The 130,352-nt window shown below is 43.8% G+C and overlaps 8 protein-coding genes across 21 annotated transcripts; 1 reads left to right on the forward strand and 7 right to left on the reverse strand.

Moving 5' to 3' along the window:
- Positions 1-647: 647 nt before the first annotated feature.
- Positions 648-6,766, reverse strand: LOC112267807 (inhibitor of nuclear factor kappa-B kinase-interacting protein). Its single transcript, XM_024445943.2, has 4 exons — positions 6,158-6,766; positions 5,870-5,987; positions 3,568-3,789; positions 648-3,199 (listed from the first exon to the last, which is right to left on the reverse strand). The coding sequence occupies exons 1-4, from the start codon at positions 6,367-6,369 to the stop codon at positions 2,579-2,581; spliced, it is 1,173 nt and encodes a 390-aa protein (XP_024301711.1). The 5' UTR covers positions 6,370-6,766; the 3' UTR covers positions 648-2,578.
- On the reverse strand, positions 3,796-5,248 carry LOC112267808 (inhibitor of nuclear factor kappa-B kinase-interacting protein-like). The gene has a single exon (XM_024445944.2). It carries the CDS (start codon positions 5,111-5,113, stop codon positions 4,634-4,636), a length of 480 nt encoding a protein of 159 aa, XP_024301712.1. The 5' UTR covers positions 5,114-5,248; the 3' UTR covers positions 3,796-4,633.
- A 3,997-nt stretch (positions 6,767-10,763) lies between the features above and the next one.
- LOC112267809 (ADP-ribosylation factor GTPase-activating protein 3) lies at positions 10,764-26,419 on the reverse strand. Of its 2 annotated transcripts, none has more exons than XM_024445945.2 (16): positions 26,242-26,419; positions 25,502-25,620; positions 25,243-25,315; positions 24,828-24,959; positions 24,571-24,651; positions 24,279-24,396; positions 24,126-24,182; positions 23,930-23,976; positions 23,574-23,725; positions 23,311-23,442; positions 22,431-22,568; positions 22,056-22,208; positions 21,762-21,885; positions 17,589-17,692; positions 13,332-13,456; positions 10,764-12,965 (listed from the first exon to the last, which is right to left on the reverse strand). In XM_024445945.2, the coding sequence occupies exons 1-16, from the start codon at positions 26,308-26,310 to the stop codon at positions 12,922-12,924; spliced, it is 1,668 nt and encodes a 555-aa protein (XP_024301713.1). In that variant the 5' UTR covers positions 26,311-26,419; the 3' UTR covers positions 10,764-12,921. The 2 variants fall into 2 exon arrangements, with proteins under 2 accessions (XP_024301713.1, XP_024301715.1); XM_024445947.2 differs by having other exon boundaries at positions 17,605-17,692; positions 26,242-26,418.
- A 165-nt stretch (positions 26,420-26,584) lies between these two features.
- Positions 26,585-70,154, reverse strand: LOC112267810 (protein kinase C and casein kinase substrate in neurons protein 2-like). Of its 6 annotated transcripts, XM_042297895.1 has the most exons (13): positions 69,976-70,081; positions 54,694-55,696; positions 54,465-54,555; positions 53,628-53,784; positions 53,240-53,475; positions 43,474-43,629; positions 42,943-43,118; positions 42,358-42,478; positions 38,649-38,693; positions 36,373-36,497; positions 31,159-31,317; positions 29,534-29,724; positions 26,585-29,112 (listed from the first exon to the last, which is right to left on the reverse strand). In XM_042297895.1, the coding sequence occupies exons 3-13, from the start codon at positions 54,519-54,521 to the stop codon at positions 29,000-29,002; spliced, it is 1,536 nt and encodes a 511-aa protein (XP_042153829.1). In that variant the 5' UTR covers positions 54,522-54,555; positions 54,694-55,696; positions 69,976-70,081; the 3' UTR covers positions 26,585-28,999. The 6 variants fall into 6 exon arrangements, with proteins under 6 accessions (XP_042153829.1, XP_042153831.1, XP_042153830.1 ...); XM_042297897.1 differs by lacking the exon at positions 54,694-55,696 and having other exon boundaries at positions 70,068-70,154; XM_042297896.1 differs by lacking the exon at positions 54,694-55,696 and having other exon boundaries at positions 69,976-70,094.
- Positions 70,155-70,369: 215 nt separating this feature from the next.
- Positions 70,370-79,059, reverse strand: LOC112267811 (probable tubulin polyglutamylase TTLL1). Of its 4 annotated transcripts, XM_042297907.1 has the most exons (11): positions 78,967-79,009; positions 78,780-78,859; positions 78,311-78,454; positions 77,655-77,863; positions 77,214-77,394; positions 76,744-76,881; positions 76,331-76,439; positions 76,033-76,176; positions 75,724-75,810; positions 74,358-74,521; positions 70,370-72,162 (listed from the first exon to the last, which is right to left on the reverse strand). In XM_042297907.1, exons 3-11 carry the CDS (start codon positions 78,421-78,423, stop codon positions 72,030-72,032), a joined length of 1,278 nt encoding a protein of 425 aa, XP_042153841.1. In that variant the 5' UTR covers positions 78,424-78,454; positions 78,780-78,859; positions 78,967-79,009; the 3' UTR covers positions 70,370-72,029. The 4 variants fall into 4 exon arrangements, with proteins under 4 accessions (XP_042153841.1, XP_024301716.2, XP_042153840.1 ...); XM_024445948.2 differs by having other exon boundaries at positions 78,311-78,450; positions 78,780-79,059; XM_042297906.1 differs by having other exon boundaries at positions 78,780-79,059.
- Positions 79,060-84,910: 5,851 nt separating this feature from the next.
- LOC112267812 (malonyl-CoA-acyl carrier protein transacylase, mitochondrial) lies at positions 84,911-87,301 on the reverse strand. The gene is made up of 5 exons (XM_024445949.2): positions 86,620-87,301; positions 86,294-86,381; positions 85,972-86,189; positions 85,634-85,771; positions 84,911-85,338 (listed from the first exon to the last, which is right to left on the reverse strand). Exons 1-5 carry the CDS (start codon positions 87,109-87,111, stop codon positions 85,066-85,068), a joined length of 1,209 nt encoding a protein of 402 aa, XP_024301717.1. The 5' UTR covers positions 87,112-87,301; the 3' UTR covers positions 84,911-85,065.
- A 229-nt stretch (positions 87,302-87,530) lies between these two features.
- On the reverse strand, positions 87,531-109,176 carry LOC112215003 (differentially expressed in FDCP 6). Of its 4 annotated transcripts, XM_042297902.1 has the most exons (13): positions 102,249-102,417; positions 101,975-102,162; positions 100,598-100,738; positions 98,873-99,061; positions 98,036-98,266; positions 97,746-97,892; positions 90,557-90,665; positions 90,163-90,368; positions 89,960-90,067; positions 89,652-89,818; positions 89,189-89,390; positions 88,796-88,886; positions 87,531-88,663 (listed from the first exon to the last, which is right to left on the reverse strand). In XM_042297902.1, the coding sequence occupies exons 2-13, from the start codon at positions 102,083-102,085 to the stop codon at positions 88,464-88,466; spliced, it is 1,902 nt and encodes a 633-aa protein (XP_042153836.1). In that variant the 5' UTR covers positions 102,086-102,162; positions 102,249-102,417; the 3' UTR covers positions 87,531-88,463. The 4 variants fall into 4 exon arrangements, with proteins under 4 accessions (XP_042153836.1, XP_042153838.1, XP_042153839.1 ...); XM_042297904.1 differs by lacking the exons at positions 101,975-102,162; positions 102,249-102,417 and adding an exon at positions 109,040-109,176; XM_042297905.1 differs by lacking the exon at positions 101,975-102,162 and having other exon boundaries at positions 102,249-102,416.
- LOC112267813 lies at positions 101,229-118,770 on the forward strand. 2 transcript variants are annotated; one of them, XM_042297909.1, is made up of 9 exons: positions 101,229-101,456; positions 111,920-111,956; positions 113,274-113,315; positions 113,606-113,926; positions 114,439-114,574; positions 115,006-115,112; positions 117,531-117,625; positions 117,835-117,935; positions 118,099-118,770. In XM_042297909.1, the coding sequence occupies exons 1-9, from the start codon at positions 101,385-101,387 to the stop codon at positions 118,190-118,192; spliced, it is 1,005 nt and encodes a 334-aa protein (XP_042153843.1). In that variant the 5' UTR covers positions 101,229-101,384; the 3' UTR covers positions 118,193-118,770. The 2 variants fall into 2 exon arrangements, with proteins under 2 accessions (XP_042153843.1, XP_042153844.1); XM_042297910.1 differs by lacking the exon at positions 113,274-113,315 and having other exon boundaries at positions 113,618-113,926.
- Positions 118,771-130,352: the final 11,582 nt, after the last annotated feature.

The following is a 130,352-nucleotide window of genomic DNA, read 5'->3' on the forward strand; positions in this document are numbered from 1 at the left end:
GTAGTCACATAATTGATATAGTCAATGTGTGCTATGAATATGGGATCAAATACTAAACTTTTGACTACTTGAATACACATAAGTGAATTTGTCCCAATACGTTTGGTCCCTTAAAATGGGGGGTGTATATGTACAAAAAGTGTTGTAATGTCTAAACGGTTCACCCAATTTTGATGAAAATACCCTCAAATGAAAGCTGACAGTCTGCACGTTATACCATTTCAAATCCAAAGTACAGGAGTACAGAGCCAAAACAACAATTCCACTGTCCCAATACTAATGGAGCTCACTGTATATAGGGAATGGGATGCCATTTGACATATAACCTGGCGCTTCAGACTGACTATATAAGTGGACTTAACAGTCTGTGATGCTTATTAGAATATTTAATTAGGAAACACTGCTGGGACAGTCAAGTGCGAATTTATTGAAAGTAATTACTTTTCATCTGAAGAGGGAAGGAGATTGCTTGAGGCTAATTCAATCATTTCCTGATAAGCCACTTATAACCTGATTTGAGCCCTCACACACACACACACACACACACACACACACACAAACAAACCTTCCATTCAACAGGTGCCATTTCCTCAACATGAACAAGGAAACGCATAAACATGTATATGGAATGCAGAGTACACACAAACTTCAAATTGACAATTTATTAAGCACATCCCTCTCACACGAAGAACAATATATCCAAGGCTTTAAAACACAATCTCTGCAGTGTCCTAACACCACTACAATGGGGTTGTGACAGTTTCAAGGAATGGAGACAGTAAATACATGTGGTGTGATCTGTACATGTAATTAGTTCTAGTTAAAACAGTGGTATGGTGTCCACACTCTTTACCCAAAGACCAGCTGCAATCTGCGCCCTAATGTCTGGTTGTCGTTGAGCAATTCCAGGTATGTGTAGGTTCAACTCTACCTTTAGAGATAACATGCCACTGTGCATGTTAAACAAGTTGTGATTGGCCTTTGGTGATTGGCTGTGAGGTCATCAGCTCATTGTTCAGCTCCGATACATACTTCCTCCTTCAGACATACATTTCCTGTAAAACACCTGGAGGCATACTCAGCAGAGTAGCCCTAGAAAAGCAATCAATAGATTGGCATGCTACCCTTTCCCACAAGATCGTCATGTCTGTTCTACACAACATATTTCTATCAGAACATACGGCAACCCACTGAATAAGCCCAATGTTTTTTTTCCAGAGGAGTGCAAAGTCAGCAATGTTGCAGATGAAAATGTTAAACACAGAACAGAAACCACTCTCTGACATGAATCACAGCTCTATGTCACACATTTCTACCTGCATTGCTCTGCAGTCAGCCCCATTGAATAAACTCCTGGTGACAGATTGCACACCCTGGTGTAAACACAGGCAAAGCTACATTGCATTGCAGGCTGCAGCATTCAGTATTCTATTTAAGGTCACTATACCTTTAAACCACAGACTCATTTCGATTCATGGCAGAGAGATGTAGAAACTAGCAGGACTAGCTAGCCATGTGAAACCCCAGGGCATGTATTCAGCACTGAACTATTGAGAACATTGCAGGTAGAATGTATAGCGCTGACATCATTCCTTATTGGACAGAACAGAATCATATTGTAGCATAACATTCCTCCTGAACAGGCCCCTTAGCCTGAGAATACATACCCGTGTGTGTGCAGGTCACACAGGGGTCAAGCAGTGTTGTTACAACCCGCCCACTGGCCAGACTGACAACTGAGGGGGAAACTGTTCAAGAGACTGCTCACATTCCAAAACTGTGGACCAGCAAGACCTCTCATTCGCCATGATTGATGCCATTTTTCTCAAAAAATAACATTCCAGTCTCCTAGGACACAGGTTGGCATTTATTGGGATGACTCATGTACTGGAGGCAGCTCTGCAGGGTTATCACTAGCTGGCACAGCCATAAAATCTGATTTTAAACCTAACCTAAACCACACTGCTAACCTTATCCCTAACCTAAACCACACTACTAACCTTATCCCTAAACCTAAACTTAAATGAATTCCAACAAGAACATTTTTGTTTTCCTGAATTTTGACGCTATATAGAGAATTTGACTTTGCCACTGGCCTTTGTAGTGGAAATTGCTCAGCTCTGCCTTAGGACAAGATTCATCGCAATAAATGCCAACTTACTCAACTTACAGGTTCATTCAAGGATACAATTTGTAAAGCAACATACGTTAGTCAGCATTCTAGATAAAAGGCCCAGTTAGTCTCCACCTAACCCCTAGGACTTACCTCTCAACCCCCTAAAGATCTGTATAGGTACACAGTCAATGGAAAGTATACTGATATGTACATTATAGGGGGAGTAACCTGTTCCTCTGTGGGTTCCACCATATTGCTCACATTAATCAAGATCTCTGGGGGAGGGGATCCAGAAGTACCTGTTGCAAGGGCTAGGTGGGGTCGACCATGGGTGTACAGAAAGATCAGCAAACTGATTTCAGATTCTCAAAAATTTGCCATTTATTGTAAGGGAATGATTGGTGACAAGCTGAAAGTTTGCCATTTACTCTGTAGATCTATAGCATATAGAAAAGCACTCATTCACAGCTCTCCTTCCAGTGTCTGAGGGAGGGCTTCAAGCATGTTGACTTTCTGCAAAAGCATCTCTCCTCCCACTACGGGCATCTCAGGCTCAACTATTTGACTCAACTGCTGTGTCACAACTCCTAGGTCCTCCTCCACAGCGCTGAGGTTAGCGAATGTCTGCCGTAGCTCTGCGATGTCCTCCTCCCTCTTGGTCAGATCCTCGGCCAGACGGCCAATCCTCAGGGTCAGCTCATCCACCTGCGGAGCCAGCGCCCCGAAGTCCCGCTTGATGGCCGCCACCTTGGGCTTGAGGTCGCCGGCGAAGGTCACCGTGCGGACCAATCGGGCGCGGCCGCTTTCCAGCTCCCTCAGGCGCTCCGAGATTTGCCGGTCGTTGGCGAACAGTTCAGGTAGGCGGCGTTTGAGCTGCTCCAGGGCTTGGGCGTTGCGCTCCGTGGCACCCTTGAGGTCCTGGATGCGGTCGATGCTGCCGGCCAGCAGGTCGCCGATACGTTTGACCATGCTGCGTTCGGCCTGGGCGGCCCGCTCCTCCAGCTCCCGCACCTTCTCCAGGAGAGACTCCACCTCCGACTGGAGCCCATCCATCCGACGCACGTCTGTCCGCACCGACGCCACCTAGGAGATGGAGGAAGAGGAGAGGAGGAAGATGATTCATGGGCAAAGCCTTACATTAACTGTCTTTCTATTCTAATGCCACAGTTCTGTTCAACAAGTTGCCTCTGGTTTTGAGAGACTTCAACCTTTACGTACTTGGAATATAAAGTTCTTGGTATTATTACATGTAACTACATAGTACTGTACTATGTAACTACCATAAAACATACTATTTCCAGCTTATTACAATACAGTGATTGTTCCAGGAATCTTATCTGCAGTTCCTGTGTAATTGCCTGAGTTATTACCAAAGTAGTTGAGGGCATCTAGATGGCTTAAATCTTTTTTTTTTTAAAGAAAGCACAGTAAAGCATAGGCTGCTGCCAAACCTTAGTGTTGACATCCTTAGTGATGGCAGAGGTCCGTCCCTCGATTTGTCCCACAGCCTCGGTCAGTGCTGCCACGCTGTCCTGGAGCAGGCCGCGTTTCTCCGTTAGGCCGGACGCCCAGTCCTTCAGCCGGCTTACATCCCGCTCCAGGGCCTCCAAGTGGGGCAGGAGACCACCAGGCTGCCTCTCTAGATGCTCCAACAGGCTCTGGACACCCTCGCACTACGCCAGGAAACAGGTGGAAAGACAGAGCAGGGCAGCCATTTTAGAAAAGAGCTTTACATAGGAAAAGACTGAGCAGCTAGACCATGCAGTCATAGGCCGGTAGATAGGATGCATTGAAAAACATGCAGGGAGACTGTCTATAAGTTACACAGAAAGCTGATGTTTGGTGAAAATAAATAGAGCACATAAATGGGTAACAACACTAAGATATTTGAGACGGGTTTTAATTTACTAGATATGCAAGATAGGAGAGAGAAGACTTTTTTTTTTTTACAATAGATTTAACCAAATTTGAAAATGTAAAAGATTCAGAGAAAAACTAATAAGGCGCATTTATTAGAAATGCAATACTGGCATAACTGTCAAACTCATTCGAATATAAAATGTGTATTAAAAAAATGTATACAAACTCAACATTTGAGTATATTGGAGTACCGGTCACAATTGTTCTCCTTTCAGACACCAACAAGGCAACAATAATATCCTTTACAGATTACAGGAGCAGTGTTTGGGTGCAAACGCTACATTCAGTTGCTGACTTTCAGCAGCCAGTGCAGATAACATTGATTAGTTCCCATATGAGATAGTAGCATGTTTGTGAGACAAGAACTTAAAACCTATTGATGAAACGCATCGCTAAACTTTATCAATAGCAAGTTAAAATGCACAAATCACACAACGTAGCAATGGTTTAACTCTGTGAGGATTTAACAGCAGTTTTAAAACAAATGGAATGACAGGACCACTCTTTCCCATGGTTTACACACGGAGGTCATCATTATGCACCGGCTTCATTATGCACCGGCTAGGGTGGCTCATCCTGCTCTGGGTCCTTGACCTTTCACCCCTCCCTCTCTGGCGTCCCAGAATTATCCTGGTTGTCCTGTTGTTCCTCCCCCCTGCTGAGCTGTCCCAGCGTCTCCTTGACAACGGCCAACTCATTCCTCATCTTGAGGATGCTGTTGTGGGCCTGGAGGGCGTCCAGAGCCTGCTTGATGTCCAAGATCTCCTTCAGGGCTTTAAGCATGCTGTCCTCTGTCCCAAACACCTGCAGGGTGAGCTCCTCCAGCCTTCGCTCCGCCACTCCCAGGTCCCCCCCCCCAGCCTCAGAATGGAGAATGGATCGCAGTGCCTCCTCCACAGCCGGGAGGTGAGCCTCGCACTGCTGGGCCCGGGGGATGTGCTCCTCTAGCTGGGCGACTAACTCAGTATCTACTCGGAGCAGGCTCCGGACTTGGTCCTCCAGTTTGTGGAGGTGCTTGGTGTTCCAGTCCAGCTGGTCCTGGGTCCGCTTGGCATCCTCGTCCTCGGTGTGGCCCATGGCGCGTGTGTTCCGCCGGGTGCTGTCCTCCAGCCTCTCGTCCAGTGCCCGGGCCCTCTGCACGGCCTCGTTCACTCGGTCCGTGGCTCCAGCGTGCGCCTCACGTGACTGTCTTCAGAGAGGCCAGGTTAGAGGTCACCGAGGCCAGGCCAGGCCCGCCTGCCACGTCTCAGTCACGTTGAAGAAGCGGGCGTTGACTGTCTGGAGATTGCGAGAGGCGGAGTTCTCGTCGTCCTGCATCGCCATGACGACGGCATGGAGCGAGGAGAGGTCACATTCGAGGCGCGTCGCCAGGGAGAAGGTGGAGAGAGCCCCCTGCAGGTCGTCCTCGGAGGCGGCGAGCTGCAGCCGCAACACAAAACAGGGATCGCTGTTTCTGGGGGGCTCTGGGATCCTCAGTACTCTCTCTCACACTCAATACAATCATACAAGTACAAATCCATGCACACATTCAGTCAAAAGATGTGTATAGCAATTCTAATGTGATTTGATCACAGAATTCAATTCAACTCAACTGGATAGGCTATACAATCCAAGATGCAAGAATAACTGCAGCAATAAATACATGAATAATGCAGACATGTCTGCAGGGGTTAATAATAAGGGGGAGGGGCCTACATTGTGACAAGCAAGACAATGACAGTACCAATCCACACAATGACATAAACACACATAACAAAGCATAGATTTCTCTGCATAATGTTTTTGTGTCCTGTTCTTCACGGGAGAGAGATGGTAGACAGAAACAAAACATACCTTCTTGGACACCTTGATGACTTCCTCCTCCATTTCAAGGAGACTTGCAGTCTTCCCAGACAGTAGTTTGTACTTTTCTTCCACATCGAAGAACCTTGCATTCTGCTGCAATACAAACCTGTAATATATGGGGGAAAATAAAGTCATGAATAGGCCAACTCAAACATACAATTATTAATTTCCTCTTGTTTGGCCGAGATGAAAGTAAATAGGAATTATCCATAAGCACACGGGCCTTTATAAGTAAATATTTGCCTTATGCAAATGAATAGGCTTACTTTTACTTACCATGTAAGCACTATGCAAACTATCAGTGACAGTAGACAAGTTATCGTTTTCACATCCAGGGAGGACGGCGAGGAGCTTTTACGTTCAGCCAAGCTATTTCCTTCGGTAGATTTTGCTTCATCTTCGGAAGTGTACTTTGAAGTTTCAACCGGTTCGTCATTTAGTTTCTGAGCCGTGGTCTTCTTCCTTTGCTTCACTTCATTACTTGGCATTTTTGTAGCCTGCAACAAAGTTTCGCCTTGCAGCTTCCTTTTGCCTACTTGAAAAGGAATTGATTCAAAGTAGCATATGCGACTGCAAGCGACAATGGCCCACAGCTCTAGAAGTTTCGCAGCAGACTAGCGCAAGAAACTCCATCCAAATTCAAGTTAAATGTATTAGTTCAAATGTGAATATAATTTAGAATATTTAGATATTTCAGATAATCAAAATAAACCTTACAAGCATTCTACTTGCCCAATCATAGAAACAAGTCTACATATCCCGTAAAGAAATCGACCTCTTAAACGAACATTGGAATTTGGGGAAAAAGAGCAAAATGCGTCAGCCAGCCACGTCGACCGCTGACGCCTGAAAATATTACAACGTGCCGCCCGCTAAATGATGAGTAGGCCTAGACCCTCTGATTTCAACGTTCCCCAATAGACCGTTTGAGGAAACATGAAAAACGGTGATATTTCAAGTTTGTAAAAGCTAATTGGTATTAATGCAAATAAATGATGACACAGGAAAAATCTCAAATAGAGTAGAAGCACAGTTATGAGCGCACTTCATTCATGCAAAGGAACACAACATCAGTGGTGGAAAAAGTACTCAAATATCAAATTTGAGTAAAAGTAAAGATGCCTTAATAGAAAATGACTCAAGTAAAAGTGAAAGTCACCCAGTAAAATACTACTTGAGTAAAAGTCTAAAGGGATTTGGTTTTAAATATACTTACAGAAAATGAAAGAGCACAGTTATGAGCGCACTTCATTCATGCAAAGGAACACAAAAGTAAATATAATTGCTGAAATATGTTAAAAGTAAAAGTATGAATAATTTCTTTTTCCTTATCTCAAGCCAACCAGAAGGCACAATTCTCTTGTTTTGATTTATTTATGGATAGCCAGGGGCACACTCCAACACTCAGACGTCTTTAAAAAATAAAGCATTTGTGTTTAGTGAGTCCGTCAGATCAGAGGCAATGGGGATGACAAGGGATGTTCTCTTGATAAGTGTGTGAATTGGACCATTTTCCTGTGCTGCTTAGCATTGAAAATGTAACGAGTACTTTTGGGTGTCAGGGAAAATGTATGGAGTAAAGAGTACACCGTTTTCTTAAGTAGTGAAGTAAAAGTAGTCAAAAATATAAATAGTAAAGTACATATATTTTAAAAACGACTTAAGTAATACTTTAAAGTATTTTTTACTTAAGTACTTTACACCACTGCAAAAAAATACCCACAAAAAAGGGGGGTAGCCAAACATTCAGTTTATTTGGCCTTGAGCAAATTACATTTCACCAATTTACATACAGTGCCTTCAGAAAGTATTCACACCCCTTGACTCTTTCCACATTTTGTTGTGTTACAGCCTGAGTTTAAAATTGATTAAACTAATATTTGTGTTACTGGCCGACACACAATACACCATCATGTCAAAGTGGAATTATGTTTTTGGAAATGTTTTGAATTAATAAAAAATCAAAAGCTGAAAAGTATTGAGTCAATAAGTATTCAACCCCTTTGTTTTTGCAGAGTAAACATTTGCTTAACAAGTCACATAATAAGTTGCATTGACTCCCTCTGTGTGCAATAATAGTGTTTACCATGATTTTTGAATGACTACCTCATCTCTGTACCCCACACATACTATTATCTGTAAGGTCCCTCAGTCGAGCACAGATTCAACCAAAGACCAGGGAGGTTTTCCAATGCCTCGCAAAGAAGGGCACCTATTGGTGGATGGGTAAACATTCTTTTTAAAGCAGACATTGAATATCCCTTTGAGCATGGTGAAGTTATTAATTACACTTTGGATGGTGTATCAATATACCCAGTCACTACAAAGATCCAGGCATCCTTCCTAACTCGGTTGACAGGAAGGAAGGAAACTGCTTAGTGATTTCACCATTAGGCCAATGGTGACCTTAACAGTTACAGAGTTTAATGGCTGTGATAGGATAAAACTGAGGATGGATCAACAACATTGCAGTTATTCTACAATACTAACCTAATTGAAACAGTGAGAAGGAAACCTGTACAGCATAAAACATATTCCAAAACATGCATCCTGTTTGCAACAAAGCACAAATGTAATATTGCTAAAAATGTGGCAAAGTAGCTTTTTGTCATGAATACAAAGTGTTATGTTTGGGGCAAATCCAATACAACACATTCCTGAGTACCACTCTGTCAAGCATAGTGACGGCTGCATCATGTTATGTTTATGCTTTTAATCGTTAATCGGGAGATGAGTTGCTTACCAAGAAGACAGTGAATGTTCCTGAGTGGCCAAGTTACAGTTGTGACTTAAAACTGCCTGAAAATCTATGGCTAAAAATGGTTGCCTAGCAATGATCAACAACCAATTTAACAGAGCTTGAAGAATTTTAAAAAGAATAATGGGCAAATGTTGCACAATTCAGGTGTGGGAAGCTCTTAAGAGACTTACCCAGAAAGACACACAGCTGTTATTGCTGCTAATGGTGATTCTAACATGTATTGAGGGGTTGAATACGTATTTAATGAAGATTCCCGAGTGGCACAGCAGTCTAAGGCACTGCATCTCAGTGCAAGAGGCACCACTACAGTCCCTGGTTAGAATCCAGGCTGTATCACATCCAGCCGTGATTGGGAGTCCCATAGGGCTGTGCACAATTGGCCCCGTGTCGTCTGGGTTTGGCCAGAGTAGGCCTTCATTGTAAATAAGAATTTGTTCTTATCTGACTTGCCTAGTTAAATAAAGTTTTTTTTAAAAATAAATTTATAAATGTGATTTTTTCTTCCACTTTTACAGTAGAGTATTTTGTTTAGATCGTTGACAGAAAAAGTCAAGGGGTGCAAATACTTACTGAAGGCACTGTAGTTTTAAAGTGCCCAATATCAAGTATCGATTATCAATAGCATTTCTATATTTCCCTTACAATAATCCTGAATGGTGCAGCAAAGACAGTCTACCCTTATGCAAGGTAATGTGGGAATTTTACACATAGCTAAGGGCCATGCAGGGGCGTTCTTAATGATTTGGAGGCCCCAGGCTGAGGTCCTCTCCCATGTCTATTTAACACAATCATGCTGAAAGAAGAGCTGTTCGGAGCTGGCTCAATATTGACCAAGACCAATTTTTTGTTGTGTAATTGTATGGCCTTTTTTAACATTCTAGTCAACATTTAACATTTTCAGAAAATGTTGCAGTTTTAAAGCTTATTTAATGCAATTCTACACATTTTCCAATAGGACAGAGAGAACTATTTGCATTTTTAAAGCTAATTTCATGCAATTCTACACATTTTGCTATGGGATGGAGAGAAAATGTAGCAGTTTTAAAGCAAATTTCCTGCAATTCTGCACATTTTGCCATGACTTATGCCATGCTCATACGACATCTGGTAAGAGTAACGACAAAATCAAATGGGAGCACTCTGGTGGTAGTAGGGCCTCTGGGCATGTGATCCGTGTGCTCAGTCGGCGTGATCCGTGTGCTCGGTTGGAAATTCAGCCATGATTAGTTTATGATAGCTGGCTAGACTAACTTACCTAGAAATCATTTTTTTTTGGCTGACATTGAGTGACTCTCAGGCTGCGTTTAGGCAGGCAGCCCAATTCTATATTTTTCCCACTAATTGGTCTTTTGACCAAATCACATCAGATCTTTTTCAGCTAATCTGATTGGTCAAAAGACCAAGTAGTGTACAAAAAGATCAGAATTGGGCTGGCTGTGTAAATCCAGACACAGTGACTGACATAACTGATGATGCACTACCACATTTTGAAATTGCACCTTGTGTATTCTATTCTAACTCAAAACAGTAAGTTGAGGGGGGGGGGGGAACCCGGATGCAAGGCCCTAAGCGGTCGCTTATTGGTAGGGCCGGCCCTAAAGTAGAACAGAAAAAAATGCAACCATGTTTATATATTCATAAGGCTAAGAAAATGTCAAATTACTTGCATCAAAATTGAGTGAAATGCATCAGAAAGGTATTGGAAGGTTCAGTAAAACATCAGGGAAGATAATCAGGAAATAATTGTGTGTAGAATAACCTTTTTTCAATTGCATTTTTTCCCACTATCCCTTCTAACGTGTCCAGCACCACGTGTGAGCGTTGTAGAGCGAAACAGAAGACAGGTCCCTGAGAGTCTTGGCTTTCAGGCACGGGTTATAATAATAGCCCCAACTGTTCAAAAGCTAGAGCCAAATGCGCAGGATAAAAACTGAAAACGCTCAATTTGTCACTACCTCTAAATTGCGCACATCAGGTTTCTCATGCGCAGAAAAACAAGATATGAGAAATGATGTATTATTAAACAGAATTATGACAAGTTTACAAGGCCCCGGATGATGTGAGGCCCCAGGCAAAAGCCTGAGTTGCCTAATGGTAAGTCTGCCACTGGGGACATGCAAGTGCAGTATATTTTTTATTCTAAAGCAACATTTCTTATACACAGCAGCTAACAATGATACACACTTGATTACACAAATGTAATGAATCTCTAAAGAACTCATGTCCATAGATGTATTTGTTGGTAAAGAATGACATTCGCTTCAGGTGCTGTTCTATAGATGTACATTCAAGCAACACTTTTTTTTATACTTGCAGGTTCGAATAAAAATACAAAAAGTAACTAAATCTTCCCATAATTTACATTTTTTTGGGCATGTGCACATGTATCCTAATTCTTTGGATTACAGTAGAAAGAGATTGAACAAAAGCCCTGGTTGGTCACTGAGTTACACACGATAGAAAAATCCAGATTCAAATGGGTAACATTTCATCTTAAATATACTTCTCTTCCATGTTAAATCAACTCAAGAATTTGAATTAGTAAGGATCAAAATATGGTGCATAAAATGGTGAGGAAGTTAGGTGATACTAGGTAGCCAGAAATACCTCTAGCAACATCCAGTTACAGACTTCTAGCCATTCCCCTCAAAATAACAAAACCACATTATGCATAAACTCCCAAAATATAACCCACATATACCCAGTGTGAAAATAAAAACTCTAAACACCCTAAATATTCTCTGCAAGGTACACAGTTCACCGAGGTAATATACAATGAATCTGTTCAGCAAAGGGTTAGAGGTTCCCCTTCACTAAACACATAGAACCGTTGTTGAAATGAGTCAGGCCCTAGGATGGGCAGCCAATGGGTCCTTGATCAGAGGGCCACGTCCCATTTCTTTTGCATGAGTTCCTTTCCTTGTCTCTTTTCCTTCATAGCCACAGAAGGGTAAAATAATTGGATGGGTGTCCTGTGTTCCTCTCACAGATTAATGCGGTCACAGAAAATAGAATAGGTTATTTGCCTGCGTTTAGACAGGCAGCCCAATTCTGTTTTGTTGAGATCTTTTTAACCTATTAGTGAGAAGGAAAAAAATATCAGAATTGTGCTACCTGTCTAAAATACAGCCTTTTGAGAGTACTGGGACAAAATATTAAGATACTACTCCCTTCATTCATCTGAACTGATAGTCAATAGTAATATGGTTAACATGTTTGGCTGCTGAGAGGCAGACCAGATCACACTACACTGTACAGGACCGTATCCTACCAGTGTCTATACACACACACAACACAAATAAATCACTGAGTATTCGGTCCTTCAGTCAAGTGACATAAGTGAGTGACAGACATAAGTACACTTCCAAGACTAAGGGCACTTTCAAACCAATGCAAACAATGCTTCAAAAGCACAGCAAACACCTTTTTTCAGAGAGCAGTGTACAGGTGGGTAGAAGTGAATGAAATGGCAGACTTACTGTCCAACAAATGAGATGGGGACATTTTGCTGCACCCATTCCTGACTAGGTCTGTCAACCAATGTAAAATAATGTTTCTCCCACCTCAAATGTTCTCCACTTCACCATACCTCCAAACACACATTCAGTGAATCGGCACACGCACAACGCGTCGCAGGCATTTTGGTTTGAAGGCACCCTAAAATGTAAGACATGTGTCCTACCTTGCAACTTCTCCCTGCATTTGACATGCAATTAAAACAATGCCCATCAGATTAATTAACTAAATTATTTACATACCGCATGTAGAAAAATCCATGTTATCACGCTACCAGATGATGTCTTCATTGCAAATAGTTACATAAAAACCAAGGTGACCAAGATGACATATGATTCAATAACAATTGCACAGGGGAAAAGGAACCCAAAACCTAAGTCACCCTCAATTAGAACCATAATGGATGATTACAAAAATGTATTTTGAATACCATTGATATAAACATCTGTAAATATCAAAACCAAAGGCCTGGACAGATTAAATAATATGCTGCGGAAATAAGTGTTCTTCATACATCTACCTCATAGAGGATGTTGTTTCAACATAACTCCAATGTAGATAATACGTCCTTTATTCAAATAGCTGCTATACACACACACACACACATATATATATAGCTATAGCCTATGTTCGGGCCTACACAATGTCACTAATTCTCTCTCCCTCTTCTGCACGGCTGAACTTGTCCATTGCTCGTAAGGATGTTCACCGCCTCCAATACCCAGGGGACCTAACAGGTTGTGTGTGTGTGTGTGTGTGTGTGTCATAACACAGGTACACACACTGGACTCACGCACTGTAGTGGTCCTGAAACAAAGAAGATACACAACACGTAAGAACCTACTGCTTACACCGTACCAGCTGTCTGAGTGTTGACGCTGCATAATTAGGTAACCTTTAAATAAAGTTGCCCTTATACACAATGTACTTTGGTATCTAGCATGCCTTTGACCAAATAGTCACTGATATCATTGTTACTGTGCACTTACATAGTAATTCAATCAAGAAACTGGATTTCCAATTGGAATAATGATATAAAAAGGGCAAGTTCTTATTGTGTTGAAATTGCCTTATGGCTTACAGTCCCCATAACACTTCAGTATGTGGCCCATGTGGGAGTCAATCTGCTGCTAGCACCAAGCTCCAACCAACAGGGCCATCTGAACCACAAACCTGAAGGGACGTGACTACTCCGCTGGCCATGACGGACAGCCTCCCGGCCGCAGAGCGGACCCCCAGCTTCAGCTGGGACATGTCTGGAGCACTGGGCAGCATGTTGGTCAGACGATATGAGCTGGCTGCATGGGGACCGGAGAAAGAGAGATGGTTAGTAACATCAGTGGTGGCAGTTGCTTTATAATGATCATTGTTCTGATGTTTAAATTGTGGAGGTGTACACATGCAGTGCCTGGATTAATAAAACCTCTCAGACAAGGAGTGCTGATCTAGGATCAGATAGATCCCCTGTCTAATTCAATATGATCTGAAAGGCAAAACTGATCCGACTCAGATGCTTTGTGAATATGGGCTCTGGTGTTCTCTTGATTTAGTGATATGAAATGGTTAAATTATATACTTGAAAGTGTGATATACAGTACACTCCAAGTATTCAGACACCGACTTTTTCCACATTTTGTAACGTTACAGCCTTATTCTAAAATGGATCCTCAATCTACAGGTTTTTCGAAAGGTTTGCAAATGCATTAAAAACAAAAATACCTGATTTACATAACTATGGAGACACAAAATTGAGCTCAGGTGCATCCTGTTATTTTCATTGATCATCCTTGAGATGTTTTTACAACTTGGAGTCCACCGGAGGTAAATTCTATTGATTGGCCATGATTTGGAAAGGCACACCCATCTACAGTCATAGCAAAAATATTGGCACCCTTGTACTTTTTTCAAGTAACTCAAGAAATTGAACACCGTCTCCACAATTCTTTATTTCACTGTTAATATAACAGAACATTTGTTTCAGAACTTAATATATCCATTTAAAATGTAAGAAATTACATTGACACCCCAGACTTTGGTAGCACAGCCTTTGGTCAAAATAACTGCCTTCAGATCTCTTCACAAGTTAATGGGATTTAGATCTGGACTAATTGCTGGCCACTTCAGAACAGTCCAGCGTTTAGTCTTGAACCCTTCCTGGGTGCTTTTTGAAGTGTGTTTGGGGTCATTGTCCTGCTGGAAGACCTATGATCTTCAACGGAGACCCAGCTTCTGACCCTGCGCTCCAAAATATCTGTCTCCAAAATACCTCAGCATTCACCTGATTTCATGATGCCATGCACATGTTCAAGGCACCCTGTGCCAGAGGCAGCAAAGCAACCCCAAAACATCACTGAACCTCCATGTTTGACTGAAGGGAAGGTGTTCTTTTCTTTGAAGGCTTCATTTGGTTTTCTGTAAACAGAGATGATGTGATTTACCAAAAAGCTCTAATTTGGTCTCATCGGTCCACAGGAAATTCTCCCAGAAGGATTTTGGCATGTTCAGGTCTTTAGCAGCAGTGGGGTCCTCCTGGGTCTCCTACCATATAACCCCCTTTCAATGAGTTAGCGAAGGATGGTGCGAGTTGAAACTGTCGTACCTTCTGTCTGAAGGTCAGCTTGAATCTGTGTGGCAGTTGACAGAGGTCCTTCTTCGCCATTCAAACAATCCTTCGCTGCAATCTTCCATCAAGTTCTCCTCCAGTGAGGTTGGCTACAGCGGCATGGGCCTTAAACGTCTTGATAACATTACGTACGGTGGAGACAGGAACATCAAGGTCTCTGGAGATGGACTTGTAGCCTTGAGATTATCCATGCTTGGCTACCATCTTGTGTTTGACATAACTCACTGGTTTCCTTTTTGTCCATGCTCATTGCGGTAAACACAGTGCCACAAAACAGGAGAACAAGTCCTTTTCTCTATTCAAACTGGTTGAATACATGGTTTTTATACTGCAGGCATCTTCAACTCACCACAGGTGAGTTCAATTCCAAAGTAAATGATAATCACCTGCTTGAAATCTAATTATTTCTAACTACTTCTAGAAGGTGCCAATAATATTGTCCGGGCTATTTTAGGATTTCTTTGTGGAATTTGCTAAGATTTTGTTTTGTTCAACTGCACACCCGAAGACATACATATACACTACCGTTCAAAAGTTTGGGGTCACTTAGAAATTCCCTTTTTGAAAGAAAAGCAATTTTTTTTGTCCATTAAAATCAAATTGATCAGAAAGTGTGTAGACATTGTTAATGACTATTGTTGCTGGAAACCGCAGATTTAATGAAATATCTACGTAGGCGTAGAGAGGCCCATTATCAGCAACCATCACTCCTGTGTTCCAATGGCACACTGTGTTAGCTAATCCAAGTTTATCGTTTTAAAAAGGCTAACTGATCGCTAGAAAACCCTTTTGCAATTATGGCAGGACAGCTTAAAACTGTTGTTCTGATTAAAGAAGCAATAAATCTGGCCTTTTTTAGACTAGTTGAGTATCTGGAGCATCAGCATTTGTGGGCTCAAAATGGCCAGAAACAAAGCAAATGTTTTTACATAGCCCTTCTTACGTCAGCTGATATATTAAAGTGCTGTACAGAAACCCAGCCAAAAAACCCAAACAGCAAGCAATGCAGGTGTAGAAGCAGAGAAACAATGTACTTTCTTCTGAAACGCGTCAGTCTATTCTTGTTCTGAGAAATGAAGGCTATTCCATGCGAGAAATTGCCAAGAAACTGAAGATCTCATACAACGTTGTGTACTACTCCCTCACAGAACAGCGCAAACTGTCTAACTAGAATAGAAAGAGGAGAGGGAGGCCCCAGTACACAACTAAGCAAGAGGACAAGTACATTAGTGTGTCTAGTTTGAGAAACAGATGCCTCACAAGTCCTCAACTGGCAGCTTCATTAAATAGTACACGCAAAACACCAGTCTCAATGTCAACAGTGAAGAGGTGACTCTGGGATGCTGGCCTTCTAGGCAGAGTTGCAAAGAAAAAGCTATATCTCAGACCTGCAAAGAAAAAGCTATATCTCAGACCTGCCAATAAAAATAAAAGATTAAGATGGGCAAAAGAACAGACACTGGACAGAGGAACTCTGCCTAGAAGGCCAACATCCCGGAGTTGCCTCTTCACTGTTGAGACTGGTGTTTTGCGGGTACTATTCAATGAAGCTGCCAGTTGATGACTTGGTTTTTGCTCTGACATGCACTGTCAACCTTGGTACCTTACACACATATGCACACATACGTATGTAAGGTCCCACAGTTGACAGGGCATGTCAGAACAAAAACCAAGTCACGAGGTCAAAGGAATTGTCCATAAATCTCCAAGACAGGATTGTGTTGAGGCACAGATCTGGGAAAGGGTACCCAAACATTTCTGCAGTATTGAAGGTCCCCAAAAACAGTGGCCTCCATCATTCTCAAAAATGTAAGAATTTTAGAACCACCAAGACTCTTCCAATGTTCACTCTAACAAAGACACAGAATCCCTCTGTGGAGATGGGAGAACCTTCCAGAAGGACAACCATCTCTGTAGCACTACACCAATCAGGCCTTTTATGGTAGAGTGGCCAGACAGAAGCCACTCCTCAGTAAAAAAGGTACATGACAGCTCACTTTGACAAAAGGCACTTAAAGAATTCAGACCACGAGAAACAAGATTCTATGGTCTGATGAAAACAAGATCAAACTCTTTGGCCTGACTGCCAATCGTCACGTCTGGAGGAAACCTGGCACCATCCCTACGGTGAAGCTGTGGGGATGTTTTCAGTGGCAGGGACTAGTTAGGATGAGGCAAAGATGAACGGCGCAAAGCACAGAGAGATCCTTGATGAAAACCTGCTCCAGAGAGCTCAGTATCTCAGACTAGGGTGAAGGTTCACCTTCCAACAGGACAACGACCCTAAGCACAAAGCCAAGACAACACAGGAGTGGCTTCGGGACAAGTCTCTGAACGTCCTTGAGTGGCCCAGCCAGAGCCCATACTTGAATCCAATCTAACATCTCTGGAGAGACTTGAAAATAGCTGTGCAGCCACGCTCCTTGTCCAACCTGATCGAGCTTGAGAGGATCTGCAGAGAAGAATGGAAGAAACTCCCCAAATACAGGTGTGCCAGGCTTGTAGCGTCATACCCAAGAAAACTTGAGGCTGTAATCGCTGCCAAAAGGTGCTTCAACAAAGTACTGAATAAAGGGTGTGAATACTTATGTAAATGTGATTTCTGTTTTTAGATTAATACAATTTACAAAAATTTCTAAAAACCTGTTTTTGCTTTGTCATTATGGGGTACTATGCGTAGATTGAAGAGGAAAAACATCAACTATTGAATCCATTTTAGAATAAAGCTGTAACGTAACAAAATGTAGAAAAAGACAAGGGGTCTGAATACTTTCCCGAATGGACTGTATGAATGTTTAAGTACACACTTGTTGGCTTCCCTACCCGCCTGTTTCTTTGGGTCATCAAACAGGTCAGCTGAGCTGATGGAGTTGCTTTCAGAGAACCTCTCCAGGCGAGTCTTCGCCTCATACTGCATGGAAACAACCACATGAATACTTGATACTAAACAATGAACATACTACACATAGGGGTATTACTATAACAGGGATTTTCAGGTAGATAAAAAAAAAAGAAAAGAAAAAGCACAGCAGTTGTAGATAATAATCAATCAAAAAGCAACGTTGCAACAGCCTTCTCTGAGAAAGACACAAATGAATTCCATAGCACCAAATGAACTGTAAACACCAGCCTGAGAGGCTTGTAGGATTTCACAGCCTAGTGTAAAACTTTAACCAGAACAGTCAACACTGGCAGACAATTAGATCAAAGGTAGGAACATCAGTACAACATAATTATAGACTCAAATAAAAAGGAAAGCAAATCCATTTTTTGTATATTCACTACCAGTCAAAAGTTATAGAACACCTACTCATTCAATGGTTTCTTTGTTTCTAGTCATTTTCTATATTGTAGAATGATAGGGACACCAAAACTATGAAATAACACATATGGAATCATGTAGTAACCAAAAAAAAGTGTTAAATCAAAGGATACTTTAGATTTGAGATTCTTCTAAGTAGCCACCCTTTGCCTTGACAGCTTTACACACATTTGGCACTCTCAACCAGCTTCACCGGGAATGCTTTTCCAACAGTCTTGAAGGAGTTCCCACATATGCTGAGCACTTGTTGGCTGTCCTTCACTCTGCGGTCCAACTCATCCCAAACCATCTCAATTGGGTTGAGGTCAGGTGTCAAATGATATTCCCACTAAGTGCAAACCAGATGGGATGGTGTATCGCTGCAGAATGCTGTGGTAGCCATGCTGGCTAAGTGTACCTTGAATTCTAAATAAAATCACAGACTGTCACCAGCAAATATATATCCCCCACAATATCACACCTCCATGATTCACGGTGGGAACCACACATGCGGAGATCGGTTGACCGACTTTGCGTCTCAAAGTCACAGCGGTTAGAACCAAAAATGTCAAATTTGGACTCAGACCAAAAGGACAGATTTCCACTGGTCTAATGTACATTGCTCGTGTTTCTTGGCCCAAGCCAGTCTCTTCTTATTGGTGTCCTTTAGCAGTGGTTTCTTTGCAGCAATTCGACCATGAAGGCCTGATTCACGCAGTCTCCTCTGAACAGCTGACGTTGAGATGTGTCTGTTACTTGAACTCTGAAGCATTTATTTGGGCTGCAATCTGAGGCTGTTAACTCAAATATAAAAAACATATATTTCACCTTTATTTAACCAGGTAGGCAAGTTTAAAACAAGTTCTCATTTACAATTGTGACCTGGCCAAGATAAAGCAAAGCAGTTCGACAGAGTTACACGGAGTAAAACAAACATACAGTCAATACAGAAGAAAAATAAGTCTATATACACAATGTGAGCAAATGAGGTGAGATAAGGGAGGTAAAGGCAAAAGAAAATGCCATGGTGGCGAAGTATAGCAAGTAAAACACTGGAATGGTAGATTTGCAGTGGAAGAATGTGCAAGGTAGAGATAGAAATAACGGGGTGCAAAGGAGCAAAATAAATAATTAAGAGTAGGGCCAGAGGTAGTTGTTTGGGCTAAATTATAGATGGGCTATGTACAGGTGCAGTAATTTGTGAGCTGCTCTGACAGCTGGTGCTTTAAAGCTAGTGAGGGAGATAAGTGTTTCCAGTTTCAGAGATTTTTGTAGTTCATTCCAGTCATTGGCAGCAGAGAAATGTAAGGAGAGGCGGCCAAAGGAAGAATAGGTTGAGGGTGACCAGAGAGAAATACCTGCTGGAGCGCGTGCTACAGGTGGGTGCTGCTATGGTGACCAGCAAGCTGAGATAAGGGGGGACTTTACCTAGCAGGGTCTTGTAGATGACCTGGAGCCATTGGGTTTGGCGACGAGTATGAAGCGAGGGCCAGCCAACAAGAGCGTACAGGTCGCAGTGGTGGGTAGTATATGGGGCTTTGGTGACAAATATGATGGCATGGTGATAGACTGCATTCAATTTATTGAGTAGGGTATTAGAGTTTATTTTGTAAATGACATCACCGAAGTCAAGGATCGGTAGAATGGTCAGTTTTACAAGGGCATGTTTGGCAGCATGAGTGAAGGATGCTTTGTTGCGAAATAGGAAGCCAATTCTAGATTTGGATTGGAGATATTTGATGCGAGTCTGGAAGGAGAGTTTACAGTGTAACTAGACACCTAGATATTTTTAGTTGTCCACATATTCTAAGTCAGAACCGTCCAGAGTAGTGATGTTGGATGGGCAGGCAGGTGCAGTCAGCGATCAGTTGAAGAGCATGCATTTAGTTTTACTTGTATTTAAGAGCAATTGGAGGCCACGGAAGGAGAGTTGTATAGCATTGAAGGTCGTCTGGAGGGTTGTTAACACACTGTCCAAAGGGCCAGAAGTATACAGAATGGTGTCGTCTGCGTAGAGGTGGATCAGAGACTCACCAGCCGCAATAGCGACATCATTGATGTATACAGAAAAGAGAGTAGGTCCAAGAATTGAACCCTGTGGCACCCCCATAGACTGCCAGAGGCCCGGACAACAGGCCCTCCGATTTGACACACTGAACTCTATCAGAGAAGTAGTTGGTGAACCAGGCAAGGCAATCATTTGAGAAGCCAAGGCTATCGAGTCTGCCGATGAGGTGATTGACAGAGTCGAAAGCCTTGGCCAGGTGAATGAATACGGCTGCACAGTAATGTTTCTTATTTATGGCGGTTAAGATATAATTTAGGACCTTGAGCGTGGCTGAGGTGCACCCATGACCAGCTCTGAAACCAGATTGCATAGCGGAGAAGGTATGGTGGGATTCGAAATGGCAGTAATCTGTTTGTTGACTTGGCTTTCGAGGACCTTAGAAAGGCAGGGTAGGATAGGTCTGGAGCAGTTTGGGTCGAGTGCCCCCCCTTTGAAGAGGTGGATGACCGCAGCTGCTTTCCAATCTTTGGGAATCTCAGACGACACGAAAGAGGTTGAACAGGCTAGTAATAGGGGTTGCAACAATTTCGACAGATCATTTTAGAAAGAAAGGGTCCAGATTGTCTAGCTCGGATGATTTGTAGGGGTCCAGATGTTGCAGCTCTTTCAGAACATCAGCTGACTGGATTTGGGAGAAGGAGAAATGGGGAAGGCTTGTGCGAGTTGCAGTGCTGTTGACCGGGGTAGGGGTAGCCAGGTGGAAAGCATGGCCAGCCGTAGAAAATTGCTTATTGAAATTCTCAATTATAGTGGATTTATCAGTGGTGACAGTGTTTCCTATCCTCAGTGCAGTGGGCAGTTGCGAGGAGGTGTTCTTATTCTCCATGGACTTCAGTGTCCCAGAACTTTTTTGAGTTTGTTGCAGGAAGCAAATTTCTGCTTGAAAAAGCTAGCCTTGGCTTTTCTAACTGCCTGTGTATATTGGTTTCTTGCTTCCTTGAAAAGTTGCATATCACAGGGGCTTATAAAGCTATCCTCTGCAGCAGAGGTAACTGGGTATTCATTTCCTATGGCGGTCCTCACGAGAGCCAGTTTCATCATAACGCTTGATGGTTTTTGCGACTGCACTTGAAGAAACGTTCAGTTCTTAAAATGTTCCACATTGACTGACCTTCATGTCTTAAAGTAATGGACTGTCGTTTCTCTTTGCTTGTTTGAGCTGTTCTTGCCATAAAATGGACTTGGTATTTTACCAAATAGGGCTATCTTCTGTATACCACCCCTACCTTGTCACAACACAACTGATTGGCTCAAACGCATTAAGGAAAAAAATTACACAAATGACATTTTAACAAGGCACATCTGTTAATTTAAACGCATTCCAGGTAACTACCTCATGAAGCTGGTTGAGAGAATGCCAAGCATGTGCAAAGCTGTCAACAAGGCAAAGGGTGGCTACCTTAAAAAAAATATATAAATATTTTATATTTGAGGTTCTTCACTTTTTTTGGTTACTACATGATTTCATGTGTTATTTCATAGTGTTGATCTCTTCACTATTATTCTACAATGTAGAAAATTGTAAAAATAAAGGAAAAACCTTTGAATGAGTAGATGTGTCCAAACTTTTGACTGGTACTGTATGTGTGTGTCCCATGACAGTGTGCCTACCTCAGAGTCATCCTGCTTGCCAAAGTACATGTCAGAGGAGATGGCCTTGACGTCCCCAAACTTCTTGCGGGCGTCGCCTGAGTCTGAGACAGGGACTGGGTCTGCTTTCCGCCGGGCTGCGGTCCTGTGTGTGAGAGAGAGGGAGGCTGCATTCAGTGACAACTACAGTGAGAAACTTAAAATATAATTTTAAAAATAAGTGGCTCAGGGGACTTATACGGCCAAAATAAAATGTTACTTTTTCATATGCATCTCTGTATTTTCATCCCTGGAAATCAAACAGTCATATAGTACCTGTCGTCCTGTGAGGAATTCTTGGTGCTCAGGTAGAAGTCTGGCTCTGGCTTCCTGCTCTCTTTCCTCCAGCCAGACTCCCCCGTCTCGCTCCAATTGGAGAAGAACTTGTCAGAGGATTCTGTCGGGTCATCAAACTTGGTCATCGACATCCTGATGGGTTTCATATGGAAAAGAGAACTCAATTTAATGGATTTCGTTCCCAGATCACAGCCTGGTCCCAGATCTTTTTGTGATGTCTTTCCAACTACAATTACAAGGCAACACAAAGAGATCTGAGACCAGGCTAGCCATGTCAGTGATTACTTCCAAGAAGGAATGACAGAAGGAATGATCCATTGCTAAAGTATTGGAACGTTGGCGGAGTGTGGTGACCTGGATGTAAAGGAGCCTTCGTCAGTCTCCTCTTCCTCCTTCTCTGTGTACCTCCGGCTCTTAGTGGGCTGCTTGGACCCCACTGGGCTCTCCTGCTGGATAGTGTGCATGTCTGACAACACAGAGTGAGACACTCCACTAGATGGAGATAGAGAGGGGGAGAGACAATGGAGTCAAATAATCAAAGTATTTGTTACCACAATATCTCCAATGGTTACAACATGTTTCAGTCCCAACAATAATATAATTATTTTAGATCAGGGTTTCCCAAACTAGGGGTCAACTGATTTGAAAAATCGGGTCTCGAGAGTACATTTGAACTTGGTTCGTAGAACCGGGGTTACGTCAGTACCGTTTAAGCTACAAAATACTATGACCCCATCACTGAAAGATAACTCAGGAACACATACTGTTTCCCTTTACTAGCCGTTAGAACAGAGTGGACAAGACCAGACACTAAATCAGACTGGGAGAAAAAGAACATGATCAAGTATGTTCTTTTCTACACAGAACACCATACAACATTATTGCCTGATGATCTTCTGAACTTCCCAATACCTTTCTGATGCATTTCAGTCACTTCAAACCTTAGATGTCAGAATGAAAGTGTCAAAATACTGTCTGACAGATTTCTAATACCGTCATAACTCAAATTAAATAAATAAACATTGGCAGATGATAACATACATTTTTTACATGGTGGGGTCGCCAAAATATTTTAATATCAAAATGGGATCGCACGGCAAAAAGTTAGCGAATCCCTGTTTTAGAAGATGAGTGACGTATCCCCTGCAATGCAAAGTAACCCTTTAAAACTATTCTACATAGAACATCTGTAAAAAGTGTGTTAAGAAACAAACAAATCCTTTATCCCCCCCACCTCCTGCTGCCAAAGCCCATGCCCAGTCTCTCAGCCTGCTCCTTCTTCTTCTCCCCCATCCCCTTCATCTTCTCTGTATTACTCCTCTGCTGCGCCTCCAGATCCTTATAGGCCAGTCTCATGGAGGCACCACTAGAGGGAGGAAGAGAGAAAGAGGTGGAGAGAGAGAAATGGATAAGCAGTGAAGATGAGAGAATAATTGACAATGTGGATGAGAGAGCGAGAGGCCAATTAAAGCCCATTTAAATTGGAGAGACACTCACATGGATTCCTCTGCTGGTTGGGGGCTGTTCTTGGTGGTGGGTGCTGCATCTCTCTCATTGAGTTTGTCTACCGCCTGTGCTTTCTTCTCCAGGTCACAGAAACTCTGTTTGCTCACCTTCTTACCCCCAAGACCACCTTTCTTAGCGCCCAACTGAGACAAAACACAGGACACAGACGTGAACACGTAGGTCAGTAGATTAGTAGACACAAGATCCATGAGTGATGTACACAGTCCATTCACACTAAATGTCTCACCCACACAACCATCACCAAATTCACTCTTATTCATAAGCACAACACGCATGTACAGGGGAGGAACATTACCTCCTTAAATCCACTACCATAGAGTACATACTGTTTTCTTGGCCCCAGCTGGTTTCTTCTTGAGAAGAGAGGAGGACTCTAAGGGAGAAGTGACAGTGGGCATTACAATACAGTTGATAGAAGCTGCTAAGAGCTACTGTTCCAGGTTCAGATATTTAATGTACTACTAGTTAGGGTTCTAGTTGAGTATCTTTAGTTTCTAGGGCATAATCTCTTGGTCCTCTTACCTAAGGCTTCTTTAGGAGACATACTTAGCACGTCAACACTGGGACCCTCTGTATTACCTGAAGACAGAAAGAGTTGAGGGCATAGACGACATGGACAAACAGATGCAAGTGTATGTGTGTTTCTGAAGTGTAAACATTGAAGTAGAGGTGTACCGTTTTTGTCTCTCTCAGTTTCTTTTGTAGAGGGTTCCTCTACTGGGGTGGGGCTTAGATTCATCTGGGCGGAACTTGTTATATTAGGTTGGGTGGAGCTACGGTCATCAGGGATTGCCTGCCAAAATACGCAAGGTAAGGACAAGACCATGTAAACAACATGCACACATTCATAATCTTCTACAATTTCAAACAAATAAGTACTAACAGTCACACACACACTCAGGGGTGAGCACACACACACACTCAGGGGTGAGCACACACACACACTCAGGGGTGAGCACACACACACCTGCGCGTGCATACTGAAGAAATCCTCCTCCTTATTGACGGGAGATGTTGGAGAGAGGGGGGCCTGGCTGTCCAGCCACAACTGCAGGGAAACAAAACAGCGGATTCATTGGCATCTATAGGGCCTAAGTATACAATCATTTAAATCAGCCATGTTGATGCGACAAGATTCTGTCGTTAAAGACAGTATAACAAGTAATTAATGTTGACTAAATCAATTTTTGCCCAGTGGAATGTCTGGATGGATGTGTGTGGCACCTCAGTGCCGAAGCGCCTGGTGGCCTGCGTGGCCGAGGTCTTGATCTTCTCGCGGTAGAGCGCAGCGGCTCGGCTGTTGTACTTGGTGTTGGCGGCATTGGACGTGCAGCCTTGCTGGGCAAAGAAGGCATTCTGAGAGACACAGGGGGAAAACAATAGTTTGCATTACACATTGACTCTGTAATACAAAAAGGTATTGTTAATAGTTATCAAAATATTGCATTAATCAAACAGGTATTATACAGGGCCCTTTTGTGACACCATGACAACATACAGTACCCTATACATTCTAGAGATAATGCCCACTCATGCAGTCAGAAACATAACTACTAGTACCACCCTCTCAGCGCTTAACGCAGCAGGTTGGGACATGGCTGCCCAACAGTCAGTGCCCACCGTGGATGGCTTTACTCACCGCGCTGGCATTGCCGCCCACCTGCATGCATCGCAGCTGGTACCAGGACCAGTTAGAGTCCAGCTCAGTAGACCTGAAACAAACAATACACAGTTCTGATTCTGAACACTCCATCGGGCCATAAATGTGTCAAACTGTGTGTTGTGCGAAGCCAATGGTCCTGTCCAGAAACCATCCCTAGCCCCTACCCACTAGTGTAGATCTGAAAGAACCGGATGGGGTAGGCAACAAATGTGTTTTTTCATTCGTTGTTCCTTACCTGATGAATGACAAGTGCACTCCTAATGACCTGTGTGTTCCTGAGCAGTCTATACAGAGAAACACTCCATAGGTGATACTGGCCCAACTAGGATTCTTAGCCGAACAGTCAAAGCACGCCTGTAATAGAAAAGAAGTTCAGCAACTTTGGAAAACATGCGACTTGGATACAGACAATGTGTTCGCTGTCCCCTTTATGCAGTGATAAGTCTATGTGGACATTGATAAGCAAGTTAATATGAGCGCATTACAAATAGATAGCAAAACACTAACAAATAATATAGCAACCCAGTAGCGTGGAGGTCTGAAGTACAAAATATTGACTTCATACTGTATATTATTTTTTTATATTCCTATTCTTTTCTAGTATAAACTTATTTTATTGCTTCTACTTGTCCACACATTAAGAGAACGCGACATTTACCAAAAGTATTTCTAAACTAGCTAGTTACAAATGTTGCAATTTAGTGGAAACAATGTTTCCAAAACAGCTTTTCGATGCTTGCGGTTGCAACATCGTCGCGTTCTATGTAGCCAGGCCTAAACAGCAGACGGAAACAGCTGGATGAGCCAAAAGGTATTATTTATGTCTGTGTGACGTCTTTCATCTTTGTGGTGTCCATGAATCAACATTCATCTGCCCAGCAAAACAGTGCTACGTGTCATTTTTTTACCCTCTGAAGCTAGCTAGCTAACATGAGCTATTTCCTCGTTAAAGGCCGAAAGCTTATCAACTCTCACCTTATTCGTAGAAAGGGAACGTAGTCGTTTGAAAATGGCAGCAATATCTTGCTTGCTGGGCTCTGACATCTTTCCACCTGTTGTTAATTACACCTGGTAGGTAAAGCGCAGCGTTTAGCAAATTTGTTTCCCTGTAAATCAAAAATACTTCCGTGCTCGTCATGGGTAAATGCGCACGTCAGAACGATAACATTTTTTTGCCTGTGCTCTGATTGGTCAGCAGGAACACGTGGGCATTATTGTAACATGGGAGGTCTGGGTAGAAAAGTTCAACTTATTTCTATTATCCTTGATACTGTATGTTTATTTTATTTTTAAAGGAATGACAACAGTAAAACTTCTCTTTTCGTTCAATTCATTTATAATGTATGCTGTGGGATAACATTGGCAAACTGAGTTGTGCAAGTAAAGTGTGCTGCAGTGTTCTGTTGATGGCATGACCTGAAACCAATGATATACATCTCATGACCTGAAACGCACAGCATAACCTCTCACACTGACAGAAAACTAATATCAAACCAAATCAATCTTCCTCTCGATATGCGGTTGTAGGCATAAAATGTAGGGGATATTTCCAGGAGCATCATGCGTAAACTGTGTTTGCTAAATAATGCACTCACAACAATGTAAGAGCCATAACGTCAACTCCCAATAGGAGAAACCTATACTCGAGATGGGAATTGGGATGGGTCCTAAATAACAGATATAGTTTGCCAATACTGGTAATGCACATGTGGTGGCGTTAAGGGTGTGGTGTTTGTCAATCATGAACTTTTAAAAGAAAATGAGAAATACTCAGTTATTTGTCAATTACTAATCATAAGTAGGCTCGGGCTCCTCTGGAGATACTACATTATATTTACAAACACAACAAGACAGCAAATTCACGAGACATTCGCCAGAAAACATTCAATTATTGTACAAATGGATTTGTTTCCGAATCACAGCATTTCATCTGACAGAGAACAAAAGCACTTAAGGCATCTTATAAATTAACAGTCCTTGATTTCCAAATATAAATTTAAATCACAACTCCCTAATCTATAACTGCTTAAATTTGTTCATAGGTTCCTCGCTATTTACATGCAAACATACTTTTATTAAATCGGACCCTCTAGTTTGTGAAAAACAGTAAAAGCTGTGGTTTTTATTGCTGAACGTGCAACATTGTTTTGCTGCCACAAAAAAAAGTATATTCTCCCAAAGCTTTGAATGGACATCCAGTGCAAGCTACAGCTAAAGGTCCTAGCTTCAAGTGACACACCTTATTGCCAAACATTCAGTGTGGAAAGACAAAACAACACCCACATGATGTAAAAATCAACCAACAGAATGTGAAGTCAATTGAGTGAATAGAGGCTGTCACAAATTGCACCCTATGCCCTACATAGTGTGCTACGTTTGGCCAGAGTCCTATGTGCCCTGGTGAATGTCCCTGATACTAGAATGACCAGCAAACGTGTACAATCAATAGGTGAGCCGATACAATGAAACAATTAAAGAATATACAATCAATTAAAGTTGAGGGGTAAAGGTTACAGGAGAACTTCTGAGTGCGTCACTTATTGTTAAAATGTGGGTTGGCGCAACATGGTATCAGAGCATTTACAGAATAATATGAAATGCTCTGAGACCAGGCTGGTTGGTGACGGTGGAAGAACTGGATATAATTCATCATCTCGGTTTCTCTCATTCATCAACTATTCGCTGAGCAAAACATAAATCAGATTTAAAATACAAAAAAAGGCATAACAAGACAAATCTGAACTATAAGCATCAGATAAAGATAATTGTTCTGAACCGGCACGGCCATAAATTCCAAGCCCTTTTCTCAAAACATTTGAAAAGTCAAATAAGAAAACGGGGTTGTAGGTTCTGATATTTCAGACAAATGGCTTTCATGTGGAAAAAAAATAAAACCTTGATTACTGTCAAAAGGATGGGGTGAAGGACGCTCAAAACAGAGCAAGAAATAACATGCAATTAGGAATTCCCCTTATTTCAACATAAGACTACCAAATCAGATCCTGGACTGCAAATTGGTGTTACAATAGAATCAGATCTATAGAACTAAAAATATGTATCACCAATTGTCTATGGCAAAAATGAATTAAAAGATTCAACTGAGATTACTTTTAGGTCTCCAATCAGTTTCAACTCAAATCTAAAATGTGCTAGACCTCGCGAATGGGACACATGTATATCTTCTCCCATGTCTGTTCACATCTTTTAAATCGGTTAATTCTTTCAAACGTCTTCATAACTTCAAGCTACAATTGGAAGGTAACATGTTTCAAATAGCTTTTTATATATTTTCTTCTGTAACAGTAATGGCTTTAAGTAACATTTGCTTTTGCAGCTGGCTTTAGACTCTGTACTGGGTGTCCCATCATAAAGGCTGACAATGAGGGCAGGCTGTAGTTGTAGGAAGATGTGCTTAACGACATGGGATCCAGGAAGATACAACAGAGAGAGAGCTACAACATCATCCTCTTCGATGGGCAAACCCCTTCCTTCTGCCACCCCTTTCACTCACTCACTCACTCACTCACTCACTCACTCACTCACTCACTCACTCACTCACTCACTCACTCACTCACTCACTCACTCACTCACTCACTCCCACGTAGGGGGGAGAGGGTGAGAGGGGCGAATGCGAGGCCTACCATGCCCACCCTCCTGCCCCATCTCCTCCACTTCCTTTTTCCTCTTCACCCCATCCTCTCTCTCGTTTTCCTCCTCATCCCTCGCTCGGTCATTATTGGATGTCTTCTACGTAGTTGGCGGGGTAGAGGCCCACCACGCCGTCTTTCAGGCGCCCTCTGCACCAGCCCTGGTCATCCTCGTTTCCTATCTTGGTGAACTCCTCGCCTTCAGGACAAAAAGGAAAACAGGGAGGAATGGACAGATGATTATGTGGAAAGATGGTGGTAGATGAGCATGTCTTTCTGTTGAGCAGCTTCAAAAAGGATTTGTGACTCAACTCAGCCTCACTCACTTTTCTCTGTGTTTTAATTGTCAAAGATAACTGATCTGACAGGACATGGCAAGTAAAAGAAGACTGGTGGAGACATCCAGTCCTTTCACTTAGCAGTGGTCATACAGGACAGCAGACTAGAGAATAGGGGGACAGGGCAGGGGTCTCTTCACTCACATAGTCTTTAGTGAATTCACACACACACACACACACACACACACACACACACACACACACACACACACACACACACACACACACACACACACACACACACACACACACACACACACACACACACACACACACACACACCTGCTTTGAAGCTGAGTTCATCCTGCTCCTGTCCTTCGTAGTCGTAGAGGGCACGCACGGCCACAGACACCCCCGAGGACGCCGGCTCCACCTCAAACGGGTTCCCATCGCCGTTGGCATCCTCAATGGAAAACGGGTTCACCCCAGTCTCCTCATCCGACCACTCTTGCGACTTCTCCACACTACTGGCGCTGAACAGACAGAGGCAGCAATCAACATAAGGGAAATTTGAAAATGTTACTTGCCCTGCTCACACACCGATTGGACAATCCAGCATGCCAGACGAGAGAAGCGGGAACAAAAAGAGTTAATAGGGCATAACAACAACAACACCAATGTAGAGTACAGCACAACATGTAGAAGGCCCAGCAAATGCATCTCCGAATCCGCCCGGATACAAAGACTGAAAGACTATAGGTTCTCGCTCTCTCTCTCATATCAGCCAATGGGGGGGAAAACATGCCTTTTTAGGAAACCAATGCTGTGAGGTTTTGTTGGCGAATGGATTTGTGAGTTTGCTTTGACACCACTTGGAATGGACACAGACAGAGTGCTGAGGTAAGGCAAGGCAACACAATGACACGAGTACAGTACAAAAGCATGGTTGGAGTTCACCCCATCCACCACTAGAGGGAGGTAGATGTACAGTACCCAGATGAACAAACACCCTTCTTCCCCAGTCAGAAAACCCATAAAACACACACACACATCCTCACGCACACACACTCTCTGAAGCCAGGCTACAGTCAGACTCTTGCAGTTGGTACACTCAGACACCTATGGCATCTCATAGTTCCTGCTTTACGCCAGAGAGACCGACACACACCGTTGACTTTATGAGTGCTAGTTTCTCTGTCCTGCCTTGTGTCAATATCAGCCCTAATGTAAAACAGGACCCAATATAGGTTTCCTCACCAAGTTGTAGAAAGGCTTTTGTTTAAATGTCTAAATTCTATAGAAATTGTATTTTTAAGTTCCAACTTGCAACAGATCTGACTGTAAAGTAAACACCGGCAGGAAAAATACACACATACACACAGAAAGAATGCTCTGGACTTGGCCCTGTTAGGAGTGATGACTAATGTAGGTTTGGTGTGATCGCTCACTGAGAGCCCATGCACCGTAACACAGCCTGCCGCTAGCCAGGGAGAGGGAAGGAGAAAGGGGAAAGGAGGGGAGCGGTAGAAAAAGAGAGAGAGAAAAAAAGGAGGGGTGACAGAGGGAGAGAAGGCAAAGGGAGGAGAGGAAGGGGAGAAGGATAGATGAGGAGAGGAATAAAAGAGAGAAGTAATGGAAAAGAGAGGAAGAATAACAGGAAAGAGTGAAGGGAAAAATAAAGATGAGAGGACAGAAAGGGTGTGCCTCAATAGTGTGTTATTGAAGTGTTTCTCAGGGGTGCACATTTTTGTCTTAGCCCAGCACTAGCTCACCTGGTTCCACTACTCAACTAATCAACAAGCCCTGTGTGCTCGTGCTTGGCTGGAACAAATACGTGCAACCCTGAGAAACACGTGTGTGACACTAAAATACTAAATTCACCCAAAGACTGAGGGAGAGGAGAAAAAAAAGGAGAGGGGGAAGAAAAGGGGGGAGAAAAGGGGGGAGAGGGTCTCTCTTTCACCAACGTTTTCACTTCCTCCACTTTTTTGACATTGAGCGGACTGCTGCTGTTGTTGTTGTTGACGACAGCGGGCTGTTCCTTCACGGTCCCCTGGAGATCCTCATCGTCGTCATCCTCGAAGGGGTTCGAACCCACCGGCTCTGTGCTAGTGGGCACAGTCAGGCTGACGACACGGAGACACGGAGAGAGGCATTTGTGACACACACACACCCCAAAACACATACTTGTACACATACACACCCTGAATCCAGACATCCAGAAAACCTTTGGATTTGAGGGTTTAAGACATAATGGACACACAACTTGTACACAAGTGACACTTCCAACCATAACCAATCAAATAGACCATATGAGTAGTGTGAGAAAAAACACATGACCAGTCTGAGGACACTGACGAGGCAACGCTGGGTACGTATGGCTTTTAGACATCCATCATGACACTAGGACACAGTCAAAAACACATGACCAGTCTGAGGACACTGACGAGGCAACGCTGGGTACGTATGGCTTTTAGACATCCATCATGACACTAGGACACAGTCAAAAACACATGACCAGTCTGAGGACACTGACGAGGCAACGCTGGGTACGTATGGCTTTTAGACATCCATCGTGACACTAGGACACAGTCAAAAACACATGACCAGTCTGAGGACACTGACGAGGCAACGCTGGGTACGTATGGCTTTTAGACATCCATCATGACACTAGGACACAGTCAAAAACACATGACCAGTCTGAGGACACTGACGAGGCAACGCTGGGTACGTATGGCTTTTAGACATCCATCGTGACACTAGGACACAGTCAAAAACACATGACCAGTCTGAGGACACTGACGAGGCAACGCTGGGTACGTATGGCTTTTAGACATCCATCGTGACATTAGGACACAGTCACAAAATAAACATGTTCAGTTACAAATAAGAAATGGTCAGTTTTCCATTCACACAACATGTGTGATGCTTTTACTAGCATGTTATCAGTGTTTTCCCCAGCTGATACACTCTGGGGTTGAGAAAACGGTCACACTCTTCACTTCACCAGGAATTCATTCTGAATTCCAATTTGACCCATATAATAGCCCATTTCCCTAGACAGTTCAGTTAGATCTGAGAGGGTCAGATTGGTTTAAGCAATATGGTAATAGCTCCATTTCCCCCTCTGATTGGCTAGGTCAAAGCATTACCATATTAGTGACACCTATCTTTAAAAAATATATATATTATCTAGAGAAGTACCTTGGGTTAGAGGCTGGGGGTAGATTTGGAATTCCACACTATTCTGTTGTGAGAACGAATTATGATGAAGTCACCCTAGACATTGATCTACGGTCAGCTTTGTATTTCCCCCCAATGGTTAAGGTTAGGATTTGGGGAAGGTCAGCTGATCCTAGACCTGTGCTTAGAGACAACTTCAACCAGGAACCTACTGTAGTGTTGTATGTACATCGTATGTTTACAGTGCAGTTGGACCATGGCACGTAGTAGCCATCTATCCAATCACAACGTCACTGCACTGTGGACACTTTTATTGACAGTCACGGCGCCACGCTCTCTGAGATAACCAAATCTCTCTCAGAGGAGTTGAAACACCAAACAAACACTGAACGGTGGCAACAATGTAACTGGTTGACCGAAGTCAGATAAAAAAAAGACTGAGAAGATGTTCACACATCCTTAATGATGTTATATTATAGGTCTCACCAATATCAGCCTGCTTTTTGGTGATAGGCACAAGTGTTCTTTGTAGATAGATAGAGACAGAGAGAGAGAGACAGATATATATATATATATATATATATATATATATATAGAGCGTAATACTCTATAGTATTAGTTGCCCATAAACAACTTTTAAAGTGAACAAATTATAAAATGCCCATATAGCAGTAAACTATCAATTTAAGGGGGATAGCTTGATAGATGTACTATCCCTTTAAGGGGGATAGCCAGATAGATGTACTATCCCTTTAAGGGGGATAGCCAGATAGAACCACTACAAGGGATAGTACATCTATCTCTGATTTTGCTATAGCGCAGAAATGTGGACCAACTCTCAATGCATGAACACGATAAGGAAGGAATGAAGTTGTACCTCGGTCCAGACCAGAATTTCACTCTGACCCCCGTTTCCTTATATGGCTATTGTTTGTTCAGTCTATTGCTTGTGCTTTCGTGAGCTGTGAAAATGAATTTCCACTGTAAGTACAACTAATCTTGATCGACACACACTCACCTTCACCCCTGTAGACACAGATATACAATAGTGTATACAATACGTGTCTCTTATGCTGGTAGGGCGATGCAGACCCATGTTTGGCAATATGCACATCTGATGGATACCAAAAGGTCAAATGCCTTGCGTGCCTCACATTCCTCTCATTAACTACCCTCACACTCCTCCAGCGCCCACTAACACACTCCCCCAGTACCCACCCTACACACACACTCCCCCAGTACCCACCCTACACACACCATGGGTCATGTTTGGCGTAAATGAACCAGTCTGCAACCTTTACAGCCAGTGGGGCACTTCTGTTTTCTCAGGGCTTGTTACAGGAATGTTTACCGTGACCATGGCAACAACTCAGTGGTGGAAGACGTCATTCCAAAGGCTTTTCTCCGGAATGCTTTACCAGCGTTCCCGATCAGCAGCAGAGAGCCTTGTTGTGGAGGAACAGTAACTATGATGTTTAGATGTGTAAGCAGTGTGTGGAACGTGTGCAGAGAGTCTTGTTGTAGGGGAACAGTAACTATGATGTTTAGATGTGGAAGCAGTGTGTGGAACGTGTGCAGAGAGCCTTGTTGTGGAGGAACAGTAACTATGATGTTTAGATGTGGAAGCAGTGTGTGGAACGTGTGCAGAGAGTCTTGTTGTGGAGGAACAGTAACTATGATGTTTAGATGTGGAAGCAGTGTGGAACGTGTGCAGACGTTGTGGGGAACAGTAACTATGATGTTTAGATGTGGAAGCTTGTTGTGGAGGAACAGTAACTATGATGTTTAGATGTGGAAGCAGTGTGTGGAACGTGTGCAGAGAGTCTTGTTGTGGGGAACAGTAACTATGATGTTTAGATGTGGAAGCAGTGTGGAACGTGTGAACGTTGTGCAGAGAGTTTAGATGTGGAAGCTTGTTGTGGGGGAACAGTAACTATGATGTTTAGATGTGGAAGCAGTGTGTGGAACGTGTGCAGAGAGTTGTTGTGGGGGAACTAACTATGATGTTTAGTAGGGTGTGTGGAACAGTAACTATGATGTTTAGATGTAGAAGCAGTGTGTGGAACGTGTGCAGAGAGTCTTGTTGTGGGGAACAGTAACTATGATGTTTAGATGTGGAAGCAGTGTGTGGAACGTGTGCAGAGAGTCTTGTTGTAGGGGAACAGTAACTATGATGTTTAGATGTGGAAGCAGTGTGTGGAACGTGTGCAGAGAGCCTTGTTGTGGAGGAACAGTAACTATGATGTTTAGATGTAGAAGCAGTGTGTGGAACGTGTGCAGAGAGTCTTGTTGTGGGGAACAGTAACTAGATGTTTAGATGTGATGTTTAGATCTTGTGGAAGGTGTTTAGATGGAACAGTGTGCAGAGAGTCTTGTTGTGGAGGAACAGTAACTATGATGTTTAGATGTGGAAGCAGTGTGTGGAACGTGTGCAGAGAGTCTTGTTGTGGAGGAACAGTAACTATGATGTTTAGATGTGGAAGCAGTGTGTGGAACGTGTGCAGAGAGTCTTGTTGTGGAGGAACAGTAACTATGATGTTTAGATGTGGAAGCAGTGTGTGGAACGTGTGCAGAGAGTCTTGTTGTGGAACAGTAACTTGATGTTTAGTGTGTGGAACGTGTGCAGAGAACAGTAACTATGATGTTTAGATGTGGAAGCAGTGTGTGGAACGTGTGCAGAGAGTCTTGTTGTGGAGGAACAGTAACTATGATGTTTAGATGTGGAAGCAGTGTGTGGAACGTGTGCAGAGAGTCTTGTTGTGGAGGAACAGTAACTATGATGTTTAGATGTGGAAGCAGTGTGTGGAACGTGTGCAGAGAGTCTTGTTGTAGGGGGAACAGTAACTATGATGTTTAGATGTGGAAGCAGTGTGTGGAACAGTGTGCAGAGAGCCTTGTGCAGTAACTATGATGTTTAGATGTGGAAGCAGTGTGTGGAACGGTGCAGAGAAACAGTAACTATGATGTTTAGATGTGGAAGCAGTGTGTGGAACGTGTGCAGAGAGTCTTGTTGTGGAGGAACAGTAACTATGATGTTTAGATGTGGAAGCAGTGTGTGGAACGTGTGCAGAGAGTCTTGTTGTGGAGGAACAGTAACTATGATGTTTAGATGTGGAAGCAGTGTTGTGGAAGTAACTATGATGTTTAGATGTGGAAGCAGTCTTGTTGTGGGGAACAGTAACTATGATGTTTAGATGTGGAAGCAGTGTGTGGAACGTAACTATGATGTTTAGATGTGGAAGCAGAGAGCCTTGTTGTAGGGGAACAGTAACTATGATGTTTAGATGTGGAAGCAGTGTGTGGAACGTGTGCAGAGTGTTGTGGAGGAACAGAGAGTTTAGATGTGGAAGCTTGTTGTGCAGAGAGTCTTGTTGTGGAGGAACAGTAACTATGATGTTTAGATGTGGAAGCAGTGTGTGGAACGTGTGCAGAGAGTCTTGTTGTAGGGGAACAGTAACTATGATGTTTAGAACAGTGTGATTTTAGATGTGGAAGCAGTGTGTGGAACGTGTGTGCAGAGAGCCTTGTTGTGGAGGAACAGTAACTATGATGTTTAGATGTAGAAGCAGTGTGTGGAACGTGTGCAGAGAGTCTTGTTGTAGAGGAAACAGTAACTATGATGTTTAGATGTAGAAGCAGTGTGTGGAACGTGTGCAGAGAGTCTTGTTGTGTGCAGGGTTGAAACAGTAACTATGATGTTTAGATGTAGAAGCAGTGTGTGGAATGTGTGCAGAGAGTCTTGTTGTGGGGGAACAGTAACTATGATGTTTAGATGTGGAAGCAGTGTGTGGAACGTGTGCAGAGAGTCTTGTTGTAGGGGAACAGTAACTATGATGTTTAGATGTGGAAGCAGTGTGTGGAACGTGTGCAGCAGTGGTAAGAGAGTATTGGAAGCTACATTCTTTCACTGGCCTTCCGACACGTTTATCTACTGCAACTTGATAAATTTCTTCCCACTTCCTGACAGTGTGTGTGTGTGTGTGTGTGTGTGTGGTTACCTGCTGCTGCTCTTGGCTGCCTGCTGCTCTTCCATTTGGCTGATGCCCGTCAGGGTGACTCCCTCGGAGGGCTTCTTCTTAGTCTCTCTCCGACTCAGTGTACGGTTCAAATCTATGGACCAGTCCTGACACACACACACACACACACACACACACACACACACACGATTAGAGTCACGCACCCTTGGACACAGATGAACATGAGTCACATGCTCAGCTCAAAACGGATTCAGCATGAATGTTCAAACATTAGTAACTAAAACTGCTTGTCTTAGCAACAATACTACACAAAGGACAAGCATTGAAATAGTGCACACTCATTGGAAGTTCCAATGCGCTAACTAGCACAATCACTAGGTAACATTAGGCAAACGTTTCTCAGGCTGTGACTAAACACTGAAGACCAGGGCTGTGGAGTACTGAAACAGTGTGTGTGTGTGTGTGTGTGTGTGTGTGTAGTTAAGGTAAACACATCCATCACCATAAAGACAGACATAGCACTGAGCCATCACAAACCTCCACCAGAAGCTAAGGAGCAGGCTTGAATCAAAACATCATCCCAACCAACGCCAACAGAACCTCATCCCAACGTTAGGAGAACATTGTCCCAATTCAGGCCCACAGAGACACACACACACTTTAACATAGTCCAATACTGCGTCTCTAGCCATAGAAGGACAGGGGCTGTGTTCAGGAGGGCCCTAGACTTACTACAGTTCTACAGGTTACATAGGGGCTGTGTTCAGGAGGGCCCTAAACTTACTACAGTTCTAGAGGTTACATAGGGGCTGTTTTCAGGAGGGCCCTAGACTTGCTACAGCTCTACAGGTTACATAGGGGCTGTGTTCAGGAGGGCCCTAGACTTACTACAGCTCTACAGGTTACATAGGGGCTGTTTTCAGGAGGGCCCTAGACTTGCTACAGCTCTACAGGTTACATAGGGGCTGTTTTCAGGAGGGCCCTAGACTTACTACAGGTTCTATGGAGGTTACATAGGGGCTGTGTTCAGGAGGGCCCTAGACTTACTACAGGTTCTATGGAGGTTACATAGGGGCTGTGTTTAGGAGGGCCCTAGACTTACTACATGTTCTATGGAGGTTACATAGGGGCTGTGTTCAGGAGGGCCCTAGACTTACTACAGGTTCTATGGAGGTTACATAGGGGCTGTGTTTAGGAGGGCCCTAGACTTACTACATGTTCTATGGAGGTTACATAGGGGCTGTGTTCAGGAGGGCCCTAGACTTACTACAGCTCTACGGAGGTTACATAGGGGCTGTGTTCAGGAGGGCCCTAGACTTACTACAGCTCTATGGAGGTTACATAGGGGCTGTGTTTAGGAGGGCCCTAGACTTACTACAGCTCTATGGAGGTTACATAGGGGCTGTGTTTAGGAGGGCCCTAGACTTACTACAGCTCTATGGAGGTTACATAGGGGCTGTGTTTAGGAGGGCCCTAGACTTACTACAGCTCTAGAGGTTACATAGGGGCTGTGTTCAGGAGGGCCCTAGACTTACTACAGCTCTATGGAGGTTACATAGGGGCTGTGTTTAGGAGGGCCCTAGACTTACTACAGCTCTATGGAGGTTACATAGGGGCTGTGTTTAGGAGGGCCCTAGACTTACTACAGCTCTAGAGGTTACATAGTGGCTGTGTTCAGGAGGGCCCTAGACTTACTACAGGTTCTATGGAGGTTACATAGGGGCTGTGTTTAGGAGGGCCCTAGACTTACTACAGCTCTAGAGATTACATTTCCCGTATAACTCTATGTTTTCCCAAGTCACTCCCTGTTCCCACAGATATAACAAGTGGGTTGTTCTCGAAGTTCAAAGGTCAGTTTGAGGGCCTGACTGGTGAACCCAGAGGGCCAAATTACATCACATGACCTGGCAGGCACCATGTGACCCCCTGCAGGGTTCACAGGGGCTGACACGAGGTCAGAGGTCACCACGGGGTGAAAGGTTAAAGAGAGGAACTCTGAATGAGGGAAAGATGAGAGAAGGAGTCTTCTGGAATACAGACATACAGGAAGACAAACATCCATAGGATGAGGCAGGGGGAGGAGTGGTCACGCACATCCATGTGTGTGTGTGTGTGTGTGCACTTCCTTGTGTGTTTTCAGGTGCTCCTCGTAAAGCATTAGGAGGGCCAGAATGGGCACATAAACCGAACACACACACACACAAAGAGAAAATGCAAACAGAGGAAGGAGAGGGAGGTAAATAACCCTCCCCCCAGGAACCACGGTGATAGAATAGTCCTTCCCAGGCAGAACTCACTACAATGGACCTTCTGGACCTAGAGGAGCGGGACCAGTCCACATTCTGTCAAATGGAGGGGTGAGGGGGTGGGGGTTGGACAAGACAGGAACATTATTTCCAAGTAAAGAACAGCCATTTAAAGAACAATGCTTTAACATCTAAGCACAGTATCAGTTAGTCTGTGATCATGAAGAGGTGTCTTGTGATAAACGTTGCTCTTCATTTAGTGTTATGTTGATGTGGAGTTTGTGTTATGGTCCTTTTAAACGCTCTTCTTCTAGCACTACGAACATCGATTTCTGAAGAGATTCTACCTCACTCAAATGCTTGTTTTTAATTACTGAATGAACCTACGTAAAGTAACTGGATAAGAGCCGTTGCAAAATCAGTGTTCCTCAATCCATACCAGGGGGCACTTATTTCCATATTTTGCTTTTCTATCTTCTGTTTTGTAACATGGTTTGACACCAACTCCATGCCCTTATGTTGTGACAGTGCCACCAGTTCCTCTTGGATAGAGCTTGGTTACGATCTGCGCATTGAAGACAAGTCAGTATTCGGTACAACCTGACAGACAGGATTGGTGTCTGTCTGTGTGTGTGTGTGTGTGTGTCCTATCAAATGACAGAAAAATGCTGGGGAGATTGCACACTGTCACAATGGGCTTTTGTGTGGTACGACGCGTCACAGTATGTCCTTACTATAGCTTTAAGTACAACTCGATGAATGCCTTGACGAACTCAATGCACCTTAAAATGACTAAATCCAAATTGAAACAGTGTAGAAAATATAATGGATCTATATTTATAGTTTCTTGACCTTCCAGCTCGCTAATAATCACTAGACATTCAGGGAGGATAAAAAATAAGATAACAAGGGGTAGATGCGGCTGTCATGACATTTCATCAGCCGGTGATTGTCAAGCAAATAACTATCGGTCTCACGGTAATTGACTGTCAATTAACATAAACACGTTTAGCATCTCCAGGCTTCCACACACAGCCTCCGAGCCATTGATGCAGACCTTAAGAACATATACATTTTTAAAAAGTCTAATAAACCCATGTAATATAGCCCTACACCATCACAATTAAACCATTATTTATTTTAGACAGGTCTAAAGAAGCATGATATGAAGAAAATGTTTAACAGAATAGCATACTCTGAGTTATCCGTATGGTAGGTCCTGATCTGGCTATGCCAAATGGCTGATGGCTACACTAGTTCATTTAGCAGACAAGATTTGCTTAGAATTCCATGGCATTATTTAATAGTGTGAAGAATACAATTGAACAAAGCTGAATAAAATAGGAAGTATATTTTCTCCAAGCGATGAGGGAGTGCACACATGTGGCTATTCTGTGTTGTGTGATTAAAGAAAGAAGAAACAGGTATTCCTATATGTTTCATTTAGAGTTATTATTAATGTAACTTTAGTTGTTCTACAAACGTTGGTCTATACATTTTGATTTTTAAATACATTGTAAGGTCGCGTGACGCGACTAATGAGGATTTGAAAAAAGTTCCTCGAAAGGCATGAGTGCTGCTTTGTTTTTAGCGCAGGCTGTACACACTACATCAGCCACTCATTCACAATTTGACAAGCACTTGATAATCCATAGAATGTCCTGGCGGCATCCCCTGGCCGTAATGCACCCCCCAAAAAATCCATGCCCTTTGCGTTGCGCCCTTCTCCCGGAGTGCTGAATCACGTCATCGGTCAGAGGCTACAAGTGAAGAAAGACACATGGGGGACGCAACAGTGTGCATCCTTATCCAATTCCGAAGTGCATATTGAAGATATTGAAACTGTCCACATTTACTTTTCGTCAGCCAACAAGATGAGTAGGCCTAACGAACAGCAAAAGCACTAGCCTATGTCAATCTACTATCCCCCATAGTACACATTTTGACCTATTCTATTCTGTGCGAGAAATAAATATTCCAAACCTAGTCTGGGACAGTTGTGGGATGTGCTAGATCCCAAATTAATACAACTACTAGCATTAAAAATAATTTATTTTATTACACAATGTGATTGACACAACAGATCAGAACGTTTAGCTTAAAATATTGATAAACTATTAGCTATTTTTTCACATTATAAGTGCAAAAAATGTGCACATGGTAGTAAGCAATAAACGCAAGTGTTCCAATAGCGGGAAAACACCATTATCAAAAGTGACAGCAAACGGAATTATGCTTGTAATGCTTTATTATAAAGGTGCATTTTTATGGTGAAAATTATCTTTACAAAACTTGAAACTCACTCACTGCTTATGAATGCCATTTAGGCTCTACACTCTTTGTAAAGCTGATTAATGTGCTAAATTTTAAAGAAGTTATTTGGCCACTTTAGTTCTGATACAAACCTTATTAAAACATATCTACATGAGGTGTGTGACTATGATTCGAAAAAGTCACAAAAAAGGCATTGTTTCTTATGCTGGGCATCATTCACAAGTGATAATATATAATTCACGAGCTAATATTGTCACCCATCAGACTATTCTTGATTTAATCTAGTCTTCACATATACTAAATAACATATGTGTGAAATTTGTTTTGATTTAGAATGGACCATTATCATTCACCTGTATCGAAACAGGGGCAGCGGAAACAAATACATGTCATCTATGCACTTAAATAGTGCATGGAGGACACTTTCCCCGTGGTTTATTTTCCTGCCAGCCAGGTAAGCTATACTCCTGTTGTAAATATAAGCAATGTGCTTAATATTAGGAAAGTTAAAAAATAAATATAGTAGGTCTAGCCTATAGAAAGGTAAGTCTCCTCTTTTTAGTAGAGGTCATCACTGTTTTCTCACAATTGCATCGCCTATTGAAATGTTGCGCAACATGAGCTCTCATTAAGTGTTTGATTCGATTTGTTATTACATTTGCATTGATGTCAGAGTGATTAGAGGGACAATAGAGTGCTGATTACCAGGCAGCTAGCAAGTTTGGTAGGCTACTAATGACCATCAGCAGCATCAGAGCTTGGAGATCTTTATTACCGTGATTAAACGATCACATGGAATTTGACTGCCTTCATGACTTGTGACTGCTGTTGTGGCGGAAATACGATCACCGCAACAGATCTAATTAGGGACTATTTTTTGAAAATTCTGACGACATGGAAATAGCATATTCAGCACGACCCTTAGGACCTCGAAGACAGAATGCAGCCCCCGAGGCAAAATGACTTAGACACCCCTGACCTAGAGGGAGAAACGGCGGAGTGGGAAGAGTTGTTCCAATGGAATTTTTCCACAGAACCATAAATCTTGTTGAGTTATTAATACCAATGTAATAACTTCTCTGCCTCACCATGTACCTCAAACTCAGAACCGTTCACTGACACTGAGCCACCCTCTCTCTCCCATTTCCTCAATACTCTCACAATACGTGTACCTCAAACTGGGGCCAGTTCATTGGAGCTAAACCCCACTCTCTCTCTCCCATTCTTCTCCCTCATCTCCCCTCTCCCCGTACCTCAAACTGGGGCCAGCTCATTGGAGCTAAACCCCACTCTCTCTCTCCCATTCCTCTCCCATCCTTCTCACTCATCCCGTACCTTAAACTGGGGCCAGTTCATTGGAGCTAAACCCCTCTCTCTCCCATCATCTCCCCTCTCCCCGCACCTCAAACCAGGGCCAGTTCATTGGAGCTAAACCCCACTCTCTCTCTCTCCCATTCCTCTCCCATCCTTCTCACTCATCCCGTACCTCAAACTGGGGCCAGTTCATGGGCATGCCAGGACCGTGGTTGGAGCGGAACCACTTGAGGTCCTCCACAGCGTCAGCAGCAGAGATAGTGTCCTCCAACGTGTGGTAGACTGTCTGGAATCTAGAGAGGGAGAGGAGAGCGAGAGAAAGGAAGCGAGAGGGTACATCAGCATTTCGCTAATGATGGATGATGAACCATGTCCAATCCCAAATCACCCCCTCTAGGTAGATCTGGGTTGTAGAGCCTCAAATCCAAATGGACCCATATCCCCTACTCCCTAACCACTCCTGTAGATACAAGAGGATTGAATAGAAGCCAATCAGAAGGCAAATAAAGCTATGAAGGTTAGGATGCAGAGGCTAGGGGTCCATTTGGAATTGATATGGAGAGGTGGAGGGGTCTTCCTCGTTATTTGTGGAGATGTCACAGCCTACTTGTGATTGATGGAGGTGTCACAGCCTACTTGTGATTGATGGAGGTGTCACAGCCTACTTGTGATTGATGGAGGTGTCACAGCCTACTTGTGATTGGTGGAGAGGTATCATAGCCTACTTGTGATTGGTGGAGAGGCGGAGGTGTCTTACTTGTGATTAGTGGAGAGGTCGAGGTGATGCTTGACTTCCAGCAGAAGTTCTTTGAAGAAGGTGATGCGTTTGTCCTCAAACTGCTGCCATTGCTCAAACACCTGCTCCATGTTCTCCATGTACTGGGGAGTCACCTTGTCCAGCTCCTCCAGAGACTTCTCATAGCGCTCCTTAGTCTGGGACCCAGAGGATCATACAGGGAAGCACACACAGGTAAGGAGACATACACACAGGTAAGCACACACACACGTAAGGAGACATACACACAGGGAAGCACACACACACGTAAGGAGACATACACACAGGGAAGCACACACAGGTAAGGAGACATACACACAGGTAAGCACACACACACGTAAGGAGACATACACACAGGGAAGCACACACACACAGAGCTGAAATATTTGCTCCATATTGTCAGGATACTCAAATGGTCACAGAGTCACATTCCAGCCATGACACACAACATAGACATAAAACACGTGTCCACACAGAGATGATTTAACACCAGTGTAACCCAACCATCCCTACCTTCTCCATCTCCTGCTGGCACTTCTCCACCTTGTCCTGCATTTTCTTCTGGGCCTCAGGGTTGCTGTTGTTCTCCAGCTTGCTGTTGTTCTCCCGGCTGGTGGCCAGCTTCTCTTCCTTACAGGCCCCGTGGTACGCCTTCTTCATCGTCTCCATCTGCCATATGGCACAGAGAAGGTAAGGTTCTGCGGTTAACATCATGCTTATGTACCTAATGGATAACCAAGTTAGCATGGCGCAGTAGCTAAGTGACTATTCAATATGATTCCACCCTTACAGTGGCAGACACAAGCTTAGGAACAAGACCAGCTCTAGCCTTTTGGGGGCCATAAGCAAGATTTGCCTGGGAGCCCCCCCACCTCGCAGGCAAAATATTTAGTGGCCCACCTCTTGCCTGCGGAGAGAAATGTGCAGTTTTAAAAGAGCCACTGAACACACCAATTGGCTCGTGTTTTTCTGTTGCTCATTAGTAAAACAAGATTTCAGGCTTGGAGGCATGTTTCCTGACCCATTCTGCAATTGGTTAATGTCTGTCCCCCATGAGACACTGTAGACACGGAAGCCTATTTCACTTCCTTAAAACCCCCAGAATCAATCTAAGACAACTTAAGAAATCTGTAATTAATTTTGACGTTTTTGCAGAGGATGTCTTAGTTGCGCAATTTTACATCTAAGGTGTTTGGGTAAGTATTTGTCAAGTAAAACAGATGTGTTGTCTCATGTAAACCAAATCGGAGCTGCTGGGCAGGTGTGTCTCACTGTATGCAGCTGTTCACCCCATGTTAGTGGCCAAACGGACGTCGTCAAATCAAAACCCAACCTTCATTTACCCGTTGTGACATACGGATCTTCCAAACTTGGTTTTAGATTAGACTATTATCATATCTACACTTTGTAGTATTTACACTTTTTGAATTCTAAAATAACTGTTTCTGACACATATCGAGACCGTTTTCAAAGGGAATCGTTGCCATTCTACACATTTTGCCATGGGGCGGGAATAAAAAAATTGAAAAAGCATCTGCTTATGTCGCTTATTGGCTGGGCTGACACTGCTAAGGAACAATGCTTTTTCAAAAGAATAAAAGGTGAGAGGAATGGTGGCGGGGGTCTTTGAAAGGCAGAGAATACCTTAAATCAAGGTAACAAAATAATACGATAATGAAAGTCAAAGACTAAGCACCCAATTCAGACTCAGGTAAACAAAGAGGTGGAAACTAAAATAGACTTAGGAAAAACTCTGGCGATTGGCAAAACCTGTCCACCTAACAGCTGGGGTTTGATTCAATCTACATCAAATGGAAAGAGGGAATGAGAGAAGTGGACAAGGCCATTAGTGCCTGTTGTTTGGGACAGGGCCAGGGTGGCAGCAATGTTCTTCTCCCACTTATAATGGGATCTCTGATAAAGGCCACATAGCCAAAGAACAGAGGGAACAGCCTGTCTGCCATTGGCTCTGATTATATCATAGAACGGAAGCTGTCTGTGTGTGTGTGTGTGTGTGTGTGTGTGAGAAAGATAGAGCAAGTTAGAGTGTGAGATTTTAAATATGGAATGTGTTCTATCAGTGTTATTGTGTGTGTGTGTGTGTGTGTGTGTATGACGAGATTGAAACGTGTGTGTGTGCGCACACGTGGTAGACAAGGCCATTCCACCCGCTTCTTTTAAGACAAGACAGTTAGCCCATTTCCATCTCCCCTCTCTCTACTGGCTCACTGTCTGGCCCTCAAGTACATGAATTACCTCCTTGCCCCAACTCACACATAACTGTTCTAATCCGTCACCGCCCAATGTCAACAACAGGAAGAGGCTTATTGTGACATATCTCACACACACACACACACACACACACACACACACACACACACACACACACACACACACACACACACACACACACACACACACACACACACACACACACACACACAACCAGCCAGGAAGACTCAGATTGTGAAACTGGTACACTACAAACTACAGACTGTTCCAGAACTCCCAGGTCAGAGGAGTGACATCAGACATCATTTGAGTGTGTGTGTGTGTGTGTGTTGGTTTGTGCAAGTAGGAGTATGTGTTCATCTGCACTACTACTAGCCAAAAGCACAGCAGAGCAGCCCAGTGTATTTCCCACACCATAACCAATCAAGGCGCCACAGAGAAACTGAGAGCCGGTTCGACACACAATGGCCTTCCCTTTCTTAGCAGCTGCCTGTGTGGCCAGTGTAAAGTTACACGCCACTGCTTCCTATGAATGGCCAACACTAATGAAATAGCCAGTTTATATAGAAAATAAAATGTTAGTCTCAAAGAAAATGTGAGATTATGTCTAGATGCTTTTTAAAGTGGAGATCTAGTTGATAAACTGCCAGGCTGGGCTGATGAGACAGTGGATTGCGCAGTCAGATGGAAAATAGTAAACAGGCATTCTAACATCATAGATTTAGCCGGTGGTAACTTGTGGATTATAAACTGGGTGGTTCGAGCCCTGAATGCTGATTGGCTGAAAGCCACTGTATATCAGACTGTATACCATGTGTATGAAAAAACATATATTTTTACTGCTCTAATTACATTAGTAACCAGTTTATAATAGCAATAGGCTCCTCGGGGGTTTGTGATATATGGCCAATATACCACAGCTAAGGGCTGTGTCCAGGTACTCTGTGTTGCGTTGTGTCTAAGAACAGCCCTTAGCCGTGGTATATTGGTCATATACCACACCTCCTCTGGCCTTATTGCTTAGAAAGACACCGGCTGGAATGTGGTTTAAACGAATCAGCATTCAGGATTACACCCACCATTGTATAAATAGCACTAATGACCTGTTTGTTGTACAGCATCGCAGCTAGTACAGGAGAGAAGGAGCTGCAAACAGTGAAAGCAGTGAGTCAGTGATATGTGTCCAAGTGAACTGAGGGGTGATGGGAATAATTGTGGTGGTTATTGCAGAAATCAACAGACTGATAAATGCAGGGTAAAGCTGGTGTGTGTGTGTGTGTGTGTGTGTGTGTGTGTGTGTATACAGTCATGGCCAAAAGTTTTGAGAATGACACAAATATTCATTTTCCCAAAGTTTGCTGCCTCAGTTTAAATGATGGTAATTTGCATATACTCCAGAATGTTATGAAGAGAGATCAGATGAATTGCAATTAATTGCAAAGTCCCTCTATGCCATGCAAATGAACTGAATCCCCAAATAACATTTCCACTGCATTTCAGCCCTGCCACAAAAGGACCAGCTGACATCATGTCAGTGATTCTCTCGTTAACACAGGTGTGAGTGTTGACGAGGACAAGGCTGGAGATCACTCTGTCATGCCGATTGAGTTTGAATAACAGACTGGAAGCTTCAAACAGAGGGTGGTGCTTGGAATCATTGTTCTTCCTCTGTCAACCATGGTTACCTGCAAGGAAACACGTGCCATCATCATTGCTTTGCACAAAAAGGACTTCACAGGCAAGGATATTGCTGCCAGTAAGATTGCACCTAAATCAACCATTTATCGGATCATCAAGAACTTCAAGGAGAGCGGTTCAATTGCCAGCAGCATACCACCCTGCATACCACTGTTGGCTTGCTTCTGAAGCTAAGCAGGGTTGATCCTGGTCAGTTCCTGGATGGGAGACCAGATGCTGCTGGAAGTGGTGTTGGAGGGCCAGTAGGAGGCACTTTTTCCTCTGGTCTAAAAAAAAATAAAAACTGCCCTGTGTAGGGTGCCGTCTTTCGAATGGGACGTTAAACGGGTGTCATGATTCTGAGGTCATTAAAGATCCCATGGCACTTATCGTAAGAGTAGGGGTGCTAACCCCGGTGTCCTGGCTAAATTCCCAATCTGGCCCTCAAACCATCAAGGTCACCTATTAATCCCCAGTTTACAATTGGCTCATTCATCCCCCTCCTCTCCCCTGTAAGTATTCCCCAGGTCGTTGCTGCAAATGAGAACGTGTTCTCAGTCAACTTACCTGGTAAAATAACGGATTAATTGCAAAGAAGGCTTCAGGGCGCCCAAGAAAGTTCAGCAAGCGCCAGCACTGTCTCCTAAAGTTGATTCAGCTGCGGGATTAGGGCACCACCAGTACAGAGCTTGCTCAGGAATGGCAGCAGGCAGGTGTGAGTGCATCTGCACGCACAGTGAGGTGAAGACTTTTGGAGCATGGCCTGGTGTCAAGAAGGGCAGCAAAGAAGCCACTTCTCTCCAGGAAAAACATCAGGGACAGACTGATATTCTGCAAAAGGTACAGGGATTGGACTGCTGAGGACTGGGGTAAAGTCATTTTCTCTGATAAATCCCCTTTCCGATTGTTTGGGGCAGCCGGAAAAAAGCTTGTCCAGAGAAGACAAGGTGAGCCCTACTATCAGTCCTGTGTCATGTCAACAGCAAAGCATCCTGAGACCATTCATATGTAGGGTTACTTCTCAGCCAAGGGAGTGGGCTCACTCACAATTTTGCCTAAGAACACAGCCATGAATAAAGAATGGTACCAACACATCCTCCGAGAGCAACTTGTCCCAACCATCCAGGAACAGTTTGGTGACGAACAATGCTTTTTCCAGCATGATGGAGCACCTTGCCATAAGGCAAAAGTGATAACTAAGTGGCTTGGGGAACAAAACCTCAATATTTTGAGTCCATGGCCAGGATACTCCCCAGACCTTAATCCCATTTGGAATTTGTGGTCAATCCTCAAGTGGAGGGTAGACAAACAAAAGCCCACAAATCCTGACAAACTCCAAGCATTGATTATGCAAGAATGGGCTGCCATCAGTCAGGATGAGGCCCAGAAGTTAATTGACAGCATGCCAGGGCGGATTGCACAGGTCTTGAAAAATTAAGGGTCAACACTGCACATATTGACTCTATGCATCAACTTCATGTAATTGTCAATAAAAGCCTTTGACACTTATGAAATGCTTGTAATTATACTTCAGTATTCCATAGTAACATCTGACAAAAAATATCTAAAGACACTGAAGCAGCAAACTTTGTGGAAATTAATAATTGTGTCATTCTCAAAACATTTGTCCACGACTATATCTGAGGTTGTTGGTTCTGTGTTCTTGTGCGAGTGCTAGCTTGTCACTCTGAATCCACATCTAACCTCATTTCATGATGGTGTGTGCATTGTGTGTGCATGCGCTTTGTGGTGCATGCCTGTGTGCTTGCGTGTGTGTGTTGTCTGCTCACATTTGTATTGTCTGCTCGCGTGCATGTGTGTGTGTATTGTCTGCTCGCATGTGTATTGTCTGTTCGCATGTGTATTGCCTGCTCTCGCGCGCGCATGTGTGTGTATTGCCTGCTCTCGCGTGTGTGTAATGCCTGCTCTCGTGTGTGTGTAATGCCTGCTCTCGTGTGTGTGTGTGTGTGTGTGTGTGTGTGTGTGTGTGTGTGTATTGCCTGCTCTGTGTGTGTGTGTGTGTGTGTGTGTGTGTGTGTGTTGCCTGCTCTCGTGTGTGTGTGTGTGTAATGCCTGCTCTCGTGTGTGTGTGTGTGTGTGTGTGTATTGCCTGCTCTCGTGTGTGTGTGTGTGTGTGTGTAATGCCTGCTCTCATGTGTGTGTGTGTGTGTGTGTATGCCTGCTCTCGTGTGTGTGTGTGTGTGTAATGCCTGCTCTCGTGTGTGTGTGTGTGTGTGTGTGTAATGCCTGCTCTCGTGTGTGTGTGTGTGTGTGTGTGTGTGTGTAATGCCTGCTCTCCTGCTGCGCGCGCATATTGCCTGCTCTCGCGCGCGCATGCTCTCGCGCGCGCATATATTGCCTGCTCTCGCATATATTGCCTGCTCTCGCGCATATATTGCCTGCTCTCGCGCGCATATTGCCTGCTCTCGCGCGCGCGCCTGCTCTCGCGCGCGCATAGCCTGCCTGCTCTCGCGCGCGCATATTTGCCTGCTCTCTGCGCGCGCGCATATATTGCCTGCTCTCGCGCGCGCATATATTGCCTGCTCTCGCGCATATTTGCCTGCTCTCGCGATATTGCCTGCTCTCGCGCGCATATATTGCCTGCTCTCGCGCCATATATTGCCTGCTCTCGCGATATTGCCTGCTCTCGCGCATATATTGCCTGCTCTATATTGCCTGCTCTCGCGCGCGCATATATTGCCTGCTCTCGCGCGCGCGCATATATTGCCTGCTCTCGCGCGCATATATTGCCTGCTCTCGCGCGCAAGATATATTGCCTGCTCTCGCGCGCGCATATATTGCCTGCTCTCTCGCGCGCATATATTGCCTGCTCTCTCGCGCGCGCGCGCATATTGCCTGCTCTCTCGCGCGCGCGCATATATTGCCTGCTCTCTCGCGCGCGCGCGCATATATTGCCTGCTCTCTCGCGCGCGCGCGCATATATTGCCTGCTCTCTCGCGCGCGCGCGCATATTGCCTGCTCTCTCGCGCGCGCGCATATTGCCTGCTCTCTCGCGCGCGCGCATATTGCCTGCTCTCGCGCGCGCGCGCATATTGCCTGCTCTCGCGCGCGGGGATATTGCCTGCTCTCGCGCGCGGGGATATTGCCTGCTCTCGCGCGCGGATATATTGCCTGCTCTCGCGCGCGCATATATTGCCTGCTCTCGCGCGCGCATATATTGCCTGCTCTCGCGCGCATATATTGCCTGCTCTCGCGCATATATTGCCTGCTCTCGCGCGCGATATATTGCCTGCTCTCGCGCGCAAGATATATTGCCTGCTCTCGCGCGCATATATTGCCTGCTCTCGCGCGCGATATATTGCCTGCTCTCGCGCGCAAGATATTGCCTGCTCTCGCGCGCAAGCATATTGCCTGCTCTCGCGCGCATATTTGCTCTCTCGCGCTCTCGCATATTGCCTGCTCTCGCGCGCGCATATTGCCTGCTCTCGCGCGCATATTGCCTGCTGCTCTCGCATATTGCCTGCGCGCCTGCTCGCGCGATTGCCTGCTCTCGCGCGCGCGCGCGCGCATATTGCCTGCTCTCTCGCGCGCGCTCTCTCGCGCGCGCGCGCATATTGCCTGCTCTCTCGCGCGCGCGCGCGCGCATATTGCCTGCTCTCGCGCGCGCATATTGCCTGCTCTCTCGCGCGCGCGCGCGCATATTGCCTGCTCTCTCGCGCGCGCGCGCATATTGCCTGCTCTCTCGCGCGCGCGCGCATATTGCCTGCTCTCGCGCGCGCATATTGCCTGCTCTCGCGCGCATATTGCCTGCTCGCGCGCGATGCTTGCCTGCTCTCGCTATTGCCTGCTCTCGCGCGCGCATATTGCCTGCTCTCGCTCTCGCGCGCATATATTGCCTGCTCTCTCTCGCGCATATTGCCTGCTCTCGCGCGCAAGATATTGCCTGCTCTATTGCCTGCGCAAATATTGCCTGATATATTGCCTGCTCTGCTATTGCCTGCTCGCGCGCATGTGCAAGATATTGCCTGCTCTCGCGCATATTGCCTGCTCGCGCGCATATTTGCCTGCTCTCGCGCGCAAGATATTGCCTGCTCTCTCGCGCGCGCGCGCATATTGCCTGCTCTCTCGCGCGCGCGCGCATATTGCCTGCTCTCTCGCGCGCGCGCGCATATTGCCTGCTCTCTCGCGCGCGCGCGCATATTGCCTGCTCTCTCGCGCGCGCGCGCATATTGCCTGCTCTCTCGCGCGCGCGCGCATATTGCCTGCTCTCTCGCGCGCGCGCGCATATTGCCTGCTCTCTCGCGCATATTGCATATTGCCTGCTCTCGCGCGCATATTGCCTGCTCTCGCGCGCGGGATATTGCCTGCTCTCGCTCTCGCGCGCATATATGCCTGCTCTCGCGGATATTGCCTGCTCTCGCGCGCGGGATATTGCCTGCTCTCGCACCTGCTCTCGGGGATATTGCCTGCTCTCGCGCGCTCGGGATATTGCCTGCTCTCGCGCGCGGGATATTGCCTGCTCTCGCGCTCTCGGCGCGCAAGATCTTGCCTGCTCTCGCGCTCTCGCGCGCGCGATATTGCTCTCTCGCGGCCTGCTCTCGCGCGCGCGCATATTGCCTGCTCTCGCGCGCGCGCGCATATTGCCTGCTCTCGCGCGCGGGGATATTGCCTGCTCTCGCGCGCGGGGATATTGCCTGCTCTCGCGCGCGGGGATATTGCCTGCTCTCTCCGCGCATTGCCTGCTTTGCCTGTATTGTCTGCGTGTGTGTGTGTATGTGTGTGTATTTTCTGCATGTTTGTATTGTCTGCTTGTGTGTGCGGTGTCTGCTTGTGTGTGTATGGTCTGCTTGTGTGTGTATTGTCTGCGGTGTCTGCTTGTGTGTGTATTGTCTGCGTGTGTGTGTATTGTCTGCATGTGTGTGTATTGTCTGCATGTGTGTATTGTCTGCATGCATGTATGTGTGTGTGTATTGTCTGCATGCATGTATGTGTGTGTGTATTGTCTGCATGTATGTGTGTGTGTGTATTGTCTGCGTGTGTGTGTATATTGTCTGCGTGTGTGTGTGGTCTGCGTGTGTATTGCCTGCATATGTGTGTGTGTATTGTATGCATGTATGTGTGTGTGTATTGTCTGCGTGTTTGTGTGTGTATTGTCTGCACGTGTGTGTGTGTGTGTGTGTGTGTGTGTGTATTGTCTGCATGTGTGTGCAGTGTCTGCTTGTGTGTGTATTGTCTGCTTGTGTGTGTATTGTCTGCATGTATGTATGTGTGTGTGTGTGTGTGTATTGTCTGCGTGTGTGTGTGTGTGTGTATTTTCTGCATGTTTGTATTGTCTGCACGTGTGTGCGGTGTCTGCTTGTGTGTGTATGGTCTGCTTGTGTGTGTATTGTCTGCGTGTGTATGTGTGTGTATTGTCTGCACCTGTGTGTATTGTCTGCATGTATGTATGTGTGTGTGAGTATTGTCTGCGTGTGTATGTGTGTGTATTGTCTGCACGTGTGTGTATTGTCTGCGTGTGTATGTGTCTGCGTGTGTCTGCACGTGTATTGTCTGCACGTGTGTGTATTGTCTGCACGTGTGTGTATTGTCTGCACGTGTGTGCATTGTCTGCACGTGTGTGCATTGTCTGCACGTGTGTGCGTGTATTGTTTGCACGTGTGTGTGTGTGTGTGTGTGTATTGTCTGCATGTGTGTGCAGTGTCTGCTTGTGTGTGTATTGTCTGCTTGTGTGTGTATTGTCTGCATGTATGTATGTGTGTGTGTGTGTGTGTATTGTCTGCGTGTGTGTGTATGTGTGTGTATTTTCTGCATGTTTGTATTGTCTGCACGTGTGTGCGGTGTCTGCTTGTGTGTGTATGGTCTGCTTGTGTGTGTATTGTCTGCGTGTGTATGTGTGTGTATTGTCTGCACCTGTGTGTATTGTCTGCATGTATGTATGTGTGTGTGAGTATTGTCTGCGTGTGTATTGTCTGCACGGGTGTGTATTGTCTGCACGTGTGTGTATTGTCTGCGTGTGTATGTGTGTGTATTGTCTGCACGTGTGTGTATTGTCTGCACGTGTGTGTATTGTCTGCACGTGTGTGCGCGTGTATTGTCTGCACGTGTGTGCGTGTATTGTTTGCACGTGTGTGCGTGTAGTCTGCACGTGTGTGTGTATTGTCTGCACGTGTGTGCGTGTATTGTCTGCACGTGTGTGCGTGTATTGTCTGCACGTGTATTGTCTGCGTGTATTGTCTGCGCGTGTATTGTCTGCGTGTGTATTGTCTGCACGTGTGTGCGTGTATTGTCTGCACGTGTGTGCGTGTATTGTCTGCGCGTGTATTGTCTGCACGTGTGTGTGTGTATTGTCTGCGCGTGTATTGTCTGCACGTGTGTGTGTGTATTGTCTGCGTGTACACTACTCCCCAACCTCTTTCAGTTTCTTGGCCCAGGGTTTCTGGGCTTTGCGGAAGCCGTCGTCAGCCTCCTTGGTCTCCTTGAAGCCTCCGATCATCTGTTTGTGGTAGTAGTCCCTCTGCCACACCTTGAGCTTCTCAAAGTCCTCCCCCATCAGCACCGCCTTCACCTCCATGTGGAGCTCGCTCACCTTCTCCGCCTCTGTGCACAGGGCACCCCACGCCCGCTCCAGGGTCCCGTACTGAGGGCCTGGGGATGCACATGATTAGATAATAACACACATGCTTACGGTGATGGAGAGTGCAGAACTGAGAGCCCAGAGGGGTGAAGGAGTGGAACACACACACCTGTCTCCAGTGCTTGGACCACTGAAGAGTGTGTGTGTGTGTGTGTGTGTCTACCCTTCTCTATAAGCTGTCTCCAACGTTTGGACCACTCTGTGAGCTGCTGTGCGTAGGACTTCTCGATGCGCGCCCGCTCATGGAGACAGTTCATCAGGTCGTTACACAGGCGACTGCCATCGTCCACCCGCCTCACTGCCCGCTTGTAGTTCCCCACCTGGGAGAGAGAGAGGAAGGGAGAGAGAGAGGGCGAGATACTTGGAGTTATGGTGGGGGGGGGGCAGGTGAGAGGGTGTGTGTGTGGCAGGGTGGGGAGTTGAGTGTGCAGCTACGTGCATATCACTGACTCTACTCCAGCCACTTTAATCATGGGAATTGATGGGAAATGATGTAAATATATCACTAGCCACTTTAAACAATGCTACCTTATATAATGTTACTTACCCTACATTATTCATCTCATATGCATACGTAGATACTGTACTCTATATCATCGACTGCATCCTTATGTAATACATGTATCACTAGCCATTTTAACTATGCCACTTGGTTTACATACTCATCTCATATGTATATACTGTACTCGATATCATCTACTGTATCTTGCCTATGCTGCTCTGTACCATCACTCATTCATATATCCTTATGTACATATTCTTTATCCCCTTACACTGTGTATAAGACAGTAGTTTTTTTTTGGAATTGTTAGTTAGATTACTTGTTCGTTATTACTGCATTGTCGGAACTAGAAGCACAAGCATTTCGCTACACTCGCATTCACATCTGCTAACCATGTGTATGTGACAAATAAAATTTGATTTGATTTGATTTGATATCATATAATGACGTATGTTTGTTAATTGTATGTGTTATACTGTATGTTGTCTACTGTCTCACCTCCCAGAAGCTGTCACTGGAGACGTCGACCATGGAGTCATCGTAGGAGCCGGACATGGCTGCTGCCCTCGGTACCCACAGTCCTCAGGGGCTGAAACACACAGTCAACAACACCATAACACACAGCAGACTGGCTGTTCTACAGACTGGCTGCAGGGGACAGGACAGCACTGAGGTCTTCAAAAAAAGTGCTATTTTTATTGCATGAAATAAAAGTTTTACTTTCTACCCTAGCTGGGTCTTTCCTTAGGTCCTGTCTGTCTGTCCAGTCTTTCCAAGGGCACTGGGATGTGCTGACAGTGTCTGGTGTTCTACCACGTGTAGAGAGCCCTGTGTGGGGCAGACTTAATACTCTGACCCCCTGGCTTCAGCATGGCGTAGTGGGGCTACTAGCCTACGTAGCATATGAACGAACACACACAAGAGACAGACAACTAGCCTACTCATTTCTCTCCATGAGTAGGAAAACGAAGCCTGTAAATGAAGGGTATGACAGTGAGAGAGGAAACCCGAAGACAGAAAGAGATTTCACAGGCTGACTTTAAAATCAGTCCGTCACACACATTTTAGTTTCACTACAACCATATGACACAAAGTGGCAGCTGGGAGCAGAGCATCATTCTGTTGCTGTGTTTTCTCAGACAACTAGTAAAAGCCCGTTACCATAAAAGGCTCCAAACAACACCCAGGCAACGTAATTATCACACCGTCACTGTGACACTCCTGAGAAATGCTGAGCTGGGACCACGGCCAAAGATGTGATCCGAGAGAGAAAGAATTAACAAGAGGGGCAACGGAGCGAGACAGATAGGAGTGTGTGCAATCTGTAATCTGGTGTGAATCTAAACAGCAGGTGAGTGTGTTCACCCATTTCAAAAACCTTACAGCCTGAAAAACAACAACACACAGCTCTGTGCAGAGTGGCACAAAGGGCCTAGTGTGTGTGTGACTTATCTGTCGTTTTAGCACACTGTGGGGAGCTTCCGTTTGCTGAGTGACAAGGGAGCGGAACTCCACTGACAGAAAGACCTCTGTTCCTCTCCATCCTCCTCTCTCGCTCTACCCCCCTCTGTCTGATTTCTCTCTCTCAATTGCTGCTCTCTCCATCCTCTGGTCTATCTTCAGCTTCCAAGTATGCCCTTCATCCTCTCGCCATCTCTTCATGATTGTGTGTAAGATAGTGTGTGTTTCCTGGCGGTCAGTGGCCCATGTCCTCCAAACCACAGCAAGGGCTGGGGGACAGAGAGAGGGTTATTGTGGCTGGAGGGAGGAACCACAGACAAGAGTGGCTTTCACAACACTTGACCAACACATGCTCTCTGTTGTGCTTTTCTAACACACACACACACACACACACACACACACACACACACACACACATTTCAGTGCTGCTCATATTCAAGTGCTGTCAGACAACATTAGTGGTCTCCTACTAAAGGGATACCATAAGCCCCTGGGCCAGACAACATTAGTGGTCTCCTACTAAAGGGTTACCATAAGCCCCTGGGCCAGACAACATTAGTGGTCTCCTACTAAAGGGTTACCATAGTCCCTGGGCCAGACAACATTAGTGGTCTCCTACTAAAGGGTTACCATAGTCCCTGGGCCAGACAACATTAGTGGTCTCCTACTAAAGGGTTACCATAGTCCCTGGGCCAGACAACATTAGTGGTCTCCTACTAAAGGGTTAGCATATCAACTGTCAGGTGAGCTTTTCCTCGCTCTCTGGCAGAACACTCCATCCCAGCAATATGGAAATCGTCGACCATATGCCCAGTAACTAAAAAGAGCAACCTCTCCTGCAACAATGACTACAGCCCTGTAGCTTCAACATCTAGTGATGAAGAGCTTTGAAAGGCTGATTCTACAAAAGGAGGTATGCTGTTATACAGACCCTCTCCAGTTTGCTTACAAGCGGTCGGTACAGGGGTGTTGATGATGCAGTTCTGTCCCTACTGTACCGTGCCCACAACCACCTGGAGAAGCCCAAGACATACATCAGGATGGTATTTGTGCATTTCTCTAGTGCCTCTGATACAGTACAACCTCACTTAAATGGTTCAAAAGTTCCAGAACATGAATGTCATTCCACATTTGATTTTCTGGGTCCTGTCCTTCCTGACAAATAGAGAATGGCAGGGTCAGATTCAATGGTCACTGCAGCTCTTCCAGAACCATCTGTACAGGATCACCGCAAGGCTGTCATCTGGCCTCTTTTATTCACCCTGTACACAGAGGACTGTAGGAGCTGACCCAGAGATGATGTTCAATAAGTACTCAGATGACAGTAATTATGGACTAAGCAGGCAACTCATTTTGATCTCTCCCATTCAAATCCATCAAACTCCTTAAATCTGAAGTTTGGTGCACACACACAGGGATTGCAGAATGCTGCTAATCCTTTATACTGTACCCTACATGTTTGTGTTATGTTGTTATGTGTCTTGTACGTGCCATTCATTACCACATATGAAACTCCCTCCCAGGAAATAAAAGTTGTTTGAATTGAACACACATCAGAAAAAGGGCCACCAGAGGAATCATAGATCTTCCTGTGCTCGCTCTCCCTCCTGCCCTCTCAGCTGCTGCTGTCCATCACTCACCAATCGCTGTCATGACAACCATGGAACACAGCAGGGCATGGAATGGACCACAACATTCTACAGCTGAGCTAATCCCGTTTGTAACTTTGTTTATTTTTTATAGAGGACCCTTTGTGGACCTGGTGGATCCATTCACACAATGTCTGATCAGTGCCTGTTCAGTGGCTTCTATAAAAGCATATTATTGTATCGATTCAACACCTTTCATGGAACATACAAATGGAGCAAATCCTTTCATTGAGTAAACAGCCTACATTTCTATACTGCTACTATACTGCTAACTAACCTAACAGAAACTAAGAGCTGGCTAGTGGCTACAACAACAGACTTCCTAACGGAAGAGAACTCTGTATAGGGTGCCAGGTAACCTAGTGGTTAAGGTTTAGACACAAGAGGCCTAATTCAGTCATTCCCCATTCCCTCAAGAGTCTGCACTTGGTTGCTATATGTTTAACCAAACCCTAAAAAGAGTGTGTCCACTGCCATGGAAGGACGCTAAAGTAATTCCACCTCCTAAAATAGTAAAGCACCCTTTGCTGGCTCTAACAACCACCCAATCACTTAACAGCCTGTTCTTAGTAAACTGATGGGAGATAATTGTGTTTGAACAAATACAAGGCTATTTTTCAGAGAACAAGTTAACTGCTGATTCAGCATGCATATAGAGAAGGACACTCAACTTGTACTGCACTCACTCAGATGACTGATTGGATAAAATAAATGGATAATAAGATGATAGTTGGAGCTATTTGGTTAGATTTCAGTGCAGTCTTTGATGTTATTGATCATAAATAGTTATTGAAAAAAGTAACTTGTTATGGCTTTACATCACCTGCCATCACATGGTTGGAAAGTTACTTATTTAATTTAACTTGGAAACTTCTCTAACATCAGCGCAGTGTCCCGCAGGGCAGTTGCCTTGGGCCGTTACTCTTTATTTCTACAAATGAGTTGAAACTGGTCTTACAAGAAGCTAGAATTACTATGTATGCTGATGATTCCACACTCTACGTGTCAGCACCCAATGCCAGTGAGAGCTCACAGACTCTTATTACAAGGAGTGTCCGTATCAGAATGGGTGATTAACTATCAACATTTGGTTCATAACATTCTTCAAGACCTAAACCTCAACTGGAGTTGTGTATAAAGGGTGTGACAATTGAGCAAGTTGAGGAAGCTGAACTCTAGGGGTAATACTGGATGGTCAGTTATCATGGTCAGATGTATTCATGGCATCCAGATCACTAAGGACTTAACATGGTCCACACACCCCCACAGTTGTGAAGAGGTCACGACAGCACCTCTTCCACCTCAGGAGGCTGAAAAGACTTGACATGGGCCCTCGGATGTTCTACAGCTGCACCATAGAGAGCATCTTGACTGGCTGCATCACCCTCGACCGTAAAGCGCTAGAGAGTGGTGTGGACAGCCCAGTAAATCACTGAGGCTGAGCTCCCTGCCATCCAGGACCTCTATATCAGGCAGAGGAAGGCCCGAAAAATGGACAAAGAGTTCAGCCACCCAAGCCAGACTGTTCACTCTCCTACCGTCCAGCAAACAGTACCAGAGCATCGGTTATCGGACGGACCAACAGGTTCCAAGACAGCTTCTACCCCCCAAGCCATAAAACTGCTAAATAATTAATGGTTACCCTGACTATGTACACTTACAAGACACACACACACACACACACACACACACACACACACACACACACACACACACACACACACACACACACACACACACACACACACACACACACACACACACACACACACACACACACACACACACACACACACACACACACACACACACACAATCATCCCTTATAGGAGTTTAAATTGGCAGATGTTTTCATTAAGCACCTACATTAGAACCCAGTGACTGTTACAGTAACATGTCAGAGCTCAGGTTCACAGCGTTGGATGGGTTTTTGACTGATAGCCGCTACAAACTTGAGCGCTGCTCGTGGCAAGAATATGCCCCCATCCCTCCTGCTAATTGGGCTACATTTGCACATTTGTTGTTGTCTGAGCGAGGGAAATGCGGTAAAACGAGAGGAGTCGATGTGTTCTGGAAGATGATACGTTGAGGAATATAATTTAAAAAACAGTCCAAATGTGCACAAACTCATGGAATTTACAGTGTCAACGTTTATGATCGCTATATTTGATCCACAGTTACAGGGTGACATGCGTTATACCCTGGGTTGTCCTGAACACAACGAGCCTGTGTTTGATCCACAGTTACAGGGTAACATGCGTTATACCCTGGGTTGTCCTGAACACAACGAGCCTGTGTTTGATCCACAGTTACAGGGTGACATGCGTTATACCCTGGGTTGTCCTGAACACAACGAGCCTGTGTTTGATAAACAGTTACAGGGTGACATGCGTTATACCCTGGGTTGTCCTGAACACAACGAGCCTGTGTTTGATCCACAGTTACAGGGTGACATGCGTTATACCCTGGGTTGTCCTGAACACAACGAGCCTGTGTTTGATCCACAGTTACAGGGTGACATGCGTTATACCCTGGGTTGTCCTGAACACAACGAGCCTGTGTTTGATAAACAGTTACAGGGTGACATGCGTTATACCCTGGGTTGTCCTGAACACAACGAGCCTGTGTTTGATCCACAGTTACAGGGTGACATGCGTTATACCCTGGGTTGTCCTGAACACAACGAGCCTGTGTTTGATCCACAGTTACAGGGTGACATGCGTTATACCCTGGGTTGTCCTGAACACAACGAGCCTGTGTTTGATAAACAGTTACAGGGTGACATGCGTTATACCCTGGGTTGTCCTGAACACAACGAGCCTGTGTTTGATCCACAGTTACAGGGTGACATGCGTTATACCCTGGGTTGTCCTGAACACAACGAGCCTGTGTTTGATCCACAGTTACAGGGTGACATGCGTTATACCCTGGGTTGTCCTGAACACAACGAGCCTGTGTTTGATAAACAGTTACAGGGTGACATGCGTTATACCCTGGGTTGTCCTGAACACAACGAGCCTGTGTTTGATAAACAGTTACAGGGTGACATGCGTTATACCCTGGGTTGTCCTGAACACAACGAGCCTGTGTTTGATCCACAGTTACAGGGTGACATGTGTTATACCCTGGGTTGTCCTGAACACAACGAGCCTGTGTTTGAAAATTAGGTGTGGCGCACACACATGAATGCACTCATGACTCCAAAATTACACTTTAGTGCCTTTTGAAAGCCTAACACTGTAAGATCATATTTTATAACTTAGCTAACCATGTTGGCAGTAGAATAAGCTTTCAAATGATGGCAACCTGACCCAGATTGAGATTTATAATGGAATGTTTCTGGATTGTGTAAACAGTAATTGTGTGACGTTGGGGACGCATGGCTGTGTTCCAAACAAACAACTGCAAGAGCACTTGCTTCAGTTCCTCAAACGCAAAGCTGGGAGAGCTCAAAAAAGCACCTTATAGTTGAAGGATCTTTGAGTAAAAGTGCACTGAAATTACATAGGAACTGTGCATAGCTTGGAGAGGTGTGTGGTGTGTCTTACATTCAATTTGCAGTCTACAAATGATTTGTAATTATGTTACAGCCCCCGACTATCCACTCAAGAAAAATAAAAAAAAGTTGGTGATCCCTGAAATAGAGACATTCAATCTCCATTTCAGTTTTTTTGTTTTGGAAATGCGCTTTGGAGAGATGTATTATTATTATTAAAGTTGCTATTTGCCTGAACTATCTCCTGGTGGCAGAGCATTCCATGATGACATTGCATGACTGATCGAAGCATTAAATACGTTTTTGGTTTGGGTGCCGTGAAGAAACCCATAGACATATCCCACTAGAAACCACCACTATCTGAAGTGTAGGCAAATAGATCATACAAGTGGTTAGAAATGTTCTAAACAAATATTTCTTTAAAAAAGACTAGGAGAGAAGTAGTCAATCTCTCTTCAAGCCTCAACCAGGAAAAATCATCATGCATGTTGTTGATTTGTTCTTTTTAGTTAAGGCCAAGGCATGCTGCTCTGTTTTGAGCCAGCTGCAGCTTTGCTAGGTCTGTTCTTTGCTGCAACCTGACCATATCACCGGACAGTAATCAAGACAGACAAGACCAGAGCCTGAACAAAAATATAAAACGCTACATGTAAAGTGTTGATCCCATGTTTCACGAGCGGAAATAAAAAGATCCCAGAAATGTTCTATTTGCACAAAAAAAGCTTCTTTCTCAAAAATGTTGGTACCGTGAGGATATCCTGAGGCCCATTGTCGTGCCATTCATCGGCCGCCATCACCTCATGTTTCAGCATGATAATGCATGGGCCCATGCCGCAAGTATCTGTACACAAGCTGAAAATGTCCCAGTTCTTCCATGACCTGCATACTCACCAGACATGCTCACCCATTGAGCATGGTTGAGATGCTGGGTGGTCACACCCGATTATAAATCTTTGAAATTGTTGCATGTTGCATTTATGGGGAGCGTCGCTGCACATGTATTTTCAGGTTTCTCCAGAGATGTTCGATAGGGTTCAAGTCCAGGCTCTGGCTGGTCCATTCAAGGACATTCAGAGACTTGTCCCAAAGCCACTGCTGCATTGTCTTGGCTTTGTGCTGAGGGTCATTGTCCTGTAGGAAGGTGAACCTTTGGCCTAGTCTGGAGCAGGTTTTCATCAAGAATCTCTCTGTACTTTGCTCCATTCATCTTTCCCTCGATCCTGACTAGTCTCCCAGTCCCTGCCGCTGAAAAACATCTCCACAGCATGATGCTGCTACCACCATGTTTCCCCATAGGGATGGTATTGGCCAGGTGATAAGTGTCTGGTTTCCTCCAGATGTGACGCATGGCATTCAGGCCAAAGAGTTCCATCTTGGTTGCATCAGACCAAAAAAATCTTGTTTGTCATGGTCTGAGATTTCTTTAGGACTAATGGACTGATTGGTTGCGTGTTGCAGAGATGGTTGTCCTTCTGGAAGGATCTCCCATCTCCACAGAGGAACTCCAAAGCTCTGTCCAAGTGACCATCGGGTTCTTGGTCACCTGCCTGACCAAGGCCCTTCTCCCCCGATTGCTCAGTTTGGCCGGGTGGCCAGATCTAGGAAGAGTCTTGGTGGTTCCAAAGTTCTTCCATTTATGGAGGCCACTGTGTTCTTGGGGACCTTGTATTCTGCAGACATTTTTTGTTACCTGTTGTGAGATCTGTGCCTCGACACAATCCTGTCTCAGAGCTCTACGGACAATTCCTTCCACCTCATGGCTTGGTTTTTGCTCTGACATGCACTGTCAACTGTGGGACCTTATATAGACAGGTGTGCCTTTCCAAATCATATCCGATCAATAGATTTTACCACAGGTGGACTTCCATCAAGTTGTAGAAACATCTCCATGATGATCAATGGAAACAGGATGCACCTGAGCTCAATTCCGAGTCTCATAGCAAAGGGTCTGAATACTTATGTAAATAAGGTGTCCTTTTACTTTGAAGAATTTAGCACAGAAAAAAAATTGAACGCTTTTTTCGCTTTGTCATTATGGGCTATTGTTTTTTTTAAAGAATTCAATCAATTTTAAAAGTCTAACGTAACAAAATGTGGAAAAGGATCTGAATTCTTTCCAAATGCACTGTAGTAAGAAGTGAGTAAATATATTTATTTATTTTTGTCTCCTGCTGCCTTGACAATATTACTTTTTAGATGAATGTAATAAGTAATGTTGTTCTTGTCTATAACAGTTCTTTCTGCACTCTGTCATGCATGTTTTATGTGGACCCCAGGAATAGTAGCTGCTGCATGTGCAACAGCTAATGGGGATCCTAATCATGTACAAGTTTACACCCCATTACTTTTACGGACCGAAGGAATGGAAAAACAATGAATTGGTTCAAGTGTGGGCTAGAGGACATCTTCGCTTTTAAACTTTATTAAGAGCTCTCATTTTATTGTGAGGAACTGCAGTTTGAGCAGGCATTTTTTCTGTTTTGTCCACTGTTATGAATGACCCCTTACACTCACGGAAATTGGCCTACATGGATTGAGCCAAATTGAAATGTTTTTTTAACTGAAGAACTTTAAAAGCTATTGCATGACCATGGAAGCAATTCATTCATTTGAATCCTTCAGGGGTAGAGAGCACACTTCAGAGAGGAGCAAAAATGGAATTAGGCCCCTGGTGTTGTTCCTGGCAGACTGCGCAGTCTGAAGTCCCCTCAGCTTCTCTAAGCAACTAGGCATACATACACCAGGCCACAAAATACAAAACAGAGGGAGGGGAGAAAGAGGAACAGAAAGTTCACCTTTCAAACCAAGACGTTTTCACGCCGACTTTTCTTTATATATGAAAATCATTGCCGGCGACAAAGCCTCTACTTTTCTTTCTGCCAACCGACAGTGTCATGATTAAGGTAAAGGTCTGTCTACGGCCTAGTATGAAATGTAGCAGTAATGCCGAGGAAGCATTGGCACACACTACGCTCCTAAGCTCTTGATGGTTGCTAGGCAGCGCCCGTTACTGCTATCCTCCTGCCAGTTCTAAACTTTGAGGCATGTCACTCCACCCATCTCGTCGCATAGCCCACCGCATGCACTGTTTTCTTAACCACAACCAGATGGATCCATAAAGAATTACTGCGGGAATAAATATCATTGAATGACAAAAATATTGGAATAAAATAGGCTAGTGCAATTGAATGCATCAAATTGTTGCTTACTGATACTCCCAAAGTCATCCAATTGTTACAATACCTTTGAAGCAATAGCCTACCCGTGTGTTCAACAATTTCAGTACTGTTTTACCCTGCTTTGAGACTAGCGTGAGGACTTGTATTGATAACATCCATCAATGTCTGATTTTCTTTTCACTGAATCTCCATGTGGATATTGGTTAGGCTACAATTAGGCTGGTGAAATGCTAAATTGAGGTGAGTGCTACTCATGATCATCTTGTCTAGTTGGCTCATTTACTATCGCTGATCAGAATATTTTGCCAGCGTGTTATGTAGCTTAACAAGCGGATTGTTTTGCTCTTCATTTTCAGTTGCTTAGTAACCTAGGCCAACTCCAGACCTAAAGCCTGTGACTTGTGTTAATCAATGTGATTTTGTATCATTGAATCTCCCCCTGTATGCTATATATGGTTTATTCTCTGGCTGGGGAAATAATTGGAGGTGGTGTAGCTCATCTATTTGTTTACTCATCTATCACTGATCAGAAACATTTACCACGCAATAGTGTAGTCTAAATCCAGTGTAGGCTTTGTAATGGTGTATATTCAATGGATTTATTCAAATAGATGACCACCCACATCGGCCCATGTCTACTGCCACTCCTAAACTTGCCGGCATGTGCACAGGAGATATAAAAGGTTTGTCCCGGCAATAATGTATTAGGCTCTAAAAAACATGTCTATTTAAAAAAATTTTTTTACATGCAACATACTGTAAAGTCTGTCTGTAAAGGGTATAGGGTTTGTGCGTGTCTCTCTCTGTGTGTGTATCCTCCTGAGAATAGAATTAGGAGTGGTGGTCTTCAAACACCTGCAAACGAGGCCACAGATAAGACGTCGCGCCAAACGGCCAACTGCTCAAGTTTCAATTCTTGATGAAGGAAATAGGGAACTAGGCTTACATGTGATCAAACAGTCATTTCATGTTCAGATAATACTACAATTATAGTCCAGGTGTACCAAGCATGGTGCAATTCTGCAAATGCCAGCAGAAGAGACTTCAAGTTCCAACATTGTCCAATAACCTCTGATAAACTGAACAAGGTTTAGGTCTAGGTCTGCATACAGCATAGACATACACTGCATACTGTCTACAGTGGACAATGTGTTAGGCTACGTGGGGTATAGGCAGCAATGTGTTAGGCTACGTGGGGTATAGGCAGCAATGCGTTAGGCTACGTGGGGTATAGGCAGCAATGTGTTAGGCTACGTGGGGTATAGGCAGCAATGTGTTAGGCAGCAATGCGTTAGGCGTGGGGTATAGGCAGCAATGTGTTATAGGCTAGGCGTGGGGTATAGGCAGCAATGCGTTAGGCTACGTGGGGTATAGGCATAGTATGCTGTGTGTGTGTCTCCTGGCATGTTGAGAAAACACAGACACCCACTAGCTCCAGAACTGGACCGGCTGGGGTTATATGAACCAACATCAAGGGATACAGGGCCCCCTCGGATTGGACAGCTGTCAGCTGCACATAGAAATACAGGTTTCCAGAGTCAGTGAGACAGAGAGACAGAGATGGGTCACCCAGGGAGTAACTGAATACACATGACCAGTGAACAGCAGCACTGAGGAGCCTGAGACTGGAGGGGCCTGAGTCATGACACACTACAGCCCTGCTGCACCCAGAACAGACATGAGACTCCACTGACCTTTACCACAGAGACAGAGAGATAGAGATACAGAGACAGTGAGATACAGAGACAGTGAGATACAGAGACAGTGAGATACAGAGACAGTGAGATACAGAGACAGTGAGATACAGAGACAGTGAGATACAGAGACAGTGAGATACAGAGACAGTGAGATACAGAGACAGTGAGATACAGAGACAGTGAGATACAGAGACAGTGAGAGGGGGGGGTGATTGAGAGAGAGAATGTGGGAAATAGAGTGAAACTGAATTACTATAAAAAGAGAGAACGTGGAAAAAAATAACAAAAGAGAACAAGAGCATAATAAGATGAACGAGAGAGTTAATAACAAGGTGATGTGGGAGATGACTGGTAGGCTCTTCTAAGTCTAAATAGAGAGGATCCTCAGTGTTGGCTAAATGACATGGGTGGAGGGCTAAACATAGCCTACCGTCTATCAGTGGGCTTCAATTATTTTCTATTCTATTTCTGAAGTTGACTACTCTCCACAGATAGCAGTTTGCAGTAGACGGACAGTGCTGGAATGCTCTTAGGCAACTCTGGGCTCAGGGCATTGTACTACTGGTTACTGGTCTGAACTCAGCCACACAATCCTGGCAAACAGACCCTGTCCATTCCAGTATTCATAGCTTCAGGTCTGTACTCTTTAGCAGCCCCAGAGAGACAGACAGTGCTCTAATAGAGATCTATAAAAGAGACAGGAGACAGGGACAGTGGGGTACACATGTTAGGATGCTGATCTGTTCATAACACCACTGCAGGGCAATAAAGCGAAGCTCACAAGCATGTCATGCCCAAGCATGTCTGTCCACGAGCAAGTTGAGTGTGTGTGAGTTCTCAAACACAGCCCCAGACAGATCTCACAATCATGCCCTTATAAATAAGCACCTCTCACACAATGAGAGTGGTGTGTATTTAGAGATGGGGGTGTGTGTTCACCACTCTGTTCTCTGCTCCTGTCCCTGAAACGGAGTTCACACACATACACACCAGACAGCAACACCACAATGCAGGGCATCGCATGAGATAAGAATTTGACATAATCACATCTCCCTGCCCATTCTGCCATTAAAAACTCAGATTTCTGATCAGTCACCCTAGTTTGCGCTAACCTAACCCATTATAAGATGAAAAACAAACACAGATAGACAATACCAGTATCGAGGACAATACCAGTATCGAGATACTCGTTGCTATTGTGGCAAGGAAACAAAACACAAGGCAGATTTGACTTCTTTAGGAAAACATCCCTATTGTTGGAAACAAACATCTTTATGTTGTCATCCAGAGTCACATTTATTTTCCAAGTTATAGAACACAATATGTTACATACATCAACTTTAACAGACCAAAGAGTTTGGGCTGCTTCATGTTTTCCATGGAAACAATGTCACAATACTGATATCGTCACAGCCCTACACTGATCCAGGGTAGTCTACCTCAACACACAATGGCAACAAGTTACCTTGGAGGGGTGTCGTGTCTGATTAGTCTCCCTGTTACAAAAGGAGACACTTCCTTGTTGTCTGCCAGTGACTCACTGACTACGTGAACAGGGGAGGCCCCAATCACAGATGTTACACAGTTTGGCCTGACCAGGAAAATAACACTTCCTCTCTTTTGGGTGTAAAGTTAAAAGAGAAGAAAGAAGAACACAGACACCAGAGTGAGGTCCAGGTCCGAGTAGGAGCGCTGCTGATCTAGGATCAGGTTCCCCCTGTCCATGTATGATTTATTATTAAGAATTAAACTGATCCTTAAATCAGCGCTCCCCAACCAACTCAGTGGCTTTGTGGTAAGAGTGTTCGCCCTGAGATGGGAAGGTTGGTAGTTTGATCGAAAGACTGTAAAATGGGACCTAATGCGTCTACGCTTGGCACTCAGCATTAAGGAGATAGATTGGGGATAAGGTACTGCGATAGACTGGCATCCTGTCCAGGGGGTGTACCAAGACTCGTGCAAGGCTACCTATGCAAATCAGCACTCCTACTCTGAGACCCTTGATGCATAAGGCCCCAGAACAAGCCTTATGGCTGTAGTAGGAGATATCACAAATGTGGAATGGATCAAGACCAGTCATACATTGTACAAGTAAGACTACATGTATACACTAAATCCCAAATGAACCCTGATTAGAAGCCCCTGGCTTGAGTCCCAATTCTCCACCCTTCTCCCAAAGTGAGGACTTGAACACCCTTCATGTTTTAAACAGTGGAAACTCCCTCTAGCCAATGCTTTGACCATTCCAATGCTTTTAAATCCATGTCGGGAAGTGTGCTAGTAAGTGCACACTTTTGGAAAAGGGTGGAGAATTGAGACGCAATGCTGAATGTCCTGTTGCTGCCTCTGAGCATTGCATGATCGGTTCTTGAGGAGTGTTCAGATGTAGGGTTTTAGTGGATCATTGTGACAATTCAGGATTATCATTTGCTATCTTCCAGGAGGTGATAACATGGCTGCCATGGAATTATCTGTCATTTTGCTGACATGGAAATGGCCAAACTTGTCATCTCTATGGTTCTACTCTCTGGCCTTAGTATAGACACAGGCCTGCATAGGGTGAATGATAGCACTGTTTCTTCAGAGTCTTATCATGGCAATGGAATGTAAAGACTAGGGTACAATTTTGCTACTAGGTCATCAACCTATTAGCAAATGTCCTTCTACTGTAGTCCTGAGGTAGTTTTTTTCATAAGAAAAATATATCCGTTTCCATTTCCTTCTTTTGTTTCTTAAAATAAACATGTGTTGAGATGTATTTTGCAATGATTGCTGCCATCCCTACCATCTTATGTTAGTTCACAGTTGGACACTATATTTATAAATCCCTATGGGGGTGTTTTAAAAGATTGGGTAAACTTCTGACTTGAACACAATCGACTTTAGAGGAGCGAAGTGTTTCCATAGCAACTATAGTTTGTAAACTTGGATTGTTTTTCCCGCTGTGTCAGTTAGTCAACATTGTCCTCCTTGGTGATGAAGCTGTGCATTGCTGCTGTTGATCTCACAATGACAGAATGGGGCCTATAGTGGACCCTCTCTGTATGGCAAACCCTGTCCCCAGTGGGGATCAGAGTCAAGAACTTAATGTTGAGAGGCTCAAAACTGTGCTCAATGAATGTGTGTAGCCTAGATTTTCTCTACTTTGAGTCACTGACACCAACAGCAGTCAACCCTACCCAAAAACCTTAGACCAAGGGGCATGCTTAAACAATGGCATTTGTTCCACTCTTACAGGCATTTTCCATGTTAAAGTGCCAACTGAGGGAGACACATAATGGGGGGAAATACTGGATTAAGTGACATCACAGATATGAGCAGCTTTCTAGTCACTTTCCTGTGGAAGCCCATGTGCTGTGCTGGCATGATGTTAAGGGCCCGGTCACCATAGAAACAAAATGAGTACAATGCCACTGCAACTTCCAGGTGACGAATGATAACGATGATGATGGATGGTACTTTAAATCCTATAGTTTGACAACCCTGTTTTTTAAGCTTTCAAATGATATCAAAACGGGTCAGATATGCAAAATGGGTTCGATATGCAAAATGGGTCCAGTCAACTTTGAGAATCTCCATCTCCTGAATGTTTTGGCATTCAGGTCCAAAAAGTAACTCCCATTCCACTTCTCTCAAGGGAAGGTTTTGGGTCATCAGTATTTGGCCAAATGATAAAGTCAAACTCCTATTTCTAAAATGCATCTTCTTAAAATCAGATTTTAAGCCTAAGTCACACATTTTGACAGTGCCACTTGGCCATTTAGTGTGAACCAATGATTTATATTAGGTTATGTTAAAAAAAATTGTAAAAAAGTGATTGAATTCATAAGTCAGTTTTAAAGTGAAAACTAACTAGCTTTTTAGCTAGAAACGTTTACCCGGTGACAGAAGATCGCTAGACACAGAACATTTGTGGAGATAAGTTGACTCTGAATTTAGACTGCATGAGATGACAGCGGGGTTATCTTTACTTCTGAAACCTGCCCCGCCCTTCTTTCATCAGTCACCGACGCAAGGGCTGTAGTCAGACAGACAGATCTTGAGCCAACTAAAAATATACCCTAACAAAATACTCCCGACCCAATATGTTAGTTCCCTAGTTAGGGAGCTAGCTCGTAAGTAATTGGCTATTATGCTAGTAATAGTTTACTAGGTAGCGGGCTATCTTAAACATTGTTAGTTAACTAAATCATTAGCTGACGTTAACGTTAGTTAGCTACCTAACTAACTAGGCAGCCTTCTACCAGGACCCATAACAAGTAACGTTAACTAGTTAGATCTAACGTTAGCTAGCTACCGACCGTACTGTTATGTCAACCATAGTTCGTTAGCTAGCTAACGTTAACTTAGCTGTTTTATACCCCACCTTCCAGCTGGTTGGATAGTAGTGGCTAACGTTGGCTAAATAGCTTGCTTCTGGTAATGTTACATAGAAAAACGTTCGTACAGTTGCTGTAAAGTTTAAAAACCAAAGTTCCAAATGAACAAAATAGGTGTTAGATATAGCTGGACATGCTATCACTTTACCTTGAAGAGTTCCGCTCCTCTTGAGAGACGCGAATCAATGAATAAATTAGCTGTATTTAGCTGGCTAACCTTTTACCAGTTTTTTTTCTTACCAGCAACAGGAGCCGCAGCATCAACGCACCCACCATCTCTTCCGGTATGCAAAATAAAAAAACCTTCAAAATAATAGTTCTCATTTCAAGAAATTTCAAGAACCGCAAACAAAATTAATATATGGCCACTGATATTGTTTAGCAAAACGGCAGCCCCGCCACTTGTTTTGGTATACAGCTGAGGGATGGGGAAATGTGACCCCTCAAATTTAGAGAGTGCTCTGACACAGTCTGTGTTAGGTGTGGGAGTCTGTCTAATGCACACAGGTGACCCCTAAAAATAGAGATTTACACAAATCCCCCATTGTTTAATTGGATTTATTACATGCAGACATTTGAGGCACCAGGAATTATTAATACATTTAAAAACCAAAAACATTGCATGTTTATAATTCCTATATTCAGTACATGTATATAAAAAATATATAATTGCAACTACCTCTATGCAACAAAGAATGAGGGTAAAAGGATGACATGAAATGCATAACCAAATAGTGTCAAAAGTACATACGTTATTTTAATGTAACCATGTATATTTCATTGTGTACTAAATGCATCCGTAAGACAAAGGCAGCAGCACCATATTAGTATATATAAAACATGGTACAGTTTTCTATACAAAAACGTCCACATCATTAAAGGCAAAACCTAATGGTGACTGTTAAAGTGATAATTCACCCAAATGACATATTGGTTTCCTTTGGGTGAACTATCCCTTTAACAACTCTGGGGACCACAGTGAGGTGGGGTGGGATGTATGGTACTGTATGTAAGAAATGAATAAAGGTACTCTATGGGTTATTACATCAGGTTCACTTTCACACAATCAGATGGTTCAGTCTGTTGTAGCTCAGTAGCCACTTCAGCTTTAGTCAGCTTCAGCTTTAGTCTCTTGTATGCCAACCGCTCGAGGTGACCACACACTGTGACCAGAATGGGATTATCTTAAACACACAGGCAGACCAAGGGTGTGCTGGTCAGTGTCTCAAATGGCGCCCTATTCCCTATATAGTGCACTACTTTTAACCAGGGCCCATAGGTAATATGGTGCCCTTTGGGACGCAACCCTGGTTTCGAGGTCACCCCTCCAAGGTCACACCACAGGAAAATATTTGTTGGCATGGCAATGTCATCCACAACACAAAATGAAAGGTACTTCAACGTTTGAAGAGCTGACCTCATCACTTTATATCCAGATATTTAACTGTGAAAGCATTTCTTTATCCCAAAGTTGAACTTAAGAGTTACAACTCAAAAAGTAAAGTTGTATATCCAAACATTGAACAAGTCTCTCAGTTTTATAAAAGTAATTTCAAAACATTGACTGTCCTATGCATACTGTAGCCTTATAGCCTACTCCAGTGGCTTGAAAAGCCAACGCTTCAAAGCTCACTTTCGTTTGTTGTTAGCATTGTCCATTACACTATGTTTTATACAGTCAACATATAGCAAATGCTTTTCGGGTCATGCATTTCAGGATAAAGAGGTGAAACCTGTCAGTTTTCAGACATGAACAGAATAATTACACACGCCAATGTGTCTTAACCTAGCAAATATTCAGCTTAAAAACATTAAATTAAAACAATTCCACGACAATATATGTAAACATTATTCAAACAGGTGCATTGATTGAAATCCTCTAACAGTCATCTGAGAACGTCCCCATTGCTATAAAAAAGGTTGATAAATGCTATTATTTAGTGTATTATACAGAGCTTCTGATAAACGTGAGTGCGTGTGTGACCCTTTCTTTACAGACACACACGTGTCCTTGCTTGTGATGCATGGCAGGGTCCTCAGAGCTTACTGGGTCCTCTCCCTCCCTCCCTGTCATCCTTCCATCCCTCTGTTTGGGTCGTCCCTTGCCCCCGACCCCCTTTACCCCATGAATGACACAGGAAGAGCGACGAGAGGTCACTGAGAGATCAGTGAAGGGACAGTGAGGCGTTGGACATTGCCACCTCACTTCCAGGTGGCGGCAGCTGGGCGAGGCCCGGTGCCCCCCTTCGCCGTTCCCTTAGACCCCAGCGATTGGCCTGAGCGACTCCGTAGGTCGCGTTCTGCATTCTCGCTCAGCGCCTGCTCCTCGTCGTACCTGTGGAAGGGAAAGATAGAGGGAGGGGAGCAGGGAGAGAGAGAGAGGCAGGGACGGAGGGGAAGACAGAGAGAGGCAGGGAGGGACAGAGAGACGGAGGCAGGAACGGAGGGCAAGAGAGAGACAGAGGATAGAGAGAGAGACAGAGGATAGAGAGAGAGACAGAGGATAGAGAGAGACAGAGGATAGAGAGAGAGACAGAGGATAGAGTGAGACAGAGGATAGAGTGAGACAGAGGATAGAGAGAGAGACAGAGGATAGAGAGAGACAGAGGATAGAGAGAGAGACAGAGGATAGAGAGAGAGACAGAGGATAGAGAGAGAGACAGAGGATAGAGAGAGAGACAGAGGATAGAGTGAGACAGAGGATAGAGAGAGAGACAGGGAGGGAGAGAGAGACAGGGAGGGAGAGAGAGACAGGGAGGGAGAGAGAGACAGGGGATAGAGAGAGAGACAGAGGATAGAGAGAGACAGAGGATAGAGAGAGACAGAGGATAGAGAGAGACAGAGGATAGAGAGAGAGACAGAGGATAGAGAGAGACAGAGGATAGAGAGAGAGACAGAGGATAGAGAGAGAGACAGAGGATAGAGAGAGAGACAGAGGATAGAGTGAGACAGAGGATAGAGTGAGACAGAGGATAGAGAGAGAGACAGGGAGGGAGAGAGAGACAGGGAGGGAGAGAGAGACAGGGAGGGAGAGAGAGACAGGGGATAGAGAGAGAGACAGAGGATAGAGAGAGACAGAGGATAGAGAGAGACAGAGGATAGAGAGAGACAGAGGATAGAGAGAGAGCGTACACTCTTAGAAAAAAAGGCTTCCAAAGGGGTTCTTCGGCTGCCCCCATAGGAGAACCTTTTTTTGATTCCAGGTAGAACCTTTTTTGGTTCTAGGTAGAACTCTTTTGTGTTCCAAGGGTTCTTCAAAGGGTTCTACTATGTGGATAGCCAAAGAACAGTTTTAGGTCCTAGATATCACCTTTTGTTTCTAAGAGTGTATGTTTAAGACAGAGTACTGGTAAGAGCTACAGTGGGGTACGAAATGATTGACAACCTCGATAAAGATGATCAAAAATAGAGAGCTCTGGCCACGCACACCAGTGGTGGGTTTGGCGTCGACATGAGAATGCATGAGCAGAAAAGAACCCAGTACCTACTGTAAAGTTTGGTGGTGTATCTTATGGGGCTATTTTGCTTTCACTGGTCATGGGGTCCTTGTTAATGTCAACGGCATCGTGAACTTTACCCAGTATCAGGATATTATTGACAAAACCATGGTTGCCTTGGCCGCAAGTGGATCTTCAAGCAAGACAATAACCCTAAGCACACATCAAAATCCACAAAGAAATGGTTAATTGGCCCCAAAATCAAAAGTAGAAACCTATTGAAAAGCTGTGGTTTGAATTGAAGAGGGCAGTCTATAAGCGCAGACGAAGCATATCAAGGATCTGGAAGGATTCTGTCAGTGGAGGCTGCTGAGGGGAGGACGGCTCATAATAACACCTGAATGGAACAGAATAAATGGAAACCATGTGTTTGATGGATTTGATACCATTTCACTCATTCTGCTCCAGCCATTACCAAGAGCCCGTTCTCCCCAATTATAGTGCCACCAACCTGCTGTGGATTCTGTATGTAGGAATGGTCTAAGATCCCTCCCAAAGTGTTCTCCAACTCATAAAATAAGTAAAGATGCCAGATATAGGAAGTATAAAGACAATATAGTGATAACATCACAACACAAATGTAACTCTGAGGTAAAAGGCTGTGTGTTGTCATTCTGATCGGTCAGATAGCTAGCAACAATGACTAGAAGCTGCTATGCGGTGAATCGTAGATGGCTTGTTTCAGTTCATCTGATCCTAAATCAGTTCACGGTTAGAGGTATTTTCTCTAACCGTTAATCCTGGCTTGATGGACCAATAGTTCCAAAACGTCAAACCCTGCCCATCTGGCACTCCAGAATTAGATTTTTTAAAACAAATAAGTGTGTTTCTTTTTACCCTGGGCCACGTTCCGTAGTCAAATGCTGCAGATAGAAATGCCATGATTAGATCCAACTTGATTCCTTATTCTACATGTCAGAGAAGCATAGCATATTTCTATCTAAATATTCCAAAACGCTGCGTCCTGCTGAACACGCCCCAGGCCTGTTTTCTCCCTCGAGCGCTGTGATAGGAGGAGGGGGCTGTCACTCACAGGACTTGGTAGTTGCCCAGGGCCTCTCGGGGTGGGCTGCGGTTCCAGCGGCAGTCGGGAATGTCCCCGTTGGGTGTGACGATGTTGAGAGTGTCATTGATCAGATTGTACTTCAGGATCCGGTCGTTGGCTGTGCTGGAGGTGAGCGACGGAGAAGCGTTGACCTGGAGGACAGACGCAGAATAGACACACACACACACACACACACACACACACACACACACACACACAGCAGAGAGCACAGGTCAGGATAAGCATTAGTCATTATGTACACACGGGGCAGCATGGAAAGTTCTGTCCTGAGTATGAGTAGAGTACAAAGTACTGGAGACTAGTAACAGGCAGGAATGACCTCACTATTTCACTGTTTTCATTTCCTATCGGTCCCCATAGGAACTGGGAGCTGCTTATCAGGCAGGAAATGTACCACATGGACAATGTAATAGCAGCAGAGGTGGGTGTGGGTTGTAAATATACTGGCACACAGACACCCACATGGACAACTAAGAGAGAGAAAAATAAGACACACACACACAGCTTGGTTGGAATCACTCCCTTGTTTCCCAGCCCTTGCAGACTGAGACTGCTGCAGGTTGGTTCCCCAGCTGTTCTTCGACAATACACACTAATGAGGGCTTGGCATAGGCATGCCGACTATTCTGCCCCGGGTGGCTGTACCAGAGGATCTCACAGCAGATCAGCACTCCTACACACAGAGACGCTTAGTGAATACGGGACCAGGGAAACTTAAACAATCTACCAAAAAAGATCAGTTTTTATTCCTGTTGAAGTCAAATGTGTAATTCCTAGTACCCTCCGAGAATGTTTGACTTCATGTACTCAGCCAGACATTCACAGTGAGAAACCAATAGAAAGTAAACAACTCAGTATGCAAACAATGTCAGATAGAGAAGATTGAAGGAGTTTACAAAGTCATAACAACAGACAATTGTTTCATTGTGACATTCCTAAATCCTAAAAACATACATAACTGCTGGTGAACCAGAGTACAGTTTGTTTCCTGTACATTGCCGTGAGCAGGTTTTAGTCAAACACCTCAGACACAAGCACACACCTCAGACACAAACATACACACACATATACAAACACTCACAGAGAGAGAGAGAGAGAAAAGTCAACCCTAAGGACATTAAACTTGCTAGACAGAGAAAGGAACGCAGCACTGGTTTCCCTTCACAAGCAATGCAGAACAAAGAAAACCTTTTGACACGAGGTCATCTTAGTAGGAACAAGAATTAGTGAGCAAAACTATAGTGAGTTCACAATAAGAGAGACTTTTTGTACTTCACGTTATTTTTGCCTATGTCATGTAATTACAGTGTGTGTGTGTGGGTGGGCGCCTCACCTCAATGAGCCATGGCTTCAGCTTGTCATCGATGATGATGTCATATCCATAACACTCAAAGCAATGTTTATCATTGTTCATGACGGGCTGTGAAGAGAGAGGGAGAGGGAGAGGAAGAGAGAGGGAGAGGAAGAGAGAGGGAGAGGGAGAGGGAGAGGGAGAGAGAGGGAGAGGAAGAGAGAGCGTGTTTAGAGGGGAAAGGGAAGTTAGTGTGTGGGACAGGAGTGAAAAAGGGAAGAGCAGCTGCAACACAGCAGGGATAAAATGGGGAACACGTTTTTGTTTCCGTATGTGTGTGTGACCACTCACAGCGACAGCCTTTAGGGACTGCACCATGATCCAGTGGATCTGGTCAAACAGTCGGCTGGTCACCTCCTTCCCCCTGGTGCTCTCCAGGTACAGACGCAGGTTACTGACCGTCCACTTCCCACCGTGGACATGGTTATAGTCATCCTGCAACGTGTATAGATGTATTGTACACACGTAGAAATATATACGCATAGAAACTCACATATTTATGTAGGAGACATTTCTGCCTGTTTTAGGCCCATTTAGTGGGTTGTGTATGTGTTATCTGTCTTGAAAACACACACACACACACACTTACCCCATGTCTTTGAATGGCCACATTAGTCAGGTGCACAAACATGTTGTCCAGTTCACTAGTGCTGGGGGTGTACTTCACTGTGCAAAACCGGCAGAAACCCAGTTTATACCTGGAAGCAACACAAAGGTCCAAATGGTCAAATACTGATCTGATCAAATGCTGAAGTTATCATTTATCCTAGTGGCAATATCCTTTATTAATGTTTTACAGAATTATGAAAACGTATATGCATACTGCACTGTTTATAATGATGTATTTGCATTATATGTAAAATACTGTCTATGTTTCTGTTAGTATAGGGACAATTAAGTTATTATCTATCTATTACCTATCACCTATCCAGTCATTTCAGAGCGGTAGGACTTGAGGGAAATGAACCCGGGCTGTAGGCTTTAGGTTAATCATAAACCTACATGTAACACTTGAGAGGTCGATAGGTGGTAACCAACACATAGAGACGCAGGTCAAACTTCTTGCCTCCGATCAGCAGTGGGTTGTCGATGTACAGAGAGATGACATAGGCCTCCTTGCCACTTGAGGCCGCTACAAACCTAGCAAACACAAAGGAAACGGAGCATCAGTCATTTATCTATGGACATCTCATCTACGGACAACGGTGTTGAGAACAGCAGATTCAAGAGTAGTGGGGTAATACTACCTGTATGACATAAGACTGACTGTGAACAATGCAAATGCAAGCAAAGACTCACCTTTGGCAGCCACACACAGGACATGTTTATCAGTAGTTAGTAGAGGTGTGTGTGTGTGTGTGTGTGTGTGTGTGTGTGTGTGTGTGTGTGTGTGTGTGTGTGTGTGTGTGTGTGTGTGTGTGTGTGTGTGTGTGTGTGTGTGTGTGTGTGTGTGTGTGTGTGTCAGCACTCACGTGGATGTACGGCTGTCTCGAGACCACTTCTTAATCTGGGAAAGTTTGTTGATGAGGAAAATGCCTTTTCCCTGAGCCTTCCCACACGGCTTCATTATCCACGTGCTGGAAGGACTCTTACGGAACTCCTCCACAAACAGATTATAATCCGCCGGAAGCATGAACGTCACCGGCACAAAGTCTGGGTCACAACCAGAGAGGGAGAGAGGGAGTGTAAAAACGCAGAGAAATATGAAAGGACAGTATTGATGACATTTGTTTAACAGCACAAAATAATGAGTGAGTTTAGTATTATTGCCCAAGACCCCAAAAAAGGGCCACTTCTAGTCAGAGCCCCTTGTAGCAGGTGCAACTGAAATTGAAATGTATCTTACATCCACATGTATTTACATATACTGTAAGTAAGCAGTGTGCGTGTACGGGAAAGCTCATAACTGCCACCTAAATAAAGGTATTTCCCGTTTTCGTCTTTCTCTGCCAGCGGGCTTCCCTCTTTCTCCATATCTTTGCGGTAGCGTTTGATGTTCTTGATCATCAGGTCCTTCCTGGTCAGCTCGTAGTGGTTGGGGAAGTGGTTGACCATCTGCTCATCTGAGAGACGGTAACCCGTGTCCACACTGAACACGTTCCGGATGGTCTGGACACTCATCCTATAGGGAGGCATAGACGGATCATAAACAGGGTTTCCCCAAGGCTGATGGAGATTCGCGGGGGGTAGTCAGTCAGGGATGGGATTTTTGTGATTAATCAGGAATTTCAGTTTTTCTGAATGACATTATCTGTTATTTACAGTTACACACCCTTGCAATTTGTCTAATTTACCCCTGAACGAATATCTAAATAATTTTTTAACAGATTTTTTTATGTTGTCCTGGGCTGTGTTCAGTAGGCACAAATAATAGAACACTTTTAAAAAAGAAGATGAGTGTTTTTATTGGACAAGACCAAGTAGTAACGCCTGTTTCAAAGCATTCTTCTCTCCCGTTTTGTGCCCACTGAACACGACCCTGATCTCTGTATGTGCTACACTGATATTCATAAGCACCCACTGTGTATTGTCACTCAGAGAAAGCTCCATAGCTCTAATGACAGCCTACCAGTAGAAGTTCCAGTCCTCGTTCTCTGTGACCTGAGTCCATCCTCTCTTCTCAAAGTTGTTGATGAGTACGGATTTCTCAATGTCGGTCACCCATTTCACCTTATTAGCCATGGTTCCTCCTAGTCTCTCTCTCTCTCTCTCTCTCACACACACACACACACACACACACACACACACACACACACAGAGAGAAACACACACCAATGCAAGCACAAACACACACGCACAGATGAGCTTAGCACGTGTAATAAACATAGTTATAACTAACGTTAATAGTCTATTGTTTTGCCCATGATGAGCCACTGCAGTTAGCTATCTCGCAAAAACACTGAATTCATGTGCTATATTCACAACTATCTTTTGGTAGCATTTTGGTGTCCTGTAAAGCATTGGACACAATCGCGTTATGTTAGCTAGATAAGTATCTATGTATCCTTCCACACCAAATAACAGTTTTAGCTAGCTACCTGGAAATCGATCTTCTAATCTTCTCGTCAGACAACCGGTCATCAGCCCCAGCTAGCTGGATCCACCCTGCCTGAGACACCTGCAAAGGATAATGATTTTCATCCAATCGTGATGTCTGGTTCAATCGCCTTCAAGGGGAATTTAATGCAAATTATAAAGGAGAAATCCTCAATTTATTGACTTCACCCATGTAATCTGCTAAAAGGGTGGATGCTAGTTATCTCTTATCTTGATTTATCGATCCATCCCAGTCAGCTGGAAGATGAATACCGTGCTCTTCCGGGTGAATAACCTAGCAACCGACGACGCGTCGAACTGTCAAATATACCCCGCTCGTTCCACCACAGGGTGGCGCTAAATGCACATGGTCCAATTTTTAGCATGCGGAGACATTTTGCGCCTCATGATGCCTTCTAGTGATTGTTGAGAGAAACACTCCTCAAGGATCTTCCTGGTGTAACTGCCATAGGCGTGGCTGTTGAAATGATAATTGTGGCAGTTACCTGAAAACAACAAGATTAAAGGACGCTGCTGTAAGTAGGAACATTATAAACAACTGTGAAATGTTCAAAATATTTGTATATTTAGGATATTGTTCTATAATGCCCATATTATTTGCGTTACAGGGCGGCGTCTACTTTAATCTACAAAATAGGTACGTTTGACATTTTTGTTATTCTACAATGCACCTGTTCCTTTGTCGTCAGACAAGGAACATTGCGTCGACAGATATTGACTGCAGTACTGCTCTTCCATAGATGTGAAACTCGATGACAAAATATGAATAATGATAGGATCATTATCATTGTTTAAATATTTTACATTCAAATAGGGAAAATGATACTGTCTTTCTTGCTTCGTGTGAACTTCAAATCGACCTTCAGTTTGTTTGGTGAAGAGGATGACATCACCTTGTCTTGACAAACCCCTATCAAACATTACTATCCACAAATAATATTTTCCCCTAATTGTTATGATTTGATCATGCTGTAGAGCTAAGGAATATATGATGTTATTAGCATTAATACTATTATTCATTTAACAGTTAAATAATTCATAGTATCTTTATTACCTATATTTTATATTGTATTTATTTTTATTTGCCAATTATGTTGCCGCTCTCCATGTTGTCTGTTGTCTGTAGCTTGTGAGGTATGGAAACACTTTGTTGCTTTTATGAATTTTGTCTTGCTGCTTTTTGTTCTATGTTACTCTGTCTGTATGCTATGTCTTGCTTGTCCTATGTTGCTCTGCGTGTGCTCACTGTTCAATGATTGTCTATATTGTAATTGTTTTTAATAACCTGCCCAGGGACTGCGGTTGAAAATTAGCCGGCTGGCTAAAACTGAAACTTTTACTGAAACGTTGATTAATGTGTACTGTCCCTGTAAAAAATAAAATAAACTCAAATTCCATAAACTCAAGACTAATGACAAATCCATCCTTTCATTGGATTGGCTTGAGACATTACATTTGTAAAGACATTATGTAACATTACAAAATCAAATGTATATTTTAAGATGACAAAACAAGGAAGCAATTGTTTTGCGATGGTAGCCGTTTGGTTGATTTGAGTAATGTAAATCCACCATTTGCATTACGACTACCTCTCCAACAGCACGTGAGCAGAGAGACAGAACGTGAGCAGAGAGACAGAATGTGAGCAGAGAGACAGAACAGCTAGGGACAGGTGAGCAGAGGGACAGAACAGCTTAGGGATAGGTGGGCAGAGGGACAGAACAGCTTAGGGACAGGTGAGCAGAGGGACAGCACAGCTTAGGGACAGGTGAGCAGAGGGACAGAACAGCTTAGGGATAGGTGGGCAGAGGGACAGAACAGCTTAGGGACAGGTGAGCAGAGGGACAGCACAGCTTAGGGACAGGTGAGCAGAGGGACAGAACAGCTTAGGGACAGGTGAGCAGAGGGACAGAACAGCTTAGGGACAGGTGAGCAGAAGGACAGAACAGCTTAGGGACAGGTGAGCAGAGGTACAGAACAGCTTAGGGACAGGTAAGCAGAGGGACAGGTGGACAGAGGGACAGAACAGCTTAGGGACAGGTGAGCAGAGGGAGAGAACAGCTTAGGGACAGGTTAGCAGAAGGACAGAACAGCTTAGGGACAGGTGAGCAGAGGGACAGAACAGCTTAGTGACAGGTGAGCAGAGGGACAGAACAGCTTAGGGACAGGTGAGCAGAGGGACAGGTGGACAGAGGGACAGAACAGCTTAGGGACAGGTGAGCAGAGGGAGAGAACAGCTTAGGGACAGGTGAGCAGAGGGACAGAACAGCTTAGGGACAGGTGAGCAGAGGGACAGAACAGCTTAGGGACAGATGTGCAGAGGGACAGAACAGCTTAGGGACAGGTGAGCAGAGGGACAGAACAGCTTTGGGACAGGTTAGCAGAGGGACAGAACAGCTTTGGGACAGGTTAGCAGAGGGACAGAACAGCTTAGGGACAGGCGAGCAGAGGGACAGAACAGCTTTGGGACAGGAGAGCAGAGGGACAGAACAGGTGAGCAGAGGGACAGAACAGCTTAGGGACAGGTGAGCAGAGGGACAGAACAGCTTAGAGACAGATGTGCAGAGGGACAGAACAGCTTAGGGACAGGTGAGCAGAGGGACAGAACAGCTTTGGGACAGGTGAGCAGAGGGACAGAACAGCTTTGGGACAGGTGAGCAGAGGGACAGAACAGCTTAGGGACAGGCGAGCAGAGGGACAGAACAGCTTTGGGACAGGAGAGCAGAGGGACAGAACAGGTGAGCAGAGGGACAGAACAGCTTAGGGACAGGTGAGCAGAGGGACAGAACAGCTTTGGGACAGGTGAGCAGAGGGACAGAACAGGTGAGCAGAGGGAGAGAACAGCTTCGGGACAGGTGAAGAGAGGGACAGAACAGCTTCGGGACAGCTGAAGAGAGGGACAGAACAGCTTCGGGACAGGTAAAGAGAGGGACAGAACAGCTTCGGGACAGGTGAGCCGAGCCAGGGGTGTGTTCAACACTAAACTCTCTTGTGTTTCACATCGAGATGCCTAGTAAAAACTGACATGACATGCATTAATGTAGGTCACACACACACATACGTGTGTTTATTTTCTTTATCGCACACACACACACACACACACACTGTATCTTGAAACCTCACTGAGCCCATCCTGTGCAGTGAATCCTGAAGATGACATCTTTTCAGGATGACGAAAGTTTCTGTCCACTGACCTGAATAATCTCCCCGGCAACACACTTCTGATCACATGACTCAATATTTACACAGGTAGATAATTATGGGCGTTACATTTATTATGACCATAGTCACACACACAGCTAGGTGCACTGACTCACCTGTTAGCACACACATACACAAAACTGTTGTCCTGACATGGCTTCCACATGATTTATGTGTGACACCTGAAACTCATAACATGTGTGTGGCAAACTATTTTCTTTATCAGAAAACAAAATGGTGGAGCACAGAAGAGAGCGACGCCGTGCCATTTCCCTCAGGGCTGGACCTAGTGAGGTGGACAACGTCACCCTGTCTGATGTGAATCTCAGGTAGAGGCTACGTCACCCCTGTCCTGACCTCTTGATCAGTTTACACAGACGATATGAGATAAGAAATTGTTACATTTCACTCAAACTCTTGTCAAATCCAATTTTATTGGTCACATACACATTTAGCTGATGTTATCTCTTATGTCATATAGACATTCAAAGGAGGTATTCAAACCCTTGTTTTTTCCTCCATTGAAGTAGTCACTAATTTGAGATGATGGGTGAAAGCAAAATGGTTGAAACTGGACACTTTGTTGCTACCCAATCACTGATTACCTCAAGGAATAAAGAACGCATTTCTAATGTTTTGTGAACATCATTTCCGTCCTTCCGTCCTTTAGGATCCATGCCAGGGCTGCCCGGGCTACAGGTCGTCAGCTGGCAGAGATGGGTGACAGGCTGGACCGTGAATGGGCAGAGAGACTCCCAAATCAGTGGCCTGTGCCACAAACTCTCCATGTGACAAGTCCTGCCCATGCCCTGACTAGAAGCATCTACAGGTGAGAGGGCTCAAAGACCAGGATGTATTGTGCCAAACAACTAGTAAATCAGTGCTTATTTTGCACATAAGAAATATTTAACATGCAATTAATGAAGATAATATGGTTAACAAAGATCTCATGTAACTCATTATCAGGGGGATACAAGGACAGCTTTGGGGAGTGAAGAGTTTGCCCGGCGTGGCCAAAGCCTGGTTGGTCTCCTCTGTCCACAGGCAGGCTACACAGAGAGCAGAGGCTTGGGAAGCCTGGGTAAGAGCCACTAGCACACTTCCTATACCTACAGTATATACTTTTCCTCATGTGCATTGGGGGTAGGGGCTAAGGGTAGATTTGGGATTGGGAATAAGTCTCTTACTACTACTCGTGTGTTGTTCCTTGCCCCTACACAGGTTTCCAGTATTGAACCTCCTAACTACCCTGGTTGGGCCAAAGCGACGCTTGCCACTGTGGCACTGGTAGCCACGGCAACCATTTGCACTGCATTGTGGAAGGAGTAGAAAGGCTAACCGTTGCACTGAGGGGGCCTTGAGCTGGACTTCTAGCTACAATGTTCTGTGTTGGACAATTTCCTAATTGAGTGAGATTTTTAAACAATTTTTACTATAGACTTTAATTTAAGAAAAAATAAATGCAGTGTGTGTTTTTGATTGATTGTGCTGGATCACGGTTTTTATAGTCTTATCAACTTATGCATGTTTTAAAGACTGTTGCTGGTCTGCAGTATTTTCTATGAAGATTGGGCCTGTTACTGGTTAGACATTTAATTGCCACAACTATCTTATGTAGCTTATCACACCATTAAATGGAAGCTGTAAAAATATTTTTTAATGACTTGAGGAAAAAATTAAACTTGAGAAAACCAAACTGACTTGACTCTCATAAATACCAGGTATTTATTTATTGGTGCAAGGTCACTTGAATGAGTTCATATGGACAAAGTCATTTCTGTCACATTGAAGGAAGTATACTGTAGGTAATGTATGTGTGTCTGTCTTTAGTACTGATTTACTCATTTTGGGTGTCATGACGTGGCCCTCTTCGGATATAGCAAGCACCAACTCTCTCTCACCACCTCTCTCTTCCCCCTACACCCAGACTCTTATCTCAGATGTATATTCCTGGAGGAGCCTCTCTCCCTCATGCAGTATAGAGAGAGAAAGGTTCACAGTAGAACTTCTACCTCACAGAATTTGAGAACTAAACAATATCCATGTTTTGGAGAATGTGTAACCGGATCTCATTGAGAGACAATACAGCCACATTACCATAACTCTGTTTATACAAGAGTCTCCATTATGATTTGCATCTAATTATTGTGTAAAGATGAAACTATGTGAAATGATGTAATGTGATTTTAAAATGTTTAATGAAAGAGAATCCAATTCCCTTTCAAGTTAAGTCATTGGCCCGCCCCATGAGCACAGACGGTGATCTGGCGTCATAGGACAGCCTTTTCTGCTGTTCCGAATAAAAACCCCACCTAGAGAAGCCCACTTCAGACAAAGCGTACCTCGATTACCTTAGAGGGCTAAGGTTTGAGACGGACGATTCCAACAGAGATTATGACGACACACTGACCGTAAATATATATATATTGATTGCAATTAAGTGAGCGTTCGTGTGCAAAGGATTAGCATTTCAATTATTATAATTATCAACTGTGTAGTGTCTGTCTTTCCCGGCCTTCTCAGCCACACCCACTTCCTAATTTGTCTACCAAGCCGTCATACCGGTTTAGCCCACTAGGGCACATCCCCTATCATTTCCTTATAACCGTATCTACTCTTTTATGCATTTGTGATTTAGTTCGTAAATAAATGATTAAGACAATTGATGTATGGATGATTGATAGTAAAGGCTGGGGTTGTGCAGATAACCAACGATTTACGACGTTCGGAATGAGACTAACGTGAGGTAAAGAATGATTCATTAAAAAACGAATTGATCAGATATTAAAATATCTGAAAAGTTATTAGGAAAATTATAACTTTAATCTGTAGATTTTCCTTGGTGCCCTGACTTCCTAGTTAGTTACATTTACATGATTAGTTTAATCACATAATAATTACAGAGAATTGATTTGATAAAATTAGTCTTCACTTTAATGATGCTAAAGACACGACATGGGTGATTGTCAATGGGTGTATACTGTACAGTATGTAGACTGTACTGTATTGATACGAGTCTCTCCACAAATCCATGAGTCCGGTCTTACTCCTCAGACCATAATCCTCTCAGTCATCGTGGGTGGTGACGTCCACATGTGTGTAGCTCTTGTAGGCCTTCATGTTGCACTTCTGCAGCGTGGCCCCCAGCTGCTTCCCGGGGCCCACCTCGTAGGTGTGGGGGAAGCTCTGACCCTGGGTCCTCTCGAACACCTCGTGGAGGGTCTGCTCCCACTTCACAGGCGACACCAGCTGCTTGGCCAGCTGCCTGCGCACGTGGCCCTCATGCATGTAGCGCTTGGCGTCCACGTTGGAGTACACGTTGATCTCGGGCCGACGTACCTAAGTTGGGATGGGTAGAGAGACGGGTTTGGTAAAGGATTTTTCCACTCCTTTACATTTATTTTGGCATTTATGGAGGGAAACTGTAAATGTTTTTAAACAGACTTATACAATTGACAATCTGTCTGTGGCCCATGTTAGGAATCAAATCTTGTAAACTCCACCATACTTCAACCAACAACTGGAGATATTCTATACTTGACGTATGCTGTGTATTGTAACGTCCTGGCTGCACAGTACATTGACCAACTGGAAATTGAAAATATATTATTGACTGATTGATGAAGTTCCGTACCTCCACCTGTCTGAGGACATCTCTCAGGGGCTCGGTGGCAGACTCCATCAGCGCCGTGTGGAAAGCCCCACTCACCGGGAGCGGCCGCGTACGCAGGAAGTGAAGTTTCCTCGAGTTCTGTTGTAGGAAGTCCAGTGCCTGAGGGAGGACAGGAGGAAGTGTCTGACTCATTCCCAATGTCAATTCCACCCCTAGCCCCTTCCCCTAACCCATTTAGGTATATCTGAGAAGTAGGCCTATTGCCTGCTTGACTCTGATCTCAAATACATGTGAGGTACGTAAATCCAGGATGTTGTGACCCAACTTCAAAGAATAATGACTCCCCATCCATCCACTACCTCTTTGTGGCCAGCGATGACTCTCCCGTCGGGGAAAAGGTAGTTGGCCACGCTGCAGACGGGCTCCTTGATGCCCAGGCTAAGGCAGTGCTCCCTGGCTTGCAAACAGGCATATTTGTACTTAGCCTGGGGCCGTCCCATTACCGACAGCATGCCGCTAGGGATCAGCTCTGACGCTTTCTGCATGGCCTCTGCCCGCACCTTCACCGCATACAGGGCTGTAGGATGAAAGAGACAACAAAAAAATATGGCGACTTAGAATTATTTACCATCCGTTCATAATTAAGTATAGCACAGCATTGGATAGACTGTTGAGGCTCACCTTCTGTGAAATCCATGGCACCAGAAAACACAAGGGCTGCAAACTCTCCCACACTAAATCCTGCAGCAGCCACACAATTCTCAATGGCCTTGAGATGGATGAGGTCGCATATGATGGATGACAAGATGTGCGATGAGTTTTGTTTGTGGAGAAATAAAAATAATATCATTAGTATAAAACATCAGGGTGTCTTAGGCTGTATAGTTAAACGTATTTCATGTATACTTTGCCATTAAATGCACACTTGTAACTATTTAAATAAGATGCAACTCACACAGCATCGGCGCATAAGCGGCTACAGACATGGCAACTACAGTGTGGCTTACCGCTGGGTTTTCGTGGTTCAGCCTCTCCACAGCTGCCAGTGATGTGACAAACACGGCGGGCTGACAGTGGACTGTCTTCATCAATTCCTCCTCTGGTCCATCTAGGCACATAGACAGCAAGTCGTAGCCCAGTATCTTCTGCGCGACGGCAAACATGTCCTTGACGTTTCTGTATTTCAGAAGCCCGCGACCCATACCCACGACCTGACTCCCCTGCCCGGGGAAGAGCAGCACAGAACTCTCGCTCGGTTTCCTTTTGGGTCTCCGTTGCTCTTCCTCCGTGAGCTCATTCTCAATGAGTTGGTCTTTGGTCTCGGGTGATGTTTGTGTCCCGTTCTGTGAGCCATGCTGATAGGGGTTGTTTGACACTTTCCTGCACAAGAAGGGAAATGACCTAAGCTCCGTTATTGAAGATGTCCTCATATTGAGGAGAGTAGCGCCTCTCATGTTGACTGATACACCTTTTCGCAGGACGACAACCTTAATGTGCATAATATTTCCACATGCAATCCCTAAATTTGGTGTCCACTGAAGCGGTTCGTAAGTTTTTATAAGTTTACGGTACTCATATTATACACTCCCTGAGACTATCAATCGACGCAGGGCGCAGCCATATTGTTTCGGAGAGAAAAGTCGCTTTCAAATGACGTGGAACGACGGTCAGTGTTTGGGCGCGTTGCAGATTCACAAGATATCACACAAATACGTCACATCACGCCAAAAATACTCACATTGAAATAGCAATCTTTAGCTAGAAATATTGCACGTGATTGTTTGAATATTTTTTCATTGCTTGGTAGGCCTACTTCCCTACACAAACATGTTCAACTTCTGTTCAAGTTCAACTTCGAAAAAACATCAACCTCAATATACTGTATAATACTATATGTGACATGGACATTATTAAGACATGTATTTGGATATATTTATTTGAAATACTAGTACATATTACATATGCATTTGAAATATATGTCAATATATTAGGCATATGTGAGCCACAGATTTAAGACGTTACTTCAAATAGATTGCATTTCAAGAATAAAAGAGAACATATTTGCCTGTCCCGATTCTTCCTGACATGACACTTTTCCTTTCCTGACAAAAAAAATGGCATACATGGGTTTGTTAGACTGCCTTGTATCAAATAGAGAAGAGAGCAATCACGTTGTTCACACACTACATACTAGTACGCACACTTCTTTTGTACAGAAATTCAAACCTGTCGTTTATTCTCTGTACTGTATCATTTACAATGACTGTGGTCCCCTAGCAAGATGGAAATCTGAACAGTCAGTTGGTTAATGAGGTGTTTCTCAGTTCTTGAAGTAGTGTATAGGCTACTGGGTCCACCTGCCAAGAATCATAGTCCTCATCATGGGACATGGGCATTCTTATTGCACAGGTAGTATCTCCTCGATCAAAGCACTTTCTAAAGGAAGACAAATTCCCTTAAATTTATTTTTTACAGAGCCTACTCATCTCCTAGTCAGCACTACCATTGGTAAAGGTCAGGTTCCTCCCCGACTACATTCCAGATCTTCAAAGCCTGGATTGGTATTTAACACATCAGCTAAGCACCTCAATTGATGTAGAAATCTGATGCCCGACTGCACAGTCGACAAAGTGGCACGCAACCATTGATTGATGCAATGCAACACCTGTACATCTAGTCGGGCAGGAACTCAGCCAGACTGTTGACATGTAAAACAACTGGGAATGTTCGACATTGCAGCCAACAGTGCAGACGACTGCCAAATGACTGATCTGCAAAGATCCTTGCGTCATAAATAAACTACAATATTATTTGTAGATCAGTCAGTCAGTCACAATTTACCCATGACACATCACGATCCCCCAGGCTCTGACAGGGTGAAAGCCTCCACCTGTTCCTGTAGTCCTTTCTCTTCTGTAGCCGATTGGCTCTCAAGTATTTGCTGAGTTTCTTGATTGGCTCTTGGTTGGAGTTTAGCGATAAACTCACTGCTGGCTAACGCCCCCTCCTGTTTCGAGCAGGTGATTTTCACTGGCAACGATGATAACTTGTCTGTAGCAAAAGATATGGCATACCATATTTAGTATATTTTATTGACGGTCCATCAACTCTGACTTCTTATTGTAGTATTTTTTTGTTTTATTACAACAGAGAGAGAGAGAGAGAGACATGGCAGAGCATTACCCCCAGGTGCGATGGGTTTCATTAGGCGGTTGAGCTGAACGTTCCAGTGTCGGACATGGATGCTGGCTTTACGAAGCTTCTCCTGAACTTCCTACAGACCCAGAGAGAAGGAAACAAGGACATGAGAACACAGTTAAAGCTGATGTCAGTTACACTTTGTTTTACCATCTATCATTTACTAGCTGTTATTGACTTATAGGTGCCCTATGCAACAATTCCACCTGCAAATAATTATATAAAGCTTTTTCACTGTGGAAATGATGTCTGCCTAAAGTCCACAGGAGCAAGATTCCCACCTAAAAAGATCCTGAACAATAGCCTTATCCTGCTCTCCCCTCATCTCCTGCCACCTCTTCTCCTCTACCTCATTTCCTCTCATCTCCTCTCCCTCACCTCCAGGTGTTGGTGACTCCTCTCTCGGGTCTCTCGGAGGCTCTGGAGCTCCTGGGAGGCGTAGTGGAGGGCAGAGGGGGCCGGCCGCTCTTCCTTCGCTCTGTTTGGGGCCTCCTCCCTGGGGCTGAAGTGGCGGGATGCCTCCTGCTGCTCCTGGAGGAGCAGACACTGCCTGCTCTTCTCCTCCTCTGCCTGCAGTACCCTGGGAAAGGAGAGGAAGGAGGACAACAGTAGAGAGACAGTAGAAAGGGAGACAAGGATAGATAGGATGAGGGATATAAGGACACAGAAGACAATTCTACTGCAATAGACAGGGACGTTTGGTGATCTGATCTGTGTCTTTAGTCTTGCAGCCATGTGTGTGTGTCCGTGTGGGTGTGTGAAATAGCGTGTGTGTGCCTGACTCTCTCCTCCATGTGGGCCTGTATCTCCGTGTTGAGATAAGTTTGTGTAGGCGTGTTACCCTTCTAGCTCCAGCCTGACTCTCTCCTCCTCCATGTGGGCCTGTATCTCTGTGTTGAGAGCAGCCTCCAGTTTCTGCTGGGTCAGCTCCAGCTCCTGGATCCTCTTCCTCTGCTGCTCGGCCTCCTTTTCCTTCTCTGCCATCTCAGCCTGCATGCTCTCCCGCAACTGGGGAACACACGCAGGCAGGCAATCAGGCACGTACGTATACATGTACACCGGCTGCATTCTCTCTCACACACTAATCATTTATCTGGGGAACCTACACAGGTGCACTAATTAACCTCATTCTTCAGTACATTATCTTACCTTCTCTGCCTCGTCTAGCTGTCTCTCCAACTCTCTCTGGACCTCCTTCTGTTGCTCCCTCTCTTTCTCCTCCTCCTCCCTGCGCCGTGCCTCCACCTCTCGCTGGTGCTGTGGGACACAAATACATGTTATGTACTGAATGCATTACCCCCGCTTTCCTATCTCTCCTCTTTAATGTTGCACTCTCTCTCCCTCCTGCTCACCTGAATAATACTCTCTATCTCCTGTCCTTGCCGTTCCTTTTCCAGGTCTTGAATGGTATGCTCTTCTGATTGGTTGCCGCGGCTGCGGCTGGCGCTCAGGCTGCGCTCCCGTTGACTCTGCTCACGCTGGACCTGCCTCTTCAGCTTTAGTTCCTGATGGAGGGAGGACTTGCGCTCACCCTGGAGACGGACGGCAGTCTGCAAGGCTGGGGAGAGAGAGGACAGACACACACAGGAGAAATTTAAAAAAGTGATGTTCCTTCCCTAATGCTTTTCAACCGAGGGGTCTCCCAAATGTTTAAACCATTAGGTTAACAGGATATCCTCTTGGTCAGAGGACGACAATTAGGCTTGTGTCTCAGGCAGGGCGTTACACTTGTTCACATCCCCTCACCTTGGGTCCATTCCACTCTCTGTCTCTGGTCGGCAGCACTCATCTCATAGGTCTTGCTGGTGGTCTTCACACAAAAGAGACAACGCTTCCCATCCCTGTCTGGAATTGCCTAAGACAAAGAGACGATATCTGGTGGTTGACTACCAGGGTGACATTGACTTATCAAGACCCCAAGTTCCGCTCAGCTAATCCCGACCATAAATGATCAGTATTTGCATCAGGCTCGCAATAGGTAACCCTCATTGACTCTTGTTGTAATCCACATCCTAGTTCAAAATATAGGCCCGATGGTATATTTCTAGACAAGCTTGTATCTATACCAATTCAAGCTAACCCTATGGTATTTTCAAATCAGGGGTTACCAACTGAGCATATGTGCTGATATTAGAGTCTGATATGAAATCCTGCAGCTGTGGTGTTGGACTGATTCATGTAAATGCCAGAAGTTTGATCTTGAACTCTGACCTCTCAAACCAATGTGGACATTCTGGTAATATCTGAAACCGCAAAAATGGAAGAGGGAAAGAGTAAAGAACTTGGTCAGCCCTGCATTAAAGACCAAAAGTGGTTAAAGAAAATTATGATAAAATAAAAAAAGTATACCAGTTTCATTTAAGGACCAAAAATGGACAGCTGTGCCATATACAGTGGGGCAAAAAAGTATTTAGTCAGCCACCAATTGTGCAAGTTCTCCCACTTGAAAAGATGAGAGAGGCCTGTAATTTATCATCATAGGTACACTTCAACTTTGACAGACAAAATGAGAAAAAAAAATCCAGAAAATCACATTGTAGGATTTTTTAAATGAATTTATTTGCAAATTATGGTGGAAAATAAGTATTTGGTCACCTACAAACAAGCAAGATTTCTGGCTCTCACAGACCTGTAACTTCTTCTTTTAGAGGCTCCTCTGTCCTCCACTCGTTACCTGTATTAATGGTACCTGTTTGAACTTGTTATCAGTATAAAATACACCTGTCCACAACTTCAAACAGTTACACTCCAAACTCCACTATGGCCAAGACCAAAGAGCTGTCAAAGGACACCAGAAACAAAATTGTAGACCTGCACCAGACTGGGAAGACTGAATCTGCAATAGGTAAGCAGCTTGGTTTGAAGAAATCAACTGTGGGAGCAATTATTAGGAAATGGAAGGCATACAAGACCACTGATAATCTCCCTCGATCTGGGGCTCCACGCAAGATCTCACCCCGTGGGGTCAAAATGATCACAAGAACGGTGAGCAAAAATCCCAGAACCACATGGGGGGGGGGGACCTAGTGAATGACCTGCAGAGAGCTGGGACCAAAGTAACAAAGCCTACCATCAGTAACACACTACGCCGCCAGGGACTCAAATCCTGCAGTGCCAGACGTGTCCCCCTGCTTAAGCCAGTACATGTCCAGGCCTGTCTGAAGTTTACTAGAGAGCATTTGGATGATCCAGAAGAAGATTGGGAGAATGTCATATGGTCAGATGAAACCAAAATATTACTTTTTGGTAAAAACTCAACTCGTCGTGTTTGGAGGACAAAGAATGCTGAGTTGCATCCAAAGAACACCATACCTACTGTGAAGCATGGGAGTGGAAACATCATGCTTTGGGGCTGTTTTTCTGCAAAGGGACCAGGACGACTGATCCGTGTAAAGGAAAGAACGAATGGGGCCATGTATCGTGAGATTTTGAGTGAAAACCTCCTTCAATCAGCAAGGGCATTGAAGATGAAACGTGGCTGGGTCTTTCAGCATGACAATGATCCCAAACACACCGCCCGGGCAACAAAGGAGTGGCTTCGTAAGAAGCATTTCAAGGTCCTGGAGTGGCCTAGCCAGTCTCCAGATCTCCACCCCATAGAACATCTTTGGAGGGAGTTGAAAGTCTGTGTTGCCCAGCAACAGCCCCAAAACATCACTGCTCTAGAGGAGATCTGCATGGAGGAATGGGCCAAAATACCTGCAACAGTGTGTGAAAACCTTCTGAAGACTTACAGAAAACATTTGACCTCCGTCATTGCCAACAAAGGGTATATAACAAAGTATTGAGATAAACTTTTGTTATTGACCAAATACTTATTTTCCACCATAATTTGCAAGTAAATTCATTAAAAATCCTACAATGTGATTTTCTGGATTTTTTTTCTCATTTTGTCTGTCATAGTTGAAGTGTACCTATGATGAAAATTACAGGCCTCATCTTTTTAAGTGGGAGAACTTGCACAATTGGTGACTGACTAAATACTTTTTTGCCCCACTGTAGATGGGAAGAGATTTAATACAACAACTCCATGGCACATGGTTTATGAACTGATACACAAAAAAAACGCCGGATTCAAAACGTAAAATTGTTACATTTAAATTATACAAAATTCATGCAACCATTTATATAAATAAATAACATGTACACACACATATATAGGGGATAAAACCATCCCAGCGCTGCAGATATTGCTGCGAAAAGACAATCATTAGATCATTTGTTTTGGTACTGTCCATATGTGGCTTGTTTTTGGTCACCGGTTCAGGAATGGCTGAAGAATTGCAACATTTACTTGGAGCTAACTCTGCAAATAGCACTGTTGGGTGATTTGAAAAGTCAGACAATCAATTAATATAATAATTTTAGCAAAAAAAATGTCTTTAATTTACAATCTGTAGAAACTATGAGAATAGAAAGGTTCAGAACTTTTGTGAAACATAGCACAGTTGAAAAATATATGGCTAATAGAAATCAAAACTGGATGGTGTTCAGAGATAGATGGGAGGGGTTGAGGGAAACTTGGCTAAATAAGACTGTGCCGGATACTGATGCATCTCTAGCTGGTTATAATGTTTTGGACCTGACAGAGGTGGAGATGTCGCCATTTTTACAAAGGACAACTTAAATGTTTCTGTATCTCTCACTACCGCTGTCCCTAAGCAATTTGAATGTCTAGTCCTACATGTGGCCCTTGGTGATAATGCCCAATTTATGCTAGTTAGAATTTATAGTCCTAATCAGAATAGAAAGAGGAGTGGGAGGCCCCGGTGTACAACTGAGCAAGGAGACAAGTACAGTAGTGTGTCTAGTTTGAGAAACAGATGCCTCACAAGTCTGCAACTGGCAGCTTCAATAAACAGTACCCGCAAAACACCAGTCTCAACGTCAACAGTGAAGAGGAGACTCCGGGATGCTGGCCTTGTAACCAACTTCAGTGTCTAGAACGCTGAACTACAGTCAGGTCAAGACCCTGGTAAGGATGACGAGCACACAGATGAGCATCCCAGAGACCGTTTCTGATAGTTTGTGCAGAAATTCTTCAGTTGTGCAATCCCACAGTTTCATCAAGTGTCTGGGTGGCTGGTCTCAGACAATCCCGCAGGTCAAGGTCCCTGGATGTGGAGGTCCTGGGCTGGCGTGGTTACATGTGGTCTGCGGTTGTGAGGCCGGTTGGACTTATTGCCAAATTCTCTAAAACGTTGGAGGCAGTTTATGGTAGAGAAATAAACATTACATTATCTGGCAACAGCTCTAGTGGACATTCCTGCAGTCAGCATGCCAATTGCATGCTCCCTTAACTTGAGACATCTGTGGCATTGTGCGGTGTGACAAAACTGCACATTTTAGAGTGGCCTTTTGTCCTCAGCACAAGGTACACCTGTGTAATAATCATACTGTTTAATCAGCTTCTTGATATGCCACACCGGTCAGGTGGATATTTTTGTTCAGTATGGTATACCTTTTTTCAAGGATGAGCCATAACAAGAGAATCATCCAGCCCTTTGGGTATCTAACTACACCCCCATATGCCATGTCTTGAAATATGCATACAGATTAACAGACATAGCGCTGTTTTTAGCAGCTACACTTGTCTAGATGATGTGCTATATTGTTTACACCATAAGAATCATTGTGCTGCCTTATTTATTGACCTGTCAAAAGTATTTGATACTGCTGACCATTTCTTACTTGTACAAAGGTTGTGTGAAATATGTTAGATCAGGCATCTTGCAGTTGGTTCAATAACCATCTAAATGGTGAGGACAACTTGTACTGACATTATCAAATCTAGCTTCCTCAATATTATGAAAGGTTTGCCGCAGGGGTCGATTTTTGGCCCTGTTCTCTTCACTATTTCTATACATAATATTGGTCTATCTGTTAAAACCTGTAACATTCATCTCTATGCGGATGATAGTTATTTGCTCCTGTTCCCCATCTTAACAGCAGGCCATTTATAACCTTCAGCATGGTTTTGACTCCATTCAAAAATTGCTTACTGATCTTAAACTAGTGCTAAATGCTAATAAAAAAAAAACTTGGTTATGTTGGTCTCCAGGTCTCGTAATATTAACTTTGAGGACCTACATATTTGCACATTGACTACAGGAAAAGGAGGACCGAGCACACCCCCATTCTCATCGACAGGGCTGTAGTGGAGCAGGTTGAGAGCTACAAGTTCCTTGGTGTCCACATCAACAACAAACTAGAATGGTCCAAACACACCAAGACAGTCGTGAAGAGGGCACGACAAAACCTATTCCCCCTCAGGAGACTGAAAAGATTTGGCATGGGTCCTGAGAGCCTCAAAAAGGTTCTACAGCTGCAACATCGAGAGCATCCTGACTGGTTGCATCACTGCCTGGTACGGCAATTGCTCGGCCTCTGACCGCAAGGCACTACAGAGGGTAGTGCGTACGGCCCAGTACATCACTGGGGCTAAGCTGCCTGCCATCCAGGACATCTACACCAGGTGGTGTCAGTGGAAGGCCCTAAAAATTGTCAAAGACCCCAGCCATCAAATCAAATCAAAATCAAATCAAATTTTATTTGTCACATACACATGGTTATAGACTGTTCATAGACTGTTCTCTCTATTACCACATGGCAAGCGGTACCAGAGTGCCAAGTCTAGGACAAAAAGGCTTCAACAGTTTTTATCGAAGCCATAAGACTCGTGAATAGGTAATTGCATTGTGAGGCCCCCCCCCCCAACCCGTTTTTACACTGCTACTACTCTCTGTTTATCATATATGCAGTCACTTTAACCATAACTACATGTACATACTACCTCAAACTACCTCAAGCCTGACTAACCGGTGTCTGTATGTAGCCTGTCTTTTTACTGTCGTTTTATTTCTTTACCTACCCATTGTTCACCTAATACCTTTTTTACACTATTGGCTAGAGCCTGTAAGCAAGCATTTCACTGTAAGGTCTACACCTGTTGAATTCGGCGCATGTGACAAATAAACTTTGATTTGATTGAAGGGAGCCCAAATTGAACAAGACCTCCGTTATAAGTACTTGGGTGTTTGGATTGATAAGCTGTCTTTAAAAAAAACACACATTGACAAACTGACACGAAAGTTGAGAATTAAGATAGGATTGATTTTTATATGAAAGAAACCAGCCTCCCTTTGGAAAGTAGAAGGAAGATTGTTCAAGCAACGCTTCTCCCAGTACCTGATTATGGTGATGTAATCTATATGCATGCAACTTTAGATTCAAACAAGCATTCAGCACTTCTTTTTATCACTGGGGACAATGTTCCGTACACATCACTGCAGTTTGTATAGATCCGTTGGCTGGGAGTCTCTAACTACCAGAAGGGTCCACCACTGGCTACTTTTTGTACATAAAGCGGTTCTTCAGAGACTCCCCCCACTACATCAGCTCACGTATTAACTGAAGATCAGGCCATTTTCAGACCCGCCCTCTGGACCGACTGCTTCTGGAGGTCCAGCTCATGGAATAGCCTTCAGGTCACCTTGAAATTACACTCACTGCTCTCCAATGGACAGCTTAGATGGAGTTTAAGGGAGGTGATGTGAGAATTGTGTTTGTTTTGATTAATCCTGTTTTATTTCTTGTATGTTAATGTTCACAGGGATTCCTTTCAAATTAGACCCTGGTCTCAATGGTGACCCACCCTGTAGAAATAAAAGTTTAATTAACAAAATACAAAACATGACCAGAAGTATGTGGACATCTGCTTGTCGAACATCTCATTCCAAAATCATGGGCATTAATATGGAGTTGGTCCCCCATTTGCTACTATAAACAGCCTCCACTCTTTTGGGAAGGCTTTCCACTAGATGTTGGAACATTGCTGCAGGGACTTGCTTCCATTCAGCCACAAGAGCATTTGTCAGGTGGGCACTGATGTTGGGCGATTAGGTCTGGCTCGGAGTCTGCATCCCAATTAATCACAAAGGGGTTCGATGGGGTTGGAATCAGGGCTCTCTATAGGCCAGTTAAGTTCTTCCACATTGATTTTGACAAACCATTTCTGTATGGACCTGGCTTTGTGCACGGCGGCATTGTCATGCTGAAACTTGAAAAGGGCCTTCCCCAAACTCTTGCCACAAATGTTGAAGCACGGAATCGTCTAGAATGTCATTGTATACTGTAGCGTTAAGATTTCCCTTCACTGGAACTAAAGGGCCTTGGCCAAACCGTGAAAAATAGCCCCAGAGCATTATTCCTCCTCCACCAAACTTTACAGTTGGCACTATGCATTTGGGTAGGTAGCGCTCTCCTAGCATCTGCCAAACTAATATGTCTGTCGGACTGCCAGATGGTGAAGTATAATTAATCACTCCAGAGAACACGTTTCCACTGCTCCATAGTCCAATTGCGGCGAGCTTTACACCACTCCAGCAGACGCTTGACATTGAGCATGGTGATCTTAGGCTTGTGTTTGGCTGCTCAGCCAAGGAAACCCATTTCATGAAGCTACCAGACAAACAGTTCTTGTGCTGACGTTGCTTCCAGAGGCAGTTTAGAACTCGGTAGTGAGTGTTGCAACTGAGGACAGAGGATTTTTTGCAGCTGGCGGTCCCGTTCTGTGAACTTTTTCCGGCTGTGCCGTTGTTGCTCCTAGACGTTTCCACTTCACAATAACAGCACTTACAGTTGACCGGGGTAGCTCTAGCAGGGCAGAAATATGACAAACTGACTTGTGCCAAGTTGAATGTCACTGAGCACTTCCGTAAGGCCATTCCACTGCCAATATGTTTGTCTATGGAAATTGCATGGCTGTGTGCTCGATTTACTTTGTCCACATACTTTTGTATATATAGTGTACTTCTCAGTCTCGGGTACACAGTAGCGATTCACTCAGCCATTAACAAACAAATTGAATTACCCTAGCTAAGATTTTTTCTACCGGTTTTGTGGATTGAAAGATAAACCAGAATAACAAGATTACCTCCACAACACAATACTGGTCCAATGGAATCTCTCCCTTCTTGTCTTTCAGGTCCTCGCTGGCGTAGTAGGCCATGAAGGATGGCCTGAGTACAAACCAACGCTCCATCCAGTTCCTGCGCACATGTCCCTTTTTCCACATGTAACCCTGCGAGAGAGAGAGACAGACAGAGAGAAAGGGAGGGAGAGAGAGGGATCGATCATTGTCCCTGTAATGTGAATTTCATTCAGCGCAAACACACATCTACACACACATAAAAACAGCCCACACACACAGCCCCACCAACTCACCCTCTTGAGGACGTTGTGGTACATCTCAAAGAAGACCTGGTCCAGAGCCAGACTGAAGGCACCCGCATTGCTGACCCTCAGCAGCCTCCCGGCACCCATGTGATCCAGGAACACCCACACCGACATGCCCTCCTCCTGGACAGAGGCATTTTGGGATAGCAGGTCCTCCAGGGGCTTGCCGTCCCACTCCTGGTTCATCGCAGTGGAAATTTTCTTCATCAGGTACTCCACCTGCGTGTGTGTGTGTGCGTACATGTCAGAAAAGATCTTTATCCTTCTATGGGTGAATTTGCTGAGACCCATACTCAGAAAGTGATCTAGTAAAGGGATAATGCTGTGGTCAGCAAGTTGCAACACATCTTCATAAAGCCTGCAGATGTTATCAACAGGAAACCAAACCTCCCTCATATTGGTTTATTCTACTCTGACCTCCTGCTTAGGGGGAGGAGAACAGGAAGTAAGGACCTAGAGTAGAGATATTTTAGCAATGCACTGGAGGATGGTGCATCAGCCTCCACTGAGCAAGGGGCTAATCGATAAACATACCGTTTGTATACTGCAAGCGTCAAAGCACACAGTGTAGTCAAAATGACCACTGGACTGCATAACTACAACTATTCTCTTACTGTTTATATACAGTACTGTATGTGTGTCTATTAACCCTCTATTCTCCCTCCCTCTTCAGCTCTCCTCCTTTCCCACCGCTCTCTCCCTCTTTTTCAGATGAACTATTTCCTCCCTACCTGTACATCTCTTTTCTCTCTAAAAGACACTATCTGGCTTTATATTTAAATGTGCCAATGGAGGTCAGTCTCTCCCTGCCCCCACCCCCCTCACCTCCTGTGGAATCATGATGAGTGGGTAGTGGTCCTCCGACAGCAGGTTGAAGAGACAGAAAAGTTTGAAGCAGTCTCTCAGGGAGCACAGCAGCCCCCCCTGGCCACTGGTAGGTCTGTAGTTTTTCTTCATGGTCATCATCCAGCACAGGTCGTCAAACATCTCCTTGTCATATGCACCCTCTTTGACCTGGGTGCAGCACACCAGGGTTTAATTTGTTCATTAGTACTGGTAAAGAGTTTTAGATGTTAAACGGATAGTTCACCCAAATGATATATTGGTTTCAATACCCTGTAAGCAGTCTATGGACAAGGTAAGACAGCAATGCATGCTTCGGTTTTGCTCACAGGTTAAAGAAACCAATATGTAATTTTGGGTGAACTAAGATCAAGTGCAATTCATCTCCTGAATGGACTGGATTTCACTCATCTCAATGTGAAAATCCTCAATTGAGTATGATGGGATGGTTACCTTGGCCAGTACGTATTTGTTGAGGTAGTTTACCTTGGCCAGTACGTATTTGTTGAGGTAGTTTACCTTGGCCAGTACGTATTTGTTGAGGTAGTTTACCTTGGCCAATATGTATTTGTTGAGGTAGTTTACCTTGGCCAGTATGTATTTGTTGAGGTAGTTTACCTTGGCCAGTATGTATTTGTTGAGGTAGTTTACCTTGGCCAGTATGTATTTGTTGAGGTAGTTTACCTTGGCCAGTATGTATTTGTTGAGGTAGTTTACCTTGGCCAGTATGTATTTGTTGAGGTAGTTTACCTTGGCCAGTATGTATTTGTTGAGGTAGTTTACCTTGGCCAGTATGTATTTGTTGAGGTAGTTTACCTTGGCCAGTATGTATTTGTTGAGGTAGTTTACCTTGGCCAGTATGTATTTGTTGAGGTAGTTTACCTTGGCCAGTATGTATTTGTTGAGGTAGTTTACCTTGGCCAGTATGTATTTGTTGAGGTAATTTACCTTGGCCAGTATGTATTTGTTAAGGTAATTTACCTTGGCCAGTATGTATTTGTTGAGGTAGTTTACCTTGGCCAGTATGTATTTGTTGAGGTAATTTACCTTGGCCAGTATGTATTTGTTGAGGTAGTTTACCTTGGCCAGTATGTATTTGTTAAGGTAATTTACCTTGGCCAGTATGTATTTGTTGAGGTAGTTTACCTTGGCCAGTATGTATTTGTTGAGGTAGTTTACCTTGGCCAGTATGTATTTGTTGAGGTAGTTTACCTTGGCCAGTATGTATTTGTTAAGGTAATTTACCTTGGCCAGTATGTATTTGTTGAGGTAGTTTACCTTGGCCAGTATGTATTTGTTGAGGTAGTTTACCTTGGCCAGTATGTATTTGTTGAGGTAATTTACCTTGGCCAGTATGTATTTGTTGAGGTAGTTTACCTTGGCCAGTATGTATTTGTTAAGGTAATTTACCTTGGCCAGTATGTATTTGTTGAGGTAGTTTACCTTGGCCAGTATGTATTTGTTGAGGTAGTTTACCTTGGCCAGTATGTATTTGTTGAGGTAGTTTACCTTGGCCAGTATGTATTTGTTAAGGTAATTTACCTTGGCCAGTATGTATTTGTTAAGGTAATTTACCTTGGCCAGTATGTATTTGTTGAGGTAGTTTACCTTGGCCAGTATGTATTTGTTGAGGTAGTTTACCTTGGCCAGTATGTATTTGTTGAGGTAATTTACCTTGGCCAGTATGTATTTGTTAAGGTAATTTACCTTGGCCAGTATGTATTTGTTGAGGTAGGGCATGTAGCCATGTTTTGACACCGGTCCATCGTCATCGTCTTGGAAGTGCTCCTCCAGTGCCACGGGGTCGTGAGGGATGTTCAACACCGTGTACAGGTTGTGGGAGAGAACCTGCGACATGCACGCGTACACACACAGAGAAAAATGAAGAAAATGCCTGTGTCAAAGGGAGATTCTCAATTGGTTCGCTCAACTCATCTGTCCTCAGTTGTCCTCTCCTCCTTTTGAAAAAGCGAGGACACTCCTCTGTTTTAAACTAATTGACACAACTAAGTGATCCTCGACCACTCTACAACTTAGTGGTTTCTGGGTCACCAAGGATGGAGGGCGGAGGATTCGAGGAGAGGATGGTCTTTTGGCCAACTGAGAATCTCCCAAAATGACCCTTTAAATGTATAATGTTACTGTCAATATTACATCTGCGATTCCTATATTTGTATACACTATGTAAGTGGTTACTGAATGAGTTCACAACTTCTAATCATCTCAAATCATATGAAAAAACAAAGCGGTCAATGATAATAACCAAAGCAAGCAGTGTAAACAACATTGCAGGCCTCTGACTGACACACACACACACACACACACACACAGCCCCCTCGGTGTGAGCATGTCTGAACACCTGCCTGCTATTTCCTGGGATTCTCACCAAAGGGAGAACACAACTTGTTTGAACTCGACAGGCCAGAGACTGAGTGAAGGGGAAGATGACTGAACACACAGCACCGTCTGTTTCTGTTGTACAGTAAACTCTGATATGTTGTCATGTGTACAAGTTGACTGCAGTAAAGGGAGAGGGCCAGTCCTGGACTTTGAAACGAGGGCACAGGTGACTATCGACTGACTTTAATGCTCCCATTTCTGTGTGTAGGCTGCCGCTGTTGTGATTTCTCACTGAAAGAGCGTTTCATGGATATGCACTCATGAGGGTGTATCCATGTGTTAAAGTCACCAATGTATCCACATTTTTGTGAGTGAGAATGTTTTCATCTGCATGTTTCTCATACTGAGCAGTATTCCTGCATGATCCATGCAGATTATTATTTTTACTGGTGGACTGTTAACTTTATAAATAGTATACATCCCGAGATTCAAGCTGAATAATGTATTATAGGCTAATATAATAACTTGTAAGAGGCTAACAATGTACTTTTTAGGCTATCTTGATCAGATCTTCAAACCTCAAAATGTTTGTTTATAAGGTTATCTAAACAAACGATTATGTGTATATTATTATGTGAACGGTAGGCTATGATTAACATGCTGGCGCCAGAGGCACAGAAGCAATTCAACACCCATTTCCTGATTAAAGCTCAGCACTTGGAAATATTACACTTAAAATCTAACCTTCAGCTGGGACTTGGATACTTTGCCGCATTTCTCCATGTCCAGCGATGTGAACGCGTACCAGATGGACTTGAGCAGTTCGGATTGTAGTTCCATTGTGGAGACAGACATATTTGCGTCTACATTCCGAAGCGAGCGGAGTTGTGCACAGCACAGTGATATCAGTATTGCAAACTGAAGTGGAAGCACTTAACGAGAAGGCGAACAGGACACGTTAAGAAAAGGGGTGGAGAAGAGAGGAACAATTATGTAACCAAAGTAAAATACTACCTACCTTATAAACCTATAATTATGTTTTAGGTCACTCAAAATTAAAACTTCGAAAGACTTTGGAAAACTCTGGCATCCTTGTAAATTATCGACCTCTCTTTTTCAAGTGGGTGGAGGTAATTTAACCCCAGCACTTGGTTGATGTCATTGATAAACAAACGCAATATGCGTCTTTTTCCCAACGCAAGTTAAGACAAAACCACGCCCCGTTATTCAGAGAGGCGTTCTACTACGCTCCCACTGGCAAGCTAGTGTTGTTTGAAGTTATATTATCATCAGTAGTCTATTATCAGGTAAAATCATATGCTTACAATTCATCATTTCTCAAATATGTCATTAGCTAATCATTTAGTCGAACAAGCCATGCTACAGCCAGTGAATCTGTCTTTGAGCGTTAAGGGATGTTAATGACTAGTTTGGTCCATCCCCCAAGTTATTATATTTTTCCATCTTGAAATACAAGGGTAAATGTTATTAATCAGTGACTGAAATTTCGCGCTTTGTGATATTCACTTCCGGACTTCGACAGCGCTCAAGGCTTTGTAGAACACCTGTTATTCAGAATAACTGTGCGTGGTTTTGGCTTAACTGCGTTGGGAAAAGGAAAAACGCAGTCGGCGTTATCACCCACCCGGTTTACATCCCCCAGCAGCCACTCTGGGTTTGAGTCACACTCTCACACGTCCACAAACTCACAAGTTGTTTCCTTTAAAGTAAGCGGGTGACTGTAGACCGGAAATTATGAGCGGGCCCGCTCTACCGTACACCTTGCCAGTCCAAATAAAATATTTAAATATTGATAGTTCATTTTACCGCGACGCACGCGGACAGAAAGACGCATCGATCTCAGGTAAAGCATCCGCGCGAGCGAAAAAGCGCCCCGCTGTCTCAGTATGTGTAGAACATGTATCTGATGCTGTCTGGACCAAAAGAGAATGACATGTCATACTAATTATGTCCAGCCTTCGTCAGATACATGGGCTACACATAGAGGGGCACGCACTGTTTCACTCACTCGAATGCTTTCTCCGCAAACATAGCAGAGAGGGAGAAGCGAGAGGGCTCACTCTCGCCAAAATCTGTCCAGAGTAAGACAATGCGTTTTTATGGGCATAATATGCAGACATAAAATAATCGGCTGCCTTCCCCCCTTTGGGACAAAGACTACCATTGTTAGGGCGGAGACAGGAGCGTCTCTCTTGCGAAATGGAAAGGAAGGTTAGCGGGTGCACAGTCACTGTTAGGATGCTGGATTCCCCTAAAGTAAAAAAGTCAAAATCAAAAGTCACAGTCAGTATCTGGTGTGGCCACCAGCTGCATTAAGTACTGCAGTGCATCTCCTCCTCATGGACTGCACCAGATTGGCCAGTTCTTGCTGTGAGATGTTACCCCACTCTTCCACCAAGGCACCTGCAAGTTCCGGAACATTTCTGGGGGAAATGGCCCTAGCCCTCACCCTCTGATCCAACAGGTCCCAGACGTGCTTGTTGGGATTGAGATCCGGGCTCTTTGCTGGCCATGGCAGAAAACTGACATTCCTGTCTTGCAGGAAATCACGCACAGAACAAGCAGTATGGCTGGTGGTATTGTCATGCTGGAGGGTCATGTCAGGATGAGCCTGCAGGAAGGGTACCACATGAGGGAGGAGGATATATTCCCTGTAACGCACAGCATTGAGATTGCCTACAATGACAACAAGCTTAGTTCGAAGATGCTGTGACACACCACCCCAGACCACCAGCTCCACCTCCAAATCGATCCCTCTCCAGAGTACAGGCCTCGGTGTAACGCTCATTCCTTTGACGATAAACGCGAATCCGACCATCACTCATCAGTGAAGAGCACTTTTTGCCAGTCGTGTTTGGTCCAGCGAGGGTGGGTTTGTGCCCATATGCGACGTTGTTGCCGGTGATGTCTGTTGAGGACCTGCCTTATAATAGGCCTACAAGCCCTCAGTCCAGCTTCTCTCAGCCTATTGTGAACAGTCTGACCACTGTTGGAGGGATTGTGCGTTCCTGGTGTAACTTGGGCAGTTGTTGTTGCCATCCTATACCTGTCCTGCAGCTGTGATGTTCGGATGTACCGTTCCTGTGCAGGTGTTGTTACATGTGGTCTGCCACTGCGAGGATGATCAGCTGTCTGTCCTGTGTCCCTGTAGCGCTGTCTTAGGTGTCTCACAGTGCGGACATTGCAATTTATTGCCCTGGCCACATCTGCAGTCCTCATGGCTCCTTGCAGCATGCCTAAGGCACGTTCATGCAGATGAGCAGGGACCCTGGGCATCTTCATTTTGGTGTTTTTCAGAGTCAGTAGAAAGGCCTCTATAGTGCCCTAAGTTTTCATAACTGTGATCTTAATTGCCTACTGTCATGTCTTTGGCTATGCCGGATTAAGTGATATGACATGCTATTCTATGAAATCATTTCTCCGTAATTAATATTACCTGATTGAGCTAATCATGTAAATGTAATTAACTAGAGTCGGGGCACCACAAAATAATATTTATAGAGCTGTTATCTTCTGAATAAACTCTTATTAAAGACCTAGTAATATTTTACATCAATAGCAGTCAATATTAATCGTCACCTTAATTCAGTCTCATCTGAAAGTTGTAAATTCTTGGTCATCTTCACGAACCCTGGCTAAAGTGTTGAATCAGCAATACAAAATTGGGTTTAATTATTTATTTACTAAATACCTAACTAATCACACAGAATTACATATACACAGAATGAATTATACCTTGATTACAAATGATGTCATAAAGGAAAACGTCTCTAGTGGGCGGAACAGATATGACAGCTGGTTACACAAAAGAAAAGGGTCTGGGTTTGAGTGAAAGAGCGGGAAGACTGAGGAACAAAAGGGAGAAGCTGTGCTATTGTAAATACAGTATTTTATGCATTCTAAATGACCTCCTATTTGGAAAAGGAAAATGCAATAAATATTTACTCTGAGGTGCGCTTCAGTAGGTTGGTGGTAGATGGAAGGCCGTGTTGCCAAGTCATTTGTCCTTTGAAGAATGTCTCTGGTGGTCAATTGAATACGTTGTAGTAACGTCGTTGTGTGGTAGACAGAATACTCTGTCTGGTCTTTCCTAGCCCGCGTTTGCAGCTGCTGTTGCTAACTCAACGGCTAGGAGGTATCACTTCTGTAGTGAATAAGAGTTCAAAGTTCATACCATTCGCAACCAAAGCTCACGCTGAGGTTGACTTAGTTCTGTAGTTGACATGTTAGTCCTTTTAACGCAGAGGCTGCAGACCTCACGTACTTGGAACAGGAGGCTATATTGTCGTCAAGGCTTTATATAGGAAGGGAGAGGAGGGCGTGTTTGAAAAGTTTTATAACCCATGTCCCTTCACAGGGGCGGGCCACTGATTGAGCAGAGCCCTAACCTTATGAAATCCCAATTCACTCATTTGGAATCTAAAATTACATTTAATCTCTTCACCAATAATTTTATTTTCAAACATTTAAATTGAACAAAAATTCCATGTGAATCCGATAACTACAATGTGCAGACTTTCCACTGTAGAGTTTATGTCATCTTATCATTGATGAGAATGTTTCAAATAACAACCGAACTGACATCATATTCATTAAGTACCACCGCATATGTTCAATTGGTCGGATTACCAGAATATAGTTCATTTCCCCCCCCACCTCCTGATGTTCCCAGAATCTCTATGTTAACCAAGGGGTTTTCAAATGCCACATCAGTAGGGTAGAGAGAGGAAACAGGGGGGAAGAGGTATTTATGACTGTCATAAACATACCCCTAGGCCAACGTCATGACACTGTTAATGTCTTAATGACCGTTCCACTGGTGCATGTTCATTAATTGTTTATGATTCATTGAACAATAATGGGAAACAGTGTTTAAACCCTTTACATTTAAGATCTGTGAAGTTATTTGAATTTTTATCAATTATCTTTGAAAGACAGGGTCCTGAAAAAGGGCAGTTTATTTTTTTGCTGAGGTTATATCAGCATAAATATGATACTGAAACACACAAATGCTATCTTATCTCCTTGGTGCATGAGCTTTATTTCTGAAAACGTTTTGGATGTTCAACACTAGACCCAGATGATATATTAATGAAAACAGAGTGACCCAAGTCTCTCCAGTATGTGAGTACTGTGTGTGTGTGTGTGTGAGTGAGTGAGTGAGTGAGTGAGTGAGTGAGTGAGTGAGTGAGTGAGTGAGTGAGTGAGTGAGTGAGTGAGTGAGAGAGAGAGAGAGAGAGAGAGAGAAAGAAAGAAATTGAGCCGCAGTTCCATGGTAGAGACACTGACTATTCATAGTATGTTAAATATTTCTCGTGGAGTAATCCTTTTGGACCACATTATCTGCCAGATTGAAGAACGGGTTAAGTGGATTATCACTTCTACCTCTAATCAGCAATAAGGGTTACACACTAATTTTCTGTCACGGGCTATGGACCCCCTGAAGCAGCCTTGGCCACCCCATCTATAAAACCCTAGTTCCTCCACTGGCTGTGGATTGTTTCAAATCTGTAGGCCTATTCCTATTTGGGAAGCGCTCATGGCAATAGTCCTACATGATTGAGTTGCGGCTGTAAGTTATAAGCATTTAAAATTTTGCAACAAGAAGTAGGAGAGGGGTGTGTGCAGTGCTTGACTTGGGCAGGAGCTCACAAGAACTGAGTACCAGAACCTTACCTTTTTTACTGCTTGAGTTCCTGCACATCTTATAAATATTAGCTCAAAAGTATTGTACAGTTCCTGCACCTAAATATAAACAGTACCCCGGCACCAAAAAATGAGTACCGGCATCTATTTTAGTCCAAGTCAATCACTGGATGTGTGGCGAAGATATGGCTTGTCTTTCTGGAATGAATGCACTCAGCTCTCCAGAATGCGCTCAGCTGTTTCTCGCTAATTCTTGTGCATTCGTTGTTTCATTGTGGGAATTGTTTCCTCTTCGATTGCTTATTTTTTATCAAGTCCCCATTACATATCTTACCAATGTCATAAAGCTAGCCCTTTCAGTGAATTGGCTAGCAGAGATGTGAACAGGGGGGCAGTTTTACAACTTAACCCCCACTTCATAAATTCCGTAAAGAGACTCTCCCTGGCCATGCAGTATGGAGGGAGAGTTTCACTGTAAGACAAAGGGATTCTCCGGTCCAATTCTACTCCATCCCAGAATTTGGGAACTGAACAATATTCCTATTTTGGAGAATGTATAAATGGTCGGTGGAGAAGTCAGCTACGACCCTGTCCGTTTTGTTTCATGTTTGTGACCTCATGAAAGACAATACAGCCACATTACCCTAACTCTGTTAATACAGGTTCCTCAGTTATGAGGCTTGCATCTAATTATTGTATACAATAAATGAGTAAAGATGAAAGTATATGCGAAATGATGTTAACATTTAAAATGACAGAATTCTTCATAAGTAAAATATGCTCACTCAGTGGCCACACACAAGTGAATAGGCATTGGTTGGAAATTATAAACCAACCCCTTTTCTACATTTCTATAAGAGCCCAGTGACCCAATTCACGTCAGACCACGCAAACCCCGGTGTATGCTAAGGTTGCAATGGTTGTTGAATTCCTAACCATACCACTTGGAGCATTGGCTACACGGCTGGAAATGGTTAAACTCTGAGACTATCGATCCCTACAGAATAAGAGCAAATCTTAGATACTAATTACTAGACTGCAGCTAGAAATGATGTAAACCTAGGATGCGAAAACTGCCAACCGCCGAAACATCTACTCTAAGAATAATGGACGCCTGACGTATTCATTACAACAGACGCTATCAGGAGCTGCGGATAGAGCGTCAACCACTTCTGGGGAAGTAACCAGAGACTCTCTGATGAACTGACTCTCCAGCAGACGGACGGACAATTCCAACAGAGAAGACAACAACGACATATGGGCGTAAATATATTGACTGCAATTATTCCCGAATGAGTGAACGTTCATGTGCAAAGAATGAGCATTTCAATGAATATAATTATCCACTGTGTAGTGATTCATTTAGTCTTTCCCGCTCCTTTATTAGTCCACACCCCCTTTTCTTTGTATACCAAGCAGTCATATCGGTTTAGCCCACTGTGGGATCTTCCCTATCATTGTTAGTAACCAATGTACTGTTTGTTTGTTATGCATAGCTGTGATTATTTAGTCAGTAAATAAATGATTAAGCCAATTGGTGTATGGATGATTCATAGTTTAGGCTGGTTTGGTCAGATAACCAACAATTTACGACGTTTGGAAAGAATAATTCATTAATAGAAGACTCATTTAGTTATATTTGGAAAATTATAACTAATCTGAAGATTCTCTGATTCCCCAACTTCCTAGTTAATTACATTTACATGAGTAGTTTAACCACGTAATAATAAGATAATTGATTTGATAGAATAAGTATTCACATGTAATGATAGCCAGAGACCCGACACAAGTAGGTCTAGTACATGTACCGTTAATCCCGTGTCATTTACATTCATTTCTGTTAATGCATGTATTAACTATAGTCATTTACCTTTCTCATTATGTTTGCAGTGTTGAGTTCACAACCTCCTACACTATTGAGAAACAAGTTTAGGTTAATTTCATACCAATTACAAGTTGTCAAATCTTTGTTAATTAATTGCCTTTTGTTTTGAGTGCTCGGTGAGCAATGAGCCACGTCCTGATACAGTCGAGGGAGCGTGTGCCTGAGCACGCACAGAAGTCGACGTACCTGGCTGCTCCATGCAAAAGTAGGAAAGTGTCTATTTTGCAATGTCAGATTTCGTGATTGTTATAACTCACCACGTCCACCACTAATAATCTGAGCTTCGCAGTCATTTTTTCTTGACCTCGCACAGTAAGTCAACCAAGTCTGTTTCTTTAACATCAATTGCGAATGATAGTTCCTCAGTATTTGAAATAGCTTTCCAACACTCCCGGCCTCGATAATCACCAAGCCTCGGTGTGAAATATCATGATCTGATCATTCCATATATCCCGATAAAACGCTCTACAAAAACTGCTGTTCCGGCTGGAAAATTGTTCCACGAAAATGCCCATATAAAAAATGACCATAACTGGCATGCAGATCGGTAGAAATGGTAGGGTAAATTGTAGCTTCCCCAAACTTAAAACCAAAGAGCTGCCTATGGTCTTTACTATAACACTCATAACAAAATGATGTGTGCACACATAGGAGGACCCATGAAAAAAACGTGCCCGCTTATGGAAATCAACGGCCATTCAACTGATTTGTCTGTAGAGGAGTTTTTCCTCAATAGTCGGAAGACGTTTACGCCTATAAGGAATGTCTCTCCTTATCAACATTCCTTCATCTGACTGCAATGATTTCTAAAGAACTAAACAGGTGTAAGCAAACCCTGGACCCCGGTCATGGCTAGGAGGGATCCTGCTTTTGACAAATTAACGTCAGATTTACTTTTTATGCAGCAGTTTAGGTGAATTAACGTATTAAGTTAATAATGTTTCATGTAAATGCTTGTTTTTCTTTTCTGTTGCAAAACGTTTTGATAAAGTGTGCACTAATGAATATGACCCAGGTGAAAGCAATGCTCGATGCCCACTAAGAATTAGCTTTCACCTGGTAACTACATTTTCCACTAGAGGGTGATATACAGCTAACTGCCAAAATAAAGGAAACACCCAGATAAAGTGTTTTTAAGTAGGGCGTTGGGCCACCACATGCTGCCAGGACACCTTCAATGTGCCTTGGCATAGATTCTACAAGTGTATGGAACTATTGGAAGAATGTGACACCATTCTTCTACGAGATATTCTATAATTTGGTGTTTTGTTGATGGTGGTGGAAAACACTGTTTCAGGTGGTGCTCCAGAATCTCCCATAAATGTTCAATTGGGTTGACATCTGGTAACTGACACACACTCACACACTCACAGAATTTTGGAACTGAGTTATATACAGTGCCTTTGGAAAGTATTCAGACCCCTTGAATTTTTCCACATTTTGTTATGTTACAGCCTTATTCTAACATGGATTAAGTAAATAAAAATTGTCAGCAATCTGCACTCAATACCCAATAATGACAAAGTGAAAACAGGTTTTTAGAAATGTTAGCAAATTTATTCAAATATAAAAACAGAAATACCATATTTACATAAGTATTAAGACCCTTTGCTATGAGACTCAAAATTGAGTTAAGGTGCATCCTGTTTCCATTGATCATCCTTGAGATGTTTCTACAACTTGATTGGAGTCCACCTGTGGTAAATGAAATTAATTGGACAAGACTTGGAAAGGCACACACCTGACTATATAAGGTCCTGAACCCAGCAAATCTGAGCAATCGGGGGAGAAGGGCCTTGGTCAGGGAGGTGACCAAGAACCTGATGGTCACTCTGACAGAGCTCTAGAGTTCCTCTGTGGAGATGGGAGAACCTTCCAGAAGGGCAACCATCTCGGAAGCACTCCACTAATCAGGCCTTTATGGTCGAGTGCCCAGACGAATGCCACTCCTCAGTAAAAGACACATGACAGCCTACTTGGAGTTTGCCAAAAGGCACTTAAAGACTCTCAGACCATGAAAACAAGATTCTGTGTTCTGATGAAATCAAGATTCAACTCTTTGGCCTGAATGCGAAGTGTCATGTCTGGAGGAAACCTGGCACTATCCATACAGTGGTGGCAGCATCATGCTGTGGTGTTTTTCAGAGGCAGGGACTGGGAGACCAGTCAGGATTGAGGCAAAGATGAATGGAGCAAAGTACAGAGATCCTTGATGAAAAGATTCTCCAGAGTGCTCAGTATCTCAGACTGGGGCGAAGGTTCACCTTCCAACAGGACAACGACCCTAAGCACACAGCCAAGACAATGCAAGAGTGGCTTTGGGACAAGTCTTTGAATGTTCTTGAGTGAGCCAGCCAGAGCCTGGACTTGAACCCGATTGTACATCTCTGGAGAGACCTAAAAATAGCTCCCCATCCAACCTGACAGAGCTTGAGAGGATCTGCAGAGAAGAATGGGAGAAATTCCCCAAATACAGGTGTGCCAAGCTTATAGCGTCATATCCAAGAAGACTCAAGGCTGTAATTGCTGCCAAAGGTGTTTCAACAAAGTACTGAGTAAAGGGTCTGAATACTTATGTAAATGTGATATTGAATTTTTTATTTTTAATAAATTATCAAAAAAATTATAAACCTGTTTTAGCATATTTCTAACAAAATATGGAAAAAGTCAAAGGGTCTGAATACTTTCCAAAGGCTCTACATAGTATAAAGAGGTATAGAGTACAAAGGCAAGAGTAAAAGTATGCCAGCCTTACTGGTGAACTCCCGCTAGTGCCAACCTCCTCTAGTTACTGTCTTAAAGATCAACTAAACACTCAACCTCCATGGACGTACTGCGCCAGTCGGTGCTGACGGGGAATAATACACTTATACACACATCTTTGTCAATGTCTCTGTGTGATGTGCATATTTCAATATGTTCATTAATAATTAAACTGCATTCTTTGTCCATCTTCCTATAAGTGGGTGTAAAAACAAACAAGGATGTGGTCGAGCAACATATCTAAGTATGGGCTTTGCGGGTGGTGGGTGTGTTTTGTGCTGATCAGCAGCATATAAGAAAGGGACGATTGAGCACTAATAAACACACCCTCTCACTGTAGACAGCCACCTGTTCATACCTGTCTGCCTCTATAGGGGGGCCAAATGGAGCGTTGGAGGTTGAGCTTACAGGGTAAGTGTGGTATTATATATTTTAAATACTCTTATTGTTTTAGACTGGACTTTAGAATGCAGCTTGAAGTATTTTTCCATTTTATATTAATTTCGCAATATACTGTATATGCATATTTGTAAATACAGTTCATGGAATGCACCTTGAAATGTTGTTTCATTGTTAATGTTTTTTGGCTGATTTTCAAGGGGAAGTTCAGGATTTTATATATACTACAAAGTAGTCCATGGGCCAAGAGAAACTATAATCCTTTGTTCGGTTTTTGTGAAACAGCAACTACAAGCAGCCAACTTTAGCCACCGCTAGCTAAAAATCAGTGGGAGTGATAGGGATAAAAGTGCAATAAAAAAATGTCATTGACAAATTAACTGAAATAAACTCATTATTTGGTTTAAGTTTACTTGGAGTGATTTAGCCATGTAGCCCTTTCCTGAAGTCAATGACCAAAAGCACCCTCTTTGGCCTCATGGGTGGAATGTTATTCATATTTTTCATAATTTTATAAAGATTATTTCAAAATACCCAACGAAAAACTGGTGTTTCTAACAGTTTTGCTATATTTCAGTCTTCTGTGATGTATATGAAGTGTAATATTGAGATGCAAACTCAAAATTGAATACATTTCACCTCTATATCTGACATGGTACAGGTGTCTCCTTTTTAAGCCCATAACCATGTGTGAGGTGTATACTATTGTTTCAAAGTAAATTTGTTAGACTACCAATAATCACTTTTTGTGACCCTGATTTAGCCCACTGCAGTAAAAGGTTAAAAGAAATGAATCCGGTTTCTCCTTTCACTACCATTGATTGTTAGCTAGCGATAGCTAAAGTTAGCAAAAGTTTGTATAGCCTATTTTTGTTTCGAGTTGAGTTACTTCCATTACAGATAAACCATGAAACCCCATTGTTGGTTTGTGAAAAAAATAAGGTGCATTGACACGTTTGCTTATTCAACCATCTAACAAGAAGCTTGTAATGCAGCTATGGTGCAGCTATGCAAATCCCGATTTTTGCATTTAATGTCATCAATAGGACAAGATAACCAAATTGAGCTTTAATAGTTGTGTTATCTTTCCCTGTGAGTTACATTTACTGCACTTTCCAATGTGTTATAAGGAAATGAATGTCCAGTTATAAGCTGTACAGTTACATATGCCATGCCTGTTTTATAGTTTATCTGTCTTTATGACCTAGGAAATATGGAGTTATATCAGATTGTTTAGCAATTCACATGACTGACTCATTGTTTCTACCAAATTCCCCTGGTTTCTTGTTCATGATGCTAAACGGACTTGGCCTACTTCCTCACTCACAGCCAGCATGTTTCAGTTCATGCTGTTCACTACTCTTCTGCTGGGTAAGTTAAGTCTAAGAATCTTGCTGCATCGCAGGAAATGCAGAGATTCACTGAAAACACACGATTATATTAACAGTATTGCACTTTTCATGTAGCTTACTTTTGGCCAGCTAAAAGCATATAACCACCGTTCAAGCAACATTATGGGACTAAACGTTCAAATCCTGTTGCTGCAGGATTATTTTTGCTGTGACAATATGGGTGAAATTAAGTTCCTTCATCTGTATAGTGATTTGTGAATGTTTGGTGGTCTTATGGTTTGAATTGCTCTGTGGATGCTCTTCCCACAGATTTATCCGCAGTGTCCAACACAGCTGTTCTAGTACGGAATGGATCCTCTGTGACTCTGCTCTGCAAAAACTCTAGCATGAGTAATGCTTGCTGGAGCAGAACATGTAATGGGTTTTGGTGCGTTGAACCAATAGTGGAGGTATCCGGACCTGACATTTTTGGCCCGATACACCCCGACAAATACAGCCTCAGAGGAGACCTGAGCATTGGAGAGCTAGACCTCACCCTTTCAAATGTGAAGCCAGCAGACGATGGGACATACTGCTGCATGACCAGTACATCACCAAACTCAATGACCTACCATCTGAAAATAGTTAATGGCAAGTGGTTTTCAGTCAATGTCCTTAAATCCTGGCCCAGGGAAAGTACTCCCTTTCTAAGTATGTGTTTGCCTTTATTGTTGTTTGTGTCACTGATCGTTGTAACAAACAGTATATTTACTATCAACTCACTGTGATACTAGACTTTTGTCCAACAGCAGCAAATGTCAGATTTTGGAATGTCGAATCATCACTAGAATTGACTTGCCTGGTCAAAATAATGACAATAGCTCATCACAATAATGACTTCAATGAAGCAATAACCCAGATTTGGTTAAGTTTAGGCAAGGACACAACTTGGTCAGTGTCGGGGCTATTGTTAATTAAGGGAGAAGTTACACGACCATTAGACCTGATCACGTGCTTACACCTGCTCAGCAGCCCTCTGGTGGACGAACTGTCATACTGCCTCCCGACGTATAACCACCTTGGTCAGACGTCCAATAGCGCAGTCTGAGGCATGCGACCTGGCTGACTTGCCTGAACTGTTTTATTTTGTCTTTGTCACACAGGTTGTGTGAGGGAGCTCCTGAAAGATGTTTGTTTCATTTATAATGACATTAAGCACTTTGCAAGCCCAAATGCAAACCAATGTCAACAGAACTGCACCCAACTTGATGCCTGTCAGTATTTCACATATATTCACAGGTAGACATGTTCAATTGAAATATACAACATTCCAATGGTACAGCTGTTAGTGTAGTTTTTATAACGGTTACTGGTACCCACAGATATCCTATCAAATTACAATATATTTACCAATGGATTGTTTTATACAATATTTGACCATATTTGATCTGTTTCTATAATTAAAGCTTTTCTTTACCAATATGGATGATTCTGTTAGAATCTCATTGTGCATTCTAATAATTCTGTATGTCATTTTATGCTGCTACCAGTAACACTGATCATAGTAGTTCGTAAACATTGAAAAGGAATCTCCAGCTGCACATAGCTTCATAACCTCAACAGCGAATTTACCACGTGACTGAGTTAGCAATTACACAGACTTTCATATGTAACAGATATCAACATAATCAAAAGATAATGTCTAACTAAATGTTGATCTTCTCACAAAGTCGACAGGAGTGCTATCTGAAGGGCTCAGCTGGTGGCAGGGCAATGAATGTGATACACTTAGAAGACAGAGTTTCAGGCTACACCCTTAAAGACTGCGAGGAAAAAGGTAAGCACCTCCACCTGTTTATCTGAAGATCGTTATAAAGACACATTCCGCAGCTTTTCCTTCTCTTTTGGACCACTATCATGGGTAGTATTCACTAGAATCAGAAAAGGAAGCAAACGGGCCAAACTAGAGCTGTCTGAATTTGTCCAATACGCTATGCAAGTGATGCATTGTTTCCGAGGAAGTAGCCTTGTCGTTCAGGGCCATTCACCAACACAAATATAATTATATATACAGTACCACTCAAACATTTGGACACACCTACTCATTCAGGGGTTTTTCTTTATTTGCACTATTTTCTACATTGTATAATAATAGTGAAGACATGAAAACTATAAAATAACACATATGGACTCATGTAAAAAAAAAAATCAAATCAAATCAAAAAGTGTTTGGTTAAACAAATCTAAATATATTTTATATGTTAGATTCTTCAAAGTAGCCACCCTTTGCCTTGATAACAGCTTTGCACAATCTTGGCATTCTCTCAACTAGCTTGACCTGGAATGGTTTTCAAACAGTCTTGAAGGAGTTCCCACATAGGCTGAGCACATGTTGGCTGCTTTTCCTTCACTCTGCAGTCCAACTAATCCAAAACCATCTCAATTGAGTTGAGGTCGGGTGATTGTGGAGGCCAGGTCATCTGATGCATCACTCTCCTTCTTGGTCAAATAACCCTTACACAGCCTGGAGGTGTGTTGGGTCATTGTCCTGTTGAAAAACAAATTGTTGTCCCACTAAGTGCAAACCAGATGGGATAGCGTATTGCTGCATAATGCTGTTATAGCCATGCTGGTTAAATATGCATTGAATTTTAAATAAATCACAGACAGTGTCACCAGTAAAGCACCCCCACACCTTCACACCACCTCCTCCATGCTTCACGTTAGGAACCACACATGCAGAGATCATCCGTTCACCTATTCTGCGTCTCACAAAGATATGGCGGCTGGAACCAAAAACCTCAAATTTGGACTCATCAGACCAAAGGACAGATTTCTACCAGTCTTGTATTTCTTGGCCCAAGCAAGTCTCTTCTTCTTATTGGTGTCCTTTACAAGTGGTTTCTTTGCAGCAATTCAACCATGAAGGCCTGATTCACGCAGTCTCCTCTGAACAGTTGATGCTGAGATGTGTCTGTTGCTTGAACTCTGTGAAGCATTTATTTGGGCTGAAATCTGAGGTGCAGTTATTCTCATGAATTTATCCTCTGCAACAGAGGTACCTCTTGGTCTTCCTTTCCTGTGGCGGTCCTCATGAGAGCCAGTTTCATCATAGCACTTGATGTTTTTTAAAACATTTTATTTGATTTAACCTTTATTTAACTAGGCAAGTCAGTTAAGAACAAATTCTTATTTACAATGACGGCCTACAAGGAGGCAAAAGGCCTCCTGCGGGGACGGGGGCTGGGATTAAAAATATATATTTAAAAAATATATAAATATAGGACAAAACACACATCACAACAAGAGAGACAACACTACATAAATAGAGACCTAAGACAACAACATAGCAAAGCAGCAACACATGCAACACAGCATGGTAGCAACACAACATGGCAGCAGCACAAAACATGGTACAAACATTATTGGGCACAGACAACAGCACAAACGGCAAGAAGATAGAGACAACTTTTGCGACTGCACTTGAAGAAACTTTAAAAGTTCTTGACATTTTCCGGATTAACCGATCTTCATGTCTTAAAGTAATGATGGACTGTCGTTTCTCTTTGCTTGTTTGAGCTGTTCTTGCCATAAAATGGACTTGGTCTTTTACCAAATAGGGCTATCTTCTGTATACCACCCCTACCTTGTCACAACACAACTGATAGGCTCAAACGCATTAAGAAGGTTAAGATATTCCACAAATGTACTTTTAATAAGGCACACCTGTTAATTAAAATGCATTCCAGGGGACTACCTCATGAAACTAGTTGAGAGAATGCCAAGCATGTGCAAAGCTTTCATCAAGGCAAAGGATGGCTACTTTGAAGAATCTCAAATATAAAATATATTTTGATTTGTTTAACACTTTTTTGGTTACTACATTATTCCATATGTGTTATTTCATAGTTTTGATGTCTTCAGTATAATTCTACAATTTAAAAAAAATATGAAGAAATGAGTAGGCGTGTCCAACCTTTTGACTGGTACGTATATATCTTAAATTACTGCATTTTTACAAATGTTATGATATAATCGGCAATCCCATTGAAAAGATTACGGACATGATACGAAATGAGAGGCAGTTACTTTCAAAGGTTATAAGAAACGTTTGTTTTTGTTTTCTGTTGCGAAACCTTTTGCAAAACCTTTTGCAACAGATGATGAATAAGAGCCTGATGAGTGCACTAATGTGCACTAATGAATAAGTGCACTAATGAATAAGAGCCTGATGTCAAGATGTTTCTCTTCACAGGAAAGAAAACTGTAAGCATGGTGAAGATGTTTCTGAAAGTACCTCCAGGAGTTGACCTTAATGACCCTCTGGTGAAAGAGCAAATTCTCACACAGGTGGGAGGAGAGGTTTCAGGGAGTAACTTTGGATCTTTGCTATAGATTTGCTATGGCTCTTTTACAGCGTTGTACTGTAGCCTAATCAATGAAGTGAAATAATACCTCTCAGACATGTGACAACACTTATACAAATGAGTAAATTGCCATCAGATAATTTCCTGTGGATCCCATCTTTATACAGCATTTGTCATCCATGTTGTTTTTAGATACAGGCAGAGATCACCCAGACAGATGGAGGTGCATCTGTGCGATGGAAGGAGCAGTCGGATGGAAAAGTCTTCCAGAAGAAAGGAGAGAAAGAAAGAATGTAAGTCAAAAGACACAAGACATGAACACTTGAATGTTCCAAGTCTGTCAGTCCATTTGGTTGTTATTCTGGGTTAATACCTCAATATAATGCATCATAATAAAAATAGCAATACATGTTACAATACCCCTTTGTGTGTGTGTGTGCATAATTATCTCTTCAGGACAGTGTGTAAAGAAGTCACAGGAATGCTGAGTGAGACTCCTACAGGGGACAAAGTGGACTTCATTTATTTGAAAGAGAAATTAAATTTTTGACGAAGACTTTCTTCTAATTGTTCTGCTTTATCTGAAATGTTACGTCATGTTCAAAGAGTTGTAGTAGGCACAACAGGGTATGCTGATTTGTTGATCATAATCTGTTCATCAAAGTTGAAGCCTTCATTCTTTTCATGCTTTATTTAACCATGATCAGTCACATTGAGATCTCTTTTTCAAGTGAGCCCTGGGATTAATGTAGCAATGTGTAACAAAGCTAAATATCCCGATTCAATCAAAGCTACAAACCAGGCTTCCTAGGGTAAGAGAACAACAACCTATTTATTCTATGATGAGAAACAATGATTGATTTAATATGCAATAAGTACAACTTTTTATTTCACTTTAAACACAGAGCTTTGAATGTGTGAATTCAAGTATGTTTACAGGGCAAAACAAGGGTGTCTGAACTTTATTGAGTATGGGCTAAGTCTGTGCTAAACAAATGTTCTAAAGATAATTATATTTGAAAACGCATACAATATCAACATTCCAGACTAAGTTATGTCAAACTATTTAAACTGTTCACATTAGATATGCATAATTGTCACAGTGCAACAAATAAAACTTCCACATGGTATTTTCTCTTCATTGAAAAAACATGGTGACTCTGACCATGTTGACCTTATAGACCATAACTGGTCGTGTTTTTATTTTAGTAAGTTAAAGATAAGTTTCAGTATAGTTTTGTTTGTCAAACCTTGCCTTGTTAATTGTTTTATTTCAGTTTACGAAATAGTTTTTTCATGATTCGTTTTCGTGTTAGTTTGCTGTAATAATCTTCTTCCACACAGCTTTGATCATCATGCGGCTCGCTCGGGCCGAGTATGGAGCAGGCCCTTTCCAGGTCGCCCAGTGGAGGCCGGAGGCCCAGCCGATGTGTTCGCCGGCGGGGTGCCAGTCACCGTTTAGGCTGGCAGAGCCACAACGACTGTACCACCACCCTCCCTCCGAGAAGCTGCACGTGTTCTCGGCGATGTCTCCAAAGATGCAGGGCGAGCAGCCGTCAATGTCCTTGTCGGTTGTGCTGAAGCCAAAGCCATTCTGGTCAATGCCGGCGTTTTTCCCATGAATGACGTCAGGGAGTGATGAAGAGACAGGGAGTGAGGCAGAGAGAATACTTCAGTTCTAATTCACTCTTGATTATATTGACTTCCAAAGGATACACCATTTAAGAATATCAACCCAGAATACATATCATATGACATATGTGATGTGTAATGGTCCCATTGCTGCCACCAAATGTGAAATAACTATAACACTGAAGTAAATAATATGACCCCTGCCACCTTGTGCTGTTGAAATTCACCGTTACCTGCGATGCCCCTGTAGGCTCCAACGTTCAGCTTGTAGCTCTCCTCCTCCGTGCCCAGACGGAAGTCACTGTACTCAGCGAAGGCAGTGCCCCCTTCAAAGTCCACAGATCAACCCGCATGGTTGATCTCAGCCCCCAACCCCCCTTGGTTATTGCAAACACTTTACTCAGACCCAGCCAGTGGTCCTCTAGGAAACAACAGCAAAGAGAACTGAATTGAGAAGTGAAAAATGTACTTAACATAAATCCACTGCAGCATGTGGAACCCTCTATGATAGGTTGACTTAGAAGTAAACACGAGCATTATAAACAAATGCATTTCAATGTTTTCAGTATCAGTTGCTGGTGGAATGTGAGGTGCTCAGAGGGACCATTCCTTACTCTGTAGATTTCCAAAGCCTTATTCGTACTTGGCCCACTTCCTGTTGAAAAGAACCTCTGCCACAGAGCGCCACTGAAAGACTGTCCAGCCTCCGTCCGCAAGCATTTCACAAAACACCTGTACACAATATCAATGTACTTTTGAATCAACAATGTTTTTGACAAGTTGTTTTGTTGTGAACAAAACGGTCCAAGAATGGAACCCTGTGGAACTCCATTAACTCGTGCAAGCCTGGCAACACCTTCAACACTCTATAGCTAAGCTTTACCGCCCCTTTGTGGTTGTGTAACCAAATGACAATAGTAGATAATAGTGATGCACCAATATGATATTTTTGGCTGATACCGATATTTTCCTTGCCAAAAGAAATGATACCGATAACCAATATTTAAAATTTTTGCAGCCTTTTAAGCATTCTAGTACAGTTAAATAGTTAACACACACACACACATGGATGCAGCGGTCTAAGGCACTGCATCTCAGTGCAAGAGGCATCACTACAGTCATTGGTTCGAATCCAGGCTGTATCACATCCGGACGTGATTGGTAACCCCACAGGGCGGCGCACAATTGGCCCAGCATCATACGGATTTGGCCGGAGTAGGCCGTTATTGTAAATAAAAATTGGTTCTTAACTGACTTGCCAAGTTAAATAAAGGTTACACACACACAGACACACACACACCACACTGACCAAAAAGTTATTTTGTTGGCATTAACGTATGTCCCCATTACCAGTAAAACATAATCAAACCTGTTTTTCTTACTTCCTTGCTGTGCTCTTTCATGGTTAATATGTTCAGTTGTTTCATTCTCAACCAGGATTTCATCATACATGTCAAGCAGTGAAGTTTCAGCTCTGTCTGTCCATGGCCTCTCTTCCTCGGTGCACACTGTTTAGTGTGTCCGTTTCCATCTTGTCCTGTTGTGTATATAACATTTCACATAAACCCTGTTTCTGGTCTGGATCGAAGTAGCGGTCCTTGTACCTAGCATCGAGCATGGTGGTGACACAGTAAAGAGGCTCAGAGAGAATGCCACCAAATCGCTTGTTCACAGCCTTGAGTACTTTTGTAAGTTTTAACCCCACGGTCTGTGTCGGCAGTTTAGTTGAGCAGGCGTTTCACTACAGAGGGTATCACGTCTGCTGCAGGCGCAGTTGATTAGCTCATTTATCGAGTCAGTTGTTCGAATGGCGCTAGGAGTGTTCATGTTTCAAACATGTTGTCAAATGCCATTGAAATGGCAGCAGCGGTATGAGAACCAACACATTCTTGAGCATGCAATACGGTTTTCCTCAGTACGAAATCCTTGTCGACCCACTGTGCTGTCAGACTCAGCATGCTCATGGGGCTGACATGGGTGGTCCAAATGTCAGTTGTGACGCCCATAGCAAGTAGCTCACAGATGCACATTTCAACAAAATTGTATAACTCCGGTAGGGCAACATCTGAAAAATAGTGTGTACTGGGGCTCGACCAGTCGATGAAAGCCAACATCATCCACGACAGAGGACGGTTGATTGTCAAGGGCAATGAAACCATTATCTTAGCGAGTTGTCTCGCTGAAATTTTCTTACTCTTTCAAATGACTGCTTGACTTGAAGTTGTTTAGTTGTTAGAAGAGTGTGCTTAGTATTTTCCTGCTTTTGTTCTGTGTAGCGCTGTATTTTCCGTGGCGTCATAACGTCATCTACCTACATTATATAGGTATGCACGTCATCTACCTACATTATATAGGTATGCACGTCATCTACCTACGTCATATAGGTATGCACGTCATCTACCTACATTATATAGATATGCACGTCATCTACCTACATTATATAGGTATGCACGTCATCTACCTACGTCATATAGGTATGCACGTTATCTACCTACATTATATAGATATGCACGTCATCTACCTACATTATATAGGTATGCACGTCAACTACCTACGTTATATAGGTATGCACGTCATCTACCTACATTATATAGGTATGCACGTCATCTACCTACATTATATAGGTATGCACGTCATCTACCTACGTCATATAGGTATGCACGTCATCTACCTACATTATATAGATATGCACGTCATCTACCTACATTATATAGGTATGCACGTCAACTACCTACGTTATATAGGTATGCACGTCATCTACCTACGTTATATAGGTATGCACGTCATCTACCTACGTTATATAGGTATGCACGTCATCTACCTACGTTATATAGGTATGCACGTCATCTACCTACGTTATATAGGTATGCACGTCATCTACCTACGTTATATAGGTATGCACGTCATCTACCTACGTTATATAGGTATGCACGTCATCTACCTACGTTATATAGGTATGCACGTCATCTACCTACGTTATATAGGTATGCACGTCATCTACCTACGTTATATAGGTATGCACGTCATCTACCTACGTTATATAGGTATGCACGTCATCTACCTACGTTATATAGGTATGCACGTCATCTACCTACGTTATATAGGTATGCACGTCATCTACCTACGTTATATAGGTATGCACGTCATCTACCTACGTTATATAGGTATGCACGTCATCTACCTACGTTATATAGGTATGCACGTCATCTACCTACGTTATATAGGTATGCACGTCATCTACCTACGTTATATAGGTATGCACGTCATCTACCTACGTTATATAGGTATGCACGTCATCTACCTACGTTATATAGGTATGCACGTCATCTACCTACGTTATATAGGTATGCACGTCATCTACCTACGTTATATAGGTATGCACATCAGCTTTGACATCGGTTTTGCACGTTGGCATTAAACAAGACATTGGGCCGATGCCGATGTTGCCATTTTTAGCTAATTTCGGCCGATTCCGATATGCTCACCGATATATTGTGCATCCCTAGGAAAAAGTACCTGGCCTAAATATTTAGATGTTTCCATACCTTAAAGGGGGATGTGACTCCTGCAGGCTGAATGACATACACTCCATTGGTGTTTTGATCTGTGTGCAATCTGTCCCTGAAACAAGCAAACACACATGCACATACACAATAACATATTGAAAAAGACAGGGGTCAGGTTAAGAATGGTTGTCTCTTGTGTTTTTCATGTAAGTAAAACAAATGTGTTACATTTACCTTGAACAACTAAAGTTTTTTTCTGGCACTGTACAAACCAGCAGATAAGTAATGGTTACTCCCAGGTTTAAAGGAAATAACATGTTTCTCTGTTTATCAGTGTTGACTGATTTACCTGTGTCTGGTCAGTGAGGCAGATGAGACAGATCACCAGTCCACAAAAAATGATCCGTTTCCACATTTTGTCAAATTTTCTGAGAGAGAGGGAGAAAGAGAGAGAGAGTGGGGAGAGTGATGAGAGGGGGAGAGAGAGTGATGAGAGGGGGAGAGAGTGATGAGAGGGGGTGACGAGAGGGACAGAGAGAGAGAGAGAGGGGGACAGAGAGAGAGAGAGAGAGAGAGAGAGAGAGGAAGCGATGAGAATGTCATTTTATTTTCAGCTTTTTCCTTTTAATGGATATCATTGACATCACACTCATTTTTTTTATTGTAATCCCACCAAAATTATCATCTTTTTGAAATGGCTAAAAAGACAGACATTAATATCAAACTTATCTAAAATCTTAGCAAACTAGTGTCAAATATCACAACATTATCACAGAGAACCTGAAACGTCACCCTTTCCACTCCACACACAACATAGTGGTCACCATACATGTACCCTTGAAATTCAGTTTGACCCAATTAGGCAGAAATTAAACAGTTAAATACTAGTTAGACATTTCACACAGGATACATATTATGTCAATTATTATAATCACAAATTAGAAATATGCCTGCATGTGACTAATAAATGTAGATGAACCTACCTTCTCCTGTATTTATTTAGGTTGAGGGTTTGGTAGGTAATCCCCCGTTCCGTCCCTGTCCCACCCCTGTGGATCCCCTGGAAAGATCCTTGTCATGATCTGTGCATGTATTTCTTTACCACAACCATTTGTCACGGTCAGAATACATGACAATAAAAGTAATTAGTAACATAATCCATTGGATTACGCAAAATGAGTAACGTACTTTTGGTCATCTGATTACTTTTGGACACTCCTCAGTTTATGCTGTAGACCAATCAGTTCCCTCTAACACTGCTCTGTGGATGCTCTTCCCTCAGATTTATCCTCAGTGTCTGACACCGATGTTCTAGAATGGGATGGCTCCTCTGTGACTGCTCTGCAAAAACTTTGACATGAGTAATGCTTGCTGGAGCAGAAAGATGTAATTGGTTGCGATGCATTGAACCCATAGTGGAGGTATCAGGACCCCAAAAAATGTTTTGTCTTGACACACCCTGCCAAACACAGCCTCAGAGGTGACCAGATGGGTAACCCTACGAAGCAGGTTTGAGGTGTTAGCGAGGTAACTCTGCAACTCTGAGAAACTGGTCTTACAAAAGTGGCTCACCTTTTAGCCAGGTCAATTTCTATTGCAACAAATCCTTCAGAACTAGCCTGCTCTGGGGCAGGCTAACTCACGACTAACTCAATAAATATGTATTTATGTTTTGCATTATAACTAAGGTGTTTGGGGCAGTTTTTCTCAAGCAAAAAATTGTGCAATGTGTTGTCTTATGGAAACAGAGTCGTAGATGCTGGGCAGTCTCACTGTCTATGCTATTGAGTAGAGAGCAATCACCACAACTGTTCACCCCATGTTAGTGGGCAAATGGACATTTTTAAATTGAAACCCAACGTTAATTTACCTGTTATGATGCACTGATGTTTCAAACTCCGACTTGACGAAAATTAGAAGTCAATTTTGACACTAGAATAACTGTTTCTGACTCATATTGATGCCACATAGGCCGCTTTAAAGGGATTTGTGTCTTTTTAAAGGGAGTGTACTGAGCAGTCGTACTAGTTGAGCCTACTCTGAGGTTGCCCCATTGGGTAGGTGATTTTTTTTTTTAAATAGCTAAACTGCAAATAATTCCAGCCTAAAACTGATCTTTCTCGTTCCTCCCCATTTTTTAGTCGAGCAAGTTAAACCTGTTCTGCATTTTTTCAACCAAAAAAGATTCCTGACTTGTCTTTCAAACCTTCACATAAATCCCTGCAAACACCTTACGCATCACGCCAACATAACTCACATGGTGGGAATTGTAACGTGGCTCATATAGCGAGAATTGCTACAATATACACTGATTATCAAAACATTAGGAACACATGCTTTTTCCTTGATATAGACCAACCACGTGAATCCAGTTGAAAGCTATGATGCCTGATTGATGTCACCTACTAAATCAACTTCAATCAGTGTAGATGAAGGGGAGGAGACAGGTTAAATCATGATTTTTAAACCTGGAGACATGGAATGTGTATGTGTGCCATTCAGAGGGTGAATGTCCAAGACAAAATATTTAAGGGCCTTTGAACGTGGTATGGTAGTACGTGTAAGGTGCCTCGGTTTCAGTGTGTCAGGATCTGCAACACTGCTGGGTTTTTCACACTCAACAGTTTCCCGTGTGTATCAACAATGGTCCACCACCCAAAGGACATCCAGCCAACTTGACACAACTGTGAGAAGGATTGGAGTCAACATGGGCCAGAATCCCTGTGGAAACCTTTAGACACTTTGTAGGGTCCATGCCCGGACGAATGGAGGCATGTTCTGAGGGCAAAAGGGGGTGCAATTCAATATTAGGAAGGTGTTCTCAATATTTTGTACACTCAGTGTATATATATGTTTTTTTCAATCACTTTGGCACATTTATCAAATGTAAGTGGTATATTTACAAAACCCGAATTTCACTTTTAATGCCCCGTGTTTTATGTTCAGAATCTTTGAGCACTATTTGGTGTTGAACACTTCCACCAGAGTCATTAATGCAAAATAATTTTTGGTTTATGTGAAATACCATAGTTTAGTCACAAGCTGCAGAACTCCTTATTGTTCCTAGAATTTCTAAGCAAACAGCTGGAGTCAGGGCTTTCTCCTATAGAGCTCCTCTTTTATGGAATGGTCTGCCGATCTATGTGAGAGATGCAGACTCTGTCTCAAACTTTAAGGCTTTACTGAAGACTTAAAGGTCACTGAAGACTTACTGAATACTCATCTCTTCAGTAAGTCCTATTATTGAGCATAGTCTGGCCGAGAGGTGCAAAGGTGAATGGCAATAAGGCACTGGAGTGATGAATCACCCTCGCTGTCTCTGCCTGGCTGGTTCCCCACTCTCCACTGGGATTCTCTGCCTCTGATCCTGTTACGGGGGATAATTCACTGGCTCCTCTGCTCATATGGTGGGGGAGATATTTTGTGAGCTATACCTGGCCATGTCTCAGGGTAGTAAGTTAGAGGTCTGTTGATATCCCTTGTCGGGTCGGTGCTCTCGGTAAATGGGTGGGATTATATCCTGCCTAACTGGCCCTGTCCAGGGGTAACATTGTCTCACCCTGTCTCAGTCTCCAGTATCTATGCTACCCTATGTGGCTGTGGGCTCGGGTCAGTCTGTCCTATCTGCTGTACTGTGTGATCTTAGGCATACTCCCTCTAAGTCTCCTCTCCCTCTCTCTTTATGTCCCCCCTCCCCCATCCTGGAGAACCTGAGCCCCAGGACCATGCCTCAGGACTACCTCGCCTGATGACTCCTGTCTGTCCCTGTCCCCAGTCCTCCTAGTAGTGCTGCCAATCTAGTTCTAGTGTTTCTACCTGCGGCTATGGAACCCCGACCTGTTTTACCAGAGGTGTTACCTTGTCCCGGACCTGCTGTTTCAACCCTATCTCTCACTCTCTCTCTTGGACCTGCTGTTTGGACCTCTGAATGCTTGTCTATAAAAAGCCAACTGCGTCGTGCCTAAGAACAGCCCTTAGCTGTGGAATATTGACCATCATGAACTGGGTAGTTCAAGCCCTGAATTCTGATTGGCTGACAGCCGTGGTAAATCAGATCGTATACCAAGTGTATGACAAAACATTTATTTTTACAGCTATAATTACGTTAGTAACCAGTTTTTAATAGCAATAAGGGACCTCGGGGGTTTGTGGTATATGGCCAATATACTACGGCTAGGGGCTTTATCCAGGCACTCCGCCTTGCGTTGTGCCTAAGAACAGCCCTTAGCCGTGGTATATTGGCCATATACCACAAACCCCTGATGTGCCTTATTGCTATTAAAAACGAGTTACCAATGTAATTAGACCGGGCCTTATTGCTTAATTATACCAAACCGCCTCGGACTGTCACGTCTACTCCTGCTCCTGCCCTCTGGTGGGCGACATCGCCGGAATACTAACCACAGGTCCTGGGAATCATCATTACATGCACCTGGCACTCATCATTATGATTCACACCTGGACCTCATTATAGGTCCCTTCCCTTTGTTCATTCCTCAAGTTAGTATTATTCCTGTTTTCATGCATCTTGCCGCTGTTACGCTGTCTTGTTTCATGTTTGTTGTTTATTCAGTGTTTTACCTGTACCTCGACTCACAGCGTCATCATTACAGAATACCAACTCAAACCATGGAAGCAGCAGGAAATTCAAATCTCTCTGACAGTCAATGAACAGGGCTCTCTTTTACATCAACACCATGACCAGCTGGCATAACTGGGATCGGCTATGGAGGAGGTTCTTCAGTGTGCAACATCTCAAACACACCCAGGAGGCGTTAGCTTCATCCAGCGGAGGATACTCTACAACCAGTCGACCCAGTGAGCTAGTACATCAGCCCATTCATCAACCCGCTCAAGTCAGCGATCCCTCCCGGATAAATATGATGGTACACCATCCAAATGCCGTGGCTTCCTACTTTAGTGCTCACTCTAGTTTTTGCATCAGAGGGGAGTAGGTGAAATGAGCTGGCACTTCGCACGCTATTTAGAAGAGGTTTGTGTGAAGAGGTCCAGACGGAACTGGCCTGTCGAGAAGACAATCTCACCTTGGACTCACTCATTGCAATGGCCATCCGTCTGGATAACCTACTTCAGGCGCGACTGTCCTCTCATCATTTCTCTCCCTCCCTCAATGAATACTCGGGATCAGAGCCAGAACCCATGCAGGTAGGGTTCACTCGTCTCCCCGCTGCGGAGTGCCACAGACAGATACAGCTGGGGCGCTGTCTGTACTGTGGACAAGGAGGGCATGAGCTCCAGTGTTGTCCGGCATGTCCAAATTCAGGATCCACAAGAACAGAGGGATGGTCACGTGAGACTCCAGCACCTAGAGCAGGAGTGACTATTCCATCTTCATCAGGCCCTTTTTGGTGTCCATCACACTAGCTGACTGTCCCTCATGTACTGTGTCAACAGCATTAGTGGATTCCGGTGCCACTGGGAACTTTATTGACCAGACCCTTGCCTCCTCTCTTAACATCAACTCATACCCGCTCTCCTCTCCTTTCCCGATTCAAGTCCTGGATAGTCGGCCTCTTAGGTCCAGAACCGTCACCCACATCACTCAACCACTCACCCTCATCATTTAGTCCGTGTAGTCCACTCATCAGGAAAACATCCCCCTTCATCACCAGTTCACAAGATAATTCTAAGTCTCCCTTGGCTTCAATGCCATAACCCTATCATTTCATGGTCGAGGATGAGAATCAGACTGGGCTCTTTTCTTCACCAGGTTCGACTTTATGCTGACCTATCGCCCAGGTTCCAAGAACATCAAGGCCGATGCCCTGTCCTGTATCTACGATTCGGGAGAGGGTCCTGTCCAGAATGCACCTATAATCCCATCCTCCCAAGTTGTAGGTCCAGTGGCCTAGGATGCAGACAGGGAGCCCACAGCCCTGAACTGTCCTCCTGAGCTCATCTATGTTCCCACAGGGATAAGGGATTGGCTGCTGACCTAGGAATACACAGCTGTCGTTGCTGGACATCCAGGTATTTCTCACACTATCCACTCCATTGCTGAGAAGTACTGGTGGCCCACTTTGGCGCAGGAACTAACTTATGTCAACTCCTGTTCCATATGTGCCCAAACCAAGTCCCCCCGGAATGCACCAGCAGGGAAGCTCCTCCCGCTTCCCATGCCTCAGTGACCCTGGTCTCATCTATTCATTGACTTTGTAACCAATCTCCCCTCTGACGGTTTCCGCACCATTCTGGTGGTAGTGGATAGATTTTCTAAGTCATGTCATTTAATACCTCTTCCTGGTCTCCCCACTGCTCTCCAGGTCGCAGAGGGACTCTTCCGGCATTATGGCTTTCTGGAGGACATCGTCTCTGACCGTGGTCCCCAATTCACATCACGAGTATGGAGGGCCTTAGCCTAACTTCCCGGGTACCGGCCTCAGTCCAACAGGCAGGTGGAGAGGATGAATCAGGAGCTGGGGAGGTTCTTGAGGAGTCACTGTCAAGACCGGCAGCGTGAGTGGGCACAATTTCTTCCATGGGCAGAGTTTGCCCAGAGCACGCTGCATCACTCCTCCACTGGGTTGACGCCCCTTCCAGTGTGTTCTGGGTTTTCAGCCAGCCCTAGCCTCGTGGACCCCGGGCCAGACCAAAGCTCCTGCAGTCACGCTCACGTAAGACTCCAGCACGCCTTCCATCGTCAAAAAGAACAGGCAGACTGCCACCGCAGTGAGACCCCTGGGGATCTGGGGATCGCATCTGGTTCTCTACCAGGAACCTCTCACTCCACCTGCCCTGGAAGAAATGGCCCGACAAAACGGCCTCAGTTTAAGGTTCTCCGGAGCCGGAGGGTCAATGTGGTGACATAGGTTACAACTGCCCCGTCACCGTATCTCACCCTCGTCCCCCCTGGGAGGGGTATGGCCCTAAGGAGCGGTGTTGAGTTCCGGTGGAGGACATTCTGGATCCCAACATCATCTGTGATTTCCACCTTCGCCCCCCGGGAGGGGTATGGCCCTAAGGAGCGGTGTTGAGTTCCGGTGGAGGACATTCTTTCTGGATCCCAACATCATCTGTGATTTCCACCCTCGCCCCCCCCCACCCTAAGGAGCGGTGTTGAGTTCCGGTGGAGGACATTCTGGATCCTAACATCATCTGTGATTTCCACCCTCGCCCCCCCCCTCTAACTGTTCTAGGCTTATTTCTATTTTTCCCTGTTAATCAAAAGTGTTGGAAAAACTTCTTAATAATCAACTGACTGGCTTTCTTGATGTCTATAGTATTCTCTCTGGTCTGCAATCTGGTTTCCGCTCAGGTTATGGATGTGTCACTGCAACCTTAAAGGTCCTCAATGATGTCACCATAAAAAAAATGTAGCAACGTTTAACAAAGTTAAAGGTCCATAATCAATCAAAGCTAGAAACCAGGTTTCTAGGGTAGGAGAACAACAAACCTATTTACTGTATGATGAGAAACCATGAATGATTTAATATGCAATTAGTACAACTTCTATTTCTCTATAAACACAGAGCTTTGAATGTGTGAATACAAGCCAAATGAATGGCCTCTGAACATTATTGAATATGTTTGTGCTAAACAAATGTTCAAAAA

This window comes from Oncorhynchus tshawytscha, linkage group LG15 (assembly GCF_018296145.1).
Source record: "Oncorhynchus tshawytscha isolate Ot180627B linkage group LG15, Otsh_v2.0, whole genome shotgun sequence".
NCBI lineage: Eukaryota > Metazoa > Chordata > Actinopteri > Salmoniformes > Salmonidae > Oncorhynchus > Oncorhynchus tshawytscha.

Excerpts from the sequence above, each read along its gene's own strand:
- LOC112267811 (XM_024445948.2), bottom strand. The coding sequence starts at position 78,423 with ATGGCTAATAAGGTGAAATGGGTGACCGACATTGAGAAATCCGTACTC. Across the intron at positions 77,395-77,654 it reads CGGGAAATACCTTTATTTAG|ACTTTGTGCCGGTGACGTTC; the intron begins GTGGCAGTTATG and ends GTTGTGACCCAG. Across the intron at positions 76,440-76,743 it reads CGACCTCTCAAGTGTTACAT|GTATAAACTGGGTTTCTGCC; the intron begins GTAGGTTTATGA and ends TGTTGCTTCCAG.
- LOC112267808 (XM_024445944.2), bottom strand. The coding sequence starts at position 5,113 with ATGGGCCACACCGAGGACGAGGATGCCAAGCGGACCCAGGACCAGCTG.
- LOC112267810 (XM_042297897.1), bottom strand. The coding sequence starts at position 54,521 with ATGTCCGGCTCCTACGATGACTCCATGGTCGACGTCTCCAGTGACAGC. Across the intron at positions 38,694-42,357 it reads TGAACTGGCCCCAGTTTGAG|AATGTGGACTGGTCCCGCTC; the intron begins GTACGGGATGAG and ends TCCATTTGACAG. Across the intron at positions 29,725-31,158 it reads AAAGTGGAGGAAGTGAAAAC|CGCCAGTAGTGTGGAGAAGT; the intron begins GTTGGTGAAAGA and ends CTGTCTGTTCAG.
- LOC112215003 (XM_042297902.1), bottom strand. The coding sequence starts at position 102,085 with ATGTCTGTCTCCACAATGGAACTACAATCCGAACTGCTCAAGTCCATC. Across the intron at positions 98,267-98,872 it reads TCATCATGATTCCACAGGAG|GTGGAGTACCTGATGAAGAA; the intron begins GTGAGGGGGGTG and ends ACACACACGCAG. Across the intron at positions 90,369-90,556 it reads GAGAGTGGAATGGACCCAAG|CCTTGCAGACTGCCGTCCGT; the intron begins GTGAGGGGATGT and ends CTCTCTCCCCAG.
- LOC112267809 (XM_024445945.2), bottom strand. The coding sequence starts at position 26,310 with ATGTCAGAGCCCAGCAAGCAAGATATTGCTGCCATTTTCAAACGACTA. Across the intron at positions 25,316-25,501 it reads GTGCACTTGTCATTCATCAG|GTCTACTGAGCTGGACTCTA; the intron begins GTAAGGAACAAC and ends TGTTTGTTTCAG. Across the intron at positions 23,726-23,929 it reads CAGCTGGGGCCAAGAAAACA|TTGGGCGCTAAGAAAGGTGG; the intron begins GTATGTACTCTA and ends GTTTTGTCTCAG.
- LOC112267812 (XM_024445949.2), bottom strand. The coding sequence starts at position 87,111 with ATGCACATTAAGGTTGTCGTCCTGCGAAAAGGTGTATCAGTCAACATG. Across the intron at positions 85,772-85,971 it reads TCATCGCTGGCCACAAAGAG|GCACTGGACTTCCTACAACA; the intron begins GTAGTGGATGGA and ends GTCCTCCCTCAG. Across the intron at positions 85,339-85,633 it reads ATGTCCTCAGACAGGTGGAG|GTACGTCGGCCCGAGATCAA; the intron begins GTACGGAACTTC and ends ATCCCAACTTAG.
- LOC112267813 (XM_042297909.1), top strand. The coding sequence starts at position 101,385 with ATGTTGTCATGTGTACAAGTTGACTGCAGTAAAGGGAGAGGGCCAGTC. Across the intron at positions 101,457-111,919 it reads ACTTTGAAACGAGGGCACAG|GGGGGCCAAATGGAGCGTTG; the intron begins GTGACTATCGAC and ends CTGCCTCTATAG. Across the intron at positions 114,575-115,005 it reads TATTTCACATATATTCACAG|TCGACAGGAGTGCTATCTGA; the intron begins GTAGACATGTTC and ends CTTCTCACAAAG.
- LOC112267807 (XM_024445943.2), bottom strand. The coding sequence starts at position 6,369 with ATGCCAAGTAATGAAGTGAAGCAAAGGAAGAAGACCACGGCTCAGAAA. Across the intron at positions 3,790-5,869 it reads TCATCAAGGTGTCCAAGAAG|TGCGAGGGTGTCCAGAGCCT; the intron begins GTATGTTTTGTT and ends TTCCTGGCGTAG. Across the intron at positions 3,200-3,567 it reads CTAAGGATGTCAACACTAAG|GTGGCGTCGGTGCGGACAGA; the intron begins GTTTGGCAGCAG and ends TCCATCTCCTAG.